Source organism: Triticum urartu, chromosome 4A (assembly GCF_056163025.1).
Source record: "Triticum urartu cultivar PI428250 chromosome 4A, HENAU_Tu73, whole genome shotgun sequence".
NCBI lineage: Eukaryota > Viridiplantae > Streptophyta > Magnoliopsida > Poales > Poaceae > Triticum > Triticum urartu.
The window spans coordinates 256,474,644-256,618,822 of record NC_141876.1 but is presented as its reverse complement, the minus strand read 5'-3'; the positions used below and the strand labels follow the sequence as shown (position 1 = coordinate 256,618,822).

At 47.5% G+C, this 144,179-nt stretch overlaps 1 protein-coding gene across 1 annotated transcript; it reads right to left on the bottom strand.

Annotated features, from left to right (window-relative positions):
* Positions 1-71,294: 71,294 nt before the first annotated feature.
* Positions 71,295-72,632, bottom strand: LOC147975529 (uncharacterized). Its single transcript, XM_087520471.1, has one exon. It carries the CDS (start codon positions 72,630-72,632, stop codon positions 71,295-71,297), a length of 1,338 nt encoding a protein of 445 aa, XP_087376597.1.
* Between the last annotated feature and the right edge of the window lie 71,547 nt (positions 72,633-144,179).

The following is a 144,179-nucleotide window of genomic DNA, read 5'->3' as shown; positions in this document are numbered from 1 at the left end:
GGAACGCCAGGGATGTCGGATGCTTGCCACGCAAACACATCAACATTCGCCCGCAGGAAAGTGACAAGCGCGCTTTCCTATTTGTCGTCGAGGGTGGAGCTTATGGTGAAAGTCCCTCCCGTGCCATCGTCCTTGACAGACACCCTCTTGGTCTCTGGTGGTGCAGCTCTGGATTTCTTGCTCTTGCTGGTAGAGCTCTCGGGCACGTCCTCGACGGTAGCACAGCATTCCGAAGAGGTGCGCTTGCCGGAGTGGGTGCGAGAGGTCTTGTCGGTCTTCTTCTTCCCTCCCGGGGCCTCAACGGCAGGAGCAGATGCCTTGGCGGCAGCTGCTGCAACTACTTCTCGATAGAGTTGGTCAGCGCAGATCAGCACATCCTTCTTGTCGGAAGGGACAGTGATGATGGTCATCGGCCCAGGCATCTTTAGCGTATTGTAGGCGTAGTGCGACGCCACCATGAACTTGGCTAGTGCCGGGTGACCGAGGATCCAGTTGTAGGGCAAGGGGGTCTCGGCCACATTGAAGACGATCCTCTCCGTCCTGTAGTTCAACTCACCTCCGAACGTCACGGGCAATGTGACCTTCCCCTTCGGCTGGCTCCTTCCCGGGCTGACCCCTTGAAACGTACCCGTTTCCTCAAGGTTTCCATCAGGAATTTGCAGCCTTTTGATCACGACGGGCGAGATCAAGTTCAGGCCGGCCCCACCGTCAACCAGCATCTTATTCACCTTGAGGTTGGTATCCTTGGGGAGACCAACAATGACAAACACCCGACCGCAGTCGTGCGGTCAGGGTAGTCCTCGGCATCAAATATGAGGGGCGTGCTAGACCACTTCAGTGGCTTCTGAGTGTCAAATGATGGATCTGCTACTGTAATCTCACGCGCCCACTACTTGAGTTGGCGGTGAGAAGTGTGCAGCGAGGCGCCACCATCGATGCACATGGCCACCGTAGCCTTCTGGAACTCATGCTCACCGGACTTGTCGTCCTCGTCATGATCACCGTCTTCTTGCTTCTTGTCGCGGCCCCGGGCGGGCCTCTCTTGCTGGTTATCCTTGCCGCGGCGACCTCCTTGGCCGCCACGCTTCTTGCCGGATCCTTCGGCACCATCCCGACCCTTCTCCTTGTCCCGCCTCTCATATTCGTCTTTTTTCTTTTCAGCAAGCAGCTTAACTAGTCGGCAGTTCTGGAGGTCGTGGCCTTTGGTGCGGTGGATCTTGCAGTACTGCTTGTCGGAGCCCCCTGGCTTGTCGGCAGCCGCCAAGGCCCGGCAAGCGGCACACCCGGCAATCTCCTTGGTGGGGTCGTCTGCCTTGGCCTTCTTGGCGGCGCTGGTGTCACCGGATCCCTCGACGGCAAGCACGGTCTTGTCCTTGCGTTTCCTATTGCGACGCCGGCCCTTCTTCATCGGGGCGGCGGCGTCTTCGTCGGTAGAGTCGGTTTCCGCATCGGCGTCTACGTCGGGGTACTTCCTTCCCTCTTCAGCCCGGGCACATCTATCGGCTAGAACGTAAAGTTCGGCCACATCCTTGACCTTGTTCATTGCCAGCTCTTCACGCATCTTGCGGTTACACACGTTCTGATGGAATGCGCTGATCACGGCGGCAGGATGAACATCCGGGATGTTGTATTGCACTCGGCTGAACCTCTGTATATACTTGCGCAGGTTTTCACCTTACTTCTGGGGAATGATATGCAAATCACTCGCCTGGCCATGAGCTTGGTGGCCTCCAGTGAAGGCACCAATGAACTCGTAGCACAGATCTAACCAAAAAGAAATGGAATCCGCCGGCAAGTGCATCAACCAAGACATGACATTGGGTTTCAGGGCCAATGGGAAGTAATTGGCAAGCACCTCGTCGTCACGAGCTCCAACGGCTTGCATCGCGATGGTGTCGATGCTGAGCAACTCTGACGGGTGGGTCTTGCCGTCGTACTTCTCGCTGATGCCAGGCTTGAACATGCGGTGGGATGACCACTGGAACTGCCGCAGCTCATGGGTAAAGGCTGGGCAACCCACCTCATAAGGTAGGCCGCCGGAGCCTCCCGGTGCTGGGTGGTCCATAGCGGGCCCTGCCCGCCTGTCTGACTGGTGGCGCGTATCGCGCCGGCGCTCGATGCTGGTTCGAGCGTCTTCATGGGCTCACTCCTGAAGAACCTAGCGTTGATCGCGGCGGGTCCATGGGTTGGACGACCCTATGGAAATGTCAACACAAGCGTCATCACGACGGACCGACATCCGCGGTGGCTGGCATGGAGGAGGAGAGTGCACCGTGGCCGCGGCGCCTTCGGCCCCTCCACTGCCAGCATGCAGTGGCTCGACGGAGCGCTGGCCTGAGGGCCCCGTCGGCCGTGGCTCGTCTTTGTTGGCGGCGCCGACGAGGCTCTGGATAGTGGCTCTCCACTCGCCGAGCTTCTCTGCGGCGGGAGGGAAGTCCAGGAGCAGCTGCGCGCGCACCAAGGCTTCTGCTGGCATGGGCGGCAGTGAAAGCTGCATGGACTGTGGCGCTCCGCGGATGATGCACATGAATCTTCCCACGGTGGCGTCCAGGTTCACCGGCGTGGTGACGCTGCTCGTCGCGCACAACCTGGGAAGATCGCGCTGTGGGCGCCGGAGTGGCCGTCTTGGAGGTCGCTGATACGTCTCCAACGTATCTATTATTTTTAATTGCTCCGTGCTATTATATTATCTATTTTGGATGTTAATGGGCTTTATTTTATACTTTTATATCATTTTTGGGACTAACGTACTAACAGGAGGCCCAACCCAAATTGTCGTTTTTTCCCTATTTTAGTGTTTCGAAGAAAAGCAATATCAAACGGAGTCCAAACGGAATGAAACCTTCGGGAACGTGATTTTCTCAACAAACATGATCCGGGAGACTTGGAGTGTGCGTCAAGAAACGATCGAGGAGGGCATGAGAAAGGGGGGCGCCTACCCCCCTAGGCGCCCCCTCCACCCTCGTGGCCCCTCGTTGCTCCACCGACATACTTCTTCCTCCTATATAAGTCCACGTACCCCCAAACATCCAGGGGCTGCAAGAAAACCTAATTCCACCGCCGCAACCTTCTGTACCCGGGAGATCCCATCTTGGGGACTTTTCCGGAGCTCCGCCGGAGGGGGCATTGATCACACAGGGCCTCTACATCAACTCCATGGCCTCTCCGGTGATGTGTGAGGAGTTTATTTCAGACCTTCGGGTCCATAGTTCTTAGCTAGATGGCTTCTTCTCTCTCTTTGGATCTCAATACAAAGTTCTCCTCGATTCTCTTGGAGATCTATTCGATGTAAGCTTCTTTTGCGGTGTGTTTGTCGAGATCTGATGAATTGTGGGTTTATGATCCAGTTTATCTATGAGCAATATTTGATTCTTCTCTGAATTCTTTTATGTATGATTGGTTTATCTTTGCACGTCTCTTCGAATTATAAGTTTGGTTTGGCCTACTAGATTGATCTTTCTTGCAATGGAAGAAGTGCTTAGCTTTGGGTTCAATCTTGCGGTGTCCTTTCCCGGTGATAGCAGGGGCAGCAAGGCACATATTGTATTGTTGGCATCGAGGATAAAAAGATGGGGTTTATATCATATTGCATGAGCTTATCCCTCTACATCATGTCATCTTCCTTTTAGCATTACTCTGTTCTTATGAACTTAATACTCTAGATGCATGTTGGATAGCGGTCGATATGTGGAGTAATAGTAGTAGATGCAGAATCGTTTCGGGCTACTTGTCGCGGACGTTATGCCTATATACATGATCATACCTAGATATTCTCATAACTATGCTCAATTCTATCAATTGCTCGACAGTAATTCGTTTACCCACTGTAATACTTATGCTCTTGAGAGAAGCCACCAGTGAAACCTATGGCCCCCGGGTCTATCTTCCATCATATTAATCTTACAATACTTAGTTATTTCTTTTGCCTTTTATTTTACTTTGTGTCTTTATCATAAAAACACCAAAAATATTATCTTATCATATCTATCAGATCTCACTCTCGTAAGTGATCGTGAAGGGATTGACAACCCCTTTATCGCGTTGGTTGCGAAGTTCTTATTTTTTTGTGTAGGTGCGTGGGACTTGAGCGTGATCTCCTACTGGATTGATACCTTGGTTCTCAAAAATTGAGGGAAATACTTACGCTACTTTGTTGCATCACCCTTTCCTCTTCAAGGGAAAACCAATGCAGTGCTCAAGAGGTAGCAAGAAGGATTTCTGGCGCCGTTGCCGGGTAGATTCGCGCCAAGTCAAGTCAATACATACCATGTATCCATCACAAACTCGTATCCCTCGCATTACATTGTTTGCCATTTGCCTCTCATTTTCCTCTCCCCCACTTCACCCTTGCCGTTTTATTCGCCCTCCTTTCCCTTTCGCCATCTCTCTCCATCCCCTTCTCTTTCCCAATTTGCCTTTTTTCTTGTTTCTTTTTTGCATGTGTGTTGGATTGCTTCCTTGTCACGATGGCTCAATATAATACTAAATTGTGTCACTTTACCAATACCAACAACAATGATTTTCTTAGCACTCCGATTGCTCCTCTTACCGATGCTGAATCTTGTGAAATTAATGTTGCTTTGTTGAATCTTGTGATGGAAGATCAATTCGCCGGCCTTCCTAGTGAAGATGTCGCTACCCATCTAAATAGCTTTGTTCATTTATGTGATATGCAAAAACATAAAGATGTGGACAATGATATTGTTAAACTAAAGCTATTTCCTTTTTCCCTTAGAGATCATGCTGAAGCTTGGTTTTCGTCTTTGCCTAAAAATAGTATTGATTCATGGAATAAATGCAAAGATGCTTTTATCTCTAAGTATTTTCCTCCCGCTAAAATCATCTCTCTTAGAAACGGTATTATTAATTTTAAGCAACTTTATCATGAACATGTTGCACAATCTTGGGAGAGAATGAAGTTAATGATACGTAATTGCCCTACACATGGTTTGAATCTTTGGATGATTGTACAAAAAATTTATGCCGGATTGAATTTTTCTTCTAGGAATCTTTTAGATTCGGCCGCGGGAGGCACTTTTAAGGAAATCACTTTAGGAGAAGCTACTAAACTGCTAGATAATATTATGGTAATTATTCTCAATGGCACACCGAAAGATCTACTAATAAGAAAGTGCATGCGATAGAAGAAATTAATGTTTTGAGTGGAAAGATGGATGAACTTATGAAATTGTTTGCTAATAAGAGTGCTCCTACTGATCCTAATGATATGCCTTTGTATACTTTGATTGAGAATAATAATGAATCTATGGATGTGAATTTTGTTGGTAGGAACAATTTTGGTAATAACGCGTATAGAGGTAATTTTAATCCTAGGCCGTTTCCTAGTAATTCCTCTAATAAGTATGGTAATTCCTACGAAAATTCTTATGGAAATTATAATAAGATACCCTCTGATTTTGAACCTAATATTAAAGAATTTATTACTTCTCAGAAGAGTTTCAATACTTTGATTGAAGAAAAATTGCTTAAGATTGATGAGTTGGCTAGGAACATTGATAGAATTTCTCTTGATGTTGATTCTTTGAAACTTAGATCTATTCCACCCAAGCATGATATCAACGAGTCTCTCAAAGCCATGAGAATTTCCATTGATGAGGGCAAAGCAAGAACCGCTAGCATGCGTGCTAAGAAAGATTGCTTTGTGAAGGCGTGTTCTTATAGTTTTCATGATAATAAAGATGAAGATCTAAAAGTTATTGATGTGTACCCTATTAAACCTTTGTTTTTCAATATGAATCTTGATAATGAAGGGACTTAAGATGAGCCACCTTTACCTAGAAGGCGTTCTAAAAATTCAGAGTTTTTAGATCTTGACGCAAAAATTGTTAAAAGTGGGATTGAGGAGGTTAAAACTTTAAATAGCAATGAACCCACTATTTTGGATTTCAAGGAATTTAATTATGATAATTGATCTTTGATAGATTGTATTTCCTTGTTGCAATCCGTGCTAAATTCTCCTCATGCTTATAGTCAAAATAAAGCTTTCACTAAACATATTGTTGATGCTTTGATGCAATCTTATGAAGAAAAACTTGAGTTGGAAGTTTCTATCCCGAGAAAACTTTATGATGAGTGGGAACCTACCATAAAAATTAAAAGTAAATATCATGAGTCTTATGCTTTGTGTGATTTGGGTGCTAGTGTTTCCACGATTCCAAAAACTTTGTGTGATTTGCTAGGTTTCCGTGATTTTGATGATTGTTCTTTAAATTTGCACCTTGCGGATTCCACTATTAAGAAACCTATGGGAATAATTAATGATGTTCTTATTGTTGCAAATAGGAACTATGTGCCCATAGATTTCATTGTTCTTGATATAGATTGCAATCCTTCATGTCCTATTATTCTTGGTAGGCCTTTCCTTAGAACGATTGGTGCAATTATTGATATGAAGGAAGGGAATATTAAATTCCAGTTTCCATTAAAGAAAGGCATTGAAAAATTTCCTAGAAAGAAAATTAAATTACTATATGAATCTATTATGAGAGCCACTTATGGATTGCCTACCAAAGATGGCAATACCTAGATCTATCTTCGCTTTTATGTCTAGCTAGGGGCGTTAAACGATAGCGCTTGTTGGGAGGCAACCCAATTTTATTTTTATTTCTTGCTTTTTTCTCCTGTTTAGTAATAAATAATTTATCTAGCCTCTGTTCTGGTTGTGTTTTTGTGTTTAATTAGTGTTTGTGCCAAGTAGAACCGTTGGGAAGACTTGGGGAAAGTCTTTTTGATCTTGCTGTAGAAAACAGAAACTTTAGCGCTCACGAGAATTGCTTCCATTTTTATTTGGAAAGTGATATTTAGTTAATTATTTTTGCAGATGATTAATAGATAAATTCCTCACTTCCAGAAATTTATTTTAGAATTTTTGGGGTTCCAGAAGTTGCATTAGCTACAGATTACTACAGACTGTTCTGTTTTTGACAGATTCTGTTTTTCGTGTGTTGTTTGCTTATTTTGATGCATCTATGGCTAGTAAAAGAGTTTATAAACCATAGAGAAGTTGGAATACAGTAGTTTTAACACCAATATAAATAAATAATGAGTTCATTACAGTACCTTTAAGTGGTGTTTTGTTTTCTTTCGCTAAGGGAGCTCACGAGATTTTCTATTTTGAGTTTTGTGTTGTGAAGTTTTCAAGTTTTGGGTAAAGATTTGATGGATTATGGAACAAAGAGTGGCATGAGCCTAACCTTGGGGATGCCCATGGCACCCCAAGGTAAAATTCAAGGACGCCAAAAATCCTAAGCTTGGGGATGCCCCGGAAGGCATCCCCTCTTTCATCTTCATCTATTGGTAACTTTACTTGGAGCTATATTTTTATTCACCACATGATATGTGTTTTGCTTGGAGCGTCTTGTATGATTTTAGTATTTGCTTTTTAGTTTAACACAATCATCCTTGCTGTACACACCTTTTTAGAGAGACTCACATGATTTGAAATTTATTAGAATACTCTATGTGCTTACTTATATCTTTTGAGCTATATAGTTTTTGCTCTAGTGCTTCACTTATATCTTTTACATCACGTCGGCGGTTTTATTTTATTGAAATAATTGATCTCTCATGCTTCACTTATATTATTTTGAGAGTCCTTTAAAAAAACATGGAAATTTGCCTTAATATAAAAACTTTCATAGAAGTGCATTAAATACTATGAGAAGTTTGATACTTGAGAATTGTTTTGAGATATGGAGATGGTGATATTAGAGTCATGCTAGTTGAGTAGTTGTGAATATGAGAAATACTTGTGTTGGAGCTTGTGATTCCCGTAGCATGCACGTATGGTGAACCATTATGTGATGAAGTCGGAGCATGATTTATTTATTGATTGTCTTCCTTATGAGTGGCGGTGGGGGACGAGCGATGGTCTTTTCCTACCAATCTATCCCACTAGGAGCATGCACGTAATACTTTGCTTCGATAACTAATGGATTTTTGCAATAAGTATGTGAGTTCTTTATGACTAATGTTGAGTCCATGGATTATACGCACTCTCACCCTTCCACCATTGCTAGCCTCTCTAATATCGCGCAACTTTCGCCGGTATCATAAACCCACCATATACCTTCCTCAAAACATCCACCATACCTACCTATTATGGCATTTCCATAGCCATTCCGAGATATATTGCCATGCAACTTTCCACCGTTCCATTATTATGACATAATTCATCATTGTCATATTGTTTGCATGATCATGTAGTTGACATCATATTTGTGGCAAAGCCACCATTTATAATTCTTCATACATGTCACTAATGCATCATTGCACATCCTAGTACACCGCCGGAGGAATTCACATAGAGTCATATTTTGTTCTAAGTATTAAGTTGTAATTCTTGAGTTGTAAGAAATTCAAGTGTGATGATCATCATCATTAGAGCATTGTCCCAAGTGAGGAAAGTATGATGGAGACTATGATTCCCCCACAAGTCGGGATGTGACGCCGGACGAAAAAAAGAAGGCCCAAATAAAAAAATGAGAGAAAAAGAGAAGGGACAATGCTACTATCCTTTTTCCACACTTGTGCTTCAAAGTAGCACCATGTTCTTCATATAGAGAGTCTCCTATGATATCACTTTCATATACTAGTGGGAATTTTTCATTATAGAACTTGGCTTGTATATTCCAATGATGGGCTTCCTCAAAATTCCCTAGGTCTTCATGAGCAAGCAAGTTGGATGCACACCCACTTAGTTTCTTTTGTTGAGATTTCATATACATATTGCTCTAGTGCATCCGTTGCATGGCAATCCCTACTCACTCACATTGATATCTATTAATGGGCATCTCCATAGCCCATTGATACGCCTAGTTGATAGTGCTATATCCATGGCTCACGCTCATATATTGCGTGAAGATTGAAAAAGTTTAAGAACATCAAAAGTATGAAACAATTTCTTGGCTTGTCATCGGGGTTGCGCATGATTTAAATATTTTGTGTGGTGAAGATAGAGCATAGCCAGACTATATGATTTTGTAGGAATAACTTTCTTTGGCCATGTTATTTTGAGAAAACATGATTTCTTAGTTAGTATGCCTGAAGTATTATTATTTCTATGTCAATATTAAACTTTTATCTTGAATCTTTCGGATCTGAACATTCATGCCACAATAAAGAAAAATTACATTGAGAAATATGTTAGAAAGCATTCCACATCAAAAATTCTTCTTTTATCATTTGCCTAGTTGAGGACGAGAAGGAATTAAGCTTGGGGATGCTTGATACGTCTCCAACGTATCTACAATTTTTGATAGCTCCATGTTATTATATTATCTATTTTGGATGTTAATGGGCTTTATTTTACATTTTTATATCATTTTTGCGACTAACCTACTAACCGGAGGACCAGCCCAAATTGCTGTTTTTTTCTATTTTAGGGTTTCGAAGAAAATGAATATCAAACGGAGTCCAAACGGAATGAAATCTTCAGGAACGTGATTTTCTCAACAAACGTGATCCAGGAGACTTGGAGTGTGTGTCAAGAAATGATCGAGGAGGGCATGAGGCAGGGGGGCGCGCCTACCCCCTGGGCGCGCCCTCCACCCTCGTGGGCCCCTCATTGCTCCACCGACGTACTTCCTCCTCCTATATAAGTCCACGCACCCCCAAACGTCCAGGGGCACCACGAAAACCTAATTCCACCGCCGCAACCTTCTGTACCCGAGAGATCCCATCTTGGGGCCTTTTCCGGAGCTCCGTCGGAGGGGGCATTGATCACGGAGGGCCTCTACATCAACTCCATGGACTCTCCGGTGATGTGTGAGGAGTTTATTTCAAACCTTCGGGTCCATAGTTATTAGCTAGATGGATTCTTCTCTCTCTTCGGATATCAATACAAAGTTCTCCTCAATTCTCTTGGAGATCTATTCGATGTAAGCTTCTTTTATGGTGTGTTTGTCGAGATTCGATGAATTGTGGGTTTATGATCCAGTTTATCTATGAACAATATTTGATTCTTCTCTGAATTCTTTTATGTATGATTGGTTTATCTTTGCAAGTCTCTTCGAATTATCAGTTTGGTTTGGCCTACTAGATTGATCTTTCTTGCAATGGGAGAAGTGCTTAGCTTTGGGTTCAATCTTGTGGTGTCCTTTCCCACTGACAGCTGGGGTAGCAAGGCACGTATCGTATTGTTGCCATCGAGGATAAAAAGATGGGGTTTATATCATATTGCATGAGCTTATCCCTAAACATCATGTCATCTTCCTTAAAGCATTACTCATCGAGGATAAAAAGATGGGATGCATGCTGGATAGCGGTCGATGTGTGGAGTAATAGTAGTAGATGCAGAATCGTTTCGGTCTACTTGTCACAGACATGATGCCTATATACATGCTCATACCTAGACATTCTCATAACTATGCTCAATTATATCAATTGCTCGACAGTAATTCGTTTACCCACCATAATACTTATGCTCTTGAGAGAAGCCACTAGTGAAACCTATGGCCCCCGGGTCTATCTTCCATCATATTAATCTTCCAATACTTAGTTATTTCTTTTGCCTTTTATTTTACTTTGCATCTTTATCATAAAAATACCAAAAATATTATCTTATCATATCTATCTGATCTCATTCTCATAAGTGACCGTGAAGGGCTTGACAACCCCTTTATCGCGTTGGTTTCGAGGTTCTTATTTGTTTGTGTAGGTGCGTGGGACTTGAGCGTTATCTCGTACAGGATTGATACCTTGTTTCTCAAAAATTGAGGGAAATACTTACGCTACTTTGCTACATCACCCTTTCTTCTTCAAGGGAAAACTAACGCAGTGCTCAAGAGGTAGCAGTCGCCGCGCCGCCCGCGGGTGGTACGTTGATGCCCCCGGAGGGTTCCACGCCGTCTGCGGGGGGCCCAACTCCATCTCTGGATTTCGCGGCGTGTGGCCCGTTGCCTTGCGCACGAACCACGCCGCTTGCCAGGCTCTGACTGCCAGAGCAATGTTGGTGCTCGCGGGTCGCGCCTCGGGTTCTATCCGCGACCGGCCCGCTGCTCGCCCGCACCAGTATGGGCCGTCCGGCTCCCGGCGAACCGATCGCCATGGCCTTCTTCTTCTTGGGAGCCATGGAGACGAAGAACCTCTAGGCTAACTACTAGACCAGATTTCCACAACTGCATTCCCCTACCTGGCGCGCCAAAGTTGTCGGTGGGAACGATACCTATGGGATCACTAGGATCGCTTCTATGGTCAGCAGGCGCGGGGTTGTGAGAAGAGCAGGCTTAGGAGCAAGCACACAGATCGTTTACCCAGGTTCGGGCCGCGTGGATGCGTAAAACCCTAGTCCTGCTTTGGTGGATGTATTGAGTGTTCTTGAGCTTTCCGAACTAGCTATGGTGGTTGTCCCATTCAAAAAGCCGAATCCTTCTCCTGGTCGCCTCGGGCCTCCTTTTATAGGAAAAAGGGGCTACCACAGCGGCACACAGGAGGTGGAAAGGCCTACAGTGCGTGAGCTTATCGCACGGCATTATGGGACAAAGTGCATTAAATGCACTACATAGGTGTCCATTAGCTTTATCGGGACGGGAACGAGGCCCGTCCTGTCCGTCGCCGCTTCGCCTCGCTTCGACATGTGCCCAGGCTGGCGATGCATGCAACACCATGTAGGCAGGCAGGCAGCTGAGGTGGCGCCGTCGTAGGGCCTTTTGGAAGATCTGCATGCCGCCACGCAGGTGGTTGCTGATTTGGCCTGGAAGCTGCATGTTGCCACGCAGGTGCCCGCCCAGCTGGTTGGGCTGGCAGCTACATGCGAACGGTGGCAGAGTCTTGGCTGGTGCGAGCCTGGCAGAGGCCCTGCTGACGCCCTCGGCAAGGGTCTGGCCGGGGGCTCGGCAAGGGTCTTGCCGTGGCGCTGCTGTCATCCCCGGCAAGGATCTTACCGGGGGTCTTGTGGATTTCCTCGGCTAGGATCCTGCCGAGGGTCGCCGTCTTCTAGTCCTCATCTGAACTCATATATTTATTGGCTTGACGAAGATTTGCATGCCACCACAGAGGCACCTCCCGATCGTTGGTTCCAACGCAGTGGGTTACGTTGGAGCCGGTGGGCTCACGGGTGGTTCACTCCGCTGGCATCGGGCAAGTTGCCCCGGCAAGGCTCTTGCCAGGGCTGCGGGGGGCCACCTCGACAAGGATCTTGCCGAGGGAGTCCACCTTGCCCTCTTTCCCTCCTGTGCTCCCAGTCTTGGCGTCGCCTTGGTCATCTTGTGCCTTGGCTTCTCTCCAGCTTCCCTCCTCTGTCCTGCTAAGTGTGGCCGCGACGCGTGGCTCTGACTGCCCATGCACAAGTAAAGGGGTCAAAAGGAGAGCCCTAATTTTGTACACCGACACCCTTTTCTGTAGCCTTGCCTTCTGGATTTGGATTTAAGTTGGAGTTGAGTTTTCATTTGATGCGCGCAGGGGGTGCCTTTTCTCGTTCGAGCTATTTCTTGCTGTCTGGTTCTTGCCTTATTTCGGAGTTCGTGCCTGCTGGTTCCCCCTCATGGGCCCCTCGCGAGTGGGACTGAGCAAGACGTACACGCGCCACGCGTGTGCCATTCCCCGGCTAGCGCTCGCTTATCACGCGGCCCCCTCGGGTGTCTCGGCGAGTTCCTCCAGAGCTTCCAACCTCACGAGCCGGTTTGGGCTCGCCCAGGCTAAGGTAAACCGCAACGACAACTTCGCCCCAGGGCACGTGGGTTCACAAAGATACATATTCAACCCGACCTAAAAAGATAAAGGCAGTGGCACATTTACAAGAGGGGCTTCCCCTCAAAAAAATGCTCTTACAACTTCAAGGGCTATGCCCGAAGCTTCTGTCGGCAGGACAAATAGCTGGGAAGCACGGGATCAGTCGGACATGTCGCTCGCCGCATCCCCCGGATCGCCCCCAGAGCGTCGCTGGCATTGCTGCCACCATCACCTCCACCAGTGCCGCCATCGCCGTCGTCGACCACGTCACCCGCATTCGCCGCGACCACCACCCCATCATCGTCAGAAGTGAAGGCCCTAACTAGCGCGTCCACATTGTCTTCCACCCATCGTGACAGGTCACCTCGGATGGCCTCGGGTACGGGAGCGATGGCGGCATCAAAGTCGAAGTTGGGGTCGGTGATCTAGAGGTGGCTGAAGACTCGAGAGAACGCACGTCCGAGCAGGCCGCGGCTCCTTTCTTCGACAAGTTGGCGAGCCCTCTCGGAACGGCTCTCTAGGCGCGTCACCACATCGGCGAAGAAGCAGAGGTGGCTGGCGTAGTCGTTCGCATGGGGATGAAGAGCATTCTCATCGCAGATATGTCCCAGGGCGGTGTTGGCCCTGTTCCTGAGGTCCTGGAGCATTGGGGCGTGCACACGCCTCCAACGTCCGCTACTGAAGCACTTCTTGCTTGTTCTCCTGCGCGACGGACTCGGCGTCGGCGACCCGCTGCTGAAGAGGGAGCAGCTCAGCGCGGGCGGAAGCCAGCTCAGCCTGTGCCAAGGCCAAGGCAGTTGTCGCAGCCTCCTCGTGCTACTCCACCTTGACCAACCTAGACTTGAGGGCAGTAGTCCTACCAGCAGCCCCGGCTTCCACGCGCTTCAGCTTCAGGTCATACCTGCCCTCGAGATCCGCGCGAGCCTCAGCCACCCGGCGATCGACCTCCTCCTGGGCCCTGGCCTCGCACACGCCGACGTCATCATTTGCCTGAGCAACCTGGCACTTCCTAATCTCCACCCATTCGAGCTCAAGGCTGCGCTCCACGGCTTCCAGCGCCAGTGCCTCCTCGCGCTTGCGGATCTCTTCCTCCTCGGCAGGCGTCCCCCTCAACGACACAAGGGCAGCCCTGCGCACCTCCACTTGCTGATCCAAGATGGTGCTGCAGGCTTTGAGCTCCCACATGCGCTTCTCCACGGCCTCGCGACGGTGGTCAGCTTACCGAGCCTCTTCCAGAGCTCGGGAGAAGGCCTCACGGGAGGCTGCAAGGGAAGCCTCGGCCTTCGCATTATCAAGCTCGCACTGGTGGCGCCCGAGGTTGATGGCCACCTTCAGCTTATGCCGCTCCTCCACCAGCCAAAGACCCTCGGCCACAAGGAACGCTTCCACATCCACGAGATCTTCACCAAGACGGTTCATCACACCCATCGCCTCCTGAAAGAGCTCATGGCGAACGACACTCCTTTCTCGTGCTGACTCGAGCATGCTGCTGACTTCATCCTCTGCCGCAGGGATGGCGGATGGGGCCTAAAGTGGCTCGCCCTCTCAGCTGGGGGCTGGGGGCTGCCATCCACCCATTTGCGGGACGGGCCTCGCGAGGGGCCCAAACGAGTGAAGCCCCGCTGCTTGAAGAAGACCCCAGGATCGAAGCCAACCAGTCGCTGCCCACGACCAGGGGAGGAACCCTTAGCACGCTTGATGTGCTCCGAGCAAGGCGGCGAAGAAAAGACGGCGAAGGCACGAGCTCGAGACACCTTATCGATGGGCCGGCTTCCCCGGTTGACTCCACACCATGAGCAGAGCACGGGCTTGAAGTGCTCGAGCCTGGCAGGAGAAGCGAGGCGAGAGGAGGCTGCTCCTCAGGAGATCTTGCGGCCTTGGCGTAAGGAATACTGAAGAAATATTGTCAGGAAGGGAAATAGCACGTGGAAAATCACCAAGATAATGTACTTACTTGTCAACGGCGATGTACTTCCTCCGCTTTAACAGCCCGAAGGTGCCGCTGCTTGGGGACCCTTTCCTCTTGCGGAGCTCTTCAAAGTCCACGCAGAGCCGACCGAAGCGCTGGACGTGGCGGCCAACATGAGGCACAACAAGAGAAGCACTCGAAGGGGCAGTCTCAGGAGCTCCAAGCTGAGGGGAGCCGACCGAAGCGCTGGACGTGGCGGCCAACACGAGGCACAACAGGAGAAGCGCTCGAAGGGGTAGTCTCAGGACCCCTCGCCTCGGGAGACGTGGGCTGCATCGCCTCCTCAACCATCGCCCCAGGGCAAGAGTCACGAGTTCCTGAGGACGACGCCTCAGGAGCCCTGGGCGGCATCATCATCTCGGCACCTTCGCCATCAGCCCCCAGTGGTGCTCGCCGCCCTGCATCCACACTTGGGGCGAGCTCGGTGCCAGCAGCAAGAAGAGGAACCACGACGATGGGGTTCTCACGAGGCCCCACGAGGCCGACTGGATGCAGCCCCCACTCATCAAAGGCGGGCATCTGCTCCGCGAATGTCGCCTTGTTCAAGCAGCGGTAGAGAAGGCAACTCTTCCTCGGCATGTCATCAGGCAGTGGGACACCCGTCAGGATCTCGAGCACCATTCGCCGTGCCTCGAGAGGGAGCCCGGACTCCTGAAGTCTCATGTGGTCCTTGCTATTGAGAGGGGTGATCTGTCGCCGGATGAACTCCTTCACCACCATAGGTGCAGTCACATCATGATCCTTGAGCCACCTCAGCCTGAGCTAGACAGGGGCAAGGCGCGGATCGGTAAGCCTTTGATGGCACCAACCGGAGCTGGGAATAGCGGGCGCTGACGGAGAAGAGAGTAGGGGGCTGAGCAATCTGACATCAACGAATACCCACCGTGTCCAAAACCCGCTCGTGGATGGTGGGAGCTCGAAATCAATCCCCGCGCCGGACGTCGCCGCCACGGCCTGAAAGCTCAGGCATCCTGAGCTCTACCGGGAAGCAACCAAGTGAAGTGAAAAGAAGTGACGAATAAGGGCCACTGAAGGGGCAATGCCTATCATGGCCTTGCAAACAAAGGCGAAGAAGGAGAGAAGGGTCACTGATTGAGGATCAAGGTGCAGCATATGGATCTGATAATGTGCAAGCACAGCGCTGAAGAAGGCGGAGAAAGGAGGGACCAAGCCAGCCCAAAGGGCGTCGATGAAGAAGGGGACCTTAGTGGCCGCCCGGTCAATGCAAGCACGAGACACAGGCCAAGCCACCGTCTTTCCCCACTCATTGAAGCTGGAGGCGAGCATGGGACGCACCTTGCCCATAGCCTCATCGTTGAGCACCAGCGATCGGCCAACTCCGGGCTCGGCGGCAGGGGGCGCACTAGCCGAAGACAGAGGCTTCTTCCCATTATTCGCTCGCGTCGGCGCCATGGCGATGGAGTGAGCAGAGCTAATGTTAGAATGGAAAGAGGAGCGGAGTCCGGGGGGAAGTAGAGGATTTGGAGGAAAATGCCGCAGGCGATGGAAGAATAACCGTGTAGACCGCGGTGGCCGTCTAGTCACGCGGGTATCAAGGCAGCATGGGGAAGCGAAGGCGCCCACATCCAATCAACCGCCACGAGTCGACCAGGGCTGCAGGCTATTGGGGCCCATGGTGGTTCGCACTTGGCCTTTGGCTTCGCCTCGAAGCCAAGGCCGAGCGCGCCTTGGGGCCGGGGGCTACTGTCAGCGTTCTGGGAATGGGGGTCCCCAGACTTGCCTGCCTGCGGCCCACGGCGTGGCTCTGCGAGCGGGCCCGTATGACCCGTCTTCACCGGCAAGGACTCAAGACCCTCGCGGGGGGCCAAACCTCGCGAGGCATGTGACATAAGACCTCCTCAGGAGCGGCCTCACCAGGATGGCTTGCGAGGGGCGGAGAGTTCAAGGCCAGGCGAACCTCGCAAGGTTCTAGTGACGTGAGCCATGACGACCAAGGCCAAGCGGGCGCCAGGCGGGCGCCAGCGCGCATAGTGTCCTTGTTTCCTCTTCGGTGCTAAGGAAGCAGGCGCATGCACGGAGTATCGAGGCGTCAAGCAAAGGTTTCGATATCAGTGCAATAAGACAAAGACCAAAAGGACGGCAAGACGGAGGTCACCCTGGAGCCCAAGATGGCGTCACCACCAGAGCCTTTGGCACGCAAAGACTGCTTTTGTCAGGATAAGCTATACTAGCTGTCCCCTTTCGAATTGGCCGTTGTTGGCTCCCTTCCCTCTTAATATTTGGGGAGAGGACCAGGGCCTACATAAATAGGACTATCCACCACTATAGCTGGAGAGGTGAGATCGAGAGAGACCAAAACAACCACAAGTTCTCCAAGCACAAGAACACCTCTCCTCCGGAGGCTGTTCTTCCCCTTGTACTATTCATCCTCAGCCCAAGAGGCAATCCACCACACCGCACTGGAGTAGGGTATTACACCACAACGGTGGCACGAACTAGTATAAATCTTGTGTCCTTTGTGTTGCGAGTTCGTCGAGTTAGTTCGTAAGATCTTAGCTGAGTTAGGACGTGGATCGGTAGGGGGAAGATCATCGCGTGCACCCCAGTGTTCGAACCTTGAGGGTTTTGCCGGAACCCATGATCCAACAGAATCCTTGCAATGATTTAGATGAATCTTCATGGTGATATAGTTGAGGGATCTTGGAACTCCAGGAAAAGTATGAAGCACTTGAACCAAAGAATTTACTCATCGTGAACAAACTCCGGAATAATGAATCCATCATTTGGATGAAGCAAGAATAAGAATTATGTTATGCGTATCCTTCATGAATTTAAATTGATGCTGACAAGCAACGGATTTGGCATACTAGTTATTCTCGTAGAAAGGATTAAGATAGATATAGCGCAAACTTGAGAAAGATCTTCAACGAACCACCGGTAGGATTTGGAAAGCACGAATGCATTGATACGATAACGACGGAAGAGGAATGTTGGACGAACCACCGTTAGGATTAAAAGAACAAGCAAATAAAACGAAGGAATCACTAGGAGGAATTGGAAAATGAACGAAGATACTTGAGAGAATTTAGATACAAGTGAAACAAAGAGATCATGAACTGACTAGAGAATACTTGAATGATGCACCGGTAAGATTTGGAGAATGAGAGCTGAAAGCTGGAATGAATAATTCTGAGATGATGGGCTCCAGGGAATCAAAATGAAAAGACTCCTGAATTGCTCCGGATGGGTGAAAAGAATTCTCACAATTGCAAACAATTATGAGAGGATGTCATCAAGCTTGAACTTCGCGTCTTTGAGATAACTGATAAGATTTGGAGGAAAAACTCTTCTTCGGTCTTCAAATGTTGAGAAAGATGATGAGAACCACCATGACAATTGATGAACCACTCCGGAACAATGAAGACTAGAAATGATGAACCAACGATGACAAGAATTTGAAAGATCTAGGAGAAAGACATTTGACTGATGATAACTCATTCTTACGTCAGACTTTGAAATGAATTTCAGAATAACTCCGGAAAAGAAGAGTCAGGTAAGATCCTGGGAAAAGACCTGTGGATAAGGGCCCACTCAAAAAAACACCATTACATGATTACTTGAAAGGGAGATTGCACCGATTGAATTAAATGGCTTGAATGAGATAACATCCTCAAAAGAACTTGAACGAATGCAGAGTGGAAACACTTATCTTCGAGATATCTTTAGCACTCCAGAACAATTGAATAGCGAGAAGTGGATGATTAAGACGTGCACCGGTATGAGAAAACACTAGAAACGAGGAAAGGATATGATAAAAAAAGCTTTACTTGAATCCACCGGAGAAGAAAGAGAACGAAGAATGATGAACTTGAAGATCCGTTTGTATCTTCTTGAGAATCACCCGATAAGAACATTGACAGAAAAGAATGGAGAAACTTCCCATCAATAAAAGATGCTTGATTAGGAAATCTGAGTCCTCGAAGAAAAAGGGTGGCACGGTGGGAAAAGCAAAGTCAACTTGGGGACGGATGAAACAAACACCATTGAGAAGAACTGAAATTTGATCACGCGAATGGGGAAAATGATAGGATCATCTTGACGAGAAGCAATCCGGTTGAAAAAGAATTGACAAGACAATCTCGATGGTCACGAAGGATTAGTATTCACATAGAAATATGAGAACATCGCTTAGGAAAGGTATGGAATCACCACTTGACATTGAAGCAACTTGAATACCACAAACCAAAACAAAACGAATGATTGTCTGAGAAAATAAGCCGGAACAAATACATATGATAGACCCCATATCGTATCATGTGTCTGTCGGAAAGATGTTCTAGGAGCTACTTGAATTCCCACCTATAAACTCCCGAAACTTTCTAGTTATGCAATCAGGTGTTGGGGATACAGGGGAAGCATAATATCTCACCCAAACTAACAATCGCTACATCCAGCTGTATCCATCCTTCAACACATAATCAAGAAACCTTCGGAAATCGTGTACCTCAACCTTCGAAAATCATCCGTTATACGAGTTATGGAAATACTCCCGAACTCCCGCCCCAGTACTGGGTGGCATTGAGGTTATCTCACCAACAACTTCATAAAAGAGATTTTCGAAGTCAGCGAACTCAGGTATTCCAGAACTGCAATGATAAAATTGTGACGACAACACCTCAGAGCTCAACTCCCGGGACACTGCCACAACCCCTAAATGTCAGGAGGCACCAAGAACAATGTTCTCGTCACAAGACTATCGGAACGATTCCAAGATACCCGCGTGATCCTAAATTTTTTTTCGTGAAATTTGAGGAGAGGAAGTCAAAACTTCTACGTCAGGAGGCCTCACCAGAGCGACGAAGGGACTGAGGAGTAAAAAGAATCCGACTCTCCGATATATATAATCCTAAGACTCAAAACCTTTTGTTCTAGACTCAAAAACGTCAACGGTTCGATCAAGCAGGGGGCTCCTAAGTCGGGGATGGCTCTGATTACCAACCTGTAACACCCACTATGCGGCTATATCTCCCACATGTCGAGGCACGACTTAGAGGCATAACCGCATGGTGGTTTAGTCGCCAGTGGGGTAATCTTCACACAATCCCATGTACTGAATAACAAAGGGATAAAGAGTTGGCTTACAATCGCAACATCACACAAATACAAGTTAAACATACATCATCCAGAGTACAATCAAGGTCCGACTATGGAACCAAAAATAATGGAAGACAACCCCAAATGCTAGATCCCGATCGTCCCAACTAGGCTCCACTACTGATCAACCGGAAAAGACAATTACCAACGACCAAGATCTTCATTGAACTCCCACTTGAGCTCGGTTGTGTCACCTGCATTGGTATCATTGGCACCTGCAACTGTTTGGGAGTATCTGTGAGTCACGAGGACTCAGCAATCTCACACCCGCGAGATCAAGACTATTTAAGCTTATGGGAAGGATAGGGTAAAGAGGTGGAGCTGCAAACAAGCACTAAGAAAATATGGTGGCTAACATACGCAAATAAGAGCGAGAAGAGATGCAACGCAACGGTCGAGAAGCTAGAAGTGATCAAGAAGTGATCCTGATACTACTTACGTTCAAGCATAACACAAGACCATGTTCACTTCCCGGACTCCGCCGAAAAGAGACCATCGTGGCTACACGCGGTTGATGCATATTAATTAAGTCAATTGTCAAGTTCTCTACAACTGGACATTAACAAATTCCCATCTGCCACATAACCGCGGGCACGGCTCCCAAAAGTTTATACCCTGCAGGGGTGTTCCAACTTAGCCCATCACAAGCTCTCAAGGTTAACAAAGGATATTCCTTCTCCCGAAAAGACCCGATCAGTCTTGGAATCCCGGTTACAAGACATTTTGACAATGGTAAAACAAGGCTACCAAAGCCGCCCGATGTGCCGACAAATACCGATAGGAGCTGCACATATCTCGTTCTCAGGGCACACCGGATAGGTCAAGCTACGAGTAAAACCAGCCCTCAAGTTGCCCCGAGGTGGCCCCGCAGGCTGCCCGGTTTGGACCAACACTTAGAGAAGCACTGGCCGGGGGGGGGGGGGTTAAAATAAAGATGACCCTCGGGCTCCGGAAACCCAAGGGAAAAAGGCTTAGGTTGTTAGGAAAATGTAAAACCAAGGTTGGGCCTTGCTGGAGGAGTTTTATTCAAAGCGACCTATCAAGGGGTTCCCATAACACCCAACCGCGTAAGGAACACAAAATCAAGGAACATAACACCGGTATAATGGAAACTAGGGCGGCAAGAGTGGAACAAAACACCAGGCATAAGGCCGAGCCTTCCACCCTTTACCAAGTATACAAATGCATTAATTAAAATAAGAGATATTGTGATATCCCAAAATTAATATAAAAGTGGAAAATAAAGCCCAATATTGCGCAAAACAGTAGATAATATAGCATGGAGCAATCAAAATATATTACTCGTATAAATAGAAAAATCACTATTCTCTGATTTAACTGAATAACTGTGTCTCATCAAACAAGATCCATATATAATGTTCATGCTTAACGCTGGCACCAAATAAGAATTATTCAGGTCTAAAACTAATCCCGAAGGTAGATGCAGAGGTAGCATGCCGACGGCGATCACATCGACTTTGGAACCATTTCCCACGTGCATTGTCACCTCGTCCTTAGCCAATCTTCATTTAATCTGTAGCCCCTGTTTCGAGTTGCAAATATGAGCAACTGAACTAGTATCAAATACCTATGCGCTATTACGAGCATTAGTAAGGTACACATCAATAACATGTATATCAAATATACCTTTCACTTTGCCATCCTTATTATCTGCCAAATACATGGGGCAGTTCCGCTTCCAGTGACTAGTCCCTTTGCACTAGAAGCACTCAATCTCAGGCTTAGGTCCAGACTTGGGCTTCTTCACTTGAGTAGCAACTTGCTTGTCGTTCTTCTTGAAGTTCCCCTTCTTCCCTCTGCCCTTTTTCTTGAAACTAGTGGTCTTGTTAACCATCAACACTTGATGCTCCTTCTTGATTTCTACCTCCGCAGCCTTTAGCATCGCGAAGAGCTCGGGAATTGTCTTATCCATCCCTTGCATATTATAGTTCATCACAAAGCTTTTGTAGCTTGGTGGCAGTGATTGAAGAACTCTGTCAATGACACTATCATCAAGAAGATTAACTCCCAGTTGAGTCAAGTGGTTGTGGTACCTAAACATTATGAGTATATGTTCACTGACAGAACTATTCTCCTCCATCTTGCAGCTATAGAACTTATTGGAGACTTCATATCTCTCAGTTCGGGCATTTTCTTAAAATATTAACTTCAACTCCTCGAACATCTCATATGCTCCATGATGTTCAAAACGTCGTTGAAGTCCCGATTCTAAGCCGTAAAGCATGACACACTGAACTATCGAGTAGTCATCAGCTTTGCTCTGCCAGACGTTCACAACGCCCGGAGTTGCTCCTGCAGCGGGTCTTGCACCTAGCGGTGCTTCCAGGACATAATTCTTCCGTGCAGCAATGAGGATAATCCTCAAGTTATGAACTCAGTCCGTGTAGTTGTTACCATCATCTTTCAACTTAGCTTTCTCTAGGAATGCATTAAAATTTAAGGGAACGGGCCATTGATGTACAACAACATAGACATGCAAAATACTATCAGGTACTAAGTTCATGACAAATGAAAGTTCAATTAATCATATTACTTAAGAACTCCCGCTTAGATAGAAATTCCTCTAGTCATCTAAATGATCACGTAATCCATATCAACTAAACCATGTCCGATCATCATGTGAGATGGAGTAGTTTTCAATGGTGAACATCACTATGTTGATCATATCTACTATATGATTCACGTTCGACCTTTCGGTCCTAGTGTTCTGAGGCCATATCTGCATATGCTAGGCTCATCAAGTTTAAACCGAGTATTCTGCATGTGCAAAACTGGCTTGCACCTATTGTATGTGAACGTAGAGCTTATCACACCTGATCATCACGTGGCGTCTCAGCATGACGAACTGTAGCAACGGTGCATACTCAGGGAGAACACTTGTACCTTGAAATTTAGTGAGGGATCATCTTATAATGCTACCGCCGTACTAAGAAAAATAAGATGTTTAAAGGATAAACATCACATTCAATCAAAATAAGTGATATGATATGGCCATCATCATCTTGTGCCTTTGATCTCCATCTCCAAAGCACCGTCATGATCAACATCGTCACCGGCTTGACACCTTGATCTCCATCGTAGTATCGTTGTCGTCTCGCCAACTATAGCTTCTACGACTATCGCTACCGCTTAGTGATAAAGTAAAGCAATTACATGGCGATTGCTTTTCATACAATAAAGCGACAACCATAAGGCTCCTGCCAGTTGCCGATAACTTTTACAAAACATGATCATCTCATACAAAAATTTCTATCTCATCACGTCTTGACCATATCACATCACAACATTCCCTGCAAAAACAAGTTAGACGGCCTCTACTTTGTTGTTGCAAGTTTTACGTGGCTGCTATAGGATTCTAGCAAGAACCGTTCTTACCTATGCATCAAAACCACAACGATTTTTCGTCAAGTGTGTTGTTTTAACCTTCAACAAGGACCGGGCGTAGTCAAACTCAATTCAACTAAAGTTGTAGAAACAGACACCCGCCAACCACATGTGTGCAAAGCACGTCGGTAGAACCAGTCTCATGAACGCGGTCATGTAATGTCGGTCCGGGCCTCTTCATCCAACAATACCGCCGAATCAAAGTAAGACGTTGCTGGTAAGCAATATGACTATTATTGCCCACATCTCTTTGTGTTCTACTCGTGCATACAACATCTACGCATAGACCTGGCTCGGATGCCACTGTTGGGGAACACAGTATTTCAAAAAAATTCCTACGATCATGCAAGATCTATCTAGGAGATGCATATAAATGAGAGGGGAGAGTGTCCACGTACCCTCGTAGACCGAAAGCTGAAGCGTTTAGTAAAGCGGTTGATGTAGTCGAACGTCTTCACAATTCAATCGATCCTAGCACCGAACCTACGGCACCTCCGTATTCAGCACACATTCATCTCGATGACGCCCCTTGAGCTCTTGATCCAGTTGAGGACGAGGGAGAGTTCCATCAGCACGACGGCGTGGCGACGGTGATGATGAAGTTACCGGCGTAGGGCTTCGCCTAAGCACTACGTTGATATGACCGAGGTGTGTAACTGTGGAGGGGGCCACCGCACACGGCGAAGAGAAGACTTGGTGTGCCTTTGGGGTGCCCCCTCCCACATATATAAAGGAGGGGGGAAGAGGAGGCCGGCCCAAGGGGGGATGTGTCATAGGGGGGAGTCCTACATGGACTCCTGATCCAAGTAGGATCCGCCCCTTTCCTATTCCAACTAGGAGAAGGAGGGAAGGAGGAAGAGGAGAGAAGGAAGGAGGGGGTGCCGGCCCCACCCCTTGTCCAATTCGGATTGGCAATGGGGGGCGCTACCTCCTGGCCGGCCCTCTCTCTTCTCCACTAAGTCCCATGTAGGACCATTAACTTCCTAGGGGGGGGGGTCCGATAATCCTTGGTACTCCGAAACTCATCCGACACTTCCCAAAACCATTCCAGTGTATGAATGTAACCTTCCAATATATGAATCTTTACCTCTTGACCATTTCGAGACTCCTCGTCATGTCCGTGATCTCATCCAGGACTTCGAACAAACTTTAGTCATCAAATCACATAACTCATAATACAAATCATCATCAAACATTAAGCATATGGACCCTACGGGTTCGAGAACTATGTATACATGACCGAGACACATCTCCGGTCAATAACTAATAGTGGAACCTGGATGCTCATATTGGCTCCTACATATTCTACAAAGATCTTTATCGGTCAAACCGCATAACAACATACATTGTTCCCTTTGTCATTGGTATGTTACTTGCCCAAGATTCAATAGTCGGTATCATCATACCTAGTTCAATCTCGTTACCGGCAAGTCTCTTTACTCGTTCCGTAATGCTTCATCCCGTAACTAAATCATTAATCACATTGCTTGCAAGGCTTATAGTGATGAGCATTACTGAGAGGGCCCAACGATACCTCTTTGGTACACAGAGTGACAAATCCTAATCTCGATCTATGCCAACTCAACAAACACCATCAGAGACACCTATAGAGAATCTTTATAATCACCTAGTTACGTTGTCATGTTTGATAGCACACAAGGTGTTCCTCCGGTATTCGGGAGTTGCATAACCTCATAGTCAGAGGAACATGTATAAGTCATGAAGAAAGCAATAGCACTAAAACTAAATGATCATAATGCTAAGTGCTACCTCTTGAGCACTGCATTGGATTTCCTTAAAGAGGAAAGGATGATGCAGCAAAGTAGCGTAAGTATTTCCCTCAGTTTTTGAGAACCAAGGTATCAATCCAGTAGGAGGCTACGCGCGAGTACCTCGTACCTGCACAAAGCAAATAACTCCTCGCAACCAACACGATAAGGGGTTGCCAATCCCTTCATGGTCACTTACGAGAGTGAGATTTGATAGATATGATAAGATAATATTTTGGTATTTTTATGATAAAGATGCAAAGTAAAATAAAAGCATAGTAAAAAGCAAAGGAAATAACTAACTATTGGAAGTTTAATATGATGAAGATAGACCCCGGGGCCATAGGTTTCACTAGTGGCTTCTCTCAAGAGCATAAGTATTTTACAGTGGGTGAACGAATTACTGTTGAGCAATGGATAGAACTGAGCATAGTTATGAGAATATCTAGGTATGATCATGTATATAGGGATCACGTCCAAGACAAGTAGACCGACTCCTGCCTGCATCTACTACTATTACTCCACTCATCGACCGCTATCCAACATGCATCTAGAGTATTATGTTCATGAAAACAGAGTAACGCCTTAAGCAAGATGACATGATGTAGAGGTATAAAATCATGCAATATGATGAAAACCCCATCTTGTTATCCTCGATGGAAACAATACAATACGTGCCTTGCTGCCCCTACTATCACTGGGAAAGGACACCGCAAGATTGAACCCAAAGCTAAGCACTTCTCCCATTGCAAGAAAGATCAATCTAGTAGGCCAAACCAAATTGATAATTTGAAGAGACTTGCAAAGATAACCAATCATACATAAAAGAATTCAGAGAAGATTCAAATATTGTTCATAGATAATCTTGATCACAAACCTACAATTCATCGGTCTCAACAAACACACCGCAAAAAGAAGATTACATCGAATAGATCTCCACAAGAGTGGGGGGGCATTGTATTGAGATCCAAAAAGAGAGAAGAAGCCATCTAGCTAATAACTATAGACCCGAAGGTCTGAGGCTACTCACACTTCATCGGAGAGGCTATGGTGTTGATGTAGAAGCCCTCCGTGATAGATGCCCCCTCCAGTGGAGCTCCGGAACAGGCCCCAAGATGGGATCTCGTGGATAAAGAAAATTACGGCGGTGGAATTAGGGTTTTGGCTCCGTATCTGATCGTTTGGGGGTACGTAGGTATATACAGGAGGAAGGAGTACGTTGGTGGACCAACAGGGGGCCTACGAGGGGGGAGGGCGCGCTTGGGGGGGGGGGTAGGCGCGCCCCCTACCTCGTGGCCTCCTCCTTTATTTCTTGACGTAGGGTCCAAGTCTCCTGGATCATGTTCGGTGAGAAAATCACGTTCCCAAAGCTTTCATTCCATTTGGACTCCGTTTGATGTTCCTTTTCTTCGAAACCCTAAAATAGGCAAAAACAACAATTCTGGGTTGGGCCTCTGGTTAATAGGTTAGTCCCAAAAATAATATAAAAGTGGATAATAAAGCCCAATAATGTCCAAAATAGTAGATAATATAGCATGGAGCAATCAAAAATTATAGATACGTTGGAGACGTATCACTAAGCTAACGCATGGGTCTTGTCCATCACATCATTCTCTGATGTGATCCCGTTCATCAAATGACAACACATGTCTATGGTCAGGAAACTTAACCATCTTTGATTAACAAGCTAGTCTAGTAGAGGCATACCAGGGACAGTTTGTTTGACTATGTATTCCCACATGTACTAAGTTTTGGGTTAATACAATTCTAGCATGAATAATAAACATTTATCATGATATAAGGAAATATAAATAACAACTTTATTATTGCCTCTAGGGCATATTTCCTTCAGTGTTTATACTCCAAAGTACCGAAGGTAATTCCTCGACCCAACAACCCGGTGTTCTCTGCAAAGGAACCATAAGCCAGGGTTTTATACCTCTCAAGATTTCTTGATTAGCCCTCTCAACTTGACCGTTAGACTGTGGATGAGCCATCGAGGAGACGTCAAGATGAATATGCTCCTGTTAACAGAAGTCTCTCATAGCACCCTTAGACAAATTAGTGTCATTGTCAGTTATGATCCTATGAGGGTAAACAAAACGGAAGATTACTTTCTTTATGAATTGAACCGCCATTGCTGCATCACACTTGCTGACCGGTTCTGACTCAACCCACTTGGTAAATTTATCAACCGGCACCAAGAGGTGGGTTTTCTTGTCCTTAGACCTCTTGAAACGTCCAACCATATCAATCCCCCAGACTCCAAACGGCCAAGAAATTGGAATCATCCTCAATTCTTTAGCAGGCACATGAGCCTATCGAGAAAACTTCTGACAACCATCACACTTACTGACAGGATCCGTGGCATCAGCATGAGCCGTCAACAAATAAAATCCATGATGAAAGGCTTTAGCCACTAGAGATTTAGAGACGGCGTGATGACCACAATCACCTTCATGGATTTCCCTTAAGATCCTGTGGACCTCTTCAGGAGAAACAAACCGCTGGAACATGCCCATGACACTGCATTGGTGTAACTCGCCATTGACTATAGTCATTGACTTATATCACCGGGTTATCTGTCTGGCCAAAGTTTCATCCGCTGCTAACTCGCCCCGGGTCGTATAAGCCTAGTATGGAACTGTCCAATCAGGAATAGCATGGAGAGCCACCACTAACTGCTCCTCTGGGTCAGGAATAGCAAGATCCTCTTCTGACAACAATTTGATTGAAGGATTATTCAACACGTCTAGAAATACATTGGGAGGTATGGCTTACGTTGAGACCTGTGCCGGCTCAATGCATCAACCACCTCATTCTTCCTCCTATCAAGATGCTCCACTTGATAACCTTTGAAATGACCAACTATATTGTTAACCGCCTGGCGATAAGCCGCTATGAGTGGGTCTTTGGAGTCCCAAGTGCCTGACACCTACTGAGCCGCTAAATCTGAGTCGCCAAAGCACCTGACCTGACTTAAATTTATCTCCATGGCCATCCGAAGACCGTGGAGCAGAGCCTCATATTCAGCCGCATTGTTAGTACATGGAAACATCAACCTTAAAACATAACAAAATTTATCACCTCGTGGGGAAGTCAAAATAACTCTAGCCCCGAGCCTTCTAATTGTCTGGACCCATCAAAGTGAATAGTCTAATATGTGTTGTCAGGCCTCTCCTTTGGTGTCTGTAACTCCTTCCAATCATTGATGAAATCCACAAGAGCCTGAGATTTGATAGCTGTCCTTGGCACATACTTCAAACCATGAGGTCCAAGCTCAATGGCCCATTTAGCCACTCGGCCTGTAGCCTCTCTGTTCTGAATAATACCCCCCAAAGGAGTAGAATTAACTACTGTAATTGGATGGCCAAGAAAATAGTGCTTCAGCTTGCGACTTGCCATGAACACCCCTTATACCAGCTTCTGCCAATGTGGGTATCGCTGTTTAGACTCAATTAACACCTCATTGGCATAATAAGCCGGTCTATGGACTGGGTATTCCTTACCCATCTCCTTTGATTCCACCACAATCGCCACACTAACAGCTCTGCTGTTAGCCGCCACGTATAAAAGAAAGGGCTCTTTCTCAATGCGAGCTGCAAGGATGGGTGGGTCAGCTACCTGCTTCTTGAGTTCCTCAAATGCCTCATTAGTCGCGTCACTCCACACAAAATGGTCTATTTTCTTCATCATCTGATATAGAGGAATTGCCTTCTCTCCCAGGTGGCTTATGAACCTGCTTAAGGCGGCGATACGACCCGCCAGACGCTGGACGTCATTGATACGTGTCGGCTTAGCCAATGAACTAATATCCTTAATCTTCTTCAGGTTAGCTTCAATACCTCTCTCAGAGACCAGAAAACCAAAAAGCTTGCCTATAGGCACACCGAAAACACATTTGCCCGGGTTAAGAATCATCTTGTAGACCCAGAGATTGTCAAAGGCTTCTTTCAAATCATCCAATAGAGTCTACTTCTTCCCGGACTTGACAACAGTATCATCCACATAAGCATGAACATTGGGTCCAATCTTGTTGGGGATATAACTACTGGGTATGACCCGCCCAGGAGGGGCCGGGTCATACCACTAGCGACTTAGTTAGTCACCGAGCTGGACACGTTGTGTATGAGCCGGCCCGGACTCTGTAAGCCGTCGGGCATCAACCTGTGTATATAAAGGGGTGACCCGACGGCAGGTTGAGGACAAGAAACAAGGGATCGAGAACTAGGTCAAGCGTATTCTCTCCCTGGAAATCGAAACAGAAGCAATACAACTCCAAACGGGAGTAGGCCTTTACCTCGTTGTGAGGGGCCGAACAAGTATAGACTCTCTGTGTCCTTTGTCTCGATTAACCCCTTCAAGCTAACTACGTCGTGATGGCTCCACATCTAAGTCCTTTTGCTAGGGCATCTGCCACGTTAAATCCACGATAGTTGGCGCCCACCATGGGGCCAGCGCACGGTGGTTTCGAGTTCTTGAAGGGCAGCTTCCCAGGGCTCAAGGGATACGCCGTGGGCCGGATGACCAAGAGTCGTCGCGGCAAAATCTACATCGACGGCGCAGGCTGGGGTCCCAAGGCTGACTCAATCGAGTACGGGTACCGGGTCCCCATCGACAGAATCCACGTCTTCATCGGCAAGATCGGCGAACCGGGCCCTGAGCCAGACACCTGCACCGACATCATCAAGACGGCTCAGCATGCACGACTCGGCAAGGTTCAAACCGCTGTGAAGCATGCCTTTGTTGGGTTCATCCATGGGGCGGAAATTGAGGAAGGATTTTGTGTCTAGTGGTGAGACGGCCATCCACTCTGATGGTGAGTCATCAACCGGTGAGACCAATTCAATGCATCAATTACAGGACGGCCGACTTGGGGGCTATTCCGATGGTGACAGTATTCTGGACCCCCATGAGCCGCTGAACAGGGTTGCAATCTTCATGGCCGGTACACAGCCAGTGCTCGTCTCGGAGACCGCCACAACCATGACCTCTAGCTCAACGGTTGCAGCGACAGCCGGGGCTAGCAGCCCTGCGCGCCCGCCGACTCAGGTTCTGACCGAATTGTTGAATGCTTTGGTGGCTTTGATGGGGGTGGAGGTGACCCCAGACACTCAAGAACAGCATAAGGCGGATGTGGTGAAGCTACGAGATGAGATGGCTCAAGCCAAGGAAGAGCTGGCAACTAAAAACGCTAGGATGGCCACGGAGCGAGCTGCTTTGGACGCTCAGGCACAACGGATTCATGCAGAGTCTTTCCGGCTTACCATGGATCAAAACGCTTCAAATGTCATCATGAGAAGGAGGCACCAGAGTTGCTTACCTCTAGAGTACGATGCAAGAAACCTTTTCAACACACCTGGGCATGGACCAGTTGTTGGAGATATGCCCTAGAGGCAATCATGTATGATGATATTTCCTATGTGTTTATGAATAAAGATAGTCCTTGGACATTATCAATGATGTGTATCAACAAGTACGTGACTTGTTTGTGGGACTAAGCATCGTATGATGACTGTCCTAAAAGGTCCCTAGTCGAAAGGGCTGTGTGGACGTGCAACCAACTAGACTAGCATATAACACGGTCGATGGCTTGGTCTCACTAGCCATGGTGCACAAAGATGCTAACCGGATAATATGGACTTGGAAGGATCTGGTCGGATTCGACGTAGTCAGATCCGAGTCGAGATAAGGTCCGAGTCGGAGAGACCCAACTATGAGACGCAACGATATGTCATCTTTGAGTCTCTAGTACAACATACGTTCTATGTCCTAAGACCTAAGCTGGCGCATGTACTCAGGATGGTGACAGACTTTGGGCCAACCAAATGCTACTCCGTGACCGGGTAGTTACAAAGGTAGGTTTCTGGCTTGTCCAGACCCATGCTGCGAGACATGGTCAAGCAAGATGGGATTTGCCCCTCTGATAAGGAGAGATATACTCTGGGCCCCTCATGTGATCCGACCAGGATAAGCATGGCCATGTGACAAAGATTATGTGATAATCTTGTTTGTGGTCGACATCACTAGAACGAGAAAGGGGTTGGGCTAGCACAAGGATGACAGACTCGCCTTGAGCCCGACAACGTATATCATGTGGCAAAAGGAATGGAAGTATGATGTACAGGTTCGCCTAACCAGCTTCATAGTCTGCTTGGTGTTCGGCATGCCTTGCTAGGGGCCGCTACCAACCATACAGTTCGGAGGTGATCCGAACTGCGACCAAGCCAGCTTGAACCTAAGGGCTCGCGCGCTTAAGGGAAGGAACCTATGAGGTCGGATCTGAGGACACTGGTCGGATGTGATCCGAGCTGTATTCGGATTGTGGCCGAGTAGACTTATGGGGTTTACTGTCCGTGCGAGGCCCAAGTGTTGAGCCCACGACGGATGCCTATATAAAGTGGATGTGTCGCACACTCATGGATTGATCGCTTCGTGCTGTCACTAGGGTTTGCATGTGTTGCGAATAGACACCTCCACTCGCCGCCGGTTGTGTGATCATACCTAGCAGTCCGCCGCACGATGTTCCTCCTACACGCACGGATACCATTAGAGGCGGTGCACCTGCGCCGCTCCGGCGAACTTGTACGTAGGATCCGGCGACCGGCTGTTCGAGGGAGATTGGACGAGGAGGAGACGATACACGCGGACGCGCTGCCCCAACTCTTCTTCTGCTGCACGACACTGCGCGTCTAGTGGTAACGAACTGTGATCCATCTCCCGTAGCATGTTCTTGGTTGTTCTGCGCGTAGGAAAATTTTAATTTGTAGTCGATGCACCCTACTAAAGAACCCAACACCAGTGACCCGCCCATGGTGAACCGGGCGGTTGAGGCGCACGTGACCAGAGCGTCGGTTCAGTCGCGTACTATGGATCTGCCTTGTTTGGATATGACTCCGCCTCAGCATGTTCCGACACCGCCGGGTGATTATTCCAACCCTTTGGATAATATGATCGCTGCGGCAACACGATTGGCGGCTCTCCTCGTTGAAGGTGAGTCTCCAGCTGTGATAGAGACGCGGAGGACCAGGGAACTTCTTCAGACAGCAATGGCCCAACAGGCGGCTTATTTGTACAACTGTCAAAGGATTCACTCGACCCCTCGTCTGAGTCGAAGTTATAGTAGACATATTGACTCGCCAGCAGTTTCAAATAGTGAGCAACACCATAACCAACCTCGTAGCCATGAGCCGCCGCGCGGTGGTGTCGATGCCCAGACTTTGGTGGATCAGGGTAGGGCGCATCGGAAGGTTGAGTTGGCAGCTCAACTAGCGGCTCAACAGCAATCTCCGGTTTATCCATCAACGTCTATGGTGGCAGGAGTGACCTCTAGAACCTTGGGTGTGCCATGTTTAGTGCCATCTCTGCGCAACGAGCGTTTGCCTAAGTATTTCAAGGGCCCTCGTAAGATGCCTAATTACACTGCGGATCAGCCCCCAGAGGCCTGGATCGAGAGTTACGAGATAGTGGTGGAGATGTTGGATTTTAATGATGTGACATGTGCCAAGTACTTCACCATGATTTTGGATGGACCGGCAGATACTTGGCTGAAAGGGTTGCCTGCTAATTCAGTCAGGTCATGGGCTGAGTTGAAGGCACGTTTTATTCAAAATTTCAAAGACACATCCAACCAGCCTATGTCGATTCTTGATCTGGATTCTTGCGTCCAGGGTGAGGGTGAATCAACAACTAATTAGGTGCGCCAGATCTCGGCCGTTATACATTCATCAGACAATATCAACGCTGGTTCAGCGGTCCTGATGTTGGAGAAAAATTTTCATTTCCTTCCCCTTAAGCAGAAATTGGGGCGGCTTAAACATCACTGCAATGATATGGGAGAGCTCATGGCAGCTCTCGTCAAATATGCCGACTCTGATAGTACTAAAGACCCTGAGTCTAATGAGGAAAAGACCGGTAAGGGAAAGAAGAGCGGTAATACGAAAGGGCAGTAGCATAATACGGCAGAACAAAGTGGCAACGGTAAGCGCAAAGCTGAGGTAGTTTAGACTTTGTGGCCAAGACCAATACGTAGAACAATAATCAACGCCGTAAGGGCAAGCCGCCCCGGCTTGGAGGCTCAAAGTTTAACATTGAGGCGATGATGAATCAGCCTTGTCCAAAGCATGGTACGCAAGAAAAGCCGGCCAATCATCTATGGAAGGATTGCTTCACCATGAGGGAGTATAGGAATTCCAATTTTTGCTATAATAATCATGGCCCGAATGGCGGCTTAGGGCCCGGCTCTCACGGGCCTAACTTTGGTGGTGGCGGCTCAAACTCTTGTTTCCAGGGCCAAGGCATTCAAGGCGGCTTCAATCAACAATCTAGTCAAGGGAATCTGTAGCAGCAGTCGGGTTATCAGAGTAATCCAAAGAAGTTGAATAGTGGTCAGTATCATGTGTTTACCACAAGTTTATGTAAACGAGACCAGAAGGTTCATAAGAGGGCAGTCAACGCAGTTGAGCCGGTAATACCTTGATACTTGCGATGGTCCAAATATGCTATTGTGTGGAGCCGTGAGGATCACCCGCCTCGGGTTGACAATCCGGGTCACTTGGCTTTGGTGGTTGCGTCTCGGGTTGGAGGTTACAAGTTCACTAAATTGCTCATGGATGGAGGCAGCGGCATCAATATCCTTTATTATGATAACTTCCGCCATATGAATTTAACTGATAAGGATCTTAAGCCATCCTCTACTATTTTTCATGGAGTGGTGCCTAGTAAGTCAGCGTATCCAGTGTGTAAGACAGTTTTGTAAGTGGCCTTTGGTGATGATCGTGACTACAGAGCTGAGACATTGACTTTCGAGGTGGTCAAGATCCATAGCCCCTATCATGCTTTGTTCCGGCGGCCGGCTTATGCTAAGTTTATGGCAAGGCCTTGTTATGTTTATCTGCAGCTTAAGATGCTGGGTCACAAGGGCACCATCACAGTACAAGGGAACAGGAAGATAGCCTTAGAGTGTGAAGAGGGCGATGGTGCTTATGCCGAGTCTGTTTGTGCAATAGAAGAGTTGATGTTTTACAAGGATAATCTTGACCCGACAGATATGACACCTTTGAAGAAACCAACCACGGAGCATGACCCTCTGTTGAAGTTTAAATCAGCAGATGACACTAAGTTGGTTGATTTTGTTCCTGACGACTCATCCAAGCAGTTCAATATCAGTGCTAATCTAGATCCGAAATAGGAAAGCACGCTCATCGGGTTCATCCATGAGAACCGGGACATCTTTGCATGGAAGCCTTCAGACATGCCAGGTGTACTGAGGGAACTCGCTGAGCACACTCTCAATATTGTTCCAAAGTTTAAACCGATCAAGCAATTCCTTCATCGCTTTAATGAAGAGAGGCGTAAGGCCATTGGTGAAGAAGTGGCCTTGGATCTTGGCAGCTAGGTTCATTGTTGAAGTTTTTCATCCTGAATGGTTGGCTAACGCAGTACTGATGCTTAAGAAAAATGGCACTTGGTGCATGTGTGTGGATTACACAGACCTTAATAAGGCCTGCCCGGCTGATCCTTTTTCTCTTCCTCGTATTGATCAGATTATTGATGCTACGACGGGTTGTGAGCGCTTGAGTTTTCTGGATGCTTATTCCGGGTATCTTCAGATCAAGATGGCTGTTAAGGACCAGGAGAAGACAACCTTCACCACTCCCTTTGGAGCCTTCTGCTATGTGTCTATGCCTTTTGGAGAGTGCCTAGGCGACTTACCAGCGGTGTGTTCAAAATTGCCTTCATGATCAGATTGGACGCAATGTTCATGCTTATGTGGATGATATTGTTGTGAAATCCAGGAAGAAGGATACCTTGATAGATGATTTGAAAGAGACCTTTGACAATCTCCGGGTCTACAAGATGATGCTTAAACCCGGCCAAGTGTGTTTTTGGTGTGCCAACAGGCAAGCTCTTGGGTTTTTTGGTTTCTGAAAGGGGCATTGAAGCTAACTCGGAGAAAATCAAGGCTATTACCTCTTTGGCTAAACCGGCGTGTATTAATGATGTTCGGCGTCTGGCGGGTCGTATTGCGGCCTTAAGCTGGTTCATAAGCCGGTTAGGAGAAAAAGATATCCCTCTGTATCAGATGATGAAGAAAACAAATCACTTTGTCTAGAGTGATGCTGCTGATCAAGCATTCGAGGCATTGAAAAAGCAGTTGGCTGAGCCGCCGATCCTTGTAGTTCCTATTGATAAGGAGCCATTGTTGTTATATGTGGCTGCTAATGGCCGAGCCGTCAGTGTGGCGATTGTGGTGGAACGGAAGGAAGGAGGCAAGGAACATCCGGTTCAGCAGCTGGTTTATTATATCAGTGAGGTACTCATTGAATCCAAGCAGAGGTATCCGCATTGGCAGAAGCTGGTATATGGGGTGTTCATGGCTAGTCGTAAGCTCAAGCAATATTTCCTTGGTCATCCCATCACTGTGGTTAGTTCTGTTCCTTTAGGGGATATTATCCAAAACAGAGAGGCCACAGGTCGGGTAGCCAAGTGGGCCATTGAGCTTGGACCCCATGGTTTGAAATATATGCCTCGCACAGCCGTCAAGTCCCAAGCACTTGTGGATTTCATCAATGATTGGACACAATTGCAGATGCCTGAGGAGAAGGCAGATAGCACATATTGGACTATTCACTTTGATGGATCCAGGCAGTTGGAAGGCTCTAGGGCTGGAGTTATTTTGACTTCCCCATGAGGTGATAAGTTTTGTTATGTTTTAAGGCTGATGTTCCCTTGTACTAACAATGTAGCTAAGTATGAAGACTTTCTCCACGGTCTTTGGATGGCTAAGGAGATGAATCTAAGCCGGGTAAGGTGCTTTGGCGACTCAAATTTGGTGGCTCGGCAAGTTTCAGGAACTTGGGATTCTAAAGACCCACTAATGGCGGCTTACCGTCGAGAGGTTGATGCTATTGCTGGTCATTTCGAAGGTTATCAAGTGGAACATGTTGATCGTAGGAAAAATGAGGCGGCTGATGCTTTGAGCCAGCTAGGGTCCCAACGTAAGCCGGTACCACCTAATGTTTTCCTTGATATTCTGCATAACCCTTCAGTAAAATTGCCTATGGAGGAAGATCTTGCTATTCCTGACCCGGAGGCACAGTTGGTGGTGGCTCTTCATGCTATTCCTGGTTGGACAGTTACATATTTTGCTTATATGACCCGGGGTGAGTTACCTGAAGATGAAACATTGGCCTGGCAGATAACCGGACGGTCTAAGTCAATGACTATTGTCAATGGAGAGTTGCACCGATGCAGTGTCACAGGGGTGTTTCAACGTTGCGTTTCTCTCGAGGAAGGCGTGAGATTCTATGAGAGATTCATGAAGGAGATTGTGGTCATCATGTCGGCTCTAAATCTCTCGTGGCCAAGGCTTTTCGTCATGGTTTTTATTGGCTGACGGCTCATGCTAATGCAGAGTTTTTGGTCAGCAAATGTGATGGTTGTTAGAAATTTTCAAGACGAGCTGATGTGCTGGCTCAAGAATTGAGGTTGATTCCAATTACTTGGCCGTTTGCAGTCTGGGGGTTGGATATGATTGGAACTTTTAAAAGATCCAAAGATAAAAAGACCCACCTCTTGATGGCGGTTGACAAATTTACAAAGTGGGTTGAGGTAGAGCCGGTCAGTAAGTGTGACGCGGGGATGGAGGTTCAATCCATCAAAAAGGTGCTATGAAAGAATTATGTCAACAAGAGCATATTCGTCTTGATGTATCATCGGTGGCTCACCCCCAGTCCAATGGCCATGCAGAAAGAGCCAATCAAGAAATTTTGAGAGGTATAAAACCCCGGCTTACGGTCCCTTTGCAGAGGACGCCAGGTTGTTGGGTTGAGGAGTTACCTTCAGTACTTTGGAGTATCAATACCACCCCCAATAGATCTACGGGTTACACGCCTTTCTTCATGGTTTACAGAGCAGTGGCGGTTCTCCCTAGTGACATTCGTCACGACTCGCCCCGTGTGGCGGCTTATCTTGAAGCTGATGATGAAAAATCACATCAGGATGCTATTGACCTGTTGGATGAGGAGCGTGACCTTGCGGCGGCTCATTCTACGACTTACCAGCAAGATCTCCATCGTTATCATAGCCACCAGGTTAAAACCATGACCTTTCAAGAAGGAGATTTGGTGCTCCGACTCATCCAAGATCAAACTGACATGCACAAGATATCCCCACCTTGGGAAGGGCCCTTTGTGGTCAGCAAAAATCTGAACAATGGGTCACACTATCTTATCGATGTTCGAGACCATAAGGACTCACGCACGTCGGAGGAGGAGACCCACCGGCCGTGGAATATTGCTCATGTTTGGCCTTGTTACACCTAAGCCACTGGCTCTTGTGATGTACATATTTTTACCAATGTATATATATTAATGACTAGTATAATAAAGCCGACATCCCTGATATTTCAGGGCCTCTGTCGTTTCATTTCTAAAATCTAAGTCTTTATTGTCTCTTCATAAGATCACTTAGGAGCTTCTTGCTCATTGAGCATAGCTATGACTACCCTCTTGATCCGGCTTGTATGCCTTGATTGCACAATGCATGGGGGCTTCCTTCTCATTGAGCATAGATATGACTACCCTATTGATCCGGCTTATATGCCTCGAATGAAATATTACTTGGGGGCTTCCTGCTCATTGAGCATAGCTATGACTACCCTACTGATCCGACTTACACGCCTGGAATGAAATATTACATGGGGGCTCCTTGTTAATGAACAGAGCTATGTTGTCCCTTGTAATAGGCTTGGACGCCAGGTGTATTCACCAAAAATCTGGGTTATCCTGCCTTTGTTTGCTTGGCACTCCGACCAGGTAATCCTGGAATGACTCGTCATACTCTTGACAATCAATCTTATAAAGACCTTGAATTTGTCAAAGTTAAAACGACGATTGGTCATGTGAGGTCCGGCTTAAGGGTTTGCATTTAGTTTTAACTCAGAGACTGTGCCGCCCTTGAATAGCACTTGGCATTGAGGCTTGGCAGCCTATGAACACCTTGTTTTTCTGATTTATATTTGCGTTGAACATTTTTTGAGATTCATCTTTGGTACTACGGTTGAAACTTGATTAGGGCCATGTTGCCTTATGATTTATATATGAATCTATCCGGAGTTTTGTTAACCTGGCCTAGCTTTGGACTTTAAGTCGCCAGTATGATGATTATGTACTTAGAGTTCTGTGCTCTAAGTTTTGGGATGTTACCCTTCCTACATATGGCGTTGTAAGCTGGCGGTATGAATAAATTGAACAGGGCATTGTGCTTTAAGACTTTGGGCTATTACCCTTACTGCACGTCGCATGATAAGCCGAAAGTATGAATAAATATCACATGTATGATATTTATTTTGCTGTAATTATATGAGGTTTTTGATAAACCCTCCCTGGCTATGGACTATTCAGTCACCAGTGGTTTTTATGTGGGGTATTGTGACCCGCCCTGGGGTAAACCGCCATGGCACTTGTTATCTGCTTATGTGCAGGAAAAATGGATAAGCATGGTCTGCATAATTAATGATATTATAAGCTTAAGTGGCAGATCTTCAAATGACATATCGGCAGTGTTATGGAAATAAACACACATGATGGCATAACAGATCATGGTTTTTCAACTAGCCTATTACAAGGCATCATATGGCCACAAAAAAATAAGTATTTTTGAGACACACAGCATCCAAATGCTATGGTTGGTAAACCGGCTCATGAATTAAGACTTCTAGTCTTGGCTGGTCGAAGCTTTCGGGTCATCCTGCACTGCTTCTACTTCTCCTTGGTTACCCATTGGCTGGAAGTCAGACGTTGCCCAGTTGATTCCGGCCAAAGCTCTAAACATAGCCTCGTCATCTATAAGACTTGATGGATCAATGTCAGGAGCGAAGATGTGCTTATGAGTCGGCGGGATGAGATCCACCTCCTGATGAACCAGTGCCTTCACCTTCTTGTTCTCAGCATCATAAGCCGCCTGATATTGGGATAGATCTGTGTCTTCGGCCAGCTTGCTTGCTAATGGACGCATTTCCCTTGCTATTTTTGCAAAATCATCAGCGCTAAAGGGAGACCCATCTTCTTTTACACTAGGGCTGCCATTGGCCAAATCTTCTGGATGAAGATCTGCTTGCCATGCCTTCGCCTGGCTTAACGCGGTCATGGTGCCGGCTCTGGCGGCTGATCGCTTTAAATCTTCAATTCTTTGGGGTAGCACCAATAGCTTCTCTAGTGTTTCCTTGATGAGGGAGGGTGGTTGTTTCTTATGAGTAGTAGCAGAGAGCACCAGTGTATAGCTGCTCTACCAGAGTATAGACAGCCTTAAGCTTGATGGGCATGTCTAAACCCAGCTTGGCGCTTCGGGAGCCTACATCAGTAAAATTCTTGGTAAACATGCAGATGATTATGATATATTGTTTGTGTAAAGGGGATTATTTTTTGCTACTTACCAAAGATGGCCGACGTCATGCTGTTAATTTGATGCCGTAAACCGGACAATTCGTCAGTTGCCAGTTTAAGTGCTGCTTCAGCATCCTCTGCTCTTTTTAATAGAGCTGCCTTCTTGGTCTCCCAACCGGTTTTATCAGTACTAAAGTTTTGTTTCAACTGCTCAATGTTTTCCAACGCAGTCTTTAGCTCTGATTTGGCTTTTGAAGTCTCAGATTGTTGGGTTTCAATGTTGGCCCTCAGATCATTGACTTGGGATTCCTTTATGCTTAATTCAGCCTGCAACATGAATAAGATAGGAAGCATTATGATCATGTTATTTGATGTCCCAAGCATAATACAGGTATTTCACTTGGCACTTGGGGGCTAATGCATATTGCTCTTTTTTGAAAACAATTCTATGATGACTCGGCTACACTGCTATGATTATAGCCGACTCATGGGGGCTACGCAGCTAGATTTTATTCATAGTAATGGTGATAAGTCCCTGCTTATTCATGATGATTAAGCCGGCCCTTAGGGGCTATAGGTGCAAAAAATTTCGTTGTGACTTGAAGATCCGGCTTAACTTGTCAGTATAAGCCGGCCCTGGCGAGCTATGTATGTGAAATTACAAGCCATATTTTGAAGACCCGGCTTTAGCTATACAGTTTAAGCCAGCCCTTGGGGGCTACTTGTTGATTCTGCAGTTCTAACAGGCTTTGACATGGATATCAAGTTCAACAAGAATGTTTAAAATCTACAGCATATTCAAAATTATCATATCCAGTAGACTTGGCGGCTGAGATATATTTCTATGAAGAAGATGATTGTGTTTACCTCAAAGTGCTCCTTCATCAGGTTGACCAAGCTAGCTTCAAAGTCACAGCTGGTGTGGAGGCGGTTCAAATAGCCTGCATGAAGCTCCTAGGCATCAAATTGAGCATAGCTCTCCAAATTCAAATTCCACTTGCCCTTATCAACACCAGAAAATTCTTCTTTGGCACTGTGTTTTGATAGGACAATGCCTTGCTCACCACCACCAGATTGGCCAACCACGTCGGATGGAGCACTCCTCTCACCAAACCTACCGCTTCCAATTTCCTGATCTCCTCTGTGATGAACTCATGTCGTTCGAAAGCTTGCTTCCTGACCTTTTGCTTGACGGGTCACGCATGGGGACAGACAGCAAGGTGGTGCTCAATCACTTCCCACGGAACGCCGGGGATGTCGGATGCTTGCCACGCAAACACATCAACATTCGCCCGCAGGAAAGTGACAAGCGCGCTTTCCTATTTGTCGTCGAGGGTGGAGATTATGGTGAAAGTCCCTCCCGTGCCATCGTCCTTGACAGACACCCTCTTGGTCTCCGGTGGTGCAGCTCTGGATTTCTTGCTCTTGCTGGTAGAGCTCTCGGGGTACTTCCTTCCCTCTTCAGCCCGGGCGCATCTATCGGCTAGAACGTAAAGTTCGGCCACGTCCTTGACCTTGTTCATTGCCAGCTCTTCACGCATCTTGCGGTTACACACGTTCTGATGGAATGCGCTGATCACGGCGGCAGGATGAACATCCGGGATGTTGTATTGCACTCGGCTGAACCTCTGTATGTACTTGCGCAGGTTTTGACCTTCCTTCTGGGGAATGATATGCAAATCACTCGCCTGGCCATGAGCTTGGTGGCCTCCAGTGAAGGCACCAATGAACTCGTGGCACAGATCTAACCAAAAAGAAATGGAATCCGCCGGCAAGTGCATCAACCAAGACATGACATTGGGTTTCAGGGCCAATGGGAAGTAATTGGCAAGCACCTCGTCGTCACGAGCTCCAACGGCTTGCATCGCGATGGTGTAGATGCTGAGCAACTCTGACGGGTGGGTCTTGCCGTCGTACTTCTCGCTGACGTCGGGCTTGAACATGCGGTGGGACGACCACTGGAACTGCCGCAGCTCACGGGTAAAGGCTGGGCAACCCACCTCATAAGGTAGGCCGCCGGAGCCTCCCGGTGCTAGGTGGTCCATAGCGGGCCCTGCCCGCCTATCTGACTGGTGGCGCGTATCACGCCGGCGCTTGATGTTGGTTCGAGCGTCTTCATGGGCTCGCTCCTGAAGAACCTAGCGTTGATCGCGGCGGGTCCATGGGTTGGACGACGCTATGGAAATGTCAACACAAGCGTCATCACGACGGACCGACATCCGCGGTGGCTGGCATGGAGGAGGAGAGTGCACCGTGGCCGCGGCGCCTCCGGCCCCTCCACCACCAGCATGTAGTGGCTCGATGGAGCGCCGGCCTGAGGGCCCCGCCGGCCATGGCTCGTCTTTGTTGGCGACGCCGATGAGGCTCTGGATAGTGGCTCTCCACTCGCCGAGCTTCTCTATGGCGGGAGGGAAGTCTAGGAGCAGCTGCGCGCGCACCAAGGCTTCTGCTGGCGTGGGCAGCAGTGAAAGCTGCATGGACTGTGGCGCTCCTCGACTTCTAACCATGTTGGAAGGAGCTTTGTCACGGCCCAGCAGCTGTGCGCCGTCCTCACCAGCACTTCGGCGGGCATGCTAGCCTCCTTCGTCCCGCGGATGATGCACATGACTCTTCCCACGGTGGCGTCCAGGTTTACCGGCGTGGTGATGCTGCTCGTCGTGCACAACCTGGGAAGATCGCGCTGTGGGCGCCGGAGTGGCCGTCTTGGAGGTCGCTGATACATCTCCAATGTATCTATTATTTTTAATTGCTCCATGCTATTATATTATCTATTTTGGATGTTAATGGGCTTTATTTTACACTTTTATATCATTTTTGGGACTAACGTACTAACAGGAGGCCCAACCCAAATTGTTGTTTTTTCCCTATTTTAGTGTTTCGAAGAAAAGCAATATCAAACGGAGTCCAAATGGAATGAAACCTTCGGGAACATGATTTTCTCAACAAACGTGATCCAGGAGACTTGGAGTGTGCGTCAAGAAACGATCGAGGAGGGCACGAGGCAGGGAGGCGCCTACCCCCCTAGGCGCCCCCTCCACCCTCGTGGCCCCTCGTTGCTCCATCGACATACTTCTTCCTCCTATATAAGTCCACGTACCCCCAAACATCCAGGGGCTGCATGAAAACCTAATTCCACCGCTGCAACCTTCTTTACCCGAGAGATCCCATCTTGGGACTTTTCCGGAGCTCCGCCGGAGGGGGCATTGATCACACAGGGCCTCTACATCAACTCCATGGCCTCTCCGGTGATGTGTGAGGAGTTTATTTCAGAACTTCGGGTCCATAGTTATTAGCTAGATGGCTTCTTCTCTCTCTTTGGATCTCAATACAATGTTCTCCTTGATTCTCTTGGAGATCTATTCGATGTAAGCTTCTTTTGCGGTGTGTTTGTCGAGATTCGATGAATTGTGGGTTTATGATCCAGTTTATCTATGAGCAATATTTGATTCTTCTCTGAATTCTTTTATGTATGATTGGTTTATCTTTGCAAGTCTCTTTGAATTATAAGTTTGGTTTGGCCTACTAGATTGATCTTTCTTGCAATGGAAGAAGTGCTTAGCTTTGGGTTCAATCTTGCGGTGTCCTTTCCCAGTGATAGCAGGGGCAGCAAGGCACGTATTGTATTGTTGGCATCGAGGATAAAAAGATGGGGTTTATATAATATTGCATGAGCTTATCCCTATACATCATGTCATCTTCCTTTTAGCATTACTCTGTTCTTATGAACTTAATACTCTAGATGCATGCTGGATAGCGGTCGATATGTGGAGTAATAGTAGTAGATGCAGAATCGTTTCGGGCTACTTGTTGCGGACGTTATGCCTATATACATGATCATACCTAGATATTCTCATAACTATGCTCAATTCTATCAATTGCTCGACAGTAATTCGTTTACCCACTGTAATACTTATGCTCTTGAGAGAAGCCACCAGTGAAACCTATGGCCCCCGGGTCTATCTTCCATCATATTAATCTTACAATACTTAGTTATTTCTTTTGCCTTTTATTTTAGTTTGTGTCTTTATCATAAAGACACCAAAAATATTATCTTATCATATCTATCATATCTCACTCTCGTAAGTGATCGTGAAGGGATTGACAACCCCTTTATCGCGTTGGTTGCGAAGTTCTTATTTGTTTGTGTAGGTGCGTGGGACTTGAGCGTGATCTCCTACTGGATTGATACCTTGGTTCTCAAAAATTGAGGGAAATACTTACGCTACTTTGCTGCATCACCCTTTCCTCTTCAAGGGAAAACCAAGGCAGTGCTCAAGAGGTAGCAAGAAGGATTTCTGGCGCCGTTGCCGGGTAGATTCGCGCCAAGTCAAGTCAAGACATACCATGTATCCATCACAAACTCGTATCCCTCGCATTACATTATTTGCCATTTGCCTCTCGTTTTCCTCTCCCCCACTTCACCCTTGCCGTTTTATTCGCCCTCCTTTTCCTTTCGCCATCTCTCTCCGTCCCCTTCTCTTTCCCTATTTTCCTTTTTTCTTGTTTCTTGTTTGCATGTGTGTTGGATTGCTTGCTTGTCACGATGGCTCAAGATAATACTAAATTGTGTCACTTTACCAATACCAACAACAATGATTTTCTTAGCACTCCGATTGCTCCTCTTACCGATGCTGAATCTTGTGAAATTAATGTTGCTTTGTTGAATCTTGTCATGAAAGATCAATTCGCCGGCCTTCCTAGTAAAGATGCCGCTACCCATCTAAATAGCTTTGTTGATTTATGTGATATGCAAAAACAGAAAGATGTGGACAATGATATTGTTAAACTAAAGCTATTTCCTTTTTCCCTTAGAGATCATGCTAAATCTTGGTTTTCGTCTTTGCCTAAAAATAGTATTCATTCCTGGAATAAATGCAAAGATGCTTTTATCTCTAAGTATTTTCCTCCCGCTAAAATCATCTCTCTTAGAAACGGTATTATTAATTTTAAGCAACTTTATCATGAACATGTTGCACAATCTTGGGAGAGAATGAAGTTAATGATACGTAATTGCCCTACACATGGTTTGAATCTTTGGATGATTGTACAAAAAATTTATGCCATATTGAATTTTGCTTCTAGGAATCTTTTAGATTCGGCCGCGGGAGGCACTTTTATGGAAATCACTTTAGGAGAAGCTACTAAACTGCTAGATAATATCATGGTAATTATTCTCAATGGCACACTGAAAGATCTACTAATAAAAAAGTGCATGCGATAGAAGAAATTAATGTTTTGAGTGGAAAGATGGATGAACTTATGAAATTGTTTGCTAATAAGAGTGCTCCTACTGATCCTAATTATATGCCTTTGTATACTTTGATTGAGAATAATAATGAATCTATGGATGTGAATTTTGTTGGTAGGAACAATTTTGGTAATAACGTGTATAGAGGTAATTTTAATCCTAGGCCGTTTCCTAGTAATTTCTCTAATAAGTATGGTAATTCCTACGACAATTCTTATGGAAATTATAATAAGATACCCTCTGATTTTGAATCTAATATTAAAGAATTTATTACTTCTCAGAAGAGTTTCAATACTTTGATTGAAGAAAAATTGTTAAGATTGATGAGTTGGCTAGGAACATTGATAGAATTTCTCTTGATGTTAATTCTTTGAAACTTAGATCTATTCCACCCAAGCATGATATCAACGAGTCTCTCAAAGCCATGAGAATTTCCATTGATGAGGGCAAAGCAAGAACCGCTAGCATGCCTGCTAAGAAAGATTGCTTTGTGAAGGCGTGTTCTTATAGTTTTCATGATAATAAAGATGAAGATCTAAAAGTTATTGATGTGTACCCTATTAAATCTTTGTTTTTCAATATGAATCTTGATAATGAAGGGACTTAAGATGAGCCACCTTTACCTAGAAGGCGTTCTAAAAATTCGGAGTTTTTAGATCTTGACGCAAAAATTGTTAAAAGTGCGATTGAGGAGGTTAAAACTTTAAGTAGCAATGAACCCACTATTTTGGATTTCAAGGAATTTAATTATGATAATTGATCTTTGATAGGTTGTATTTCCTTGTTGCAATCCGTGCTAAATTCTCCTCATGCTTATAGTCAAAATAAAGCTTTCACTAAACATATCGTTGATGCTTTGATGCAATCTTATGAAGAAAAACTTGAGTTGGAAGTTTCTATCCCTAGAAAACTTTATGATGAGTGGGAACCTACCATAAAAATTAAAAGTAAATATCATGAGTCTTATGCTTTGTGTGATTTGGGTGCTAGTGTTTCCACGATTCCAAAAACTTTGTGTGATTTGCTAGGTTTCCGTGATTTTGATGATTGTTCTTTAAATTTGCACCTTGCGGATTCCACTATTAAGAAACCTATGGGAATAATTAATGATGTTCTTATTGTTGCAAATAGGAACTATGTGCCCATAGATTTCATTGTTCTTGATATAGATTGCAATCCTTCATGTCCTATTATTCTTGGTAGGCCTTTCCTTAGAACGATTGGTGCAATTATTGATATGAAGGAAGGGAATATTAAATTCCAGTTTCCATTAAAGAAAGGCATTGAAAACTTTCCTATAAAGAAAATTAAATTACCATATGAATCTATTATGAGAGCCACTTATGGATTGCCTACCAAAGATGGCAATACCTAGATCTATCTTCGCTTTTATGTCTAGCTAGGGGCGTTAAACGATAGCGCTTGTTGGGAGGCAACCCAATTTTATTTTTATTTCTTGCTTTTTTCTCCTGTTTAGTAATAAATAATTTATCTAGCCTCTGTTTTGGTTGTTTTTGTGTTTAATTAGTGTTTGTGCCAAGTAGAACCGTTGGGAAGACTTGGGGAAAGTCTTTTTGATCTTGCTGTAAAAAACAGAAACTTTAGCGCTCACGAGAATTGCTTCCATTTTTATTTGGAAAGAGCTATTTAGTTAATTATTTTTGAATATTATTAATAGATAAATTCCTCGCTTCCAGCAATTTATTTTAGAATTTTTGGGGTTCCAGAAGTTGCGTTAGCTACAGATTACTACAGACTGTTCTGTTTTTGACAGATTCTGTTTTTCGTGTGTTGTTTGCTTATTTTGATGCATCTATGGCTAGTAAAAGAGTTTATAAACCATAGAGAAGTTGGAATACAGTAGTTTTAACACCAATATAAATAAATAATGAGTTCATTACAGTACCTTTAAGTGGTGTTTTGTTTTCTTTCGCTAAGGGAGCTCACGAGATTTTCTATTTTGAGTTTTGTGTTGTGAAGTTTTCAAGTTTTGGGTAAAGATTTGATGGATTATGGAACAAAGAGTGGCATGAGCCTAACCTTGGGGATTCCCATGGCACCCCAAGGTAAAATTCAAGGACGCCAAAAATCCTAAGCTTGGGGATGCCCCGGAAGGCATCCCCTCTTTCATCTTTGTCTATTGGTAACTTTACTTGGAGCTATATTTTTATTCACCACATGATATGTGTTTTGCTTGGAGCGTCTTGTATGATTTTAGTATTTGCTTTTTAGTTTACCACAATCATCCTTGCCGTACACACCTTTTGAGAGAGACTCACATGATTTGAAATTTATTAGAATACTCTATGTGCTTACTTATATCTTTTGAGCTATATAGTTTTTGCTCTAGTGCTTCACTTATATGTTTTACAGCACGTCGGCAGTTTTATTTTATTGAAATAATTGATCTCTCATGCTTCACTTATATTATTTTGAGAGTCCTTTAGAAAAACATGGAAATTTGCCTTAATATAAAAACTTTCGTAGAAGTGCATTAAATACTATGAGAAGTTTGATACTTGAGAATTGTTTTGAGATATGGAGATGGTGATATTAGAGTCATGCTAGTTGAGTAGTTGTGAATATGAGAAATACTTGTGTTGAAGCTTGTGATTCCCGTAGCATGCACGTATGGTGAACCGTTATGTGATGAAGTCGGAGCATGATTTATTTATTGATTGTCTTCCTTATGAGTGGCGGTGGGGGCCGAGCGATGGTTTTTTCCTACCAATCTATCCCACTAGGAGCATGCACGTAATACTTTGCTTCGATAACTAATAGATTTTTGCAATAAGTATGTGAGTTCTTTATGACTAATGTTGAGTCCATGGATTATACGCACTCTCACCCTTCCACCATTGCTAGCCTCTCTAATATCGCGCAACTTTCGCCGGTATCATAAACCCACCATATACCTTCCTCAAAACAACCACCATACCTACCTATTATGGCATTTCCATAGCCATTCCGAGATATATTGCCATGCAACTTTCCACTGTTCCATTATTATGACATAATTCATCATTGTCATATTGTTTGCATGATCATGTAGTTGACATCATATTTGTGGCAAAGCCACCATTCATAATTCTTCATAAATGTCACTAATGCATCATTGCACATCCCAGTACACCGCCGGAGGAATTCACATAGAGTCATATTTTGTTCTAAGTATTAAGTTGTAATTCTTGAGTTGTAAGAAATTCAAGTGTGATGATCATCATCATTAGAGCATTGTCCCAAGTGAGGAAAGTATGATGGAGACTATGATTCCCCCACAAGTCGGGATGTGACGCCGGACGAAAAAAAGAAGGCCCAAATAAAAAAATGAGAGAAAAAGAAAAGGGACAATGCTACTATCCTTTTTCCACACTTGTGCTTCAAAGTAGCACCATGTTCTTCATATAGAGAGTCTCCTATGATATCACTTTCATATACTAGTGGGAATTTTTCATTATAGAACTTGGCTTGTATATTCCAATGATGGGCTTCCTCAAAATGCCCTAGGTCTTCATGAGCAAGCAAGTTGGATGCACACCCACTTAGTTTCTTTTGTTGAGCTTTCATATACATATTGCTCTGGTGCATCCGTTGCATGGCAATCCCTACTCACTCACATTGATATCTATTAATGGGCATCTCCATAGCCCATTGATACGCCTAGTTGATGTGAGACTATCCTCTCCTTTTTTTAGTTCTCCACAACCACCATTCTATTCCACATATAGTGCTATATCCATGGCTCACGCTCATATATTGCGTGAATATTGAAAAAGTTTAAGAACATCAAAAGTATGAAACAATTGCTTGGCTTGTCATCGGGGTTGTGCATGATTTAAATATTTTGTGTGGTGACGATAGAGCATAGCCAGACTATATGATTTTGTAGGAATAGCTTTCTTTGGCCATGTTATTTTGAGAAAACATGATTTGTTAGTTAGTATGCCTGAAGTATTATTATTTCTATGTCAATATTAAAATTTTATCTTGAATCTTTTGGATCTGAACATTCATGCCACAATAAAGAAAAATTACATTGAGAAATATGTTAGAAAGCATTCCACATCAAAAATTCTTCTTTTATCATTTACCTAGTCGAGAACGAGAAGGAATTAAGCTTGGGGATGCTTGATACGTCCCCAACGTATCTACAATTTTTGATTGCTCCATGCTATTATATTATCTATTTTGGATGTTAATGGGCTTTATTTTACATTTTTATATCATTTTTGGGACTAACCTACTAACCGGAGGCCGAGCCCAAATTGCTGTTTTATTCTATTTTAGGGTTTCGAAGAAAACGAATATCAAACGGAGTCCAAACGGAATGAAACCTTCAGGAACGTGATTTTTTCAACAAACGTGATCTAGGAGACTTGGAGTGTGTGTCAAGAAACGATCGAGGAGGGCACGAGGCAGGGGGGCGCGCCTACCCCCTGGGCGCGCCCTCCACCCTCGTGGGCCCCTCATTGCTCCACTGACGTACTTCTTCCTCCTATATAAGTCCACGCACCCCACAAACATCCAGGGGCACCACGAAAACCTAATTCCACCGCCGCAACCTTCTGTACCCGAGAGATCCCATCTTGGGGCCTTTTCCGGAGCTCCGTCGGAGGGGGCATTGATCACGGAGGGCCTCTACATCAACTCCATGGCCTCTCCAGTGATGTGTGAGGAGTTTATTTCAGATATTCGGGTCCATAGTTATTAGTTAGATGGCCTCTTCTCTCTCTTTGGATATCAATACAAAGTTCTCCTCGATTCTCTTGGAGATCTATTCGATGTAAGCTTCTTTTGTGGTGTGTTTGTCGAGATCTGATGAATTGTGGGTTTATGATCCAGTTTATCTATGAACAATATTTGATTCTTCTCTGAATTCTTTTATGTATGATTGGTTTATCTTTGCAACTCTCTTCAAATTATCAGTTTGGTTTGGCCTACTAGATTGATCTTTCTTGCAATGGGAGAAGTGCTTAGCTTTGGGTTCAATCTTGTGGTGTCCTTTCCCACTGACAGCTGGGGCAGCAAGGCACGTATTGTATTGTTGCCATCGAGGATAAAAAGATGGGGTTTATATCATATTGCATGAGCTTATCCCTAAACATCATGTCATCTTCCTTAAAGCATTACTCATCGAGGATAAAAAGATGGGATGCATGCTGGATAGCGGTCGATGTGTGGAGTAATAGTAGTAGATGCAGAATCGTTTCGGTCTACTTGTCACAGACGTGATACCTATATACATGCTCATACCTAGACATTCTCATAACTATGCTCAATTATATCAATTGCTCGACAGTAATTCGTTTACCCACCGTAAGACTTATGCTCTTGAGAGAATCCACTACTGAAACCTATGGCCCCCGGGTCTATCTTCCATCATATTAATCTTCCAATACTTAGTTATTTGTTTTGCCTTTTATTTTACTTTGCATCTTTATCATAAAAATACCAAAAATATTATCTTATCATATCTATCAGATCTCACTCTCATAAGTGACCGTGAAGGGCTTGACAACCCCTTTATCGCGTTGGTTTCGAGGTTCTTATTTGTTTGTGTAGGTGCATGGGACTTGAGCATTATCTCCTATTGGATTGATACCTTGTTTCTCAAAAATTGAGGGAAATACTTACGCTACTTTGCTACATCACCCTTTCCTCTTCAAGGGAAAACCAACGCAGTGCTCAAGAGGTAGCAGTCGCCGCGCCGCCCGCGGGTGGTACGTCGATGCCCCCGGAGGGTTCCATGCCGTCTGCGGGGGGCCCAACTCCATCTCTGGATTTCGCGGCGTGTGGCCCGTTGCCTTGCGCATGAACCACGCCGCTTGCCAGGCTCTGACTGCCAGAGCAATGCTGGTGCTCGCGGGTCGCGCCTCGGGTTCTGTCCGCGACCGGCCCGCTGCTCGCCCTCACCAGTATGGGCCGTCCGGCTCCCGGCGAAGAACCGCTAGGCTAACTGCTAGACCAGATTTCCACAACTGCAATCCCCTACCTGGCGCGCCAAAGATGTCGGTGGGAACGATACCTATGGGATCACTGGAATCGCTTCTATGGTCGGCAGGCGCGGGGTCGTGAGAAGAGCAGGCTTAGGAGCAAGCACACAGATCATTTACCCAGGTTCGGGCCACGAGGATGCGTAAAACCCTAGTCCTGCTTTGGTGGATGTATTGGGTGTCCTTGAGCTTTCCGAACTAGCTATGGTGGTTGTCCCGTTCAAAAAGCCGAATCCCTCTCCTGGTCCCCTCGGGCCTCCTTTTATAGGAAAAAGGGGCTACCACAGCGGCACACAGGAGGTGGAAAGGCCTACAGTGCATGAGCTTATCGCACAGCATTATGGGACAAAGTGCATTAAATGCACTACATAGGTGTCCATTAGCTTTATCGGGGACGGGAACAAGGCCCGTCCTGTCCGTCGCCGCTTCGCCTTGCTTCGACATGTGCCCAGGCTGGCGATGCATGCAACACCATGTAGGCAGGCAGGCAGCTGAGGTGGCGCGGTGGTAGGGCCTTTTGGAAGATCTGCATGCCGCCACGTAGGTGGTTGCTGATTTGGCCTGGAAACTGCATGTTGCCACGCAGGTGCCTGCCCAGCTGGTTGGGCTGGCAGCTACATGCGAACGGTGGCAGAGTCTTGGCTGGTGCGAGCCTGGCAGAGGCCCTGCTGGTGCCCTCGGCAAGGGTCTGGCCGGGGGCTCGGCAAGGGTCTTGCCATGGCGCTGCTGTCATCCCCGGCAAGGATCTTACCGGGGGTCTTGTGGATTTCCTCGGCTAGGATCCTGCCGAGGGTCGCCGTCATCTAATCCTCATCTGAACTCATATATTTATTAGCGTGACGAAGATTTGCATGCCACCACAGAGGCACCTCCCGATCCTTGGTTCCAACGCAGTGGGTTAGGTTGGAGCTGGTGGGCTCAAGGGTGGTTCACTCCGCTGGCATCGGGCAAGTTGCCCCGGCAAGGCTCTTGCCAGGGCTGCGGGGGGCCGCCTCCACAAGGATCTTGCCGAGGGAGTCCACCTCGCCCTCTTGCCCTCCTGCGCTCCCAGTCTTGGCATCGCCTTGGTCATCTTGTGCCTTGGCTTCTCTCCAGCTTCCCTCCTCTGTCCTGCTAAGTGTGGTCGCGACGCGTGGCTCTGACTGCCCATGCACAAGTAAAGGGGTCAAAAGGAGAGCCCTAATTTTGTACACCGACACCCTTTTCTGTAGCCTTGCCTTCTGGATTTGGATTTAAGTTGGAGTTGAGTTTTCATTTGATGCGCGCAGGGGGTGCCTTTTCTCGTTCGAGCTATTTCTTGTTGTCTGGTTCTTGCCTTATTTCGGAGTTCGTGCCTGCTGGTTCCCCCTCATGGGCCCCTCGCGAGCGGGGCTGAGCAAGACGTACACGCGCCACGCGTGTGCCATTCCCCGGCTAGCGCTCGCTTATCACGCGGCCCCCTCGGGTGTCTCGGCGAGTTCCTCCAGAGCTTCCAACCTCACGAGCCGGTTTGGGCTCGCCCAGGCTGAGGTAAACCGCAACGACAACTTCGCCCCAGGGCACGTGGGTCCACAAAGATACATATTCAACCCGACCTAAAAAGATAAAGGCAGTGGCACATTTACAAGAGGGGCTTCCCCTCCAAAAAGTGCTCTTACAACTTCAAGGGCTATGCCCGAAGCTTCTGTCGGCAGGAAAAATAGCTGGGAAGCACGGGATCAGTCGGACATGACGCTAGCCGCATCCCTCGGATCGCCCCCAGACGCGTCGCTGGCATCGCTGCCACCATCGATGGCATCACCATCACCTCCACCAGTGCCGCCATCGCCGTCGTCGACCACGTCACCCACATTCGCCGCGACCACCACCCTATCGTCGTCAGAAGTGAAGGCCCTAACTAGCGCGTCCACATTGTCTTCCACCCATCGTGATAGGTCACCTCGGATGGCCTCGGGTACGGGAGCGATGGCGGCATCAAAGTCGAAGTTGGGGTCGGTGATCTAGAGGTGGCTGAAGACTCGAGAGAACGCACGTCCGAGCAGGCCGCGGCTCCTTTCTTCGACAAGTTGGCGAGCCCTCTCGGAACGGCTCTCTAGGCGCGTCACCACGTCGGCGAAGAAGCAAAGGTGGCTGGCGTAGTCATTCGCATGGGGATGAAGAGCATTCTCATCGCAGATATGGCCCAGGGCGGTGTTGGCCCTGTTCCTGAGGTCCTGGAGCATGGGGGCGTGCACACGCTCCAACGTCCGCCACTGAAGCACTTCTTGCTTGTTCTGCTGTGCGACGGACTCGGCGTCGGTGATCCGCTGCTGAAGAGGGAGCAGCTCGGCGCGGGCGGAAGCCAGCTCAGCCTGCGCCAAGGCCAGGGTGGTTGCGGCAGCCTCCTCGCGCCGCTCCACCTTGACCAACCTAGAAATGAGGGCAGAAGTCCTACCAGCGGCCCCGGCTTGCACGCGCTTCAGTTTCAGGTCATACCTGCCCTCGAGATCCGCGCGAGCCTCAGACACCCGGCGATCGACCTCGGCCTGGGCCCTGGCCTCGCACGCACCGACGTCATCATCTGCCTGAGCAACCTGGCGCTTCCTCGTCTCCAGCCATTCGAGCTCAAGGCTGCGCTCCACGGCTTCCCGCGCCAGCGCCTCCTCGCGCTTGTGGATCTCTTCCTCCTCGGCAGGCGTCCCCCTCAACGACGCAAGGGCAGCCCTGCGCGCCTCCACTTGCTGATCCAAGATGGAGCTGCAGGCTTTGAGCTCCCACATGCGCTTCTCCACGGCCTCGCGACGGTGGTCAGCTTACCGAGCCTCTTCCAGAGCTCGGGAGAAGGCCTCACGGGAGGCTGCGAGGGAAGCCACGGCCTTCGCATTATCACGCTCGCACTGGTGGCGCCCGAGGTTGATGGCCACCTTCAGCTTATTCTGCTCCTCCACCAGCCAAAGACCCTCGGCCACGAGGCATGCTTCCACATCCACGAGCTCTTCACCAAGTCGGTTCATCGCGCCCATCGCCTCGTGAAAGAGCTCATGGCGAACGACGCTCCTTTCTCGCGCTAACTCGAGCATGCTGCTGACTTCATCCTCTGCTGCAGGGATGGCGAATGGGGCCTGAAGTGGCTCGCCCCCTCTCAGCAGGGGGCTGCCATCCACCCATTTGCGGGACGGGCCTCGCGAGGGGCCCAAACGAGTGAAGCCCCGCTGCTTGAAGAAGACCCCAGGATCGAAGCCAACCAGTCGCTGCCCACGACCAGGGGAGGAACCCTTAGCACGCTTGATGTGCTCCGAGCAAGGCGGCGAAGAAAAGACGGTGAAGGCACGAGCTCGAGACACCTTGTCGATGGGCCGGCTTCCCTGGTTGACTCCACACCATGAGCAGAGCACGGGCTTGAAGCGCTCGAGCCTGGCAGGAGAAGCGAGGCGAGAGGAGGCTGCTCCTCAGGAGATCTTGCGGCCTTGGCGTAAGGAATACTGAAGAAATATTGTCAGGAAGGGAAATAGCACGTGGAAAATCACTAAGATAAGGTACTTACTTGTCAACGGCGATGTACTTCCTCCGCTTTAATAGCCCGAAGGTGCCACTGCTTGGGGACCCTTTCCTCTTGCGGAGCTCTTCAAAGTCGACGTAGAGCCGACCGAAGCGCTGGACGTGGCGGCCAACATGAGGCACAACAAGAGAAGCACTCGAAGGGGCAGTCTCAGGAGCTCCAAGCTGAGGGGAGCTGACCAAAGTGCTGGACGTGGCGGCCAACACGAGGCACAACAGGAGAAGCGCTCAAAGGGGCAGTCTCAGGAGCCCTGGCCTCGGGAGACGTGGGCTGCATCGCCTCCTCCACCATCGCCCCAGGGCAAGAGTCACGAGTTCCTGAGGACGATGCCTCAGGAGCCCTGGGCGGCATCATCATCTCGGCACCTTCGCCATCAGCCCCCAGTGGTGCTCGCCGCCCTGCATCCACACTTGGGGCGAGCTCGGCGCCAGCAGCAAGAAGAGGAACCACGACGATGGGGTTCTCACGAGGCCCCACGAGGCCGACTGGATGCAGCCCCCACTCATCAAAGGCGGGCATCTGCTCCGCGAATGTCGCCTTGTTCAAGCAGCGGTAGAGAAGGCAACTCTTCCTCGGCATGTCATCAGGCAGCGGGACACCCGTCAGGACCTCGAGCACCATTCGCCGTGCCTCGAGAGGGAGCCCGGACTCCTGAAGTCTCATGTGGTCCTTGCTTTTGAGAGGGGTGATCTGTCGCTGGATGAACTCCTTCACCACCATAGGTGCAGTCACATCAAGATCCTTGAGCCACCTCAGCCTGAGCTAGACAGGGGCAAGGCGCGGATCGGTAAGCCTTTGATGGCACCAACCGGAGCTGGGAATAGCGGGCGCTGACGGAGAAGAGAGCAGGGGGCTGAGCAATCTGACATCAATGAATACCCACCGTGTCCAAAACCCGCTCGTGGATGGTGGGAGCTCGAAGTCAATCCCTGTGCCAGACGTCGCCGCCACGGCCTGAAAGCTCAGGCATCCTGAGCTCTGCCGGGGAGCAACCAAGTGAAGTGAAAAGAAGTGACGAATAAGGGCCACTGAAGGGGCAATGCCTATCATGGCCTTGCAAACAAAGGCGAAGAAGGAGAGAAGGGTCACTGATTGAGGATCAAGGTGCAGCATATGGATCTGATAATGCGCAAGCACAGCGCTAAAGAAGGCGGAGAAAGGAGGGACCAAGCCGGCCCAAAGGGCGTCGATGAAGAAGGGCACCTTAGTGGCCGCCCGGTCAATGCAAGCAGGAGACACAGGCCAAGCCACCGTCTTTCCCCACTCATTGAAGCCGGAGGCGAGCATGGGACGCACCTTTCCCATAGCCTCATTGTTGAGCACCAGCGATCGGACAACTCCGGGCTCGGCGGCAGGGGGCGCACTAGCCGAAGACAGAGGCTTCTTCCCATTATTCGCTCGCGTCGGCGCCATGGCGATGGAGTGAGCAGAGCTAATGTCGGATTGGAAAGAGGAGCAGAGTCCGGGGGGAAGTAGAGGAATTGGAGGAAAATGGCGCAGGCGATGGAAGAATAACCGTGTAGACCGCGGTGGCCGTCTAGTCACGCGGGTATCAAGGCAGCATGGGGAAGCGAAGGCGCCCACATCCAATCAACCGCCACGAGTCGACCAAGGCTGCAGGCTATTGGGGCCCGCGGCGGTTCGCACTTGGCCTTTGGCTTCGCCTCGAAGCCAAGGCCGAGCGCGCCTTGGGGCCGGGGGCTACTGTCAGCGTTCTGGTAATGGGGGTCCCCAGACTTGCCTGCCTGCGGCCCACGGCGTGGCTCTGCGAGCGGGCCCGTATGACCCGTCTTCACCGGCAAGGACTCAAGACCCTCGCGGGGGGCCAAACCTCGCGAGGCGAGTGACACAAGACCTCCTCAGGAGCGGCCTCACCAGGATGGCTTGCGAGGGGCGGAGAGTTCAAGGCCAGGCGAACCTCGCAAGGTTCTAATGACGTGAGCCATGACGACCAAGGCCAAGCGGGCGCCAGGCGGGCGCCAGCGCGCATAGTGTCCTTGTTTCCTCTTCGGTGCTAAGGAAGCAGGCGCATGCACGGAGTATCGAGGCGTCAAGCAAAGGTTTCCATATCAGTGCAATAAGACCAAGACCAAAAGGACGGCAAGACGGAGGTCACCGTGGAGCCCAAGACGGCATCACCACCAGAGCCTTTGGCACGCAAAGACTGCTTTTGTCAGGATAAGCTGTACTAGCTATCCCCTTTCGAATTGGCCGTTGTTGGCTCCCTTCCCTCTTAATATTTGGGGAGAGGACCAGGGCCTATATAAATAGGACTATCCACCACTATAGCTGGAGAGGTCAGATCGAGAGAGACCAGAACAACTACAAGTTCTCCAAGCACAAGAACACCTCTCCTCTTCCCCTTGTACTATTCATCCTCAGCCCAAGAGGCAATCCACCACACCGCACTGGAGTAGGGTATTACACCACAATGGTGGCACGAACCAGTATAAATCTTGTGTCCTTTGTGTTGCGAGTTTGTCGAGTTAGTTCGTAAGATCTTAGCTGAGTTAGGACGTGGATCGGTAGGGGAAAGATCATCGCATGCACCCCAGTGTTCGAACCTTGAGTGTTTTGCCGGAACCCATGATCTGACAGAATCCTTGCAATGATTTAGATGAATATTCATGGTGATATAGTTGAGGGATCTTGGAACTCCAGGAAAAGTATGAAGCACTTGAACCAAAGAATTTACTCATCGTGAACAAACTCCGGAATAATGAATCCATCATTTGGATGAAGCAAGAATAAGAATTATGTTATGCGTAACCTTCATGAATTTAAATTGATGCTGACAAGCAACGGATTTGGCATACTAGTTATTCTCGTAGAAAGGATTAAGATAGATATAGCGCAAACTTGAGAAAGATCTTCAACGAACCACCGGTAGGATTTGGAAAGCACAAATGCATTGATACGATAACGACGGAAGAGGAATGTTGGACGAACCACCGTTAGGATTAAAAGAACAAGCAAATAAAACGAAGGCATCGCTAGGAGGAATTGGAAAATGAACGAAGATACTTGGGAGAATTTTGATACAAGTGAAACAAAGAGATCATGAACTGACTAGAGAATACTTGAATGATGCACCGGTAAGATTTGGAGAACGAGAGCTGAAAGCTGGAATGAATAATTCTGAGATGATGGGCTCCAGGGAATCGAAATGAAAAGACTCCTGAATTGCTCCGGATGGGTGAAAAGAATTCTCACAATTGCAAACAATTATGAGAGGATGTCATCAAGCTTGAACTTTGCGTCTTTGAGATAACTAATAAGATTTGGAGGAAAACTCTTCTTCGGTCTTCAAATGTTGAGAAAGATGATGAGAACCACCATGACAATTGATGAGCCACTCCGGAACAATGAAGACTAGAAATGATGAACCAACGATGACAAGAATTTGAAAGATCTAGGAGAAAGACATTTGACTTATGATAACTCATTCTTACGTCAGACTTCGAAATGAATTTCAGAATAACTCCGGAAAAGAAGAGTCAGGTAAGATCCTAGGAAAAGACCTGTGGATAAGGGCCCACTCAAAAGAAACACCATTACATGATTACATGAAAGGGAGATTGCACCGATTGAATTAAATGGCTTGAATGAGATAACATCCTCAAAAGAACTTGAACGAATGTAGAGTGGAAACACGAATCTTCGAGATATCTTTAGCACTCCGGAACAATTGAATAGCGAGAAGTGGATGATTAAGACGTGCACCGGTATGAGAAAACACTAGAAACGAGGAAAGGATATGATAAACAAAGCTTTACTTGAATCCACCGGAGAAGAAAGAGAACGAAGAATGATGAACTTGAAGATCCGTTTGTATCTTCTTGAGAATCACCGGATAAGAACATTGACAGAAAAGAATGGAGAAACTTCCCATCAATAAAAGATGCTTGATTAGGAAATCTGAGTCCTCGAGGAAAAAGGGTGGCAGGGCGGGAAAAACAAAGTCAACTTGGGGACGGATGAAACAAACACCATTGAGAAGAACTGAAATTTTATCACGCGAATGGGGAAAATGATAGGATCATCTTGACGAGAAGCGATCCGGTTGAAAAAGAATTGACAAGACAATCTCGATGGTCACGAAGGATTAGTATTCACATAGAAATATGAGAACACCTCTTAGGAAAGGTATGGAATCACCACTTGACATTGAAGCAACTTGAGAAGAACTGAAATTTTATCACGCGAATGGGGAAAATGATAGGATCATCTTGACGAGAAGCGATCCGGTTGAAAAAGAATTGACAAGACAATCTCGATGGTCACGAAGGATTAGTATTCACATAGAAATATGAGAACACCGCTTAGGAAAGGTATGGAATCACCACTTGACATTGAAGCAACTTGAATACCACAAACCAAAACAAAACGAATGATTGTCTTAGAAAATAAGCCGGAACAAATACATATGATAGACCCCATATCGTATCATGTGTCTGTCGGAAAGATGTTCTAGGAGCTACTTGAATTCCCACCTATAAACTCCCGAAACTTTCTAGTTATGCAATCAGGTGTTGGGGATACAGGGGAAGCATAATATCTCACCCAAACTAACAATCCCTACATCCAGCTGTATCCATCCTTCAACACATAACCAAGAAACCTTCAGAAATCGTGTACCTCAACCTTCGAAAATCATCCGTTATACGAGTTATGGAAATACTCCCGAACTCCCGCCCCAGTACTGGGTGGCATTGAGGTTATCTCACCAACAACTTCATAAAAGAGATTTTCGAAGTCAGCGAACTCAGGTATTCCAGAACTGCAATGATAAAATTGTGACGACAACACCTCAGAGCTCAACTCCCGGCACACTGCCACAACCCCTAAATGTCAGGAGGCACCAAGAACAATGTTCTCGTCACAAGACTATCGGAACGATTACAAGATACCCGCGTGATCCTAAATTTTTTTTGTGAAATTTTAGGAGAGGAAGTCAAAACTTCTACGTCAGGAGGCCTCACCAGAGCGACGAAGGGACTGAGGAGTAAAAAGAATCCTACTCTCCGATATATATAATTCTAAGACTCAAAACCTTTTGTTCTAGACTCAACAACGTCAATGGTTCGATCAAGCAGGGGGCTCCTAAGTCGGGGATGGCTCTGATTACCAACCTGTAACACCCACTATGTGGCTATATCTCCCACATGTCGAGGCACGACTTAGAGGCATAACCACATGGTGGTTTAGTCGCCAGTGTGGTAATCTTCACACAATCCCATGTACTGAATAACAAAGGGATAAAGAGTTGGCTTACAATCCCAACTTCACACAAATACAAGTTAAACATACATCATCCAGAGTACAATCAAGGTCCAACTACGGAACCAAAAATAACGGAAGACAACCCCAAATGCTAGATCCCGATCGTCCCAACTGGGCTCCACTACTGATCAACTGGAAAAGACAATTACCAATGACCAAGATCTTCATTGAGCTCCCACTTGAGCTCGTTTGTGTCACCTGCATTGGTATCATCAGCACCTGCAACTGTTTGGAAGTATCTGTGAGTCACGAGGACTCAGCAATCTCACACCCGCGAGATCAAGACTATTTAAGCTTATGGGAAGGATAGGGTAAAGAGGTGGAGCTGCAAACAAGCACTAAGAAAATATGGTGGCTAACATACGCAAATAAGAGCGAGAAGAGAAGCAATGCAACGGTCGAGAAGCTAGAAGTGATCAAGAAGTGATCCTGATACTACTTACGTTCAAGCATAACACAAGACCATGTTCACTTCCGGGACTCCGCCGAAAAGAGACCATCGCGGCTACACGCAGTTGATGTATTTTAATTAAGTCAAGTGTCAAGTTCTCTACAACCGGACATTAACAAATTCCCATCTTCCACATAACCGCGGGCATGGCTCCCAAAAGTTTATACCCTACAGGGGTGTTCCAACTTAGCCCATCACAAGCTCTCAAGGTTAACAAAGGATATTCCTTCTCCCGAAAAGACCCGATCAGTCTCGGAATCTCGGTTACAAGACATTTTGACAATGGTAAAACAAGGCCAGCAAAGACGCCCGATGTGCCGACAAATACCGATAGGAGCTGCACATATCTCATTCTCAGGGCACACCGGATAGGTCAAGCTACGAGTAAAACCAGCCCTCAAGTTGCCCCGAGGCGGCCCCGCAGGCTGCCCGGTTTGGACCAACACTTAGAGAAGCACTGGCCGGGGGGGGGGGGGGTTTAAAATAAAGATGACCCTCGGGCTCCGGAAACCCAAGGGAAAAAGGCTTAGGTTGTTAGGCAAATGTAAAACCAAGGTTGGGCCTTGTTGGAGGAGTTTTATTCAAAGCGACCTATCAAGGGGTTCCCATAACACCCAACCGTGTAAGGAACGCAAAATCAAGGAACATAACACCGGTATAATGGAAACTAGGGCGGCAAGAGTGGAAAAAAACACCAGGCATAAGGCCGAGCCTTCCACCCTTTACCAAGTATACTAATGCATTAATTAAAATAAGAGATATTGTGATATCCCAAAATTAATATAAAAGTGGAAAATAAAGCCCAATATTGCCCAAAACAGTAGATAATATAGCATGGAGCAATCAAAAATTATAGATACGTTGGAGATGTATCAAGCATCCCCAAGCTTAATTCTTGCTCGTCCTCGAGTAGGTAAATGATAAAAAAAGATAATTTTTGATGTGGAATGCTAGTTGGCATAATTTCAATATAATTCTTCCTACTTGTGATATGAATATTCAGATCCATAAGATTCAAGACAAAAGTTCATATTGACATAAAAATAGTAATACTTCAAGCAATCATGTCTTCTCAAAATAACATGGCCAAAGAAAGCTATCCCTACAAAATCATATAGTCTGGCTATGCTCTATCTTCACCACACAAAATATTTAAATCATGCACAACCCCGATGAAAAGCCAAGCAATTGTTTCTTACTTTTGATGTTCTCAAACTTTTTCAATCTTCACGCAATACATGAGCCTGAGCCATGGATATAGCACTATAGGTGGAATAGAATGGTGGTTGTGGAGAAGAGAAAAAGGGAGAAGATAGTCTCACATTGACTAGGCGTATCAACGGGCTATGGAGATGGCCGTCAATAGATATCAATGTGAGTGAGTAGGGATTGCCATGCAACGGATGCACTAGAGCTATAAGTATATGAAAGCTCCACAAAAGAAACTAGTGGGTGTGCATCCAACTCGCTTGCTCACGAAGATCTAGGGAATTTTGAGGAAGCCCATCATTGGAATATACAAGACAAGTTCTATAATGAAAATTCCCACTAGTATATGAAAGTGATAACTCAAGAGACTCTCTATATGAAGAACATGGTGCTACTTTTAAGCACAAGTGTGGAAAAAGGAATAGTATCATTGCCCCTTCTTATTTTTTTATTTGGCTATTATTTTTTATTTGGCCTTTCTATTTTTTTGGTACAATGCTCTATTGAATGATGATCATCACACTTCTATTTACTTACAACTCAATAATTACAACTCGATACTTAGAACAAGATATGACTCTATGTGGATGGCTCCGGCAGTGTACCGGGATATGCAATAAATCAAGAGTGACATGTATGAAAGAATTATGAACGGTGGCTTTGCCACAAATACGATGTCAACTACATGATCATGCAAAGCAATATGACAATCATGGAGCGTGCAATAATAAACGGAACGGTGGAAAGTTGCATGGCAATATCTCGCAATGGCTATGGAAATGCCATAATAGGTAGGTATGGTGGCTGTTTTGAGGAAGGTATATGGTGGGTTTATGGTACCGGCGAAAGTCGCGCGGTACTAGAGAGGCTAGCAATGGTGGAAGGGTGAGAGTGCGTATAATCCATGGACTCAACATTAGTCATAAAGAACTCATATACTTGTTGCAAAAATCTATTAGTTATCGAAGCAAAGTATTACGTGCATGCTCCTAGGGGGATAGATTGGTAGGAAAAGACCATCGCTCGTCCCCGACCGCCACTCATAAGGAAGACAATCAATAAATAAATCATGCTCCGACTTCATCACATGACGGTTCACCATACGTGCATGCTACGGGAATCACAAGCTTCAACACAAGTATTTATCATATTCACAACTACTCAACTAGTATGACTTTAATATCACCATCTCCATATCTCAAAACAATCATCAAGTATCAAACTGCTCTTAGTGTTCAACACACTCATAAGAGAATTTTATTATTCTTGACTACCTAGCATATTAGGATTTTATGCAAATTACCATGCTATTAAGACTCTCAAAATAATCTAAGTGAAGCATGAGAGTTCATCCATTTCTTCAAAATAAAACTACCACCATGCTCTAAAATATATAAGTGAAGCACTAGAGCATCGACAAACTACTCCAAAAGATATAAGTGAAGATCAATGAGTAGTTGAATAATTATGCAACTATGTGAAGACTCTCTAACATTTAATAATTTCAGATCTTGGTATTCTATTCAAACATCAAACAAAGAAAAATAAAATGACATGACGCTCCAAGCAAAATACATATCATGTGGCAAATAAATATATAGCTCCAAGTAAAGTTACCGATGAACGAAGACGAAAGAGGGGATGCCTTCCGGGGCATCCCCAAGCTTAGGCTTTTGGTTGTCCTTGAATATTACGTTGGGGTGCCTCGGGCATCCCCAAGCTTAGGATCTTGCCACTCCTTATTCCATAGTCCATCGAATCCTTACCCAAAACTTGAAAACTTCACAACACAAAACTTAAAGTAGAAAACTCGTAAGCTCCGTTAGTATAAGAAAGTAAATCACCACTTCAAGTTACTGTAATGAACTCATTCTTTATTTATATTTGTGTTAAATCTAATGTATTCTAACTTCTCTATGGTTTATAAACTATTTTAATAGCCATAGATTCATCAAAATAAGTAAACAACACACGAAAAACAGAATCTGTCAAAAACAGAACAGTCTGTAGTAATCTGAATCAAACGTATACTTATGGAACTCATAAAATTCTCAAATAAATTGCTGGACCTGAGTAATTTATCTATTAATCATCTGAAAAAAGAATTAACTAAATAGAACTCTCCAAATAAAAATTGCAGCAATTCTCGTGAGCGCTAAAGTTTCTGTTTTTGACAGCATGATCAACAAGACTTTCCCCAATTCTTCCCAAAGGTTCTACTTCGCACAAACACTAACTAAAAGCATAAAACCACATCTAAACAGAGGCTAGATGAATTATTTATTACTAAACAGGAACAAAAATAAAGTTGGGTTGCCTCCCAACAAGCGCTATCGTTTAACGCCCCTAGCTAGGCACGATGATTTCAATGATGCTCACATAAAGGATAAGAATTGAAACATAAAGAGAGCATCATGAAGAATATGACTAGCACATTTAAGTCTAACATTCTTCCTATGCATAGGGATTTTGTGAGCAAAAAACTTATGGGAACAAGAATCGACTTGCATAGGAAGGTAAAACAAGCATAACTTCAAAATTTTAAGCACATAGAGAGGAAACTTGATATTATTGCAATTCCTACAAGCATATATTCCTCCCTCATAATAATTTTCAGTAGCATCATGAATGAATTCAACAATATAACCAGCACTTAAAGATTTCTTTTCATGATCTACAAGCATAGAAAATTTACTACTCTCCACATAAGCAAAATTCTTCTCATGAATAATAGTGGGAGGAAACTCAACAAAATAACTATCATGTGATTGAAAATTAAGATCAAGATGACAAGGTTCATGGTTATCATTATTCTTTAAAGCATATGTGTCATCACAATAATCATCATAGATAGAGGGCATGCTTTCATCATAATAGATTTGCTCATCAAAACTTGGGGGGACAAAAAATATCATCTTAATCAAACATAGCTTCCCCAAGCTTGTGGCTTTGCATATCATTAGCATCATGGATATTCAAGGAATTCATACTAACAACATTTAGTGCCAAACATTTTATAGATTTCTTCTTCTAGCACTTGATCACAATTATCCTTTCCATCATACTCACGAAAGATATTAAAAAGATGAAGCGTATGAGACAAACTCAATTCCATTTTTTTGTAGTTTTCTTTTATAAACTAAACTAGTGATAAAACAAGAAACTAAAAGACTCGATTGCAAGATCTAAAGATATACCTTCAAGCACTAACCTCCCCGGCAACGGCGCCAGAAAAGAGATTGATGTCTACTACACAACCTTCTTCTTGTAGACGTTGTTGGGCCTCCAAGTGCAGAGGTTTGTAGGACAGTAGCAAATTTTCCTCAAGTGGATGACCTAAGGTTTATCAATCCGTAGGAGGCGTAGGCTGAAGATGGTCTCTCTCAAGCAACCCTGCAACCAAATAACAAAGAGTCTCTTGTGTCCCCAACACACCCAATACAATGGTAAATTGTATAGGTGCACTAGTTCGGCGAAGAGATGGTGATACAAATGGTATATGGATAGTAGATAATAGTATTTGTAATCTGAAAATATAAAAACAGAAAGGTAACTAATGATAAAAGTGAGTGTAAACGGTATTGCAATGTGTGGAAACAAGGCCTAGGGTTCATACTTTCACTAGTGTAAGTCCTCTCAACAATACTAACATAATTGGATCACATAACTATCCCTCAACATGCAACAGAGAGTCACTCCAAAGTCACTAATAGCGGAGAACGAACGAAGAGATTATGGTAGGGTACGAAACCACCTCAAAGTTATTCTTTCCAATCAATCCGTTGGGATATTCCTATAAGTTTTACAAACAGCCCTAGAGTTCGTACTAGAATAACACCTTAAGGCACAAATCAACCAAAACCCTAATGTCACCTAGATACTCCAATGTCACCTCAAGTATCCGTGGGTATGATTATACGATATGCATCACACAATCTCAGATTCATCTATTCAACCAACACAAAGGACCTCAAGAGTGCCCCAAAGTTCTACCAGAGAATCATGACGAAAACGTGTGCCAACCCCTATGCATAGGTTCATGGGCGGAACCCGCAAGTTGATCACCAAAACATACATCAAGTTAATCACGTGATATCCCATTGTCACCACAGATATCCACGACAAGACATACATCAAGTGTTCTCAAATCTTTAAAGACTCAATCCGATAAGATTACTTCAAAGGGGAAACTCGATTCATTACAAGTGAGAAGAGGGGGAGGAGAAACAAAAGATCCAACTATAATATCAATGCTCACGATACATCAAGATCGTGCCAAAACAAGAACACGAGAGAGAGAGAGATCAAACACATAGCTACTGGTACATACCCTCAGCCACTAGGGAGAACTACTCCCTCCTCGTCATGGAGAGCACCGGGATGATGAAGATGGCCACCGGAGAAGGATTTCCTCCTCCGGCAGGGTGCCGGAACGGGTATATATTGGTTTTCGGTGGCTACGGAGGCTTCTGGCGGCGGAACTCCCGATCTAATCTCCGTTTGATATTCCTTTTCTTCGAAACACTGAAATAGGCATAAAACAGCAAATCTGGGCTGGGCCTCCGGTTAATAGGTTAGTCCCAAAATTAATATAAAAGTGGAAAATAAAGCCCAATATTGCCCGAAACAGTATAGCATGGAGAATTCAAAAATTATAGATATGTTGGAGACGTATCACGGGGTCGAGCGACCCGGCCAAGCATGAGGCGGCTCGAGGGGCGTTGTTGGCCCCGTTGTTTTTGAAAAGGATCTGGGTTCTGTTGCCTGCCTGGGGTTCATCCCCCCGACTATAGTCCCTGAAGCTGTGAAGGTCCACAATCTTCGGATAGGAGGGCCTTCGCAGCCCCCCCTTGACGAGGTGAATTTTGCGGACGCCGGGTCCGGCAACACCATATTTTGTGCCAGCTTCCGGAAGCCAGATCTCGGCACCCCGGTAGGGGCTGGAAACCGAAGAGTCCGTCGAATCTTGGGGTGATATTTTGAACATCGCGCGGACGCCACATGGCGCCCGGAAGCCGTAGAGGCCTGACAGGCCACGCGCGCGATAGGACAGGGCGATGCATTAGTGGCCCGTGGCTGCGTGCCCTCGGCCCACGCACGCCGATTTATTGCGGCATTCGCGGGCTGGTTGCCATTCTCGATGCAATTACTGCGTGCGTACATGCACAGTTATTGCGGGGAAGTGGGAGGGGTGAGCGCAAATGATCCCACTTCCCCATGTTTCGACTCGTGGGCTATAAATTGGAGGAGGGGGTAGCGGAAGTCATTCTCGCACGCACTCCCCTGCTCCTTCTTCCTTCCTCTGCTTCTTGCGACCGCCGCGCATCGCGACGCCCGCTGCCTCGGGTAGAGCTTCACCGTCATCTTCTTCCTTTCTCTTTTCCGCCTTCGTCCATGGCACTGTCGTCGGGCTCGTGGATGGGCTCGACCGTAAACCTTGACGACATCGCCTATCTTCGCACGTCCGGGCTCTTTCCAGGGGAGACGGAGGTTGCCAATCACCTACCACGGGGAGGGCAGGAGCTGCGACCCGAGGGCACGAAGCGCATGGTCTTCTACCCGCACTTCAAGTGCGGGTTCGGGCTTCTCGCGAGCACCTTCTTCAACGACTTTCTGGAGTTCTTCGGGCTCCAGCCCCACCATCTTGGCGCCGGCGCCATCGTGCAACTTTCTGGGGGTCGAGCCCTCGATCGACCTCTGGGTGCACTTCTTCTCCTTGAAGTAGCAGGGGCAAGGGCCGGGGAGATGTCTGGGTGTGGGGCCACCGTCATCTCCAAGCGGTCGGGCGCTGACTGCCTGAAGATGCCGCTGGAGGATTCTGCCAAGAAATGGCAGAATTCCTTGTTCTATGTGCGCAACCTCGGCATGGACCGCATCGACTTGCCACCCGTCGTCAACTCGCCGCCGAGGGAGAAGAAGAACTAGGGTTATTACCACAAGCACCCATCGCAGGAGGTACTCAACCTGTGTGAGCGGGTGTCGGTGATGAAGGAGCGGGAAGGGCTCACTGGCACTGACCTCATCACTGCCTTCACCAGGGAGTGTTGCCGCAGCAGCAGCGCAGCCATCTTATCGGCGAGATGACAGGGCTTCAGGACCCCACCCATATGTCGAACTTGCGGCTGGGGGCGGACCAGTTCGCCCGCCGGATCAATGACATATCCAAGGCCTACCTGTGGGACGACTGGGAGTTTGAGATGTCTCCGTACTGCCAGGCGAACCCGGCGCCTGCGGTGAGTCCCTAGTGTCCGTACTTTGCTGCTACTCATCTTCTTATTCGCCCCGACGTGACGTGGGAGATACTTCTGAATGCCATCCGACATCCTTACGACTGGGCGCAGATGCCACTTGCCAAGAGGAGATGCGGCGTCCCACAGGAGAGGGCGGCGAGGCGCACCGTTCCGGTGGTGCCGGGGTGAGTTTCCTTCTTGCTTGAATCGAGTGGCCGAGCTACTCTGCTTGGCTCTTGTGTTTTTACTCTCTCTTGTGTGTCAAGTCGCCGATCTCGTTGGCGGTGGCGGCGGCGGATGCTGCGTCCAATGAGGGCGCTGCGTTCCGGAAGAGCCGGTCCAGCACCGTCGGCCGGGACAAGGAGGAGGAGTTGGCAGAGGTGGCGGATCCGGACCTCGGCCTGGACCCGGCCGATGCCAAAGGCCTGGCCTGTCGGGACCAGAATCGGGCCGTGGCGGAGCTGGAGGTGGTGTCGACCCAGGCCTGGGTTAACACCGTCGCGACATGGGCGCAGGTCGATGAGGGGCCGGCGTGGCCGGAGATGCTGGCGGGGACGGTGGCGGCGGCAAGGGTCTTCGTGCCAGCGTTGGGGGGAGAACATGGTCGGGACGGCCGACCTCGACTAGGAGATCATGGTGCTTGAGGATGGCACCCCGCTGCGGACCGACGTGGTCGAGTGCGCGGGGGCTGGCGGAGGCGGCGGCGACACCATCTTAGGGAGGCGCTGTGGATAGTGCCGGAGGGGGCGCCCCAGGCCGACGAGCGGGGCGTTGTTTGTGGTGGGGCCGTAGGCCACCCCGGCCACCGAACCGGCGACGACGCCGGAGATGGCACCGGAGAGGGTGCCGGCCGTGGGGGAGGCGGCCAGCGGGGAGCACACCCTGGCGCTCAGGCCAGGGGGGCGCCGGGCCGTTGGGTCACAGCCGACGCGAGGCAGGCCCAGCGAGGTCTTCTTCGGGCCTCTAACCAAGGAGGTGGTGGCTTTGGCCGCCGTGACCCGGCGCCTGCGAAGGCGGGCGGACCGGATCCAGGCCTTTGCCTAGGCCAAGGAGGAGCAGGCGCGGGAGCCGGAGCGCGCCGTGACCGTATGTTTTTTCCTTGCCTTTGTTTTTTCTTTGTGGGGGCACGCTAGCGCACCCATGGGTGTAGCCCCCGAGATTCGGGCCAACTGGGTAGCAGTTGGGTTGAATCTTAAGTTGTTGTCCTTGTGTTGACCGTTGCTTCTTGCAGGAACTGGATTCCTACCAGTTCAGCGTCTTCAACCGGCTTCTCGAGAAGCACCGACAACTCAAAGAGAAGATTGCCTCCCAGGAGGAGGAGCTCCATGCCGCGGCAGGTATTCTTTTGCGTGCTCTTCTTTACTAGGGGCGCGCTAGCGCACCCACTGGGTGTAACCCCCGAGATTCGGTCCAACTGTGTAGCAGTTGGGTCGAATCTTATATTATCGTGTTCGTTTCTGACTCTTTCTTCTGCAGCCGAGGTATTGTCTTGGAGGACTCGGTTTATTCGAGCCGGGCTTCATTATGACCAGCTTGTCGCCGACACCGACTGGCTTGGGGCCGAGGTGGCGAGGGCGAGGGCGGAGGCAGCGGGTGCCCGGCAGGTGCTCGATGAAGCCAGCCGGCTACGGGAGCAGCTGGAGGACGACAAGGGTCGCCTCGAGGCCAAGGTGGAGCACCTGAAGGCGGAAGCCACCAAGGTTGTGGAGGTGCAGCAGGCCCTTGCCGAGGCGGACCAGCAATGCGGCAAGCTGGCCGACGACAAGGGCCATCTCCTGGCCGAGGTGGAGCGCCTGAAGGCACTGGTGGCCGCGGCGGAGGAGACCCGGCAGGGGGAAACCCGTCGCCGCAAGGTGGCCAAGAGGACGACCGAGGCCAGGGACGCTGAGCTGCAGGCGGCTCTTGCCAAGATCGCCGAGCTAGAGAAGTCGCTGCAGGAGCACGACCGCACGCTTGCCCTGGAGCGGCGCAATATGTTGCTCGAAGCGCAGCACCTGGACGAGTCCTTCTCCAGTAAGTGCTTTCCTTGGAATCTGCCTGGCTAGGACCCCGGCTTCTTGCTCTTGGTAATTTTTTCTGACTTGCTCCTTTTCTTGACAGGGGCCTTCCCTGAGACACGCGAGCTAGAAGTGGAGTCCGTCCGCTTTCAGCATGATCCGCAAAGGTTTGTCAGCTTCGGGACCGATCCACAGGTGGCCTGGACCTTCCCGGAGATCGTGACCACCACCGAGGCTCGTCTGCAAGTCTTGGGTGACCAAATGGGGCATCTCTCTTCGGCCGGCGCAGCGATGACGGTGGCCCTCTGGCCGGGCTCCGGTACGCCGAGCAGCTTCACGCGGCTGGCATGGTGGTTGGATGCGGGGCCGGATCGGCTTCATGACTGGCATGTTTCGGACGCTCATGCTGGCACCGAGATGGCGCTCAGGTTCATGATGTCTTGGCATCCAGATCTGTCGCTGGACGTGTTGATGGGCCAGCGAGCTGGCTCGGAGAGCCAGCTGCAGGCGGAGGCCGGCCGGATCACTGCAAGGGGCTAGCTACATCGCTTGTTTCACCTTCCACGACGAGTTCCGGCTGGAGCGGGCAGAAGATGGCGGAGTCGTGCCCGCTGACGACTATGGCCTTCTTCTGGACGACCCGGAGGGCAGCTCCGAGGAGACGGGCGTCTACCGTGACGAGGGCGTCGACGAGGGAGACACTAGCACCTCGATGAACCCAGAGGCCACCGAGGGGGATGCCAGAAGCCGCCTGTTTTTAACTTAGTAGACATTTCTGTTAGGTAGTAGGTCCACCCACCCACTGGGGGTTTCTAGGTCTAATGAATTCTGGCCTTGGGCCTACTTAAATTTGAACTTGTGATGTAAAAAAAATTGTGGCCGTTTGCGCTCTTGCTTTTTTGTCCTTCGAGCCGTTTTCTTGGGATCCCCCCCTCCCCCCCGCCCCCGCGAGTCTGATGGTCGAGGTTCCGGTCCGTGAGAAGGAGGTCGGCCTTTGAGAGGAGCGCCCAGTATTTAGGCTGTCGAAATGTTGAGCGCGAGCGAAACACCCACTGGGCCGGCTGGCGGCAACCCGGCGAAGCCGGTTGGCGAGCAGTCGGTCGCGCGGTAACTTAAAGTGGTGTGGCTGGTTTGGGTAACCCGGCGGTCCTTAACATAGTGTTCATGGCGCGCTGGTGCTCTGGCCTTGTGCGCTTGCCGGCCGACAGCTGGAGCCAGTTCTGTGGCTTAGGGCGAAGTAGAAGACCGCGGCGATCCCAATGCACCAGGAACCACTAAGTAAGACGGGGGGTAGTGACCAAGCCGGCCAGCCCCCGAGCCCCCGCTTCGAGCGAGTCGGTCGGGTGGCCGGGTTTTATGGAGAGGTAAATAATGCACAAATGTAGGAGACACAATAGCTTGGTCGGTAAGGGCAGCCCCCGAGTGTTGTTCGGGGACTCCATAGTTTTCAGATGATTACAAAAGGCAGTGATACATACGTGCACACGACTAACTGTAAGAGGAGCCGAGGAGTACCTTGTTCCACGGCCGGGTTGTTTCTTCACCGGCGGTGTCACTCTTGCGCGTGTTTGACTTGCGGGCCTTGATGAGGTAGTAGGCGTTGCGATCACACAAGGCGTTGCTGATGATGAAGGGGCCCTCCCACGGGGAGGAGAGCTTGTGCTGTCTAGCTTGCTGCTAGACGAGTCGGAGGACGAGGTCTCCCTCCCGAAGTGCTAGGGGTTTGATCTTCTTGCTGTGGTACTGCCTCAGGCCTTGCTGATAAATGGCAGAGCGGCTGAGCAATAAGAGACGCGCTTCTTTGAGCAGGTCGACACCGTCTTCGCGGGCTTCTTTGGCTTCGGCTTCGGTGTTCATCATGACGCGTGGCGAGTTGATGTTGATGTCGGTCGGGATGACAGCTTCCGCTCCGTAGACGAGGAAGAACGGGGTGAACCCGGTCGACGGCTTTGGCATTGGTCAAAGACTCAAGAGGATGGTCGGCAGCTCGTCAAGCCAGCTGCCAGGTGAACGGACAAGCAGCTCAATGAGTCATGGCTTGATGCCAGATAGGATGAGGCCGTTGGCCCACTCGACCTGGCCGTTGGACTGCGGGTGTGCGATGGAAGCCAGGTCGAGGCGGATGCCGGAGACGGAGCAATACTGCACGAGCACGCCCTTGATAATGTTGTTCGGCATGCCGTAGCGCAACATGATGTCCCTGACGAATCGGACGGCCATTGGCCCGTCCTGCTTCTTTATTGGCCTTGCTTCGATCCATTTGGTGAACTTGTCCACCGCCACCAGCAAATGCATCATGCCGCCTCGAGCGGTCTTGAAAAGCCCCACCATGTCGAGTCCCCAGACCACGAAGGGCCAGGCGATCGGGATGGTCCGGAGTGCCGACGCCGGGTGGTGGTTGCTCTTGCTGAAGTGCTGGCATCCCTCGCACTTGAGGACGAGCGACTCGGCGTCTTCGAGGGCCGTGGTCGAGTAGAAACCATGGCGGAAAGCCTTGGCCACCAGGGACCACGAGGCGGCGTGGTGCCCGCACTCGCCCTGGTGTATGTCGAGGAGGATCTCAATGCCCTTGTCTTGCTCGACGCAGCGCTCGAACACGCCGGTGGAGCTGCGTTTGACGTGCTCGTTGTTAATGATGATGTAGGCGGACGCCCGGCGCTGCACCTTCTGGGCTTCGGTCTTGTCCATGGGGAGAACTCCGTTCTCCAGGAACTCTGAGATGGGCACGACCCAGGATGGCGCGGTCACCACGGTGAGGACGGCCACTATGGCAGATTCCGGGATGTCAGCCCCCGAGCCGGGTTCAGCGGCCTCCAGGTCGAGAACGGCGACGGTCGGGTCGACGGCAGCGGACCCCGGGCCGGGAACGGCGGCGGCCGGGTCGATGGCGGTAGCCCCCGGGCCGGGTCGAGGCGCGGCCAGGGCGTACCGGACGTAGATGTACTCGGAGTCCGAAGACGGCTTGATGGATGGCTTGCGCAGGTGCTCGAGGGAGACGCCGGACGGGATGGATTGCTGGGATAAGGCGATCTTGGCGAGTGTGTTGGCTGCCTCATTTTCTGCACGTGGGACGTGGAGCAACTCGCAGCCCACGAAGAACCCGGACAGCTTCTGAACCAGGAAGTGGTAGCTCGCCATGTTAGGGTCACGGGCGTCCCATTCGCCCGAGCACTGCTGCACCACCAGATCTGAGTTGCCATAACATAGGATGCGCTGGATGCCGAGTTCCTTGGCAAGCCGGAGGACATGCACAAGCGCTTCATACTCGGCAACGCTGTTGGAGGCGGTGAAGTGGATCTGGATCGCATATTTGAGTCGGTCGCCTTTTGGGGAGGACAGCATGATGTCGGCCCCTAGGCTGAGATGCATCTTCGAGCATCGAAGTGTATGTGCCAGTGCATTGAGTCCGGCGGCGGCGGCAAGTACTGGGTCTCGGTCCAGTCGACGAGGAAGTCGGCCAGGGCTTGGGACTTGATTGTAGTGCGGGGCTCGTAGAAGATGGTGTGAGCAGCTAGCTCGAGTGCCCACTTTGCGCCCCGGCCAGAGGCATCCCGGCACCCGATGATCACGTCGAGGGGGGGCGTGCTGACCACGGTGACGACGTGCTCTTGGAAGTACTGCTTCAATTTCTTGGCGGTGAAGTACACGCCGTAACACATCTTCTGGCAGTGCGGGTAGTTCTACTTGGAGGCGGAGAGCACCTCGCTTATGTAGTAGATGGGACGTTGGACGGCTTGGATATTGCCCTTCTCTGGTCGCTCGACCACCATCACCGTGTTGACCGACCGCGAGGTGCCAGTGATGTAGAGCAACAGCGGCTCCTTCTCGGTCGGGTGCGGTGGAGAGCATGCGCTTGAGGTCCTGGGAGGCCTCGTCCACCTAGTCGTTCCATTTGAACGGTGTCATCTTCTTCATTAGCTGGTACTGGGGCAAGGCCCTCTCGCCCAGCCGGCTGAGAAACCGGCTGACCGAGGCCAAGCAGCCGGTGAATTTCTGGACATCGCGCAGCCAAGCCAGCTTGCGCGTGCACTCGATGGCCTTGATCTTCTCCAAGTTTGCCTCAATGACGCGCATCGAGACGAGGAAGCCGAGTAGCTTTCTGGCCGGGGCGCCGAAAATGCACTTTTCCGGGTTGAGCTTGACCTTCTACTCGCGCAGGTTGGTGAAGGTTTCCTTCATCTCATCGAGGAGCGTGAGGTGCTGCTTGGTCTTCACCACGATGTCGTCCACATAGACGTGGATGTTGCGACCGAGTTGCGACAACAAGCATTTCTGCATGCAGCGCTGGAAGGTGGCGCCAGCGTTCTTTAGGCCGAACGACATGGTGATGTAGCAATACGCCCCAAAGGGCATGATGAAGGACGTCCTTAGGGCGTCAGCCAGGTCCAGGTTGATCTGATGATAGCCGAAGTAAGCGTCCAGGAAGGATAGGAGCTCGCACCCAGCGGTGGAGTCAATGACTTGGTCGATTCGCGGGAGGGCGAATGGATCTTTGGGGCAGGCCTTGTTCAGGCTGGTGTAGTCGATACACATGCGCCAGGTCTTGTTCTTCTTCAGGAAGAGGACTTGGTTGGCCAACCACTCGGGGTGAAACACTTCCATGATGAAGCCAGAAGCCAAAAGCTTGGCGACCTCTTCACCGATGGTCCTTCTCTTCTCTATGGAAAAACGTCACAGGTATTGAAGGATAGGCTTGGCATCCTTGCGTACGTGGAGTTTGTTCTCGGCGTACTTCTTTTTATTTGTTTGTGTACCCCTATGCGAAGTCGAGTCCATATGATGGCTCAAATGAAACCATGTTGTGTGTTGCTTCTTTTTATTTGTTTGTGTTTCGATATAAGTCACACTCTTACCCCAGGCAACGTGTATGTGACTATATCACCTATGTTATCTTAATGAATGTTTGTGGTCTTTACGACACCTGTTTGACTACACTTGCACTATACCACCCCGTTTAGGTGTTCCCTCCATCTATGATGCTTTCGCCTCTCATCCCTTTCATCAACCGAAGGCTAGCAAGACAAGATGCACCAAGGATTCCACCTTGGCAACCAACTAGAACCGAAGACTTTTGCTACAGCCTCCTCGACCAACTGCAACCCCATAGAGTTAATTTTACCCCTCAAGGCTAGAAAACCCTTCCCTATATTAACCTAGCCTCACCATTTATCCCCGGTTCAAACCCTTAACCAAGTGCTTAACCTACGAAATTGCAAGAGAACCAGTTAAGCCTCCATAACCTTGCTCAGCATCGGGTTCATTATGGAACTAGTGGACATAGTAAACTAGCACATTATCATCCTGAGGTAGCACCAGAACTGACGATGCCATAGGGAAGATCATTTTGAGGATACATGATTAGTAGGATGAATGACTTGATGAGGCTATACTGGTAACCTTGAGGAAATATCCGAGACTCTTTCGTGGAATACGAGATTTCATTATGGTAGATGGCCTTGGTGGATCAGGTTGATAGAATAGCATAACTTACTTCTCCCTTCAGTAAATTGGATTTAGTAGGACAATTATGATCGCTAGCTAAATGTTCCTAGAGGTGTATGGATTTGACTTAGCCAGGGGATATTGATAGGAGATAGTTGACATTACGATAATGACTTGTAGGAAAATGTAGGAATTCTCATTGGACATGAGATTTGGATTAAATAGGTGATCACAGTGGAGTCTAGATGCTGAGTAAGTCTACATGGTTCCGAGTAAACTGGATTTATATAGATAATCTCGATCATGATACCGTGTTTCTCGGTGGACAATAAACTAGGAGATTGGATTAATTGTCAGGGTTTATTTAGGGATTGTATGATCTTAACCTTGGAGTTTACTTGATCGCGATAATGGGAATTGGTGGATTGACTATAGTAAGGATAGCCTTTCAAGAATTTGGGGATTATAGGACGTTTGGAGTTCGTAAGGAAGACCATAGATATTGTATTTGTAGAACTGATGGATCATGTAGTGATTGATGGAGTTAATAGGCTATTGGAGTTGATTCATAGGAAGGAAACAAGATCTTGGATTGGTATGCGACGTGTTTCTTTAGGATATAGATGCACTATCATGGCCCTGGATAGGTGAGCTGAATACTTGGAATGTGATGTTTAATTCAAGCTTAGTAGCTTGTATGATGCATGGACTTCTACATGAGGATAACCATACATATGAGTTTGGGGATAGATGACATGCATGATTTTGTTAGACCTCCTCTCAGGGGTCATGAGGAAATGAATAACATGAGTGATAATTGGAGTTGACTTATATGAGATGCTGCCTTCAGTGGTGTAAGGTAATTTGATTTGGAAGACTAGATAGAACAATTGGCATCCTAGAAACTGGCTCAAGGATAAGATGATAAACGTTCACTCGCACACTAGAATCCTTGAAACTCAAGGAAATATGCCCTAGAGGCAATAATAAAGTTGTTATTTATATTTCCTTATATCATGATAAATGTTTATTATTCATGCTAGAATTGTATTAACCGGAAACTTGATACATGTGTGAATACATAGACAAAATAAAGTGTCCCTAGTATGCCTCTAATTGACTAGCTCGTTAATCAAAGATGGTTAAGTTTACTGACCATAGACATGTATTGTCATTTGATGAACGGGATCACAACATTAGGAGAATGATGTGATGGACAAGACCCATCCGGTAGCTTAGCATAATGATCGTTAAGTTTTATTGCTATTGCTTTGTTCATGACTTATACATATTCCTTTGACTATGAGATTATGAAACTCCAGAATGTCGGAGGAACCCCTTCTGTGCTATCAAACGCCACAATGTAACTGGGTGATTATAAAGATGCTCTACCAGTGTCTCCCAAGGTGTTTGTTGGGTTGCCATAGATTGAGATTAGGATTTGTCACTCCGAGTATCGGAGAGGTATCTCTAGGCCCTCTCGGTAATCCACATCACGATAAGCCTTGCAAGCAATGTGACTAATGAGTTAGTTGTGGGACGATGCATTACAGAACGAGTAAAGAGACTTGCCCGTAACGAGATTGAACTAGGTATGAAGATACCGATGATCGAATCTCGGGCAAGTAACATACCGATGACAAAGGGAATAACATATGTTGTCATTGCGGTTTGACCGATAAAGATCTTCATAGAATATGTAGGAGCCAATATGAGCATCCAGGTTCCGCTGTTCGTTATTAATCGGATATGTGTCTCGGTCATGTCTACATAGTTCTCAAACCCATAGGGTCTGCACGCTTAATGTTCGATGACGATTTGTATTATGAATTATGTGTTTTGGTGACCGAATATTGTTTGGAGTCCCGGATGAGATCACAGACATGATGATGAGTTTGGAAATGGTCGAGAGGTAAAGGTTGATATATTGGACGATAGTATTCACACACTGGAATGGTTCCGGAGTGTTTCTGGTATTTTTTGGAGTACCGGGAGGTTACCGAAACCCCCCTGGAAAGTAATGGGCCAACATGGGCCATAGGGGAGAAAGAGGAGAGCCGACAAGGGGTGCCCCCCCATGGGCTGTCCAAATTGGACAAGGGGAAGGGGGCGCAGCCCCCCTTTCCTTCTCTCTCTCCCTCTCCTTCCCCTTTCCCCCTCCAAAAGAAAGGAAAGGGGGGCCGACTAGGATTAGGAGTCCTAGTCGGTTTCCCCCCACTTGGGCGCGCCCCTAGGGCCAGCCTCCTCCCCTCCTCCTTTATATACGAGGGCAGGGGGAACCCCAAAGCACATCAATTGTTCTCTTAGCCGTGTGCAGTGCCCCCTCCACAGTTTACTCCTCCGGTCATATTGCCATAGTTCTTAGGCGAAGCCCTATGAGGGAGTCCTGGATTAGGGGGTCCCCGGACAACCGGACTAATCCTTTGGGCGGACTGTTGGGCTATGAAGATACAAGATTGGAGACTTCGTCCCGTGTCCGGGTGGGACTCTCCTTTGTGTGGAAGGAAAGCTTGGAAATTCAGATATGTAGATCTCCTCCCTTGTAACCGCCTCTGTGTAACCCTAGCCCCCTCCGGTGTCTATATAAACCGGAGGGTTTAGTCCGTAGGACAAGAAGAATCATAATCACAGGCTACCTTCTAGGGTTTAGCCTCTATGATCTTGTTGTAGATCAACTCTTGTAATTCTCATATCATCAAGATCAATCAAGCAGGAAGTAGGGTATTACCTCCATCGAGAGGGCCCGAACCTGGGTAAACATTGTGTCCCCCGCCTCCTGTTACCATCCACCTTAGATGCACAGTTCGGGACCCCCTAACCGAGATCCGCCGGTTTTGACACTGACATTTTGTGCTTTTATTGAGAATTCCACTGTGTCGTCACCATAAGGATTGATGGCTCCTTCGATCATCGGCAACGATGCGATCCAGGGTGAGGTTTTTCTCCCCGGACAGATCTTTGTATTCGGCGGCTTTGCACTGCGGGCCAACTCGCTTGGCCATCTAGAGCAGATCGAGAGCTACGCCCCTGGCCTTAAGGTCAGGTTTGGAAATTTAACTATACTGCCAACATCCGCGGATACTTGATCTTCGACGGATTCGAGCCCGTGTCAGGTGCGCCGCACAGCCACGACGAGCATGACTTAGCCCTACCGCCGGACAGTGTTCGGGAGATCACACCTGTGGAAACTCCGTCCCTTGATCCGGAGCAGATTGCGCCATCCGAGGACGGGTGGATTGACCCCGCCACAGAGGCCGCACACTCAGCAGCGACATAGCCGAATACTGACTTCACCTCCTACGAGACCTGCGTTGCCGGACCCTTGGATTCGTCCCCGGCCACAGGCTCCGAACCGCCTGCGTCCGTGCCTATCGAATCTGATTGGCGCCGATCATGGAGTTTTCCTCTGCGGATATCTCTCAGCACTCGCCCTTGGGTGATGTGCTAAATTCATTAAGGTCTCTCTCCCTGTCAGGAGGCCCTTGGCCGAACTATGTCTGGCTTGAGTGGGAAGCGGACGACGAAGAAATTCATCCCCCACCCACCACCCAATTAATAGCCACTCTCGACGACTTATCCGACATGCTCGACTTCGGCTCCGAAGACATCGACGGTATGGACGACGATGCAGGAGAAGAACAGGAAGCACCACCCACAGGGCGCTGGACTGCCACCTCATCATATGATATATACCTGGTGGACACCCCCAAAGAAAGCAATGGCAATAAGTGAATGGAGGATAATCCCCTCGAGAAGCAATCTAAGCATTGGCGTCATCAGCGCCACTCTAAGCCTCGCCATAGCAAAAGCAGCGATACCGGCACAAGAGACAATAACACTGCGGATAGTGACGAAGACAAAGACTATGCCCTCCAGCCTGGCTTCGAGCAGGAGGATGGGCATGCTAGCCCTAAGAAACAGGCGACAGACGGAGAATCAGAAGATGACACTTACATGTCCCTCTCCGAAGATGCGGTGAGCCTCAGCGATGAAGAATTTATCGTGCCTAAGGATCCCGTCGAGCAGGAGCACTTCAAGTGTCGGCTTATAGCCACAGCAAAAAGCCTGAATAAAAAGCAGCAGCAGCTTTAGGCTGATCAAGCTTTGCTAATGGATAGATGGACCGAGGTCCAGCCCACACCCCATCGCCAGTTAAACAAAAATACCAAGGCCCGGTGTAACACGCAAGACCTGCGAGAAGTATTGGAAAACAAATCAGGACATAAAAGATCGGTCTACGGATCACGGGGGCGCGCCCCAACGCGTGACAACAACCGTCACGCCGGATATGCTAAAAGCAAATCCGGCCAGGCCGAACACAGCAGACAAGACTCGTATGAACTGCGTCGTGATATAGCCCGGCACAGAGGCGCCACACACCCCCTAAGCTTCACTGATGAAGTAATAGATCATGAATTCCCAGAAGGGTTTAAACCTGTGAACATTGAATCATATCACGGCACTACATACCCCACGGAATGGATAGAGGATTTCTTCCTCCACATTCACATGGCCTGCGGGGATGATCTACACGCCATCAAGTATCTCCCGCTAAAACTCAAGGGGCCGGCTCGGCATTGGCTGAATAGCTTGCTGGCAAACTCCATCAGAAGTTGGGAGAACCTGGTAGACGCATTCCTGGACAACTTCCAGGGAACTTATGTGCGACCACCGGATGCTGATGATTTAAGTCACATAACACAACAGCCCTGAGAGTCAGCCATGAAATTATGGACTCGGTTCCTAACTAAAAAGAACCAAATTGTCAACTGTCCGGATGCCAAAGCCCTAGAGGCCTTTAAAAATAACATCCGTGATGAGTGGCTCGCCCGGCATCTCGGCCAAGAGAAGCCAAAATCCATGGAAGCCCTCACGACACTCATGACCTGCTTTTGCAGGGCGAAGATAGCTGGTTGGCCCGTAGCAACAACACAGCAAGCAACCCTGGCACATCAGAAGCCAGAGATAGCAATGGCAAACCCGGACGCAACAAACACAAGTGCCGCAAAAATGGTGAAAACGCCGAAGATACGATAGTCAATGCCGGATTTAGGGGCTCTAAGTCCAGTCAGCGGAATGGGCCTCTCAAAAATGACAATTTGGGTCCGTCCAGTCTGGACCGCATACTCGACCACCCATGCCAAATTCATGGCACCCCAGGAACACCATCCAATCATACCAACAGAGAATGATGGGTCTTCAAACAAGCTGTCAGGTCAGGTGCCAAAAACAAAGATAAGGGATCTCAAAGCGACAATGGCGACGAGGAGCCCAGATCACCGAGTACAGGAGGGCAAAAGAAATTTCCCTCGCAAATCCAAACGGTGAACGTGGTAAACGGTACATACACTCCCAACCCGGACCGGACGCACACCCTTAGGGATGTTGACTTAACGGAACCAGTCGTCCCACAATATAAACTAGGGCCGATCACCTTCAACTGCACAGATCGTCCGGTTAACACCAATCAGGGCAATCCAGCCGCACTAGTCCTCGACCCAATAATTGACAGGTTCCACCTCACATGAGTCCTTATGGATGGAGGTAGCAGTCTAAACCTTCTTTACCAGGACACAGTGCACAAGATGGGCATCGATCATTCAGTGATCAAGCCCACTAAAACCACCTTCAGAGGTATTATACCAGGTGTGGAGGCCAGCTGTACAGGCTCCATCGCCCTTGAGGTAGTCTTCGGATCACGAGACAATTACCGTGCCGAAGAGTTAATCTTCGACATCATCCCCTTTCGCAGTGATTATCAGGCACTGCTCGGACGAACTGCGTTCGCTCAATTCAATGCGGTACCACATTATGCCTACCGTATGCTCAAGATGCCTGGTCTGCGCGGCATCATCACGGTTAATGGCAAGGCCGAACTTTCTCTCGGCACCAAGGAGTATACCGCGGCTTTAACAGCAGAAGCTACAAGTGGCACCTTCCTACCGAACCTCGAGTCGACGGCCCGACTCCCGGACACCGCCAAAGGAAATTGAACTACTTTGCGGCAGGATAGCCCAGCTCGTCCAGAGCTCAATTAAACACTCCGGTGAAGGCTAGGACAGGCCACATACCGCGGCTCAACCGCTCTATGGCGCACAAGCATTTCTTACATTTTCTTTGCAGGTTCAACTTTGCGCAGACCAAGACTAGCGGTATGAAAGCAGCTCGAACGCACCAGGGAATCCTTAGATATTCCCCATGATGACCATCCGACTATACTCCGGATCCGCACACAACTTCTTCCCCTGGTCTCAGCAGGTTCGATAGTCATATTTCTTTTTATCACATTACCTGTACTCAAACGCATCGACATAATATTCAAATACAACATGTGGATTTATATAACGCTTATCTACTGTTATTTCTAGTTGAAATTCTTTTGTCAAGTGGCATCCGTACACCGTGATATGCCTTAAATATGCCAGGGGCTTCGTTTTACCCATAATACGGCAATCAATTCCGAACACCTTCATGGAAGTTCAGCACCCCGAACTTATAACATTATATGCATGAGCTCCGAATCATGTCTTGGGTCAAATGTTGGGTTTGCCCGGCTCCCATGTTTTGCTGCCTTACGTTCCGCTATATCGGCTAAGGCGGCACAGGGAGAACTACTGCGATTGTGTCTCGGTTCTTCCGGACGAGCACCTCAGTAGAGAAAGCCGAAAACTGACTGTCATGATACGGCGAGAGCTGGTCAGCTGTTCGAGAGGTTGTAAAATCTTTAAGGATTCCTCCCGCATAATGCCATAACCAATGCAGCATGCGTTGGATTGGCTTTTCTTCCGATCATGTGCATATATAGCCCCTCGTGCGGTCTTCCGATTGCCTGGTTCGTTGTGCTGAACACCTCCTTCGAAGGACCCAAAACAGGGATAAAGAGTGATCAGGTTTATCCTGAACACCCCCGTACTTCCTACGTGGGGGCAGAAGCCGACGACTGGCCAACTCTCAGGATTAATATATAAAACGGCCACGCAGGAGGATAAACATTTATATAACAGGTAATAAATAATAGAAATGACCTTGTTCAACATTACAAAGGACAACATCATTATATTCATGGAAATATAATGTCCTTGGTGCATTGCTGCACTGCAAGGCAGGACACTTTCATAATATAATTCGGTCTTGCGGTGCTCCTTCCCCTCTGGCGGTCCCTTGGTCATCAGCTTTTCAGCATCCATCTTCCCCAGTGCACCTTCGCGCGGGCGAAGGCCATTCACGCACCCTCTATACAGACCGACCGCTTGATGACGTCAAGTCGAGGGCAGGCACTCAGAAGCTGCTTCACGAGCCCTAAGTAGCTGCTTGAAATCGGTTCAGCGGGCCATAGCCGGATAATCAAATCCTTCATGGCTAGTTCGGCCGCCCTATGCAGTTCGATCAACTGTTTCAGTTGGTCGGGAAAAGGCACCGGATAATCCGGTGCCAGATACTGCAACCAGAAGAGCTTATCCGCAGTGTTCCCTTCTTCGGCTCGGTAGAATTGGGCGACATCCGATATGCTGCGGGGCAGTTCCGCAAATACCCCTGGAGGAATCCGAACTCAAAATTAGAAACATGATTTTCTCCTCAAATACTTGCTTTACATGGAAAAAAAGCCTTAACCGCCGCGATCGTCCTCGCCTCTTGGATCTCATGCAAGGCGCCTTGGGTTTCCCCCTGGGCATCGCACGCGGCCTGATGAGCCCTGGCGAGTTCGGATTCTTTCTCCATTAAACTCTGCTCCAATGTCTCGCATTTCTTCACAGACTCTTGAAGGTCCTGCTCAGCTTCAATAACCCTGTCCTTGTGCTTCTCACGAAGAGCCTGCTCTACGGCTGCCTTTTCCTCGGCCTCGGCAACAACCTTCCTCAGAGCCTCGACTTCGGTCATCAACCTTGGTGCAAATAATGAAACATATTTTTTCATACTGGAAATTTGTTCGCACTAGACGCGAACAAGGCTTGCACCTACCTTGTTTATCTTCCAACTGCCTTTTCAACTGGCCAAGTTCTTCTTTGGCCCGCTCCAGACATTGATTCAGTCCGGAGACCTCCGCAGTATGAGAGGCAGTAGCCGCTACAGACGCTTGCTTATGAAAGAAGAGAGATAGATGTCATCAAGTGAGTCTTCCTGCGAACATAAAATTGATCCTCTGTCCGGTCCTTTCTTGCAACGAACAGTGTATCAGGGGCTACTATCCATACTATGACACTCTTCGAAACCTCATAAAACATACCTCAAAGCCTCTTATAAGGCTGATACAGGCTTCATTCAGTCCACTCTCAGCAGACTGAATCTCCTTAATCACCGCACCCATCAGGGCACGGTGTTCATTGATGATGGAGGCGCTCTTCAGCGCCGCCAACAAAACATCTGGCACCTCTGGTTGGACAGAGATTGCCGGTGGAACAGGCACGCCCCCTCAAGCCGAGGGAGGAAGCTGCTTGATTCTAGAGTCGTATTAGTCTCCAGAATTGCGTCCGGTTGGGAGCCGAATTCAAGATGGCTCCCGCCGTCGACTCCCATGGGAATCTTCTCCCCCATGTCTCCGGCCCCTGAAGTTTGACCTCCAGGTGCCACTTTCACGATCTCTTCCCCCCCTCCTTGGCCGGGGTCCTTCTGGGACGAAGCCTCGGTGTTATTCACATATTTGGGGGAAGGGGCCTTCGGGGGCGTCCCGCTCTCCATAGCATCCGAGCTCAGCAAATCCTCTGATGACGATCGTTCGGTGCGGGACCTCGCCGGACTACAAAAAATACAACTCAGGTTAAAATATTAGCCATGATGAGTCTGGACGCATTAACGTGTTCGGATTTTATACTCACGAGTTTACCATGGGCTGGGCCCTGGGATCCCATGTCGGGCTGCTATCGGCGGCGGTAGTGGACTCTTCCAGAAGAGGGGCTTTTCCCCTTTTAGGCGACTTGGCCTCCAAGTGTATGGAGGCCGCCCTCTTCTTTCTTCCCCCGCTGGGGATCCATCTTCCTTCTCCTCCTCCTCCTCTTCGGAGGCAGAATGGACGTTGGAGCCTTCAGAAATTGTGTCCGAAGTGCCGCGGCGACGAAGGCCGCCCCGGGTCTTTTTGGCCTCCTTCTCGGCCTTCTTCTTTGGTTCCTTGTATGCCGCTGGGACCAACATCTTCATCAGAAGTGGGCCGGCCGGTTCTTCGGGCAACGGGGCCAGACAGTGGATCCGCCCCGCCTTCTTCGTCCAGCCCTAGGTGAATTGAGGAAAACACATTAAGCATTTCCCTTGGGTTATGTGGATAAAATGCATAAAAACTTACCGAGCTTGCAGGGCGGGACAGTTGGTACCCACGGTCCTCGGCCGAGTCCGGCCATGATTTGCCGGATTTGTGCGAGGAGCCAAAAAGCTCTCGCAGGGTCTGGTGCTTGGCTAGATCGAATTCCCATAGATTGCATGTCCGGTGTTGATAAGGCAGGATCCGGTGAACTAACATCACCTGGACTACATTGACAAGTTCGATGATCTTGTCTTCCATATCTTTAACGCGCGTCTGGAGCACCAACAGTTCGTTAGACGAAGACCAGTTCGGCCCCTTCTTGGGCTAGCACGTCAGCCGCAGAGGGGCTCTGGATCGGAACTCTAGAGCAGCGGCCCATTCCGTGGCGCGCGGGTTAGTGATGTAAAACCACTACTGCTGCCACTCTTTGACAGAATCATTAAAAGTACATGTTGGCCATGTGACATTGGGCATGTTGCTCACCATAGCACCACCCCGCACTCGGTGTGCTCGCCGCTCACCACCTTGGGCTTCACATTAATGATCATCAGCCATAAGCCGAAGTGTGGCGAGATGCGGAGAAAAGCCTCGCACACGACGATGAATGTCGAGATGTTGAGGAAGGAATTGGGGATAGATCATGAAAATCGATCCCGTAATAATACATGATGCCGCGAACGGACGGGTGGAGGGGAAACCCTAGCCCGTGGACAAAGTGAGGGAGGAATACAACCCTCTCTTGGGGTTCCGGAGTAGGAACGATCTGTCCCGTCGTCGGGAGATGGTGGCCGATTTTTTGGCCAGATACCCGGCCTCCCGAAGCTTTTTGATATCCTTCTCCTGGACGGTAGAGGCCATCCACTTGCCTCCTGCTCCAGATCTGGACATTTTCGGAAGGCCTTTGTGGGCGGAGAAGACGAATGCTCGGGTGCTGGAGCTCGGGCGAAGGGGAATGGATCGGGAAGAAGAAAGCGTGGGTGCGAAACGGAGTCCTTATCCCCTTATAAAGGCAGCAGGAACTCTGCGCCTCCCCACTTGCCTGGTAAACTCGCTTATTCCCCAAGCACCGTGATTGATGGCGCGGTTCGGTTACCCACACCCGTATTGATGAGAATCCCGTGATAAGGGGACACAATCTCTGCTTCGACAAGACGTGCCAAGAAAACCGCCTCGCAATATGTGCAGTAGCTGGTTGAGAAAAACGGTTCAAATATTGACCGGGCCATGGCATGATGTCACGCTATGAAATTTGTCAGCAAATTAGATTTGTGGGATATTGTACTCTCTACGGTGGTATGTGGAATTTGTTTTGCAGAGCCGGACACGATCCTTGTGTTCGAAATCTTCTATGGAGTATTCGGAGGAAGAACCCACCTTGCAATGCCGAAGACAATCTGCGCGCCAGACTTGTCGTCATTGAAGCCTAGTTCAGGGGATAATGAGGGAGTCCTGGATTAGGGGGTCCCCGGACAGCCAGACTATATCCTTTGGCCGGACTGTTGGGCTATGAAGATACAAGATTGAAGACTTCATCCCTTGTTTGGGTGGGACTCGCCTTTGTGTGGAAGGCAAGCTTGGAAATTCAGATATGTAGATCTCCTCCCTTGTAACCGACTTTGTGTAACCCTAGCCCCCTCCGGTGTCTATATAAACCGGAGGGTTTGGTCTGTAGGACAAGAACAATCATAATCATAGGCTAGCTTCTAGGGTTTAGCCTCTACGATCTCGTGGTAGATCAACTCTTGTAATACTCATATCATCAAGATCAATCAAGCAGGAAGTAGGGTATTACGTCCATCGAGAGGGCCCGAACCTGGGTAAACATTGTGTCCCCTGCCTCCTGTTACCATCCGCCTTGGACGCACAGTTCGGGACCCCCTACCCGAGATCCGCCGGTTTTGACACCGACACCCCGCGCGGATCACATCACTATCACCATCACCACGCCATCGTGCTGACGCAACTCTCCCTCGACACTTTGCTGGATCAAGAGTTCGAGGGACATCATCAAGCAGAACATGTGGAGCACTCGGAGGTGTCGTACGTTCGATGCTTGATCGGTTGGATCACGAAGACATTCGACTATGGCAACCGCGTTAAGCTAACGCTTCTGCTTTTGGTCTACGAGGGTACGTGGACACATTCTCCCCCTCCCGTTGCTATGTATCTCCTAGATAGATCTTTCGTGAGCGTAGAATTTTTTTTCAAATTGCATGCTACATTCCCCAACAGTGGTATCCGAGCCAGGTCTATGCGTAGATGATATGCACAAGTAAAACACAAAAAGTTGTGGGCAATCATAGTCATACTGCTTACCACCAATGTCTTATTTTGATTCGACGGTATTGTTGGATGAAGCGGCCCGAACTAACCTTACATGACCACATTCATGAGACAGGTTCCACCGACAGACATGCAACTGTTTTGCATAAAGGTGGCTGGCAAGTGTCTGTTTCTCCAACTTTAGTTGAATCAAATTTGACTACGGCCGGTCCTTGTTGAAGGTTAAAACAACACACTTGATGAAAAATCGTTGTGGTTTTGATGCGTAGGTAAGAACGATTCTTACTAGAAGTCCGTAGCAGCCACATAAAACTTGCAACAACAAAGTAGAGGACGTATAACTTGTTTTTACAGGGCATGTTGTGATGTGATATGGTCAAGACATGATGTGATATATTTTGATGTATGAGATGATCATGATTTGTAGAAGTTATCGGCAACTGGTAGGAGCCTTATGGTTGTCGCTTTATTGTATGAAATGCAGTCGCCATGTAATTGTTTTACTTTATCACTATGCGTTAGTAATAGTTGTAGAAGCAATAGTTGGCAAGATGACAACAACGCTACGATGGAGATCAAGTTGTCAAGCCGGTGACGATGGAGATAATGACGGTGCTTTGGAGATGGAGATCAAAGGAACAAGATAATGATGGCATATCATGTCACATATTTTGATTGCATGTGATGTTTATCTTTTATGCATCTTATTTTGCTTAGTACGGCGGTAGCATTATAAGATGATCCCTCACTAAATTTCAAGGTATAAGTGTTCTCCCTGAGTATGCACCGTTGCGACAGTTCGTCGTGCCGAGACACCACATGATGATTGGGTGTGATAAGCTCTACATTCACATGGTGCAAGACAGTTTTGCATGTGCAGAATACTCAGGTTAAACTTGACGAGCCTAGCATGTACAGACATGGCCTCGGAACACTGAGACCGAAAGGTCGAACGTAAATCATATAGTAGATATGTTCAACATAGAGATGTTCACCATTCAAAACTACTCCATCTCACGTGATCATTTAAATGACTCGAGGGATGTCTATCTAAGTGGGAGTTCTTGAGTAATATGATTAATTGAACTTGAATTTAACATGAACTTAGTCTTGATAGTTTCTGCATATCTATGCTCAAGATTAATGGCCTGTGATACCGTTCCCTTGAATTTTAATGTGTTCCTAGAGAAATCTAAGTTCAAAGATGATGGTAGCAACTACACGGACTGGGTCCGTAACTATGGGATTATCCTCATTGCTGCACAGAAGAATTACGTCCTTGATGCACTGCAAGGTGCGAGGCCTACTGCAGGAGCAACTCCGGATGTTATGAACGTCTGGCAAGCTAAATCTGACGACTACTCGATAGTTTAGTGTGCTATGCTTTACGGCTTAGAATTGGGACTTCAAAGACATTTTGATTGTCGTGGAGCATATGATATGTTCCAGGAGTGGAAGTTAATATTTCAAGCAAATGCCCGAGTTGAGAGATATGAATTCTCCAACAAGTTCTATAGCTGCAAGATGGAGGAGAACAGTTCTGTCAGTAAACAGAACTCAGAATGTCTCGGTACCATAACCACTTGACTCTGCTGGGAGTTAATCTTCCGAATGATAGTGTTAGTGACAGAGTTCTTTAATCAGTGCCACCAAGCTATAAAGGCTTCGTGATGAGCTATAATATGCAAGGGATGAACAAGACAATTCCCGAGTTCTTCGCAATGCTTAAGGCTGCGGAGGTAGAAATCAAGAAGGAGCATCAAGTGTTGATGGTTAACAATACCACTAGTTTCAAGAAAAAGGGTAAAGGAAAGAAGGGGAACTTCAAGAAGAATAGCAAGCAAGTTGCTGCTCCCGAGAAGAAGCCCAAGTCTGGACCTAAGCCTGAAACTGAGTGCTTCTACTTCAAAGGGAGTGGTCACTAGAAGCAGAACTGCCCCAAGTATATGGCGGATAAGAAGGATGGAAAAGTGAAAGGTATATTTCATATACATGTTATTGATGTGTACCTTAATAATGCTTGTAGTAGCGCCTGGGTATTTGATACTGGTTCTGTTGCTCATATTTGCTACTCGAAACAGGGGCTACGGATTAAACGAAGATTGGCTAAGGACGAGGTGATGATGCACATCAAAAATGGTTCCAAGGTCGATGTCATCGCCGTCGGTACGCTACCTCTACATCTACCTTCAGGACTAGTTTTAGACATGAATAATTGTTATTTGGTGCCAGCATTGAGCATGAACATTATATCTGGATCTTGTTTGATGCGAGACAGTTATTCATTTAAACCAGAGAATAATGGTTGTTCTATTTAAATGAGTAATATCTTTTATGGTCATGCACCCTTGATGAGTGGCCTATTTTTGCTGAATCTTGGTCGTGGTGATACACATATTCGAAATATTGATGCCAAAAGATGCAAAGTTAATAATGATAGCGCAACTTATTGGTGGCACTACCGTTTAGGTCATATTGGTGTAAAGCACTTGATGCTTGCGAACCATGCCTCATGAGAAAGATGACTAAGACTCCATTCTCCAGAACAATGGAGGGAGCCACTGAATTATTGGAAATAATACATACTGATGTATGCGGTCCGATGAGTGTTGAGGCTCATGGCGGGTATCGTTATTCTCTAACCTTCACAGATGATTTGAGCATATATGGGTATATCTACTTAATGAAACACAAGTTTGAAACATTTGAAAAGTTCAAAGAATTTCAGAGTGAAGTGGCAAATCATCGTAACAAGAAAATAAAGTTTCTATGATCTGATCGGGGAGGCGAATGTTTGAGTTACGAGTTTGGTCTTCATTTGAAATAATGTGGAGTAATTTCGCAACTCACGCCACCTAGAACACCATAGCATGATGGTTTGTCCGAACGTCGTAACCGTACTTTATTAGATATGGTGCGATCTATGATGTCTCTTATCGATATACCACTATCGCTTTGGGGTTATGCATTAGATACAACTACATTCATGTTAAATAGGGCACCATCTAAATCCGTTGAGACAACACCATATGAACTTTGGTTTGTCAATAAACCAAAGCTGTCATTTCTTAAAGTTTGGGGTGGCAATGCTTATGTGAAAAAGCTTCAGCCTGATAAAGCGCGTACCCAAATCGAAGAAGTGTGTCTTCATAGGATACCCAAAAGAAACTGTTGGGTACACCTTCCATCACATATCCGAAGGCAAGATATTTGTTGCTAAGAATGTATCCTTTCTAGAGAAGGAGTTTCTCTCGAAAGAAGTGACTAGGAGGAAAGTAGAACTTAATGAGGTAGTTGTACCTTCTCTCGAATTGGAAAGTTGTTTATCACAGAAATCAGTTCCAGTGATGCCTACACCAATTTGTGAGGAAGCTAATGATGATGATCATGAAACTTTAGATCAAGTTACTACCAAACCTTGTAGGTTAACCAGAGTATGTTCCGCACAAGAGTGGTACGGTAATCCTGTTCTAGAAGTCATCTTACTAGACCATGACAAACCTACAACTATGAGGAAGCGATGATGAGCCCAGATTCCGTGAAATGGCTAGAGGCCATGAAATCTGAGATGAGATCCATGTATGAGAACAAAGTATGGACTTTGGTTTACTTGCCCGATGATCGGCAAGCCATAGAAAATAAATGGGTCTTCAAGAAGAAGACTGACCCTGATGGTAATGTTACTGTCTACAAAGCTCGACTTGTTGCGGAACATTTTTGACAAGTTCAAGGAGTTGAATACGATGAGACCTTCTCACCCGTAGCAATGCTTAAGTTTGTCCGAATCATGTTAGCAATTGCTGCATTTTATGATTATGAAATTTGGCAAATGGATGTCAAATATGCATTCCTTCATGGATTTCTTAAAGGAGAGTTGTATATGATGCAACCAGAAGGTTTTGTCAATCCTAAAGGTGCTAAAAAAGTATGCAAGCTCCAGCGATCCATTTATGGACTGGTGCAAGCCTCTCGGAGTTGGAATATATGCTTTGATAGTGTGATCAAAGCATATGGTTTTATACAGACTTTTGGAGAAGCCTGTATTTACAAGAAAGTGAGTGGGGGCTCTGTAGCATTTCTAATATTATATGTGGATGACATATTGCTGATTGGAAATGATATAGAATTTCTGGATAGCATAAAAGGATACTTGAATAAGAATTTTTCAATGAAAGACCTCGGTGAAGCTGCTTATATATTGGGCATCAAGATCTATAGAGATAGAACAAGACACTTAATTGTACTTTCACAAAGCACATACCTTGATAAAGTTTTGAACAAGTTCAAAATGGATCGGTCAAAGAAAGTGTTCACACCTGTGTTACAAGGTGTGAAATTGAGTCAGACTCAATGCCCGACCACTGCAGAAGATAGAGAGAAAATGAAAGTCATTCCCTATGCCTCAACCATACGTTCTATCATGTATGCAATGCTGTGTACCAGACCTGATGTGTGCCTTGCTATAAGTTTAGCAGGGAGGTACCAAAGTAATCTAGGAGTGGATCACTGGACAATAATCAAGAACATTCTGAAATAACTAAAAAAGTACTAAGGATATGTTTCTTATTTATGGAGGTGACAAAGAGCTTGTCGAAAATGGTTACGTAGATGCTAGCTTTGACACTGATCCGGGTGACTCTAAGTCACAAACCGGATACGTATTTATATTGAATGGTGGAGCTGTCAGTTGGTGCAGCTCCAAGTAGAGCATCGTGGCGGGATCTACGTGTGAAGCGGAGTACATAGCTGCTTCGGAAGCAACAAATGAAGGAGTTCATATCCGATCTAGGTGTAATACCTAGTGCATCGGGTCCAATGAAAATCTTTTGTGACAATATTGGAGCAATTGCCTTAGCGAAGGAATCCAGATTTCACAAGAGAACCAAACACATCAAGAGACGCTTCAATTCCATCCGCGATCAAGTCAAGGAGGGAGAGATAGAGATTTGCACAATACATATGAATCTGAATGTTGCAGACCCGTTGATGAAGCCCCTTCAACGAGCAAAACATGATCAACACCAAGACTCCATGGGTGTTAGAATCATTACAATGAAATCTAGATTATTGACTCTAGTGCAAGTGGGAGACTGAAGGAAATATGCCCTAGAGGCAATAATAAAGTTGTAATTTATATTTCCTTATATCATGATAAATGTTTATTATTCATGCTAGAATTGTATTAACCGGAAACTTGATACATGTGTGAATACATAGACAAAACAAAGTGTCACAAGTATGTCTCTACTTGACTAGCTCATTAATCAAAGATGGTTTAGTTTCCTGACCATAGACATGTGTTCTCATTTGATGAACGGGATCACATCATTAGGAGAATGATGTGATGGACAAGACCCATCCGTTAGCTTAGCATAATGATCATTAAGTTTTATTGCTATTGCTTTCTTCATGACTTATACATATTCCTTTGACTATGAGACTATGCAACTCCCAAATGTTAGGGGATCACCTTGTGTGCTATCAAACGTCACAACATAACTAGGTGATTGTAAAGATGCTCTACAGGTGTCTTCGGAGGTGTTTGTTGGGTTGACATAGATCAAGATTATGATTTGTCACTCCGAGTGTTGGAGAGGTATCTCTGGGCCCTCTTGGTAATGCACATCATTATAAGCCTTGCAAGCAATGTGACTAATGAGGTAGTTGCGGGATGATGCATTACGGAACGACTAAAGAGACTTGCCAATAACGAGATTGAACTAGGTATGAAGATACCGACGATCGAATCTCGGGCAAGTAACATACCAATGACAAAGGGAATAACGTATGTTGTCATTGCGGTTTGACCAATAAAGATCTTCGTAGAATATGTAGGAACAAATATGAGCATCCAGGTTCTGATGTTGGTTATTGATCGAAGATGTGTCTCGGTCATGTCTACATAGTTTTCGAACCCGTAGGGTCCGCACGCTTAACGTTCGATGACGATTTGTTTTATGAGTTATGTGTTTTGGTGACCGAAGATTGTTCAGAGTCCCGGATGAGATCACGGACATGACGAGGAGTCTCGAAATGGTTGAGAGGTAAAGATTGATATATTGGATTATAATATTCGGACACCGGTATGGTTCCGGAGTGTTTCGGCTATTTTCGGAGTACCGGGAGGTTACTGGAACCCCCCCCCCCCGGGAAAGTAATGGGCCAACATGGTCCATAGGGGAGAGAGAGGAGAGCCCACAAAGGGTGCCCCCCATGGGCTGTCCGACTTGGACAAGGGGAACGGGGCACGGCCCCCCTTTCCTTCTCCCTCTCCCACTCATTCCCCTTTCCCCCTCTGAAAGAAAGGAAAGGGGGCCGACTGGACTAGGAGTCCTAGTTTGTTTCCCCCCACTTGGGCACGTCCCTAGGGCCGGCCTCCTCCCCTCTTCCTTTATATACGGGGGCAGGGGGCACCCCAAAGCACATCAATTGTTCTCTTAGCCGTGTGCGGTGGCCCCCTCCACAGTTTACTCCTCGGGTTATATTGTCGTAGTGCTTAGGTGAAGCCCAGCGTGGATCACATCACCATCACCGTCACCACACCATCGTGCTGACGAAACTCTCTGTCGACACTTTGCTGGATCAAGAGTTCGAGGGACGTCATCGAGCTAAACATGTGCAGAACTAGAAGGTGCCATACATTCGGTGCTTGATCGGTTGGATTGCGAAGACGTTCGACTACACCGCGTTAAGCTAACGCTTCTGCTTTCGGTCTACGAGGGTACATGGACACACTCTCCCCCTCTCGTTTCCATGCATCTCCTAGATAGATCTTGCTTGAGCATAGGAATTGTTTTGAAATTGCATGCTATGCTCCCCAACAGAAACCCTTAAGCCCTACCAAGCCACAACATGGTCAGATCATGACCATGGGCTTTGGCTCTAGGTCAAGAAGACCATTACCAATACTCAACCGTGGCCACCACCCATCCCTCCTATGGGGAAGGTGGATACAAATAGCTGGATCACAAAGGGATCATAGACTCCTAGATGAGTAACTACCCAGAACTAATACCCTATCCTACTTTATGTACCTCATGAACAAGTTTTCATGGAGTACTTGGAGAAGTTGGTTGTCATATTTATTGGTGACATACTTGTCTACCCGAAGATGAAAGAAGAGTCGTTCAGCTTGCCAGAGAACATCTGAAGACCGCCATGTCAAGGAGGAAGAACTATACCTACCATCATCGTCAAGAAGAAAACTTCCGCATCGAAGACCATGTGTACCTACGGGTCACTCCTCTCAGAAGAACCAAGCATTTCCATGTCAAAGGGAAGCTCACTCCAAGATTTAACAACCCCCTCCGAGATCGCTACGAGACTAAGAGAAGATAGTTACCAGCCGGAGTTGCCACCTGAGTTACCGATGTGCACAACATTTTCCATGCATCACAACCCTGGAAGTGTTCCCAACTTCCTGATAAGCCCGGTCTCTACAAGGACATCGATCACCAAACCATTGACCTTTTGCCCGATCTCACCTACCGCGAGCTACCCATTATCAACCTAGATCAAGAAGAACGTCCTACACAAAGCCACACCATCAATTACCTCAAGTTCAATGGAGCACCACACAGAAGTAGAAGCAACATCAAGACGTGAAGACTACCCCAGATCCAAGTTTCTGTATCCCTTTCTGCGCCTAGTCTGGGAATCTCGGGGAAGAGATTCTTGTAAGGGGGTAGGTCTAACACACCCTGATTTTCATGCCACAACACTTAAGCTAATAAATCATGATAAAATGTGGTTTGACAAAAACTTTTGAGTGTTTTGGACTTTGCTTGATTTGGATTTTTGGTTGTTGTTTGCAAGTGCTCTAAAAATCAAATAAATCCTCCAACTCTTATACTCCTTCTCTTTGATCGAAAACTTTGCCCAATGATCATGCCATGTGTATAGGTCATAATAGTATTTTCTTACAAAAATAATTTTAGCCAAGGAGTATTTTCTAAATTAGGTTTTTCCGAAACCCCTAAATTGAGACTTGAACTACAAGTACTTAATTTGGGGCATGAAAAATCTTTCAAAAAACATATTTGACTCCTATTAGGTATAGGACTCCCATAAGCCACAAATATATAATTTGCAAAGTTATTTTCCTATTTTATTTAAAGGGTTTTTCTTAAGGCCATAAATTTTATTTAATAGGTTAAAATTATTTTAATGTTTCAGAAATATTTGAGAAAATTTAGGGAAGCTCAGTGGACATAGATTTAACATATATATGATTTTCAACACATGGTCATGTTCAAAATAGTGGACAAAACCCTCCAAAACCATTTCCGTTCATTTCAAGTATTTGAAATATTTCTATAAGAAATATTTTCAAATAAATCCAAGAAAATTCTAGAAAGTCACATATACATAATGCGATGATCTTGCAAAGTTTCAACTCAATCAAAATAGTTTTGGTTCACAAAACTGCCCCAAAACCCTCTCTGTCTAGATCCAAGTTTGAACAACTTTGCATTGCCAACTTTCTCCATTTGATCCCAAACTTTGTGGACATGCTCAAATACCCAAATGATGTCACTACAACAAATGGTGCACAAAGGAGAAGAGTCCATTTCTCTTGATGAGCTCAAATTTCTACCACATTGCCAAATGGTCATGCTCAACACCCCCATCAAGTGGCAAAAGAAGGAGGTGAGTGCAAGTGACTTAATCATGCATCAAACACCTTCTGCCACATTTCCAAATCACAATTTTAACCTCTTCCACTATTCTCCTTGAGTTCATTTTTTTACCACAGCTCCTCCTAGTCATCTTCTACCTCCAGTAACTTTCCCCTCGCCATGCTCAATGATTGAAGGGTAAAACACCCCCATTTACCTCCCTGCATAGTAGGTCCTCTCTCTTCCTCACCTCCCTCCTCACTCCGGTGGCTCTCCAGAGAATCCAAAGATCCTCCCCAAATTCTTATCTCCTCCCTAGGTTCACCATACATGAGTGGGAACTCTCTGCTCTCCTAAACAAAGCCATGCCGGCAATTTGCACGCTCCAGAGCGTGCTACAGTGCGGCCAGGCACTATAGCCGCCATCTGCCAAGCACCTCCGGCCACCTCGGGCCTCCCCAGCGCGCCCGACGACGTGCCTCTGCGTCCGCGTCACGACAGCTGGTCGGCCCCCTCCTTCCTCTCTCTCCCCTGCCCCTGCTCGCACGCGCACCGGCCGCCCGAAAGCTCCAATGGATGCAATCACCCACGCGGCGCCTCTGACCTCCCCCTGCCCTGTCTCTTCACTCTGCTTGCTCTGGACCAACCCCAGGAACGCCCCCGACACATCACAACAAGCCCCCGTGACCCTAAACGACGGTAACAAGCTCACCGGCGCACGAGTCCTCGATAGACCATCGCCTGCCTATTTAAAGGCTTCCCCACGCCCTCCTCTCCTCGCCACTCGCCCTCTGCACCACCAAATCACCCCCTGCACCCGCAGTTCCTATCTAGAGGGGCCCGAACTCGAGATCGAGCTTGAGCTACGCCGCATCGCCTCAACGGAGTTTGCACGGTACAAGCGTCCCCCGCTGCTCCTCTGCCTCGATCTAGAACCGCCATGGCTCACTGATCATTTCCCATCTCCTCCCTGCTTCTTTTGCAGCCAGAAACAGTCGAAACCGTCGATGCCCGACGCTCCTCCGCCGCGTGACCTTCTCGCTGGCGAACGAGGCCATTCCGGCGAGGCCGACCACCACCACCCGAACGGCGACTCGACATTGAGTCCAGCCGTGCCTTCGCCCAACCTCTCTGTGCCTTGCATCGCCGCCGGTGAGCTCGCCGGCCCTCTGGTCGCGAGGTCAGAGATGACAGGCGGGCCCCACCTGTCATCCTCACCTCTCCCCCCGTTTGATTTGAAACCTGACGCGCGCGCGCCTCAGCTCACCTGGGCCTCTTTTCCCTCTAGGTCTGCTGCACTGTGGCCATTTTGGCCCAGTAGCACAGTACCCCTTTTGTTTTTCCTTTTCTATAATCTATAAAAAATTCCACAAGATAAAATATTGATCCAAATGAAATAATTCTGACTTCTAAATTCTCCTAAAAGCCCCCACTTCTTTAGTGGTATAACTTTGAGGAAAATCCACCAAACTTTTCTGTACTGTTCAAATTTAAATTCAAATTTGAGCACTTATATTCCCCTCTCAAAATCCATTTATATTATTTTATAACTCCAAATCCAAAACTAAGAATTTTTACATTCATAGTTTTCATCCTAATATTTAACAAAAATAAGTGAACATTTTTAGGAGCACTTTTATTTTTCTGTTTTGTTATTGCCTTATTTTTCTCGTTGTTGTTTTGCGCCGATAGATTGTGTTGTTGATGAAGGAGTTAGACCAGAAGACTTTGAAAAGCCCGAAGACTTTGCTGAGCCAGGCAAGCCGCCCTTTGACCGTGTTTAAGAAACCTTTTTTTCTTATGCATGTCATTTAGCACCTTATTATTGATGCATCGGGATCATGTTGAGGTGGTTACCACTTTGGTTGGTTGCCTTTGTTACTTTCCTATTGAAACTTATATCAAGCATGATCCTACCTTCCTATGAGGGTTATGCGGGTGGGAGTAGATAGGATGATAAAGTAGTGGCTACGCATATGGGTTGGGTATATGCATGGCGATGAAACCAAAGTATTTTCAAAAGACTTTCCGAAAACCCCGTCGGGTGCCACTTATGCTCGAGGGAGATGTTGAGTTGAGTAACCACTTGATGACGAAGTGGTGTACCGAGGCAAGTGAGTGTGTTGCTTGCCAAAAAGGATTTGTTTAAGTTGCGACCGCTACTCCAACCTTACACGTACAACCACTCTACCCCTTATGGGACGGTGCATTATCGATTACCTAGGATGATACTAGCATGGTGTCCACATTACTAGTGACGACGGTGACATGAGGTCACTCTCGGGATGGGGTTGTGCTTGGATATGCGGCCATGACTGTTTTCAAAGGGCACCGGACACACCATTGGTCCCAACATGTATGTGTGATAATAAAAAGGGCAGAGTCCCAAGATCTTGATGCTTATACACAAAGGTCATGTACCAACGAGTGGACTCTATGTTAGTGTCGCCTAGGGAAAGATAGTGATCGGGTGCTTCCCCTGAGTACTTGAGGTACTGCGGGATTGTGGATGACACAAAGGCTTCCCGGATCTTGTGGGTATAGTGTGCAACCTCTGCAGAATGTAAAACTATTCGAATAGCCATGTCCATGGTCAAGGACAGTTGGGTAACCGCTCTTGGGCTACGTCCAATGTTTGCGAAACCTGGTGTGTTTGTGTGTGTGTGTGTGTGAAGAGAGTTGGTTGAGTCAAGTCAAATTACTTGACGTGTTGACTAAGTTAGAGATAATCTAAACTTGGTTTATGTTGATATCTGTAACCTGTTCACATGGATAACTGGACTCTTATGATGCATGCCTCACAAGTAGGTAGCACGTGTCATTGCAATCAAAATTAGCTTTCTGCAAACATTTCCTATTTTGTGCTATATCATGCCCTATCATACTTGTTCCAAAACATGGGTTGCTTGCGAGTACATTCAAAGTACTCATTGGCTTGCCACTAGTTATTTAATTGGATAGGAATGAAAGAGAAGGATTATGAGGAAGGGTACTTCGGTGATGAACATGCAAAATAGGATGCTTCCCTAGTCAAAGTACTTGTAGGGTCAAGGCAGATGGCATGGGTTCTACCTATCAATGAAGATTTACGTTGCTTGAGTTTATTTGATGTTCAGCCCTGAGGCTTTATCTATGTCAGACTTGACCATAATAGTCATAATTTGTGTAAGACGGTATATATGTATGGATGTAAGACTCCTATTATTCAGCTTCTGTGTGCTCAGTGAGCATTGATCTCTGGGATCACTGCACACGTGCATTCGGTGATCTCGACTTACGAGTCGGGGTCCCCACAGACGTGGCATCACGTGAATGGTTGATAGAACGAACACCATTTACATTATACAAAACGTTTGAGACATTACAGTGGCAGCTATTAGTTTCAAAATGCATTTGTTGGTTCTTATTCGAGTGCGCCTTCTCTCAAAATGAACATGAAAAATACCACAGCATATCGGGCAACATTCCATGATAGCATGCCAGGTTTCATGAATTCCATACGAGTTTTGGATTTACTAGAATTTAAAAACAAAGTATCTCAACATTTTGCCGGCAATCAACAGTGTCCGGGTGTTTGAAATTCATTCCCATTTCTTGCATGTGACCTAAGCATGAACCCAAGGACACAGATTTGATTTTTCAACCAATTTATATGCACTGGAGCATGTGCATGTAGTTCAAATTCGAATTATGCACATAAAATGCCTAGAAAACCCAGTTAGTGTATAAAATCTCCAAACGAACCCTGAAAAATTCCAAAATTTAACACAACACTCATGTTGTTCTATGTTGACACTAGAGGTGTGGATGTGTTGTAGTCTCCTTTGTGTGCCCAAATTGTGCAATGACGTGGATGACCACTGTAACCAGGAAAATTTGAACCAAAATGTTTGACGTTCAAACTCATCACACACGGGTTAAGCTATCTGAATCGTTTCTGATGTTCACATATCGTACACACTTCTGAATAAGGGACCGTCTCTAGTGATACTTCGCGTGCCAGTTTTATCGCTGAACCATTCCAAATTTTCGGCTTTCGCGGAAATATCTACCTCCCCGCCCCATCCCCCTTACCAAAAGCCACATTTCCCCTGTTTCCACCTTCCTTTCCAAGTTGAAACCTTCACTCCTTGCTTGCAGCGTCGCCTCCTCACCGGCGACTCTCCTTCACGCTACTCGGCCTCATCTATCCAGGCAGGTAATCCACACCCAACCCCATCCTCCTCCTTCAACATCCCACATGCCCCAACCGCCGGCACGACACCCTCCACCCAAATCACCGACCCTGCCACCAAATAGGCGCCGCCCTAAGCCATGGTGCACACAGTATAGCAAGGATCTCAAGGAGCATTTGGCAGTGGAGAAGCAAATCACGGCCGCATGCGCAAATGAGGTCGCGATGGCTGCCATTAGTGCCGACCCCAGATCTTGGAGGAGCACCTCGCCGTCGAGGCCATCGTCCATGCCTCGTGCGCTGATGATGTGATGCGGTTGGCTGCTTTAAACGACAGTTCGTGGGCACCCACAATGCGGAGGCCTCGCCCTCTTCCATGTCCAAGGAGCCAATCGTCATCGATGTCTCCGACAATGAGGAGTCGCTTGTCTTATTAGCTCACTATAAGGATCCATGTTTAATTTGCTAGCTACTGCCTTTGCTTAACCGATTCTAGTGAATTGTGCTATCCACATTTACCATGCAATTTGTTGCTCTTGTGTATATGTTCTATATGTCGTGCAATGTGGTGCTCACTCATTGACTGTTTGGTTAATTAGTTGCCGTGTTCAGTTAACTGTTTGGTTCAATTCTGCAAATGTGATGTTCAATTCTTCATGGTGCAATTTTGTATTATATTCCATGTGAGAAATAAATTGAATTTTCCTTTACAAAATACATGAGAAACAAACACAATTGCTATATTTCCAAGTTGTCAAGCATGCTTGGTTTGGTTAACTGTCTGATCTTCTAGTATGTTATACATTGTGCAATGTGGTGCTCAGTTAATGTTTGGTTCCTTTGTTATGGTGTTTAGTTAACTGTTTGGTTCAATTCTGCAATGCGATGTTCAATTGTTGTCGGTGCATTCTGTTATTGTATACCATGTGAGAAATAAATCGAATTTGGCTGTACTAAATACATGAGAAACAAATACAATTGCTATATTTCCAAGTTGTTAAGCATGCTTGGTTTGGTTAACTATCTGATCTTCTATTAGGAGTATGTTATATTGTGCAATGTGGTGCTCAGTTAATGTTTGGTTCATTTGTTGTGGTGTTTAGTTAACTGCTTTGTTCAATTCTACAATGTGATGTCCAATTGTCGTGGGTAGAATTTTGTATTGTTGTGCATGTGAGGAATAAATCGAATTTGGCTTCACCTAATACATGAGAAACAACAAGTGCTATATTTCCTAGTTCTTAATCATCCTTTGTTTGGATAATTGGTTTTTCCATGTGGCTTGAATTAATCTGATGAATCTGCAATGTGCTTATTTTTCATCAACATATTTTACTGATAGAATGCGAACCCTTACTTAACCTAATGACTAACTACCTTATATGTGTTCCAGGGAAACAATGGGAAGCACTAAGATTTACAATCGAGGTTTGCACATGCATGGTCCTTTTTCTAGTAGCACATTATTGTGCAATTGCAGGAACCATTCTAATATTTAGGTTTTTAACATTTTGTTCTTGCATAGGCCTGCTGTCAGAGGTTTTGACCCACTGTTTGACCCTTTTTGCATATGGGGAAATGAGTTGTCCATGAATATCAGTCAAGTCAAGAATCTCAAAAAGATTGTTAGGATAAAGAAATTAGCGACAAAAAACAACAAGATCTTTGTCTGCACAATTAAAAAGATATCAGTTCACTACAGGATGGTACTAACTATTATACCTTGTCTTTTTTATTCCTTTGCCCCATTTCCAATATAGAGAATATATTTATGCACATCCTTGTTTTTAGGCCTTTCCAAAGCAGTTCACTTATGATTACCTATTAAACCACCTGCATGGTCAGGAGGCGAGGAAGGTATTCATACAACACCGATGGTTCAATATTGAAGTGTTCCTGAAGAGGAGGAAGGATGGACGGTCAATCATCCACAGGCACTGACCTAAAGTTGCAGAGACCTTCAACATCAATGAAGGCTCAATATTCGCATTTTGCTTCAGCGGTTTTCCAGATGAGATACATCTGTCTATGTACCATCTATGATGCTAATTTTGAAAGGTTATAGATGTTGCATGTGAAACTTGGTGCTGGTGCAGTTGTGTAATGGGGTAGCTGAGTGCTAAAACTATATGATGTTGTACTCTAATGTATTTCAATTATGAAAATGAAATACATTGTGTGCTTAATATGAAATGGCAATTATATTAATAAATGGATTATTAATAGCATAATTAGCCTGCTAATTGGGTTTTTGTATTTCAAATGGTTATTGAGAAAACACCGTGCGCGATGACCTCAGGCAACGCACACAGTTTCTAGGAATAAACCATGTTATATTAATGAACAATCACAAACGACATCCTCTTGAAAACTGTTTGCATTAGGCCACCTGGCGCAAACGTTTACCACATAAAAACTGTGTGTGATGGTCAGCCTTTGCCGCATAGTTTCTTCTATGCACTGTGTGTTATGAATTCAATAACGCAAATGATAAAATTGTTAATACCGTGTGCAATGGAAATGCTATCACAAATGATTTAACGGGGAAAATTGTGTGCGATGTACCTGCGAACAGAAACATTTTCCTTGGAGCGACTGTGTGGGATGTGAATATGAATGGAAACGTTTAGCGAGGGTTGACTGTGTGGGATGTACTTACGACCGGAAATTATTTCTCCTGTATAATTGTATTTTTTAGCACTAATGTATGTATAACCATATTTGATCACAAATCGGTCGCACACAACCTCATTTTGCCGAGCATGTGTGCTAGGAGGGCATATCCCCGAGGGTTTCTGGGTCATGTGGGAAGGACCCCCAATCGCCCACACTCACAAGGCGACGGTTCCAAATGCCGTCGCGGAATGGGGTTAAAAATGTTTATATAACACCTTGCTGTACTAGTGTTATCATATAGGAAACATACAGAGGCGGAGATGTAGTTCCTCTCTCATAATAATTGCATGTAGGAGCAGCAAGCACATGCATATTATATTTATCAAAATCATCATGTGCAATAGTAGAACGCAACCCATCAATATAATCCTTAATAAGTGCCAGCTTCTCTGATATAGTGTAGTCGGGAGAATTCAAAAAGATAATAGGACTATCATGTGTGGGTGCAATAGCAACAAGTTCATGTTTAACATAAGGAACTATGGCAAGTTCATCTCCATAAGCATAATTCATAATGGCATCATGGCCACAAGCATAGCAAGCATCAACTTCATCAAAAAGGGATATTTCAACCAAATCAATGGGATCATAGCAATCATCATAGCATTCATCCTTCGGTAAGCACGAAGGGAGATTAAACAATGTATGAGTTGAAGATTTACTCTCATTAGAAGGTGGGCATGGGTAGCTAATCTGCTCTTCCTCCTTTTGTTCTTCGCTCTCCTCGTCATCTTTGTCATCTAATGAGCTCAGAGTGTCATCAATTTCTTCTTCCATAGTTTCCGGCAAAATATTAGTATCTTCTTGGACAGCAGAGACTTTCTCAATAAATGCATCAATATCGCCATTGTATTCATAATTCTCATAGCAATATTTAAGTATAGCAAAATTTTCAGGCCTATAAACATCATCATCAAAAGCTTCATACTTTTCAAACAAAGATTCAATTTCATAGGCACCCTTAAAAGTAACGAATTCTTCTATTAGTTCCACATCATAGTAATAATATATACCATTAGCATAAGAAGCCAAGGTTTTATAATCATTAAATCTACAAGAAAAAGGAAGGTGCCGAGCCTTCATCTAGAGCAACAAGTATAATCGTATCTCTGCCATAAATTCCAAGCATACCAATGCAACATATGAATTTGATCCCATAAAAGTTTCCCTTTTTGAGTCAAGCGATAATCCCTAAAGTATTCACATTGATCCAACGTGTCACCCATTATCAAGTGGAATGGGGCTTTCTCATGATTATCAAAGTAGTGTTCAATATTTTTCACATAATGAGCATAAAAGGTTTTAGGAGGTTCCCCATCTCCATGAAAGCAAGTACACCTAATTTTTTGGGGTATTCCGTGTTCCATATCCCTTAACTAAAGATATAGAACAACTTAGAGCATCAAATAAAATCTACTTAGTGATAAAGCAAACAAGCACACATGAGAATATTCACCCCACGCTATTGCTCCCCGGCAACGGCACCTGAAAAAGGTCTTGATAACCCACAAGTATAGGGGATCAGTTGTAGCCTCTTTTGATAAGTAAGGGTGTCGAACCCAATGAGGAGCGAAAGGTAGAACAAATATTCCCTCAAGTTCTATCGACCACCGATACAACTCTACTCACGCTTAACGTTCGCTTTACCTAGAACAAGTATGAAACTAGAAGTACTTTGTAGGTGTTGTAGGATACGTTTGCAAGATAATAAAGAGCATGTAAATAAAAACTAGGGCTGATTAGATAAATAAACAATTAAGTTAGTATAGGGAGTGTGGAAGAGTGGTGGTAAGAGTTGCGCAATTGTCCCTAAGCAATTGACTACGTTACTAGACCAATAGCAGGTTTTATGTGGGAGAGGCCACTGCTAGCATGTCATCCCTTACTTGGAATTCTATGCATTAAGATTGTAACTATTAGCAAGCATCCGCAACTACTAACGTTCATTAAGGTAAAACCCAACCATAGAATTAAGATATATTGGCCCCCCTTCAATCTCGTATGCATCAATTTCTATGCTAGGCTGAAGCTACTATCACCCTTGGCCTCCAATACATAGTCCTATCAACATACAACTAACCCTATGGTGTGATCCACACGCGCGCTCATACCATGGGAACCAAAGGGCAGCAACATAACCACAAGAAAATTAAACCAATCATAGCAATTCACCAATCACCAATAGGACAACAAAAATCTACTCAGACATCATAGGATGGCAACACATCCATGGATAATAATATGAAGCATAAAGCACCATGTTCAAGTAGAGGGTACAGCGGGTTGCAGGAGAGTGGACCGCTGAATATGGATGGGGGAAGGTGATGAAGCTGTTGGGGAAGATAACGGAGGTGTTGGTGTAGATCGCCGTCACACGATGATTGGCCCGGCGGCGTTCCGGCGCCACCGAGAGAGAGGGGGAGAGAGCCCCTCCATCTTCTTCTTCCTTGACCTCCCCCTAGATGTGAGGAGAGTTTCCCCTCTGGTCCTTGGCCTCCATGGCAACGGAGGGGCAGGAGTCCCTCTGTGATTGGATCTCTCTCTATTTCCTTCTGTTTCTACATTCCCTCTTTCTGGCCTTTCACCGTTTCTTAAATTCCAGAAGATCCGTAACTCCGATTGGGCTGAAAATTTAACACGATTTTTATCCGGATATTAGAGTTATTGCAGAAAAAGAAGGGCACCAACCACCTTACGAGGTTACCACAAGGGTCCAGGGCACGCCCCTGTGTCTTGTGGGCCCCTCGGGCGTCGTCTCGCATTGATTCTTTTTCACGAAAATCACATATATTCCAAAAAAATCTCCATAAGTTTTATCGCATTTGGACTCCGTTTGATATGGATTTTCTGTGAAACGAAAATATGCAACAAACAAGAATTGGGACTGAGCACTGGATCAATATGCCAGTCCCAAAAAATAGTATAAAAAGTTGCCAAAGTATGTAAAAGTGGTAGAATATTGGCATGGAACAATCAAAAATTAAAGATACGACGGAGACGTATCAGCATGTTATCATTGAACGGCATCTACATGATGTGGTAAAAAATTTGTCCCAGTTGGGTCAGGTTTGGGTATAAGCTTCTGACAAACCAGAGCTTCTGACAACAAGCATCATGGTTCCGGTGGGGAATGTGCGTCCTTGGTGGATGAAATGATATTCGTTGCCTATTCTTGTTTTCAATTTTTTTTCCTAGTGGCAACATAGAACAATAGGAGTGTCGTGTTACAATTTGCAATTTTGGGGTTTGTTTGGACATTTTTATACATTAACCGAGTTTTCTAGGCATTTCATGTGCATAATTCAAATTTGAACTACATGCACGTGCTCCAGCGCATAAAAATGGGTTGGAAAAATCAAATGTTTATCCTTGGGTGCATGTTTAGGTCCCATGCAAGAAATGGGAATGAATTTCAAACACCAGGGCACTATTGCTTGCCCGCAAAACATTGAGATAATTTGTTTTCAAATTCTAGTAAATCCAAAACTCATCTGAAATTCATGAAACTTGGCATGCTATCATGGAATGGCACCTGACATGTTGTGGTATTTTTCGTGTCCATTTTGAGGGAAGGCGCACTGGAATAACAACCAACAAAGGCACTTTGAAACAAATAGCTTCCACTTTAACATCTCAAACGTTTGTATAATTTAAATCCTGTGAGTTTTCTTAACCATTCAAGTGATGCCACGTGTCACACTTTTAATGGCTAGGAGGTGTCGTGCGGACAGCTGCTTGAGTAGACGGGAGGCGTGCGAGCACAGTCCACTACGCAGGCTGATTGGGAGGCATGCAAGTTGTCCTCCCATGCGCAGGCTCACCGGGAAGCATGCGCGTTGTATGTTGTGCAGGCTCACTGGGAAGCGAGCCCTTTGACTTCCATGGCCGCCCGCCTTGCTCACATCCTCTCCATTAATGGCACGTGTTGGGGATATAACCACTGAGTATGAACTGTCCAGCAGGGACCGGGTCATATCGCTGGCGACTTATCAATGAAGATGGCCGGTCATAGCAAGCCCATTGATAGCCCAAGACCCAGAGGCAACTTGAGGCCCAAGAGGATGAACCGCCACATGTATAACTTGTATTGTAAGGCAAGCTTATTTAGTCACCGAGGCGGACACGTTGTGTATGAGCTGGCCGGGACTCTGTAAGCAGCCGGGCATCAACCTATGTATATAAAGAGGTGACCCGGCAGCGGAATCGAAACCCTGGCAATACAACACAAAGCAGGAGTAGGCTTTTCCCTCATTGAGATGGGCCCAACCTAGGTAAACTCTTTGTGTCCTTTTTCCTGTTTAACCCCTTCAAGCTAACCTAGTTGCAATGGCTCCACGACTAAGTCCTTGCGCTAGGACATCTGCCGTGTCATGTCCATGACAGTTGGTGCCCACCGTGTGGCCAGTGCATGGTGGTTTCGAGTTCTTGAAGGGGAACTTCGCAGGGATCAAGGGCTATGCTGTGGGACGCATGACTAAGAGTCGTCGCGGCAAGCTCTACATCGACGATGCTAGCTGGGGCCCCGAGGCCGGCTCAATTGAGTACGGGTATCGGGTCCCCTTCGACGGAATCCACGTCTACATCAGCAAGATCGGCGAATCGGGCCCTGAGCCAGACATCTGCACCGACATCATGGAGACGGCTCAACGTGCACGACCTGCCAAGGTTCAAGCCTCTGTAAAGCGTGCTTTTGTTGGTTTCTTCCATGAGGCGGACTTTGAGGAAGGATTTGCATCTGATGGTCAACCAAGCATCTACTCAGATGGTGAATCATCAAATGGCGAAACCAATTCAATGTATCAACTGCAGGACCGCCGGCTTTCGGGTTGTTCTGATGATGACAGAATTTCGGACCCCTATGAGCCACCGAACAGGGTTGCGATCTTCATGGCCGGTACACAGCTGGTGCTTGGCTCAACGACCGCCGCGACCATGACCTCCAGCGCAACGGCTGCGGTGACGGCTGGTGCTAGTGGCTTTGCATGCCCACTGACTAAGGTTCTGACAAAGTTGTTGGAGGCTTTGGCGACTTTTATGGGGGTGGAGGTGACCCCGGACACTCAAGAACAGCATAAGGTGGATGTTGCGAAGTTACGAGATGAGATAGCTCAAGCCAAGGACGAGCTGGCGGCTGAGAATGCTATGATGGCCATGGAGCGAGCTGCTTTGGATGCTCAGGCACAATGGATTCAGGCGGAGTCATTCCAGCTTACCTTGGATCAAAACGCTTCAAATACCATCATGGGAAGGAGATACCAGAGTCGCTTACCTCTAGAGTACGATGCGAGAAACCTTTTTAACACACCGGGGGCAGGGACCAGTGACCCGCCCATGGTGAATCGAGCGGTTGAGGCTCCCGTAACTGGAGCACCGATTCAGTCACATACTATGGATCCGCCTCATTTGGATGTGGCTCTGCCTCAGCATGTTCTGACACCACCGGGTCATTATTCTAACCCTTTGGATAACTTGATTGCTGCAGCGTCACGATTGGTGGCTCTTCTAGTTGAAGGCGAGTCTCCAGTTACGATAGAGACCCGGAGGGCCAGAGAACTTCAGATGGCTGTGGCTCAACGGGCGGCTTATTCATATAGCCGTGAAGGGATTCACTCAACCCCTCGGCCAAGCCGGAGTTATAGCAGGCACATTGACTCGCCATTAGTTTCAACCAGTGAACAGGACCATAACCAACCTCGTAGGCATGACCTGGCACGCGGTGGTGTTGATGCTGAGACTTTGGTGGATCAGGGCAGGGCGCGTCGAGAGGCGGAGCTAGCGGCTCAGATAGTAGCTCAACAGCAATCTCCGGTTTATCCGTCAATATCTGTGGAGGCAGGAGTGACATCTAGAACATTGGGTGTGCCATGTTTAGTGCCGGCTCTGCGCAACGAGCGTTTGCCTAAGGATTTCAAGGGCCCTCGTAAGGTGCCTAATTATACATCACATCAGCCTGGAGAGGCGTGGATTGAGAACTATGAGATGGCCATGGAGATGCTGGATGTTAGTGATGTTGCATGTGCTAAGTATTTCACCATGATGTTGGATGGGCTGGCTCGTACTTGGATGAAAGGGCTACCCGCTAACCCCATTAGATCATGGGCGGAGTTGAAAGCCCGTTTCATCCAAAATTTCAAAGACACGTGCAAGCAGCCTCTGTCGATCCTGGATTTGGATTCTTGTGTCCAAGGTGAGGGTGTGTCAACAACCAATTGGGTGCACCGGATCTCATCTGTTATACACTCATCAGATAGTATCAATGCTGGTTCAGCAGTCCTGATGTTGGAGAAGAATTGTCGTTTCCCTCCCCTTAAGCAGAAATTGGGGCGGCTTAAATGACACTGCAATTATATGGAGAGCTCATGGCGGCTCTCGTCAAATACGCCAATTCTGATAGTACTAAAGACCCTAAGTGTGATGAGGAGAAGGCTGGTAGGGGGTAGAAGAGTGGGAATGTAAAGGGGTAGCAGCATAATACAGCGGTTCAAAGTGGCAATGGTAAGCGCAAAGCTGATGAAAATTTAGATTTTGTGGCTAATACCAATACGCAGAATAATAATCATCATCGCAAGGGAAAGCCGCCCCGGCTTGGAGGGCCAAAATTTAACATTGAGGTGATGATGAATTAGCCTTGCCGAAAGCATGGTACGCATGAGAAGCCGGCCAATCATCTGTGGAAGGATTTCTTCATCATGAGAGAGCATAGGAATTCCAATTTTTTCCAGATCAATCATGGCCCGAATGGCAGCTCAAGGTCCGGCTCTCACGGACCTGGTTTTGGTGGCGGCGGCTCAAACTCTGGTTTCCAGGGCCAAGGCAATCAAGGTGGTTTTAATCAGCAGCCTGGTCAAGGGAATCAGCGGCAGTAATCTGGTTATCAGAGTAATCTGAAGCAGTTGAACAGTGGACAGTATCATGCGTTCACCATGAGTTTATGTAAATGAGACAAGAAGATTCATAAAAGGGCGGTGAACGTAGTTGAGCCGGCGGTTCCCCATTACTTGCGATGGTCTAAACATCCTATTCTTTGGAGCCATGATGATCACCCGCCCCGGGTCGACAATCCGGGTCACTTGGCTTTAGTGGTTGCGCCTCTGGTTGGAGATTACAAATTCACTAAGGTGCTCATGGGTGGAGGCAGCAACATCAATATCCTTTAGTATGAAACTTTTCGTCGTATGAGTTTGACTGACAAGGATCTTAAGTCGTCTAACATTGTTTTTCATGGTGTGGTGCCCGGTAAGTCGGCATATCCGGTGGGAAAGATAGCTTTGGAAGTGGCTTTTGGTGATGATCATGATTCCAGAGTTGAGACATTGACCTTTGAGGTAGTTAAGATCAAGAGCCCTTATCACGCTTTGTTTGGGCGGCCGGCTTATGCTAAGTTCATGGCAAGGCCTTGTTATGTTTATCTGCAGCTTAAGATGCCAGGTTATAAGGGTACCATCACAGTACATGGGAACCGGAATATAGCTTTGGAATGTGAAGAGGGTTATGCTGCCTATGCTGAGTTTGTTTGTGCAACAGAAGATTTGAAGTTTTAAAAAGATAATGTTGACTCGATGGATATGACACCTTCGAAGAAGCCAACCATAAAGTGTCGGCGTCCTGGGAAGGGGGATACCCAGACTTGCCTGTATGCAGCCCAGGGCGTGGTTCATCTAGCGGCCTGGTACGACCCATCTTCACCAGCAACCACTCAAGACCCTCGCAAGGGGCCAAGCCTCGCGAGGCAGATGGCACCAAGACCTCCTCCAGGGCGGCCTCCCTAGGCTGGCTCCCGAGGAGCAGAGATATCTATGCAAGGGGAACCTCGCGAGGTTCACGTGACGTGAGCTATGACGACCAAGGCCAGGCGGGCGCCAGCGGCAGGGTGCCAGTTTCCTCTTTGGTGCTAAAGGGGCAGGCGCAGGCGAGGAGTCCCGAGGCGTCAGGCAAAGGTTTCCATACGGTGCAACAAGATCAAGACTAGTAGGACGGTAGGACGGAGGTCACCGCGGAGCCCACGCTGGTGTCACCACTAGAGCCTTTGGCAGGCGAAGACAAACTTTTATCAGGATAACTTGTACTAGTTGTCTCCCTTCGAAATTGGTTGTTCTGGGATCCCTTCCCGCCTAAACATTTGGGAAGAGGACCAGGGCCTCTATAAATGGGACTAGCCACAACATTAGCAGGGGAGGGATCATCGAGACCATCCTTACACACACAAGCTCACCGAGCTCAAGAACACCTCTCCTCAGGAGGTTGTTCATACTTTGTACTAGTTCATCCTCAGCCCACGAGGCAATCCACCACACCACACTGGAGTAGGGTATTACACCACAACGGTGGCCCGAACTAGTATAAACTCTCGTGTCTCTTGTTCCTTGGGTTCGGCGAGCTAGGCCTAGAGATCGTTGAGAGAGTGAGAGAGAGAGAGAGAGAGAGAGAGAGAGATCTTCGTGCGCACCCAAGTGTTCGAACCTCAAGGGTTTGCCAGAACCCACGATCTGACATTTGGTGTGCTAGGTAGGGGTTCGCCAAAGCTTCGCCTCTCCGTTTGCTTCGTCCAGCTCCATGGCTGACGCCACCCCCCCCCAATTAGGCCGGCGGGCGCATGCGGATGCGCTGCGGGTGTCTGGGCCTTCACCCACGTTTTGCGGCACGTGCGGTGGCCGCGCAAGTTCAAGCCAGAGATGCCGCCCCGCTACGACGGCGCAGCGGATCCGACAGCTTTCCTGCAGGCGTATGAGGAGGTCGTCCTCGAAGCAGGAGGCGATGACCAGGTGATGTCCAGCTGGTTAACCCTGGCCCTGGCCGGCGTGCCATGCTCCTGGCTGCTCAGCCTACCAGGATCTTCAGTGGCCTCCTGGCAGGAGCTGCGCCGCCTCTTCGTCGTGCGCTTCGCGGCACAGGCACCTCTGACCGTTGCGGCCCTCCTCGGTGGTTCGTGGGCGCCACCCACGGATAGCCACGTCAAGCAGTTCTTCCGCCAGGTGGGCGCTGCCCACGTGGAGCCGGGGGCTCCCCCGGGATGGGTGGCGCCCTAGGCCGACCTCACCTTCAGTTCGGAGGACCACCCAACTATCACTGCGGGCTCAGGCGCGCTCCCGATGCTGTGCACACCCATCATCTGCAACGTGGCGGTGACCAAGACCCTCATCGACGGCGGAGCCGGCCTCAACGTGCTCTCTATGGAAACCTTCTACTTGCTTCATGTACCATACGGCAAGCTCCGCCCCACCAAGCCTTTCACTGGGGTCGGCATCGGCCCCACCAGCCCCCTAGGGCAAATATGCCTCCCGGTCACCTTTGGTACCCACAACAACTAACGCACCGAGATGATCGACTTCGATATCGCCCACATCAGCCTCCCGTACAACGCCATCCTTGGGTACCCTGCCCTGGCTCAGTTCATGGCAGCAACCCATTGATAACCCACAAATATAGGGGATCGCAACAGTTTTCAAGGGTAGAGTATTCGACCCAAATTTATTGATTCGACACAAGGGGAGCCAAAGAATATTCTCAAGTATTAGCAGCTGAGTTGTCAATTCAACCACACCTGGAAACTTAATATTTGTAGCAAAGTATTTAGTAGCAAAGTAATATGATAGTAGTGGTAACGGTGGCAAAAGTAACGGTAGCAGTTTTGGTTTTATAGTGATTGTAACAGTAACAATGGAAAAGTAAATGAACGAAGATCAATATATGAAAAGCTCGTAGGCATTGGATCGGTGATGGAGAATTATGTCGGATGCGATCAATCATAGCTCCAGTTCATCAATGTAATGTAGGCATGTATTCTGAATATAGTCATACGTGCTTATGGAAAAGAACTTGCATGACATCTTTTGTCCTACCCTCCCGTGGCAGCGGGGTCCTATTGGAAACTAAGGGATATTGAGGCCCCCTTTTAATAGAGTACCAGACCAAAGCATTAACACATAGAGAATACATGAACTCCTCAAACTACGGTCATCACCAGTAAGTATCCTGATTCTTGTCACTTCGAGGTTAACGGATCATAACACATAATAGGTGACTATAGACTTGCAAGATAGGATCACGAACTCACATATATTCATGAAAACATAATAGGTTCAGATCTTAAATCATGGCACTCGTGCCCTAGTGACAAGCATTAAGCATAGCAAAGTCATAGCAACATCAATCTCAGAACACAGTGGATACTAGGGATCAAACCCTAACAAATCTAACTCGACTACATGATAAATCTCATCCAACCCATCACCGTCAAGCAAGACTACGATGGAGTTACTCACGCACAGCGGTGAGCATCATGAAATTGGTGATGGAGGAAGGTTGATGATGATGATGATGACGATGGCGACGGATTCCCCTCTCCGGAGCCCCGAACGGACTCCAGATCAGCCCTCCCGAGAGAGTTTTGGGCTTGGCGGCGGCTCCGTATCGTAAAATGCGATGAATCCTTCTCTCTGGTTTTTTTCTCCCCGAAAGTGAATATATGGAGTCAAGGTGGACGTGGTGGAGCATCAGGGGGCCCACGAGGCAGGGGGCACGCCCCACCCTCGTGGACAGGGTGTGGGCCCCCTGACGTGGATTCTTCTTCCAGTATTTTTTATATATTCCAAAAATAATCTCCATTGATTTTCAGGTCATTCTGAGAACTTTTATTTCTACACAAAAATAGCACCATGGCAATTCTGCTGGAAACAACGTCAGTCCGAGTTAGTTCCATTCAAATCATGCAAGTTAGAGTCCAAAACAAGGGCAAAAGTGTTTGGAAAAGTAGATACGACGGAGATGTATCAACTCCCCCAAGCTTAAACCTTTGCCTGTCCTCAAGCAATTCTGTTGATAAATGAAAGTGATAAAGAAAATACTTTTACAAACTCTGTTTGCTCCTGTTGTTGCAAATATGTAAGACCAACATTCAAGTTTTCAGCAAAGATTATGAACTAACCATATTCACAATAACATTTAGGTCTCATGTTTACTCATATCAATGACATAATCAACTAGCGAGCAATAATAATAAATCTCGGATGACAACACTTCCTCAAAACAATCATAATATGATATAACAAGATGGTATCTCGCTAGCCCTTTCTGAGACCACAAAACATAAATGCAGAGCACCTTTAAATATCAAGGACTGACTAGACATTCTAATCCATGGTAAAAGAGATCCAGTCAAGTCATACTCAATGTAAACTAATAGTAATACATGCATATGACAGCGGTGCTGTCTAACTAGTGCTTTTTAATAAGAGGATCATGACTCAACATAAAAGTAAATGGATAGGCCCTTCGCAGAGGGAAGCAGGGATTTGTAGAGGTGCCAGAGCTCAATTTTGAAATAGAGATGAGTAATATTTTGAGCTGTATACTTTCATTGTCAACATAACAACCGAGAGATCTCGATATCTTCCATGCTACACACATTATAGGTGGTTCCCAAGCAGAATGGTAAAGTTTATTCTCCCCCACCACCAGCAAGCATCAATCCATGGCTTGCCTGAAACAACGGGTGCCTCCAACTAACAACAATCCTGGGGGAGTTTTGTTTTCAATTATTTTGATTTGATTTGAGCATGGGGGCATCCCGGTGACCAGCCATTTTCTCGTGAATGAGGAGCGGAGTCCACTCCGCTTGAGAATAACCTGCCTAGCATGGAAGATATAGACAGCCGTAGTTGATACATGAGCTATTCGAGCATACAAAATAGAATGTTTATTTGAAGGTTTAGAGTTTGGCACATACAAATTTACTTGGAACGGCAGGTAGATACCGTATATAGGGAGGTATGGTGGACTCATATGGAATAACTTTGGGGTTTATGGAATTGGATGCACAAGCAGTATTCCCGCTTAGTACAAGTGAAGGCTAGAAAGAGACTGGGAAGCGACAATCTAGAGAGCGACAACAGTCATGAACATGCATTAAAATTAATGAACATCGAATGCAAGCATGAGTAGGATATAATTCACCATGAACATAAATATCGTAGAGGCTATGTTGATTTTGTTCCAACTACATGCGTGAACATGTGCCAAGTCAAGCCACTTGAATTTTTCAAAGGAGGATACCACCCCATCAAACCACATCACAACCATTTTAATAGCATGTTGGCATGCAAGGTAAACCATTATAAACTCCTAGCTAATTAAGCATGGAATAAGAAACTATAATCTCTAATTGTTATTGCAAACATGTTTCATTCATAATAGGCTGAATCAAGAATGATGGACTAATAATATTTACAAAAACAAGAGAGGTCGAGTTCATACCAGCTTTTCTCATCTCAATGAGTTCATCATATATCGTCATTATTGCCTTTCACTTGCACGACTGAATAGTGTGGATAATAATAATAGTGCACGTGCATTGGACTAAGCTGGAATCTGCAAGCATTCAATATACAGGAGAAGACATGGTAATATGGGCTCTTTGTTAGATCAACAATAATGCATAAGAGAGCCACTCAATATTTTCATTATAGTCTTCTCCTCTCATCCCCCAAAGAGAAGAAATAAAACTATTTACACGGGAAAGCCCCCAAGAAGCAAAAGAAGAACGAGAAATATTTTTGGATTTTATTTTTAATTACTACTACTACAGGCATGGAAAGTAAAATAACTAAAAGATACAACTAATTTTTTTTGGTTTTTCTTAAGGTTTTTCAAACATACAAGAAGAAAGCGAGAAAAAAAATAAACTAGCATGGATGATACAATGAAAAAGTATGAGCACCAACAACTGGCATGAGTGTGTGAACATTAATGTAATGTCGGTGCCAGATATGTATTCCCCAAAGCTTAGGCTTTTGGCCTAAGTTGGTCTATGCCCATGGATCAAAACCTTAGTTGGGATCGTACTGAGAAGGGTCCTCAGATTGCCACTGGCTGGCGATCTCCTCCGGATTCCACTGATAAACGGACTGACAGTGAGGGTCAGATGGTGGCTCCGGCTCTGCAACTGACATCTGGCTCCGGTAGGGATGAATGGCCTCCGGCAGAAGAAGGTATATGCCTGAAAATATGTTAGAAAGAGGGCGCAGGCAAGGTAATAAACTCACAATAATTTTTGTTAAATATCAATTTATATTTGAGTGTCTTATTCTTATCCTTAACAATAAACTCATGTGCTACCATACTCTTATCACCTAGATCAATAGGAGGCAACAACTTTTCCTCTTTCTCATAATGCCTGATAGGTATGTTAAAGTGTGCAGCAAGGCACGAGGCAAAGATGCCTCCGAGGACTGGGTCCTTAGTACGGTTCGGATTTAACCGTTTAGAAACAATAGCGCCTAAACGGAAAGTAGTATCCTGAAACAAGGCATGGCGCAAAATAACAATATCAGGTGCACTAAGGTTTCCATAGTTCCCGCGACCAATTAAGCATCTACTAGCAAATATTGCAAAGTAACGTAGAACAGGAAAATGTATTCTAGTGATTCTCGCATCGGAAACTTTCCTCGTTTACATCAATCATATCAATAAAGCCCTCCACATCATTACGATGTGGTTCCTCTATGCTGCCCTCAAAGGGTATCAAACAGACCCGGCAAAAATCATAAAGTGACATCTCCTTATGCTCATCATATAAATAATTTTCCACCGAAGGTGGTGATCTCCTAGCATGGAAATGAAAATTTTGCACAAAGATATTGGTGAGTAAGAGGTACTGTTCATGCTGGTCGTGGAGAAAGGCGGTCAGGCCTGCATTCTTAGCCAAATGATAAAAATCTTCATGAATCCCGGCTTCTCTCAAGAACTCATCACAAAGGCCATTCACATGGCCAAACCTCCGCAGTACGAGGGAGATTATACTTGGGCTTCTTGTTCTCTTCACTTTGCTTGTCCTTTAAGCTTCGGCTCGATGAGCCCCTCAAAAATCTCTTCATCTTTTTCTGAAAATTTCTGAAATTTTTAGTGACTCAAAATAAAAATAAACCAAACTCAGCAAACTTGATAGAAACTACTCCTACAAGTGCCTAGAGGCTATATCATGCATTAAAAATACTTTTGACCACATAAATTCGCTGGGCAAGCTCAATAACAGGGTCACCTAAGTAGCAAAAATTTGCAATAAATAAAGCATTAGAACAAAAACTAATTGGACCATTGGAGGAGTCACATACGAAAGAACAATCCCCCAAAGCAATTTTGTGAGAGGAGATTTGAGCAAGGAGAGCGAAAATGGCAGCAAGATGAGCAAGAACTCGGGTTTGAGCTGGCTACTGATTTTTTCTGGAGCAATACAAAGTGTGTGGGTGCAAGGATAAGTGGAGGGGACCTACGTGGTGTCCATGAGGCAGGGGCACACCTAGGGGGGTAGGTGCACCCTCCACCCTTGTGGGCATGTGGTGAGTCCCCCTGGTGTGTTCTTAGTGCCAGATATTCTCAAATATTCTAGAAAAAATCTTATTTAATTTTCAGGGCTTTTGGAGAACTTTTATTTTCGGGGTATTTTTATTGCAAAGGATAATTCAGAAAACAGACAGAAAATACTATTTTTGCTTTATTTAATATAAATAACAGAAAGTAAAAAGAGGGTACAAAGAGTTGTGCTTTCTAACTTCATCCATCTCATGCTCATCAAAAGGAATCCACTAACAAGGTTGATCAGGTCTTGTTAACGAACTCATTTCGAATAACATGAAACTGGAGAAATTTCGAATAACACTAGGTTACCTCAATGGGGATATGCACATCCCCAACAATAAGAATATCATATTTCTTCTTGATAGTGGGAAGAGGAAATTCAAAACCTCCAATAGTGATTGTTGTAATTTTTCCAATAGAATTGATACTATGGACTTGAGGTTGTTTCCTCGGGATGTGTACCGTATGCTCATTACCATTAACATAAAAGGTGACATTGCCTTTGTTGCAATCAATAACAGCCCCTGCATTATTCAAAAAGGGTCTTCCAAGAATAATAGACATACCATTGTCCTCGGGAATATCAAGAATTACAAAGTCCGTTAAAATAGTAACATTTGTAACCACAACAGGCACATCCTCACAAATACCGATAGGTATAGCAGTTGATTTGTCAGCCATTTGCAAAGATATTTCAGTAGGTGTCAACTTATTCAAATCAAGTCTACGATATAAAGAGAGAGGCATAACACTAACACCGGCTCCAAGATCACATAAAGTAGTTTTAACATAGTTTCTTTCAATGGAGCATGATATAGTTGGTACTCCTAGATCTCCAAGTTTCTTTGGTATTCCACCCTTAAAAGTATAATTAGCAAGCATGGTGGAAATTTCAGCTTCCAGTATCTTTCATTTATTAGTAACAATTTCCTTCTTATATTTAGCGTAAGGGTTCATTTTAAGCATATCAGTCAAACGCATATGCAAAAAGATAGGTCTAATAATTTCAGCAAAGCTCTCAAAATCCTCATCATCCTTTTTCTTGTATGGTTTAGGAGGAAAAGGCATGTGTTTCTGAACCCATGGTTCTCTTTCTTTATCGTGTTTCCTAGCAACAAAGTCTCTCTTATCATAACGTTGATTCTTTGATTGTGGGTTATCAAGAACAACAGCAGGTTCAATCTCTACATCATTGTCATTGCTAGGTTGAGCATTAACATGAACATCATCATTAACATTATCACTAGGTCCATGTTCATTACCAGATTGTGTTTCGGCATCAGAAATAGAAATATCATTGGGATTCTCATGTGTGTTAACAACAGGTTCACTAGATACATGCAAAGTCCTATCATTTTTCTTTTTGTTCTTCTTAGAAGGCATGGGTGCATCAATATTAGTTCTCTGAGAATCTTGCTCAATTCTCTTAGGGTGTCCCTTAGGATACAAGGGTTATTGAGTCGGTTTACCCCCTCTAGTCATAACTCTAACAACATTATCATTTTTCTTATTATTTAATTCATTGAGCAAATCATTCTGCGCCTTAAGTACTTGTTCTTGAGTCAGTTTACCCCCTCTAGTCATAACTCTAACAACATTATCATTTTTCTTATTATTTAATTCATTGAGCAAATCATTCTGGGCCTTAAGTACTTGTTCTACTTGAGTGTTAACATTAGCCATATAATCTCCTAAGTGTTCAAGCATATCATCATTGCATTTCAATTGTCTACCTACATAAGCATTGAAGTTTTCTTGTTTAACCATAAAGTCATCAAACTCATCCAAGCATTGGCTAGCGAACTTAGTAAATGGGATTTCACATTTATCAAATCTATAGAGAGAATTTACCTTTACTACCTGTTTCGGGTTATCAAGAACATGTATTTCTTCAATAGGTGGTAAATTCTTAACATCTTCAGCTTCAATACCCTTTTCTTTCATTGATTTCTTTGCCTCTTGCATATCTTCAGGACTGAGAAATAGAATACCCCCTTTTCTTCGGAGTTGGCTTAGGAGTTGGTTCAGGAATTGTCCAATTATTTTCATTAGTCAACATATTATTCAATAGCAATTCAGCTTGATCAACAGTTCTTTCCCTGAAAACATAACCAGCACAACTAGCCAGGTAATTTCTAGGAGCATCGGTTAGTCCATTATAAAAGATATCAAGTATTTCATTTTTCTTGAGAGGATGGTCAGGCAAAGCATTAAGTAATTGGATAAGCCTCCCCCAAGCTTGTGGGAGACTCTCTTCTTTAATTTGCACAAAATTATATATTTCCCTTAAGGTAGCTTGTTTCTTATGAGCGGCGAAATATTTAGCAGAGAAGTAATAAATCATATCCTGGGAACTACGCACACAACCAGGATCAAGAGAATTAAACCATGTCTTAGCATCACCCTTTAATGAGAATGAAAACAACTTAAGGATAAAGTAATAGCGAGTTTTCTCATCATGTGTAAACAGGGTGGCTATATCGTTTAATTTAGTAAGATGTGCCACAACAGTTTCAGATTCATAGCCATAAAAAGGATCAGATTCAACCAAAGTAATTAACCCAGGATCGACAGAGAAATCATAATCCTTATCAGTAATAAAGATAGGTGAAGTAGCAAAAGCAGGGTCATATTTCATTCTAGCATTCAAAGACTTTTCTTTAAGCATCCATAACATAACCCTCAGGCACAACAGGCAATTCATATCTAGGGGGAGAATCTTCATCATCACTTTCATCAATATTATCAGATTCAATAATTTCATTCTCTCTAGCTCTAGCAAGTTGTTCATCAAGGAATTCACCTAGCGGCACAGTATTATCAAGCATAGATGTAGTTTCATCATAAGTATCATGAAAAGCAGAAGTGGCATCATCAATAACATGCGACATATCAGAATGAATAGCAGGTGTACGTGTCGCAAGTTTACTAAAAACAGAAGGTGAATCAAGTGCAGAGCTAGATGGCAGTTCCTTACCTCCCCTCGTAGTTGAGGGAAAAATCTTGGTTCTTTGATCTTTCAAGTTCTTCATAGTGGTAAGCAGATATAAATACCAAGTGACTCAAAGAATAGAGCTATGCTCCCCGGCAACGGCGCCAGAAAATAGTCTTGATAACCCACAAGTATAGGGGATCACAATAGTTTTCGAGGGTAGAGTATTCAACCCAAATTTATTGATTCGACACAAGGGGAGCCAAAGAATATTCTCAAGTATTAGCAGCTGAGTTTTCAATTCAACCACACCTGGAAACTTAATATCTGCAGCAAAGTATTTAGTAGCAAAGTAATATGATAGTAGTGGTAACGGTGGCAAAAGTAACGGTAGCAGTTTTGGTTTTATAGTGATTGTAACAGTAACAACGGAAAAGTAAATGAACGAAGATCAATATATGAAAAGCTCGTAGGCATTGGATCGGTGATGGAGAATTATGTCAGATGCGATCAATCATGCAACAGTTATAAGATAGGGTGACACAGAACTAGCTCCAGTTCATCAATGTAATGTAGGCGTGTATTCCAAATATAGTCATACGTGCTTATGGAAAAAAGAACTTGCATGACATCTTTTCTCCTACCCTCCCGTGGCAGCGGGGTCCTATTGGAAACTAATGGATATTAAGGCCTCCTTTTAATAGAGTACTGGACCAAAGCATTAACACATAGTGAATACATGAACTCCTCAAACTACGGTCATCACCGGTAAGTATCCAGATTATTGTCACTTAGGGGTTAACGGATCATAACACATAATAGGTCACTATAGACTTGCAAGATAGGATCACGAACTCACATATATCCATGAAAACATAATAGGTTCAGATATGAAATCATGGCACTCGGGCCCTAGTGACAAGCATTAAGCATAGCAAAGTCATAGCAACATCAATCTCAGAACATAGTGGATACTAGGGATCAAACCCTAACAAAACTAAGTCGATTACATGATAAATCTCATCCAAACCATCATCGTCCAGCAAGCCTACGATGGAATTACTCACGCATGGCGGTGAGGATCATGAAATTGGTGATGGAGGAAGGTTGATGATGACGATGGCGACGGATTCCCCTCTCCGGAGCCCCGAACGGACTCCAGATCAGCCCTCCCGAGAGAGTTTAGGGCTTGGCGGCGGCTCCTTATCATAAATTGCGATGAATCCTTCTCTCTAGTTTTTTCTCCCCGAAAGTGAATATATGGAGTCAAGGTGGATGTTGGTGGAGCATCAGGGGGCCCACGAGGCAGGGGGTGCACCTAGGTGGGTAGGCGCGCCCCCACCCTCGTGGACAGGATGTGGGTCCCCTGACATGGATTCTTCGTCCAGGATTTTTTATATATTCCAAAAATAATCTCCATTTATTTTCAGGTCATTCTGAGAACTTTTATTTCTACACAAAAATAACACCATGGCAATTCTGCTGAAAACAGCATCAGTCTGGGTTAGTTCCATTCAAATCATGCAAGTTAGAGTCCAAAACAAGGGAAAAAGTGTTTGGAAAAGTAGATACGACGGAGACGTATCACCGATCCATCCTACAACCTCATGAAGATGCCGGGGAGCAGCGGCGTTCTCACCATGGCAGGGGACACCAAGGAAGCCCTAACAACTCTCAATCTCACCTTCAGAGCCGCCACGGCGGCACGTCCAGCCGATGAGGCCGCCCCGAGGGCTAAGGGGGACACACCAGCAAAAAAGAAGCAACTGTTCACTCAAGATCAGGCTGGAACCAAGCAAGTGCCGGTTGAGGAAGATGGGGCCTCAGGAGCCACTTTCACCATAGGCGCCAACCTCGACCCCGACCATGAAGAGGCGCTGGTGAGGTTCTTGCGTGCGAACAAGGAGGTATTCGCCTGGGAGCCCAAGCAGCTAGTGGGAGTTCCAAGGGGAGTAATCGAGCATCACTTAAGGGTGTGCCCCAATGTGCGCCTGTGAACCAGAAGGCACAATGGCAGTCCACGGAGAAGCAGTCTTTCACCGTCCAGGAAACCCGCAAGCTATAGGCTGCGGGCGTCATCCGCGAGGTCCGATACCCAGAATGGCTGGCAAACCCCGTTGTTGTGCCCAAGAAAGGTGGGAAGGAACATATGTGCGTGGACTTCACCAACCTCAACAAAGCCTGACCTCAAGACCCATTCCCACTTCCATGCATCGACCAGATCATTGACTCCACCGCCGAATGTGACCTACTGTGTTTTCTAGATGCCTTATCGGGTTATCACCTGACCAAGATGGCGGTGGAGGACGTGGAGAAGATGGCCTTCCTGACCCCTTGCGGGGTATACTGCTACACCTACATGCCATTCGGACTGCGCAACGCTGGGGCAACCTTCTTGCGGCTGATGCACATCGCCCTGGGCCAGCAGCTCAGGAGGAACACTGAGGCCTACGTCGACAACATCGTGGTGAAATCTCAGGAGGCGGGGACCCTCATACAAGACCTGGACGAAACTTTCGCCAGCCTGCGACAGGTGGACCTGCCGCTCAATCCAGAGAAGTGGGTGTTCGGCGTCCTGTCAGGCAAGTTGCTGGGTTTCCTCGTGTCGCACAGGGGGGTTGAGGCAAACCTGGAGAAGTTCAAGGCGATAGAAGACATGAGCCCGCCCCAAACTCTCAAGGAACTGCAGAAGCTCGCGGGTTGTGTGACGTCGTTGAGGCGCTTCATCTCCAAACTGGGAGAATGCGCCCTGCCATTCTTCCTGATGATTAAGAAGAAGGGCCCGTTCGAGTGGACCCCAGAGGCCGACCTGGCGTTTCAAGACCTCAAGAGATATTTGACCAGCCCTCCGGTGATGGTCGCGCCTCGACCCCTCGAGCCCCTGGTGCTCTACCTGGCCGCCACGCCCCATTCAGCCAGCGCAACATTGTTGGCTGTCCGGGAGGAGCGCCAGGCCAAGGAAACGCCATGTAACGACGAACCTCCATCCGGGACAGAGTGGCATCAGGATGGAACTGCTAAGGCCATGACGACGCTCTCGGACGATCAGACCCCGCAAGATGGCATCTCTAGGTCTGCAGAGGCCGTGGTGGGCAACCAAGCTCCTGATGCCCTCGTACCTCAGGAGGCGCCACAACTTCTGGAGGATGCAGGCTCCACTGACGCTCCTGCCCTCATCGAGCACCCGGTCTACTTCATCAGCATGATTCTACGGGATGCGAGGGCACGATACCCCATGCCGCAGAACCTCCTGCTCGCGCTCCTGGCGGCCTCACGCAAGTTGCGTCACTATTTCCAAGGCCACCCAATTAAGGTCATCTCAGCCTACCCACTGAAGAGGGTACTCCGGAGCCCCAATGTAGAAGGAAGAGTCGCCGAGTGGAACATCAAGCTGGAGGGTGCCAGCTGGAGTTCAGCACAACCAGGGTGATCAAGGGAGCGGCCCTCACCGACTTCGTGGCAGAATGGACCGACGCTCCGGAACTCGTAGCGGGCGAGAACCGATCCCTTTCGCCAGGAAGTGAAGCGCCAGATGGCTGGGTCATGTACTTCTGTCAGGACCCTGATTCCAAGTCACATCGATCTAGCCAGTAACACCTCATATCACTTTGCGGCCTCACACACGGTATTCCCATGGGTGTCGCCTTACCATGGCCAGGGACCTTGTGTGCCTTTTGGCTCACGTATATGATAGTGTCGCTAGCATCCATATGACAAAGAACCCGGGCCGACATGACTAGTCGTGAACCCAAAGTGGCACTAACCTACAGGGACAGGCATACATGAATTAACATCAAGCATGTCGGTCAGCAGCGAGCGAATCCGGGCTGTAGCACTGGGCTAACTGGACTCCGGTGAACCAGGCTGTAGCAGGCTAGGCAGGACTCCGGATGTCACCGCGTGACATTTCCCGAAGTGACAGACACAGGAACGAAGTGAATCACATGCCGGCCAGTCAAGTGTTCCGGAGCAGTAGTGCTGGGCTAGCAGGACTCCGGTGAACCGGGCTATAGCGGACTACTATGGCTCATGGAAGCACAAGACTACGTTTCCCCATAATATGCTAGGTTGTCGGATCCCACACATACCAAGCATTTCAATCATACACACAATATGCTCGATATGTGTAAATACAACATGGCATCACAGCATAACTCTATGACTCAAGTATTTATTCATTAGGCTCAGAGGAGCGAGATATTAAAAACATGGGTCTCATGACCCAACATTCAGAGTGTACAAGTCAAAGCACATGCGGAAGCTTAACACGTCTGAGTACAGACATCTACAAATGAAAAAGGCTGAGAAGCCTGCCTATCTACCAGATCCTGCTGAGGGCACAAGATCATAGCTGAGGTATCAAGCTAAACGTCGAAGTCCACACGGAACTACTAGCGAGACTGACGTCTCTCTGCAAAACATAAAATAGGCAAACGTGAGGACAAATGTACCCAGCAAGACTTACATCAGAACGAACTACATATGCATCAGTATCAATAAAGGGGGGTGGTGGAGTTGACTGCAGCAAGCCAGTTTTGACTCAGTGGCTATCCTGAACTACGACTGTAAGTAACTCTTTTGAGGTGGCGCACAGGAGTCCACATATTCACCATATCAATACACCACTATGGATCCGCTCTCGTCTCCCTACAAGAAGGCCATCCATAGCACTAACACTTATCTTGTGAGTTTTAGAGTATCCACTTTCACTTGTCTATGAACTGTATAGGTAACCCAGAAGTCCTTTACCGCGGACACGGCTATTCGAATACATTTATAACCCTGCAGGTGTGTACATCTTCACACATGCTCTAGCCACTTACCACCATGTACACGTCGTGTATCTCGGCAACCTTGAAGCGGAAGCCTGGCGAGGGAGTCGGCCACGACCTGACTAACCACACAAGTCTCTAGTCCAGGTTTATCGCCTATTCGGGTTCCATCCGCGAGGAGATCCGTCCGGAGTTTCACTCACGGCCGCAAACGATGTGTGCAGGGTTCCCGAGACACCAAACGGGCGCTCGGTACACCGGGCCACAGTGTATCTACCGCATCATAGCCCACCCCTAGGGTCAGCGCTACGCACATCCTCCAACACATATCCTACAAACACCAGAAATTAGTTGCAACTCCTAGACAGAGGGAAAGGGCAGTTAATAAGTCGAGAGGGTCCATTGGTTTCAGGCCCAATGCATGGTAGTAGTTGTTCATGGATCACAAACACAAAACTCAGTTCATGAGGACGCTTTCAATGAGACAACCCACCATGTACTCCTACATGGCCTCTCCCCTCTACCTTTACCAAGTCATGTTCACACACTTAGCTCACACACAGTAGGACATGTTCATCATCATTCCAATTCATTCCCGACGAATCAGACCCGACTCAACTCTAAGAAGTAGTAGGCAGGAAAAACAAGCATGAATGAGTAGGCACATCAAGGCTCAAAACAACTCCTACTCATGCAGAGGAAAGGGGGTTCAACTATCGCAACATGTAACAGTTGAACCGTTATTGTCCTAATGTCGTAAAAAGAGCAGGAGCGAGAGAGTGGGATTGTGTCAGAATGAACAAGGGGGTTTTGCTTGCCTGGCACTTCTAAAGATAGTATAGTTCTTCATCGGTGTCATCGATCACATCATCGAAACCACGTCTATCGAGAGGGGACAAGTTCCGGCAATAGAAAAGGAATCACAATCAATGCAATGCACAATATGATGCATGATCATGACATTTCATTATGTTGTGATTTGAGCTAATGCAGCTACAAACGGATTAAATGGAGTTGGTTTGAATCCGAGATTCAAATTCAAACTCCATATGTGGATATTCAAATGCCATATATATGATTTGTCCTGAACAGTGGCTATAAGTTGTTCTAACATGCGTTAAAATGGTACAGATGGATAGATTAGATTTTTCTGTTCATTTTTCATATATAAATTTTTTCATTTGGAGTTACGGTTGATTTTCTATGATTTTTAGAAGTTTTGGCTATTTTTTGGAATTTCATGTATAACAATAAATACAGAACATGTAATACTGCGTCAGCATGATGTCGGGGTGACGTCAGCTGGTCAAAGGCGCCAGCCCAGATCAAACCTGACCAGTGCGGCCCACAGGTCAGTGACTCGGTTAGTTAACTAGGTTAATTAGGGTTAGACTAATTCTAACAAAAATGGCAGCAGGGCTGGGCCCACATGGCAGTGGCTCAGGGTTAGTTTAGCGAGGGGATTAACACCTAATAGAGGTGATTAGCACTAACGAACACCTAACTAATCCAGTTAGGGCCGGCCCCACATGTCATAGTCTCTGGGCGGGGCCTAGCCGGGGTCAAAGTGGGTCAAACCCACCGGCGACTCGACGCTCGCGAGGCCCGAGACAGCGGCGCGGCTCGGAAAACGCCCACAGGGCACGGACGTGGCCATTCTTGGGCTCGTTGGAGAGCTCTTGCAGGCACGCATCGAGTGGTGGTGGAGGCCGGGCCTATGGTGGCCGGAGCTGACGACGGCGAGCTCCTAGGTGGCGGCCGGAGTTGGGGCAACGACGGTTTCGGCGCTACGGTGCATGGGAGGAGGAGCTGGTGGGTGCTACGGGCGCCTGGCAGTGCACTGAGTGCAGTGACGCGCTCGGTTTGGACGGAGGCGAACCAAAACGACGACGGCGACAAGTCCGGCGCTGGTGAGGTCTCGGTCTCGACGGAAACAAGGTCTACGATGAGCTAATGGACATGGGAGGAGGGCGGATCGGTAGAGGAGCTCACGGCGAGTGCAGAGGTGGCCTTGGTGTGCTCAGGGAAGCACCGGAGCTAGCGGGGTGGTGACAGGGATCTCCGGCGGCCGGCGACGAAGATGATGAAGATGGCGTCAATGCAGGGCCTCCGGCGAGGCGTGGCTAGACGGAGAGGACGAGGGAGGCGTGGTGATGCCCGTGGACACATCGAGGAGGCGAGGGGAGCACAGAGGCTGCGTCTACGACGTACGGCGGCGGCGAGCTCCACTCGGGCAGAGAGGGAGAGAGAGCACAGGAGGGGTAAGAGGTCGGGAGAGAGTGAGAGAGTTCCATGGGGTGGCGTGGCGCTGCGAGAGATGTCCAGGGGGAGGAGGTGGCCGGCGTGTGGCTGCGCGTGCCGGGCACGCGCCCCTGCCTACTGGCGCGAGGAGGAAGGCGATAGAGGGGCTGCGGTGGTGGGCTGGGCCAGCCACTTGGCCGCCAGGTAAGCCCAGGTGAGGTTCCTCTCTCTCACCTTTCTATTGTTTTCTGTTTTCTATTTTCTGCAATTTGTTTGTGCTTTATTAAAAATGCCAGAGCATTTCTAGAAATCCTGGAAATATTTGTGGGCACTGTTTAAATTATTCCCAACATCCCTCAACTAGTTTCAGAATTATTAGAGCATTTAAAATATTTATAGGATTTAAATTCCCCAATTCAAATACAATATGAGTTAATTCAAAAATCCAGAAATGACCTAGAAATATGTTTATCATTTTTGGCAGAGGTTTTTTCCTTTATCAGAAATGATGAAGATTTCCAAAGGGCATTTTGGGATCATTGAAAATATTTCATTGTGATCCTAATTGGATTTCATTTGGTGCTAGGGTTTGAACATCCCCATTTCAACTTTAGGAAAATTTAAACATGATGCACACATGAAGCTAGCCTAGTGCATTACCAGGAGCTAGGAATGTGACAACTTCGACGGTGCTTTCACGCGCCAGGGCGCGGGGGCTGGAGCCGTGCTCATCTCGCCCACTCAAGACAAGCTCTACTACGCAGTACAACTCTGCTTCCAGCGGGGCGAGAAGGTCTCCAACAACATCGTGGAGTACGAAGGTTTGATCGCCGGCCTCAAGGTTGCGACAGCCTTGGGGGTGAAGCACTCCACCATCAAGGGCGACTCTTAGCTCCTTGTCAACTTCTCCAACAAGGTATACGAACTAACGGACAAGCACATCGAGGCATACCTTGCGGAGGTATGCAAAATGCAGAAATAATTCCTGGGCCTAGAACTACAGCATGTGCCCCGTGGCACAAACAAACAAGTGGACGATATCGCAAAGCGGGCATCAAGGCGACAGCCCCAGGTGCCTGGCGTCTTCGAGGAGCGACTCTTTAATCCTTCAACGGCCCCTCCAGCTGCGGAGCCTACGTCGTCTCGAGAGGAGCTCCCACCACCACCAACCTCGGGAGCTCCCGCCTGTGGCCCCACACGCCTGCTCCTTGCGCTTGAAACTCATGAGGGGTGCTGGAGTGAAGAATTCAAGGTGTACCTGCTGCGGGGGAAAGAAGAGGAAGCGGAGCATGTGGCCCGGCAAGCTACGGCGTATTGCATCCAGGATGGTGAGTTGTACATGAAATGACCCAATGATGTTTCTTTGTGATGCATCTCTAGGAAGAAGGGGGCGGGCTGCTATCTGACATACACGGCGGGGACTGCGAGCATCACTCGTCGTCGCACACCCTGGTCGGCAAGGCGTTCTGTAGCAGATTCTACTAGCCCACTGCACTTAGCGATGCAACCGAGCTGGTGTAATCCTGCAAGGCTTGCTAGTTCCCTGCCAAGCAAATCCAGCAGCCTGCTTAGGGCCTCCAGACCATCCCACTCTTGTGGCCGTTTGCGGTCTGGGGGCTGGATATCTTGGGTCCATTTCCTCGAGCGCCAGGGGGCTACCGCTACCTCTACGTCGCCATCGACAAGTTCACCAAATGGGCGGAGGTGGAAGTCGTCCGCACCATCCTAGCCGGGTCGGCAGATAAGTTCATCAAAGGCCTAGTGAGCCGGTTTGGGGTCCCTAACCGCATCATCACCGATAAGGGCTCACAGTTCACTAGCAATCTCTTCAAGACATATTGTGCTAACGTTGGAACGCACATTTGCTACGCTTCGTAGCACACCCCAGGAGCAACGGCCAAGCCGAGCGCGCCAACGTGGAGGTCTTGAGAGGCCTCAAGACCAGGACCTTCAAGAAGAAGCTCGAGGCCTGCGGCAAGGGCTGGCACGACGAGCTCCAGTCTGTGATGTGGTCCATCTGCACCACCACCACCAAGCCAACAGGCAAGACTATGTTCTTCCTCGTCTACGAAGCAAAAGCGGTTCTCCCACACGAGGTCAGACATCGCTCCGCACGGGTCCTGGTGTTTGATGACACGCAGCAAGAGACCATCCGAGGGGTGGACCTTGTGTTGGGGGAGGAATGCCACCATGAAGCCTCGCTCCGGGCAGCAAGGTACCAGTAGGCTCTGCGACGGTACCACTATCGCAGCGTCCGCGCCAGGACGCTCGACGTGGGCAATCTCGTCCTGAGGCGGGTGCTCTCTAGGGAAGGGCTGCACAAGCTCTCACCCATGTGGGAGGGACCATTTAGGATTGCCTGTGTCTCCAGGCCTGGCGCCACGCGCCTGGAGACACAGGACGGGATCCCCATCCAGAACGCCTGGAACATCCAGCACCTCCGGAAGTTCTACCCATGAGGCAAGGCCTAGTGCTTACGAAGGTCTCCACTCGTGACACTCTCACGTAATAATAGTGGGGCTGTACATGCCCCGGAGTCTCCGGTGTGCCGCCCTCAGGCCGCGAGGGCTCCCTCCCACGTCCTGGTGGCAGCACTTAGCTCCACGCTGGTGAGAAGACTAGATTAGGTGCCGGACGTGGCTGTCCATTTTCTTTCTGTAGTTGGTTTGCCCCTTTTTATGGAATTTGGAGTTTCGGCGTTTCTCGATTGCTCGGTTGAACCCTTTCTTTTCCCTCCATCCTCGCTTGGTTTTTTGTTTTGTGCCAGGGAGGGCGGCAGTTGCCCAACGCTCTCCATCTCGTGCCTCACGCGGGGGCTGGGCAGGCATGTGCGCTCGCCAGGCCAAGAACACACCTCGCCAAAACCCTGTCGCTCCAGAGTTCCGGCTTCCCCGACCTTCATGAGGCACTCTTGATTGAGCTCGCGGTTGGCGCACCCCCTCACAAGTCCATGCCCCACGGGTACCACGACATGGTGCGCTGGGCCACGGTCATGAGGCCTCGCGCAAGGAAGGGCAAGGCACCTGACGGACGTCTTAGTGATTTCTGCAGCTCTGTGACGCCTCCCGAGGACAACGACTCCCGAGCCAGCAACAAGGAGGGCTCACCAGGTGGCAGAAGGCCCTCATGAGACAAGAGACTACCTTGGGCGCATTCGACTAAGTTAGCCTTTGCAGTTCATGGCACTAAGCAGCATAAGCATTGCAGTTCATCACACGCCCCCGCGGGGCCCCATACTTCTTCTTGCAATACATTAGGAAAGGAAAAGACGGGCAAAAGTGGCTCCTACAGCGCAGATGCTTGCGGGGATCGGCCCCCCGGACTCGGCCGGAGCCCTCCTCATGCTTCATCAGGGCGCGGTGACGAGACGACCTGCCACCATCCTCAAAGCGAGCCCGACGACGTGGCGGCTGGTCGTAGCCGCCACTACTAGAGCTCTCATCGGAGGAGGAGGTGCCATCGCCGAACGAGCCGCGGCCGTCGCCGGGGGCAAGGCCGCCCTCGTCCTCCTCGTGACCGTCGCCAAGGCCGAGTACTTTGTTGCCCTCGCCGTCTTCAGGGGAGCACCCGACGCGGTGACCATCTTGCCTGAACACCCTCAATAAGAGGGTTGCGGCCCCGTCGTATTTGAAGTGGAGGGTGCACTGCCTGCCCAAGCCGCGCGCACGGGAAAATGTCTGCCAGCCAGGGGCTAGGGCTATGTTTCCCGTGCCGCAGACCTCCACCGCGACCCACAAAGCCTTGCTGCAGCAATCGTCGGCCTGCAGCCAGAGGCCGCCGGGACCCAAGGCCGGCAGCTCAAAGGCGAAGGAGCGCGGAAGCTAAAGCCAGGTGCCGGCCTAGTTCTCCGACCACACGAGGAACTCCGACAGAGCTCTGCCGAGTGGAAGCGTGGCCAGGGAGGTTGGGCAACCATGGCGCGCCTCCCTTCATGGACAGGACTACCGCATCTTGGGCGGCTCCCTCCACGCGAGGGCATGCTCCTGTGGCTGCCAGCAAGGGCACCATACCCCGAGGAAGTCCGCCCGCGCCCCCGAATGGCCGACAGGAGTCACGGCGTGCTTTCAGGGGCGGCCACAACCCCGCTTGGGCGGCGGAGAGTCAGGCCCCTCCTAGCGTACCTCCCCTTCTCCGCAGCCATGAACCTCTTTGTCAGCGCCATGGGTGTTGCAGCAAGGAGGAAGAAGAAGAAGGCGGAATGGAGGAAGAGATGTGCAATGGGGGCTTCGACCCTCCCCTCATTTATAGCCAGAGGGAGGCCAACCGCCGACCTCCATGATCTAAGGAAATGATAATTTTCTTCTGCATATAGGAGGGTCTCGTCAAATAGGGCAGTTGTCGAGGCATCATGGGGAAGCGGAGACGCCCACGACCTATCAATCGCCACGCATCAATCAAGGTCACGGGCTATTGGGGCTCGCGGTGCTCCGGACTTGCCCCTTGGCTCCGCCTCTAAACCAGGTCCGAGCGCGCCTTGGGCCCGGGGGCTACTGTCGGCGTCTTGGGAATAGGGGTACCCAGAGTTGCCTGCTTGCGGCCCAGGGCATGGCTCATCCAGCGGCCTGGTATGGCCCATCTTAACCAGCAACCACTCAAGACCCTCGCGAGGGGCCAAGCCTCGTGAGGCATACGGCACCAAGACCTCCTTCGGGGCGGCCTCCCTAGGCTATCTCCCAAGGAGCAGATATATCTATGCAAGGGGCACCTCGTGAGGTTCACGTGACGTGAGCCATGACGACCAAGGCCAGCGAGGCGCCAGCAGGCGCAGGGTGCTAGTTTCCCCTTTGGTGCTAAAGGGGCAGGCGTAGGCGAGGAGTCCCGAGGTGTCAGTCAAAGGTTTCCATATCGTTGCAACAAGACCAAGACCAGCAGGACGGCAAAACGGAGGTCACCGCGGAGCCCACGGCGGTGTCACCACCAGAGCCTTTGGTAGGCGAAGACAACCTTTTGTTAGGATAACTTGTACTAGTTTTCTCCCTTCAAAATTGGCCGTTGTGGGATCCCTTCCTGCCTAAACATTTGGGAAGAGGACCAGGGCCTCTATAAATAGGACTAGGCACCACCTTAGCAGGGGAGGGATCATCGAGACCATCCTTACACACACAAGCTCACCGAGCTCAAGAACACATGTCCTCAGGAGGATGTTCATCCTTTGTACTAGTTCATCCTCAGCCCACAAGGCAATCCACCACACCACACTGATGTAGGGTATTACACCACAACGGTGGCCCGAACCAGTATAACTCTCGTGTCTCTTTTTTCTTGGGTTCGGCGAGCTAGGCCTAGAGATCGTTGCGAGAGTGAGCGAGAGAGAGAGAGAGAGAGAGATCTTCGTGCGCACCCCAAGTATCAAACCTCAAGGGTTTGCCAGAACCCACGATCCGACACAGAGCATGACCCTCTGTTGAAGTTTAAGTAGGGAGATGACACTAAGGTGGTTGATTTTGTTCCTGGCGATTCATCTAAACAGTTTAGTATCAATGTTAATCTGGATCCGAAATAGGAAAGCACGCTCATCGAGTTCATTCGTGAGAACCTGGACATCTTTGCGTGGAAGCCTTCAGGTATGCCAGGTGTACCAAGGGAACTCGCTGAGCACACTCTCAGTATTGATCCAAAGTTTTAACCGGTCAAGCAATTCCTTCATCACTTTAATGAGGAGAGATGTAAGGCCATTGGTGAAGAAGTGGCCCGGCTCTTGGCAGCTCGGTTCATTGTTGAAGTTATTCATCCTGAAAGGTTGGCTAACTCGGTGTTGGTGCTTAAGAAAAATGGTACTTGGTGCATGTGTGTGCATTACACGTCCTTAATAAGGCATGTCCGACTGATCCTTTCGCTCTCACTCGTATTGATAAGGTTGTTGATGCTACGACGCTTTGTGAGCGTTTGAGTTTTTTGGATGCTTATTATGGGTATCATCGGATCAAGATGGCAGTTAAGGACCAGGAGAAGACAACCTTCATCACTCCTTTTGGAGCCTTCTGCTATGTGTCTATGCCCTTTGGGCTCAAGAGTGCCCAGGCGACTTACCAGCGGTGTGTTCAAAATTGCCTTCTAGGTCAGATTGGACGCAATGTTCATGCTTATGTGGATGATATTATTGTGAAATCCAGGAAGAAGGAAACCCTGATAGATGATTTGAAAGAGAACTTTGACAATCTCTGGGTTTACAAGATGATGCTTAACCCGACCAAGTGTATTTTTGGTGTGCCAGCAGGCAAGCTCTTGAGTTTTTTTGTTTCTGAACAAGGCATTGAAGCTAACGCAGAGAAAATCAAGGCTATTACTTCTTTGGATAAACCGGCAAGCATTATTGATGTTCAGCCTTTGGCGGGTCGTATTGCGGCCTTAAGCCGGTTGGGAGAAAAAGCTATCCCTCTGTACCAGATGATCAAGAAAACATATCACTTTGTCTGGAGTGATGCCGCTGATCAGGCATTTGAAGCCCTGAAGAAACAGTTAGCTGAGCCGCCGATCCTTGCCGCTCCTATTGATAAGGATCCCTTGTTGTTATATGTGGCTGCCAATAGCCGAGCCATCAGTGTGGCGATTGTGGTGGAAAGGAAGGAAGTAAGCAAGGAACATCTGGTTCAGAGGCCGTTTTATTATATTAGTGAGGTGCTCATTGAATCCAAGCAGAGGTATCCGCATTGGCAGAAGCTGGTATATGGGGTGTTCATGGTTAGTCAAAAGCTCAAGCAATAGTTCCTTGGTCATCCCATCACTGTGGTTAGTTCTTCTCCCTTAGGGGATATTATTCAAAACAGAGAGGCCATAGGTCGGGTAGCCAAGTGGGCCATTGAGATTGGACCCCATGGTTTGAAATATACGCCTCGCACAGCCATCAAATCTCAAGCACTTGTGGATTTCAACAACGATTGGATAGAGCTGCTGATGCCTGAGGAGAAGTCGGATAGCACATATTGGACTATTCACTTTGATGGATCCAGGCAGTTGGAAGGCTCGGGGGCTGGAGTTATTTTGAATTCCCCATGAGATGATTAATTTTGTTATGTTTTAAGGTCGATGTTCCCTTGTACTAACAATGCAACTAAGTATGAAGCCTTATTCCATGGTCTTCGGATGCCTAAGGAGATGAATCTAAGCCGGACGAGGTGCTTTGGTGACTCGGATTTGGTGGCTCAGCAGGTTTCACACACTTGGGATTCTAAAGACCCACTCATGGCTGCTTACCACCGAGAAGTTGATGCTATTGCTGGTTATTTCGAAGGCTATCAAGTGGAACATCTTGATCGCAGGAAAAATGAGGCGGCTGATGCTTTGAGCAGGCTAGGGTCCCAACATAAGCCGGTGCCACCTAATGTTTTCCTAGATATTTTGCATAACCCTCTAGTCAAACTGCCTACGGAGGAGGATCTTGCTATTCCTGACCCGAAGGCGCAATTGGTGGCGGCTCTTCATGTTATTGCTGATTGGACAATTCCATATTTGGCTTATATGACCCGGGGCGAGTTACCTGAAGATGAAACTTTGGCCAGGCAGATAACACGGTGGTCTAAGTCAATGACTATTGTCAATGGAGAGCTGCATCGCTGTAGTGTTATAGGGGTGTTTCAATGTTGTGTTTCTCCTGAGGAAGGCCGTGAGATTCTATGAGAGATTCATGAAGGAGATTGTGGACATCATGCCGCACTAAAAAAAGACACATTCGTGACATTTTGGGTCGGACGGAATTTTTTTCTGTCATACCTATGTCACTTCTATGACGATAATTGTGACAAAACCTGGTATCATCATAGATGTGGTGGGGTCCTACTTCTATGACAAAATATCATGATAGAAAATGGGCTTTTCGTCCTGGGCGGGCCGGAGACGCAGTTGCATGACATTCTTTGGGCCGTCCTTGATGGAAAAAACCATGGTCGAAGCCAGGGCGCGGAAAATATCAGGGAGTCCCCGGTTATGGTGGGTGGTCGAGGGCTGAGCGATGCGCATTTCTCTTGTACCTACGCGCGTGTATGCGAGTCATTGGGCTCTAACTGAACCCGAGCGAGGCGTTGGGATCTAACTGAACCCGAGCGATTGCACTGCACGCTACGCATTACTGAAACCGAGCGATCGATCGATGGCTGTTAACTGAACCCGATCGAGCGATTTCTTCGCTACTGCTGCTAACTGAAGCCGATCGATGTTGCCTCTATATGAAAGTGAGCGTTGCGGGGGGGGGGGGGGGGGGGTTGGATGAACAGGACCCCGTGGTGTGTGCCTCTGGATGAACAGTACCCCGATCGATCGAGTAGGTTGGGGCTGGATGAACAGGACCCTGTGGAGGGCAGGATGAACAGGACCACCCCGTGGAGGGCAGGATGAACAGTAGACGGTGGAGGGCAGGATGAACAATAGCCCGTGGAGGGGTGGTTGAACAGGAGCCCGTGGAGAGGGCTGGTTGAATATTAGCCGGTGGAGTAGCGCGCGGTGGAGGCTGGATGAACAGGAGCCCGTGGAGGCTGGAGGAGGTCGACGGTGGATGAACATTAGCCCGTGGAGGCTCGAGGGGGTCAACGGTGGAGATGAACAGGACCCCTGTTTCGACCGTAGCACTCTAACACAAGTCTGTTTCCTTCGTTTTGCGGTACGCCACACCAGTCCCGATCAACAGGACCCCCGTTTCGACCGTAGGAGGTCCGTTTCCTCCGTTTTGCGGTACGCTAGACCCCTCCCGATGAACAGGATCCCGTTTCAAACGTGGCCAGTCGAACACAAGGCCGTTTCCTCCGTTCTGCGCTACGCCAGGCCTCGTTTCCATCGACTATTCCGTCCAAGCCCTCCCGATGAACACGACGACGCATTCCGTTCCGACCCAGCCGGTTGGCTCCCCATGAACACGACGACGACACGGTTTCTCCGTTCCAACCAAGCCATGTACACGAGCCCTGGCCGTACGTATGCGCGAGTAGGCGTTCGAGATCCTGCACGTATGTACGTACGTGGTCGTATTTTCTTTCTTGCACACAGGCCGCGGTACGTACGTGTACATGCTACGTGCGCGCCCCTACTACGACACGTGCATGCCTCTACATCGACCAGTATGTATGTACACGTTCGCGACCAGAATGACAACGCTACGTACGCTTCGACCAGGTGGGTCTCGAGTGTCATGCACTTCCTTGCGTGCGAAGATGTAGCTGGTGGGTCCCAGCAGTCAGGGGGGCGAATCATTTCCCCGCTGTCAGCCGGAGGAATAATTATTTTGCGCGTAATAAGGAGGCACTTCCTTGCTGCGGCCGTGGACCCAGCTGTCAGCCTCTCCATGTACAGTCCACGTCCGATGGAAGCTGTTCGTTGACCACATTGACCACGCCGCGCCGAGAGCACCAAGGCGGTGGACAATGGCGAGGCCTATGAAGGGGACGACGCGGAGCCAGGGAGGACACAGCTGTGGATGCCCATGCGGAGAGCAGTACGAGGGTTCATTGGTTCTACTGCGGTGTGAGGCTGCCGTCGCCGCAGAATAACAGGGGGTGTGGGTGAGTCGAGGGATGGCCTGGCCAGTGATGGGAGTAGTAGGGGCGGTGAGGCCTCTGCGGCATCGTAGCCGGCCAAGGGAGGCAGGAGCACGAGGCACGATCGGCACTCGTTTGGGCGGCTGGAGCAAGAAGACCAGAGGTTGAAGAAGCACTACGGCCGTTGGATGGACATCATACGGTCAATGGAACTAGAATCGTGCATATTGACTAAGTTGACAAAGCCCTCCATCCCCGTCAACATAGTAGGCCCACAAGTCAGCCTCCCACTATACTGGGTCCTAGCTAGCAGGGGGAGTATTCGTTTTTTTGTGCGTAATAAGGAGGCACTTCCTTGCGTGCGAAGATATAGCTGGTGGGTCCGAGCTATCAGCGGCGGTCATGTTTTTTTCGTGAAATACAGAGTCCCTTTCGGTGGGTCCCAGATGTCAGGTGGAGGAATCATTATTTTCTGTGTAATAAGGAGGCATTTCCTTGCATGCGGCCGTGGACCCAGCTGTCAGACTCTCCAAGCACAGTCCACTTCAGATGGATGCCGGTCGTTGACCATGTTGACCAGGCCGCGCCGAGAGCACCAGGGCGGTGGACTACGGCGAGGCCTAGGAAGGGAACAACACGGAGCTAGGGAAGACTCGGTAGTTGTTTCCCATGTGGAGGGGAGTACGACTATACGAGGGTTTACTGGTTCGTCTGCCGTCGCTGGAGAATAACAGCAGGTGTGGGTGAGTAGAGGGATGGCTAGGCCAGCGATGGGAGTACAGTGGGGCGGTGATGTAACACCCACGATGCGGCTATATCTCCCACGTGTTGGAGCACGAGTTAGAGGCATAACCGCATAGTAGGCATGTTGCAAGAGGGGTAGTCTTTACACATCCCATGTACTGAATAAGAAAGGGATAAAGAGTTGGCTTACAATCGCCACTTCAAACAATACATAAATATAGCATTACATCATCCAGAATACAATCAAGGTCCGACTACGGAACCAAAATAAAAGAAGACCACCCCTAATGCTAGATCCCGATCGCCCCAACTGGGCTCCACTACTGATCGAAAGGAAAACGAAACAACACAACGAACACGATCTGCATCGAGCTCCCACTTGACCTCAGTTGCGTCATCTACACGGGCATCGTCGGCACCTGCAACTGGTTTTCGAAGTAAACTATGAGTCACGGGGACTGAACAATCTCACACCCTCGCGATCAAGACTATTTAAGCTTATGGGTCGGAAAAGGTAGTGAGGTGGAGCTGCAGCAAGCACTAGCATATATGGTGGCTAACTTACGCAAATGAGAGAGAGAAGAGAAGGCAAAGCACGGTCGAGAAGCTACAAAGATCAAGAAGTTATCCTGAAAACTACTTACGTTCAAGCATAACACGAGACCGTGTTCTCTTCCTGGACTCCGCCGAAAAGAGACCATCACGGCTACACATGCTGTTGATTCATTTTAATTAAGCTAAGTGTCAAGTTTTCTACAACCGGACATTAACAAATTCACATCTTCCCATAACCGCAGGCACGACTTTCGAAAGTTCAAAACCCTGCAGGGGTGTCCCAACTTAGCCCATCACAAGCTCTCATGGTCAACGAAGGATATTCCCTCTCCCAGGACGACCCGATCAGACTCGGAATCCCGGTTACAAGACATTTCAACAATAGTAAAACAAGACCAGCAAAGCCACCCTAATGTGCCGACAAATCCCGATAGGAGCTGCACATATCTCGTTCTCAGGGCACACCGGATAAGGAATCCGTACAACTAAAACCAACCCTCAAGTTTCCCTGAGGTGGCGCTGCAAGGGGCTCTAGTTTGGACCAACACTCAGAGGAGCACTGGCCCGAGGGTTTAAAATAAAGATGACCCTTGAGTCTGCAGAACCCAAGGGAAAAAGGCTTATGTGGCAAATGGTAAAACCAAGGTTGGGCCTTGCTGGAGGAGTTTTATTCAAGGCGAACTGTCAAGGGGTTCCCATTATAACCCAACCGCGTAAGGAACGCAAAATCAAGGAACATAACACTGGTATGACGGAAACTAGGGCAGTAAGAGTGGAACAAAACACCAGGCATAAGGCTGAGCCTTCCACCCTTTACCAAGTATATAGGTGCATTAAAGTAAAGAAGGTATAATAATGATATCCCAACAATAATCATGTTCCAACAAGGAACGAACTCCAATCTTCACCTACAACTAGCAACGCTATAAGAGGGGCTGAGCAAAGCGGTAACATAGCCAAACGATGGTTTGCTAGGACAAGGTAGGTTAGAGGCTTGACATGGCAATATGGGAGGCATGATATAGAATGTGGTAGGTATCGTGGCATAGCAAAAGACGGAGCAACTAGCAAGCAAAGATAGAAGTGATTTCGAGGGTATGATCATCTTGCCTGCAAAGTTCTCCGGGTTGACGAAAGCTTGATCCTCGTAAACGAACTCAACGGGTACCTTGATCACGTACTCGTCTCCCGCCTCTACCCAAAGCAAGAGCACAAGCAAAGGAAACAATAATCAACCACGGTGCAATGCGCAAGCAACATGATGCAAAACATGGCATGATATGCGGTATGTGATATGCAATGCATATGCATGCTCCGGAAGGAAAAGATTGAACCAGGCCTCAACTTGGAAAACCAAGAGTGCCACGGGAAAGATGAGTTGATTTCGGCCGAAATCGATATAAAGATCACCGGAAACGGATGCACGATTTGCAAATGGCAAGCAAAACAAGAATGGCACAATGCCGCGATTAACAACACGATGCCATCTAGAATGCAACAAGAAGCTAAGCTACTGCACTCCAACATAGCAACAAAGCACATGACAGTGATATACTCAAGATTCTTGACAAAAGATGAACACTGAGCTACGGCTAAATCATACAAGAAAAGGTTCAAACAAGCATGGCAAAAGTGCAAAAGATAATAGCATCACGGACTTAGTGAAAATACTAACATGTCAGGATTTAACTTCTGGAAGCAATGTTTAGAGCAAGCAAACAAGATGTTACAGGATCAGAACATAGCAATAAAAGGCATGGCATGAATCTACTCAAAGCATATAACAAAAGTCCCTTACTGACCATAGGCCAACAAGGATCAGTAGATATGATGGCACCCATGTAAACATAGCAAGTTTCGTTAACAGATTCAGGCTTGGCAGAAAAACTGGACATGGCATAAACAGAATTATGAAGGCATGTTTGCGAGCTCGATGCACTCAACACAAGGCATTGCATGTCAAGATAAACATACTACTAGAAAGAAGACATGGTCAAGAAGCTAAACATGGCAAGAACAATCTCATAGCATGTATGGATCAACTACAACAACCTTGGCAAAATTGATTAACATGTAAACAATCTGCCAGGAACATTTTAAAGGAAAAGTAGAGCAAGATTGAGTCATGCTAGGGCACTCCATAAATGCAAGCAGGGACATGGATGGATAGAGCACAACCATATGACAAAAACATCCTTACTGAACATACCCAAAAGAAGCATGGCTCACTCTGTATCAACATGAATACATGGCATTGAAATAACAACAGGGAAATGACTTAGTGAAATTCTAAGTCCCTGAAAACAACAACATCACGAGAGCTACTTTGCATGCATGTGCTAGTCATCACATTGATCAGAAAAATACATGGCATACACCCCTCTAAAGATGGCATGGCATGGCCAAAAACACATGTAGATCTCATGCCCATATGCAGCACACAATAATCATGGCAAAAATGACAAATGCTCATAAACTTATAAGAATCAGGAACTAACATTTTATAGCACTCTTGCATCAACAATTAGGGCATCAAGATGGCCTCAAACAAGCATGGTGCAATGGAACAAAATGAAGAGCACATCCAGATGAACATTTTGATATATCATGCATGCAAAACAGAGCTACAGTGATGGAGTTATGGCATGATGAATAGGGGCATAAAATGCTAAGGACTTCGTCGATTTCAGAAAAAAAAATAGATGAGCGCGAAATAACTATACGATGCACAGGGTGCTGGGAAGATGCAAAGCTCACCATGGGCTTCGACCCATTAGCAGAGAGAGGGAGGCTGGGCCTGATGGGCCGGATGCAGGGTGGGCCCACTTGGAGGCTGTCCTCCTCCCGATCCCGACTGGATCGGGGAGGCAGGAGGCGAGGAATGGCGGCGGGCGGAGCTCGCCGGCGACGGGGCGAGGGCGCCGGCAGGATCGGGCGAAGCAGGGAGACAGCGGCGAGCGGCGCGGGGTCGGCGAGCGCGCGGAGGAGACGGCACGGGCGCGCATTGATGCGGGCGGCGGCGGACAGCGCAGACGGCGGCGGGGCCTCCAGCGGGCGGCGCGCGGATCTGGCGGTGGCGAGACGGATGCAGGTCGGTGGCGGAGCGGGCGCGGAAGCGGCGGCCGGCGGCGACTCGACGGCGGGGCACGCGGTACGGGAGCTGGGTGGCCATGCAGGGGCGCGCGGTTGGGACGGCGGGCCGGCCGTGGGCCCGCAGGGCCGCAGCGGCGGGGGGAGAGTGAGGGCGCGTGTGGAGGACACGTGGCAAGCTGCGGTTGGGCGCGGGAGGCGGTTGAGCTGACGTGTCGTGACAGGATTGGCCGGAGCGACGTGGAGACGGCGGTGGACACGTCCGGCGCGGCGCGGACGCGTCCGGACGCACGGAGGAGGAGGAGGTTAGGGTTCAACCGCGAGATTTCGGAGGGAGACACATATATATAGGTAGAGGGAGCTAGGAGAGTCCAAATGAGGAGCAGTTTTCGGCCACGCGGTCATGATCGAACGGCCGAGAGGATGGAGGGGGTTTGGATGGGTTTTGGGCCACTTTGGAGGGGTGTTGGGCTGCAACACACACGAGGCCTTTACGGTTCCCCGGTTAACCGTTGGAGTATCAAACGGACTCCAAATGGCACGAAACTTGACAGGCGGTCTACGGGTGGTGAACCAAGGCCGCTTGGCAAATATCGGTCCAATTTGAGTATGTTTAACACCCGCACACAAAAAGAGGCAAAAGGGGGCGCCGGAGGACATAGGAGTGCCTTATTGAGAAACGGACAACGGGGAAAATTCTCGGATGCATGAGACGAACACGTATGCAAATGCGATGCACATGATGACATGATATGAAATGCATGACACACAAACAAATGACAAGGTAACAACAGCGAATAACTGGATGACACCTGGCGCAACGGTCTCGGGGCGTTACAGGTGAGGCCTGCGCAGCAGCACAGCCGGCCGCGGGGAGGAGGGAGCAGGCAGTCCCGCCGGCGCTTGTTTGATCGGCTGGAGTAGGAAGAGAAGAGATTGAAGAAGCACGACGGGCATTGCATGGACATCCAACAGTCACTTCTTGTGCGTCAACCTTTTTTTAGGAAAGCCTCAAATCTGTGGAAAACAGCATACATCCCATCTGCCATTATTTCTAATAATTTACAGCCCACTTGCTAATTCTTAAGGTTTTTTTTGGAGCCCATATTCTTTTTGTTAGCATTACAGCCCATATTGTGGCCACGGTTAAAAAATCATACGAAATTTTGCATATTTCGGTGCGGTCTGAACTCTTTTTAATCTCGAAATTTCGAGTCAGGGTCAAACTAATTTTTTATTTTAAAAATAAATATATATCAATATAAAATCCAAAAAATTGTCCACGCATAAAAATCAATGCAATTTAAAATCTCGAAATGAAAAAAAGAAATTTGAAACTAATTGCCGGTTTGATGTGTCTTAAAAATGTACAACCCATTTCTCATTACTGATAGGCCATTTTCTCATACAGCCGAATGATGCTCTCCTCGTCTTGAAAGATTTGCAGCCCAACAGGCCTGACAAAGCGACTTACTTGGCAAATCACAAAAAAACTGGGTTGTGGCCATGTACCCAGCTGCGGCCGTGGACCCAGCTGTCAGCCTCTCCACATACAGTACTCTTCGGATGGAGCAAGAAGACCAGAGGTTGAAGAACCACTATGGCCGTTGGATGGACATCGTACGGTCACTGGAGCTAGAATCGTTCATATTGACTTAGTTGACAAAGCCCTCCATCCCCGTCAACTTAGTAGGCCCACAAGTCAACCACCCACTATGGTGGGGCCCAGCTAGCAGGGGGTATTCAGTTTTTTGTGCGTAATAAGGAGGCACTTCCTTGCGTGCGAAGATGTAGCTGGTGGGTCCGACCTATCTGCGGGAGGGGGGGACATTTTTTTCGCGAAATACAGAAGCCCTTCCCACGTACAGTCCACGTACAGTGCGTAATAAGGAGGAACTTTCCTTGCGTACGACCATGGACCTCGTGGGTCCCAGCCGTCAGGCTCTTCACGTACAGTCCTCTTCCGATGACTCTCATATGTTGACCATGCCGCGCCGAGCACACCGAGGCGGTGGACGACAGCGAGGCCCCAGACTAGAACGACCCGGAGATGGGGAAGACGCGGCCGTGGAGTCGCAGACGGAGAGGAGTGAGAAACTTGACTGGTTCGGGTGCGGGGTGGGCCTACACTCGGCAGAGAATAACAGGAGGTGCGGAGTGGAGGGATGGCCTGGCCGTCGGCGGGGCAGCGTTTCGCTGAGGAGCGCAAAACAACGCCGCTGGACGCCGGATGCTGGAGCAGGCGGTCCCGGCGGCGCTGGGGGAAGAACATGAGAGATTGAAGAAGAATGCCAGCCGTTGGATGTAAATCCAACGCCTTCTTAGGCTTCGACCTACTGGCCCACATGTCAGCCAGTCCATTTGTTTTTTAGTCCATTTGGTGGGCTGGGTGAAACAATGATGTAACATCTATGCAGCCCGTTTATATATATGGTAGAATTTAGAGCCCATTTGCATTTTTCTCGAAATCCGCGGACTTTCTAGGCTGGGTGAAAATATCATGTTGGGCTAGACGGAGAAATGTTATAAAAACATAAACACATGATTGCACGTCTATTACTGCATTGGTCAGTAAAATCTTTTCAAGCTTATGTACGTAATCACTAGGAGTTAACTTGCCAAGTTATATATAAACAATTATTTATTATTATTTTGTAAGAACTTTCAACTTACGAAATAAAATATCATTTAAATTTGATGAGTTAATAGTACATGGGGTATTATTATTTTTTAGGCTAGACGTGGGACAGTTGAGTTGGTTCTAGGGAAAAGTACTGGGAGAAAACTCAGTTTACATCGAAAAAGAAAGTGGGAGAAAATTCAGATATAGGATTAATGAAAACGAAAAATAAAGGAAGTGGGAAGGTCTATAAAATGGTTGGACGAGCGACAGGTTTAACGGAAACTTATGTTTTTCTAATATATATATATGTGTGTGTGTGTGTGTGTAATAAAATAAGATATAAATATAGGTTCAGTTTTGCATTCTTATAGAAAAATAGAACTGAGCGGTGCGTCGTCTTGAAAAAACAAACATAACTTGGGCTGCTGATGTTACAGACAAGCTAGGTTGGGAGGCCGAGAGGCGGCTTGATACCTGCTGGATCCAAAAAATGTTCAAACATGTCGTGGGCTGCCCATGTTAAAAAACAAAACCTAGGCCATGGACTTGGCGGGGCCGGGACTGTCAGCCTCTCGACGAACAGTTGTCTCCCGATTCCTCTTATTTTGCTGACCATGTTGGGAACGACAGACGGCGGCGCCATGGCTAGAGCACCAAGGCGGAGGATGACGTCCCGCACAAATACCTGCGCGACGGTGATCCACTGGTCCCTGTCAGGAGAGAAATGGATGGGCACAAGGTCTAGTCCTGCAACTTTGTGCTTTCTCGTCCTGTAGGTACTGCTTGAACTCGGCGAGGTAGAGCTTCACCGAGTCCGGATCGTTGGTGTACATCACATTCAACATGGTGCAGCCATAGGACTGAACGGCGAACTCAAAGGGGAATTCCTTGCTGAAGTCCATATCCAGCAGGCTCACCCCTCGGATCGACATTGGAGTCCTTTCAAGTGAACGAGAGTGTAGGCGGGGGTAGCAGTTCGTTTTTCAGCTCTTGGGGAACTGGATTCAACAGTAAACTGAGTGTGTACAGGCGACAACAGTTACTACCCCTCCCTCGTCCGCTGCATGCCCGACAGAAGATGCACCCTCGGCGCATTCAAACGCCTCCATTAAGAATCCTACTCCGGCCACACGTCGGTTCACGAGCGGGTCTGTATTGGTACTATAATAACATGAGTTAGTGGTCACTTTACTTGAATTTAATTAGCTTTAATAGAAATTTATACTTAAAACAAGCAATGCATTTGCTCGTTCTATCAGTGCCACAAGATCAACATGCACAACAATTAGAATTATTATTCTCAGGACGCACACGATCAACACATTTGTCGCACTTTCACAAAGATAATACTACCAAGTTTGAACTGTTTGTTATGGTTGTTGTCCTCTGCATCATCATGCCGTGTTTCCCAGCTTGCAAGATTCAGAACCAACAAATAAGATCAAAATAATAAGTACAACAAAGATGCCTACACATCTCATTGATTCCCAGCTTGCAAGATTCAGAACCAGCAAATAAGATCCAAATAATAAGTACAACAAAGATGCCTACACATCTCATTGATTCCCAGCTTGCAAGATTCAGAACCAACAAATAAGATTCAAATAGTAAATACAACAAAGATGCCTACACATCTTATTGATTCGCAACTTGCAAGATTCAGAACCAACCCATTAGAGCCTTTTGATAAAGTGAATATCGTGATTAAATCCATCTTG

Bases quoted from the DNA above. Each gene is read 5' to 3' on its own strand.
- LOC147975529 (XM_087520471.1), bottom strand. From the start codon at position 72,632: ATGCATCTCAGCCTAGGGGCCGACATCATGCTGTCCTCCCCAAAAGGC.